General features: G+C 41.6%; 1 protein-coding gene across 1 annotated transcript; it reads left to right on the top strand.

Annotated features, from left to right (window-relative positions):
- Positions 1 to 28,234: 28,234 nt before the first annotated feature.
- Positions 28,235 to 84,034, top strand: KIT (KIT proto-oncogene, receptor tyrosine kinase). Its single transcript, XM_069012167.1, has 21 exons — positions 28,235 to 28,304; positions 46,341 to 46,580; positions 50,155 to 50,433; positions 53,470 to 53,606; positions 56,249 to 56,408; positions 59,229 to 59,418; positions 60,104 to 60,219; positions 65,461 to 65,575; positions 66,745 to 66,938; positions 68,033 to 68,139; positions 68,234 to 68,360; positions 68,619 to 68,723; positions 68,812 to 68,922; positions 70,552 to 70,702; positions 72,470 to 72,558; positions 72,913 to 73,040; positions 75,812 to 75,934; positions 79,564 to 79,675; positions 79,769 to 79,868; positions 80,506 to 80,611; positions 81,723 to 84,034. The coding sequence occupies exons 1-21, from the start codon at positions 28,235 to 28,237 to the stop codon at positions 81,846 to 81,848; spliced, it is 2,886 nt and encodes a 961-aa protein (XP_068868268.1). The 3' UTR covers positions 81,849 to 84,034.
- The last annotated feature ends 60,145 nt before the right edge of the window (positions 84,035 to 144,179 follow it).

The following is a 144,179-nucleotide window of genomic DNA, read 5'->3' as shown; positions in this document are numbered from 1 at the left end:
GAAAGGCAACTCACCACAAGAGAAATCCATACTGAAAAATACTGACTACAGCTGAACAAGGGTCCAAATGGTACATACACAAACACACTTTGGGCACAGGGTGAAGGAATCTACTATACTGTGAATAAACCTAGGAGAAAACAAAATGGTTTTTTTTTCTCCTTTGTTACAGATGCAGCAGGTAATGAAAGATACTTGTCTTTGAGCATGTCATTTCCTTTCCTTCCCTCCTCATTTTCCTTTTCCCCTGGATTTCCACCACGTTTCAGGGTATATTTCTTCAAAACACGGCAATATTGGAGAAGTGCCCCTTGAAACTTTAAGTGTAGAAAGAGAAGTGGGATTTTTTGTACAGGTGGGATGGCACCACCTGAAAGTCAGATCACCAGTTAGAAAAGAGATGCCACCCTTGCAAGAACAAAATTGTGAGGGAGTCTTGGCAAAACTCACTTCAGATGTTAAACGAACAGGTCTCCTATCAGCTGAACACCACTTACTTGTCAGGAATGGACCAGCAGCAGAAGTAGGTGCTTGCAAACACTGAGTATGGTGCCAAATATTACCACAAAAAAAAATAAATTATAAATATCCACATACTGAGAGGAAAACAATTGCTATAAAGAGAAAAGCAAAAGAAGTGCTGTTGAGACGATGCTATCTTTGAGTCCCCAGTGCCAGCAAAGCAGTGACATATTTTTTACCAACACTGTGCTAGGTTACACAGGACAAACATTACCTATTCCCAAGTGCTATGGAGACATGAGGACCAAACTGACTCCAGCAGCCTTAGCCCCAGAAGGAGGGGTGCACTCACATGTCCACAGGCAGGACTGAGGCCCCACCAGGGGTGCTTCTCCAATTGATCCATCAACCCCAGAAGGTGAGAACGGCCTCATTTTCTGTGCTGTTTGTGCTCAGGAATCAACCCCAAAACTGAGGGATTGCAAATAATCAGCTAAAAAATGACAAGCAAGCACTGATCTACCAGGAGCTATAAAATTAGGGCTCCTGTTTGTTATCCTCTTCTATTCTACTCTTTGAGGATTACTGTATATGCACAGCCCATATCTGAGCTTTTATCTACAGCCATTAGGACTGGAACTTTTTTAATGAATGCTGAGATTCTCACATAATGACAAGAGCTGTGGAAAGCATCAAATATCATGAGACACATGAAAAACATCTTAAGTTGGCAGTACTGCACATAAAAAGAAACAGCTCTTGTCTTACAGAGCTACAGTGCAAATATGAGGCAAAAAGCAGTAGAAAGTAGCACTACCACAATTTTACAGATACAGCAAGCTTAAGGAAAAACTTGTCAAAGGGGAAACTGAGGAAAAATCTGGTATGGCTGTTTTTAGAGTGCTAGTTACAGGGATACATTTCTTCTTCAATATACAGCTTTAATTTTCATGGGGAAAATAAAATATTTTGCAAGTTGCCAGAGGATTATGTTTTCCTTCCTAAATCAGGCAAATTAGGCTATTGTTGTGACAAATCATACTAACATATTGCTTCAGCAGGCCATAAGCTTTGCAAATAGAATTTGCTGTGCTATGGCATATTTGTATTTTTCAATGAAATGAATGAAAACAATGTTATGGCACCCAGAGAAAGCAATTTTGAAATATATTCAGTGAGGATTTCTTGGATTATTTGTGCAAGTGTATGTATGTGTGCAAAAGCAAACAAAATCACATCCCCTGCAATTCCTCAAAGCATCAGGAAAATGACAGACTGCGACACTTCTCCTTGCATTGCTCTGCAGAATATTATCACAGCACTGACCACAGAATTTCATATAGTAAACAAATTCTACTCATCAAAGTGACAGCATCAGTTTCACCACAGGGTTAATTTGCTTCTGTTTGACAGATTATTTTAATCAGAAACCTAGCCAGTTCTCAGCTGTAGCTTATTTTGACAGTCAATGCCAACAGAGTGTTCCTTCAAGTTGTGGGCACATTGATTATGGTGGTTGTGAGATGAGCTAAAGCTATATGCACTTGTTCTCTATTATTTAATGAGTCATTGAAATTAATAACTGTCGTCTTCTTATCTTGCATTACAGTTGAGAAACACACTGGTTGTAGCCAACAATAAGTTGAAAAGCTGGTTGTTTTGTTAATGGATCTGCTGCACTTGTGTGCTGTGTAGTTGGCACTCAGTACCCAGAATTTTACCGTCTTTGTGTTCTTTAAAGATTTCCCAGTATCCAGAGGCTACTTCACAAATACTAGATCCTACCTTGTTTCCAGTTAATGGAAGTGTATGCATCTGTGCTAGTATTAACATAATTTAATTAATCATATTTAAATCTCTTTGCTGGTATTTGCATGAAATAATGAATTGATTAACATGGCAGCATATGTCTTTCATAAATTATTGACTTAAAAAATAAAACCAATACTGAAGTGAGACTTTGAAGCTTTAATTCATTAAAAATGTCTTAGCATTTTATTGAACAACGATCTTACAGTAAAACTATTAAATCAAATACAACCTAACACTAATTATACTGTAGCCCTTCATGGCACTTGTCACTCTGGCTTTTGTTGCATTCTGACCCTCTTCCACTTAAGCTTTTATTTTAAATATCAAATGAGGAGTGTGTGAACTAAAACTACATAATAACTACTTTGTGCTGCTTACCTTGTTCATATTGAAAAATTGCCTCTTAAGAGTATGACGTGACTGTGTCAGAGCCTGTGCTGTGGTGTATGAAGTGCAAGGGATCTCCTCTCCACCAGAAGCTTGGTAAGCTTTTATTTTAAATATCAAATGAGGAGTGTGTGAACTAAAACTACATAATAACTACTTCGTGCTGCTTACCTTGTTCACATTGAAAAATTGCCTCTTAGAGTATGAGGTGACTGTGTCAGAGCCTGTGCTGTGGCGTATGAAATACAAGGGATCTCCACTCCACCAGAAGCTTGGCCTGAGTGACACTAAGTCTGCTTTAATGGCTTAATTCAGCGGAATTTGATACTCTGAAACAGTCCATTGACATATCTTTCCTTCATGCAGGACTCGTGGCTCCACTCGTAGAGTCTCAGATAAAAGCATGTAGAGAAAGACTTAAAAATGATGGAGGCACTTTTAAGTCCTTACTGAGGCTGGCTTTGTCTTTCTTCTTACATTTACCAGCTAAGTACTTCTTAAAACTGTCTCTTCAGTTGCCATAGAGAAGTACCATAAAAAAATGCTCCACAGGTAAAGATACGTTCATACCAGGGTTCACCTGCCCTCCCAATTTGTGCAGCTCACAGCTATTCCCTCCTCCCTGTCCCCTGTACACAGAGCAATACTCTGGTCAGCCAGGAAATCTCATTGCTAGGAGTAGGCCAAATAACTCATTTCCCTCAAGATGTCAATCTGATTGATTTTCCTTTCAGTGTCCACTGATTACAAACCTTAGAGAACATTGCTATTGTCATAGTTGCCTCAATAAGTGAAGATGTAAGGGAGCTGTAACAACAGTCTTCAGATATGTGAGAAGTAGGTGGAAAGAGGACAGAGCAAACTCTTCCTCTCCTCCCAGGTGGACAGAGCAAGAGTTTAGGGCTTAAACAGAAACAAGAGTGATTTATATTAGGCAATAGGAAAACTGTTCCCAGTGATGAAGCATTAGAATACACTGCTGAAGGAGGCAAGGGATCCCTAGAAATACACCTGGACAAACTCCACTAGTAAATTGCTTAGGGAAAGCTAAAAGTGTCTCAGCACAGAAGAATGGTGTAAATGACCTTTCAGCTTTTTTCCAAGTCCTGGTGTCCAGCGGGAGACAGACTTCATCCTTAGACTCTCTTGAAGTTCCACTACAAGTTAATGCCAAAATGGACGTGACTCACTTTCATCACCTGCTATCCAATTACTTTTGCTGAGGTGTCACTACTGATGGCTACAGCAAGCAGCAACACTGGTGGCAGTCAGACATTGCCTGTAAGAATTTCTACAGGCCTCCCCAGTTTCTCCGTTGCTGTGGACAACCCGCTCCTTCCACAGCACCTATGCACTCTATGTCCCACCTCCCACACACGCAAGTGCAGGATCATGACCACTGCCCTTGCTCTAGACCTTCAGTGCAGCCACCCTGCTTCCCATTCTGGTGGGCACTCTGGCACTTTGTCACAGACTTCCACAGATACTGGCCAAGGAATCGAGTGGAAGTCATTACCTCTGTGGTCCGACAGAGGTAATGACAGAGAAATGTTGCTTTCTGCACTGGAGCATCCCAGCCCTCTGAGGCAGCATGTATGGCACCAGAACTCTGAATTTTTCACTCCTTTCTACAGCGGGGGAGACCTCAGTACTTCTGTGGCTGATGGCATTGTCACAGCCTCATGGACAATATCAGCTGGCAGCCAGGCGCTCTCTCCTTTCCTGACTGAGCACAGTGCTTTCCCATACCTGCAGCATCTATGCTAACATTTTTCCATGTTAGACTGCAGGTTGGATGCTTTAATCTTCCTTCAAGGTGTCCTGGTTCTGGCAGTGAAAGTAGCATAGACTGGGCTGGTGGAGTGGCTGTTGTCAGATGTCTCAATGCTGTGTGCTGAAATGACATCTCATCATCACATGCAGACAGGAAGCAGCAAGCAGGAAAGAAAGAAAATACAACAAAAAGTATTTCTCTGTCTGCCAAGGGAACATTCCAAGCAAAAAATCATGGCTGATAAAAAGGTAGACAGCAGTGTCAGTAAATGATAGCTTTGGATTTTTAGTGCCATCTTCTTATCTGAATTTTTATTGCATATCTATTAACATGAAGCTGAATGCAAATGTCACGTGAATATTTTCATAGGTTTCCACCAGTTTGTTTTTTCTAAACAGTATAATATTTTTACTTCTATTTATGCATCTAGGTTTTAGTTACTTCTATCACATTGGAAGTACATAATAGCTTTTCTCTGTTTTTCAACAGATATATTTTTTAAAAACTAGGTACATTAAAAATCACTCCTTTTTTACTTTACAAGGGAAATAAAAATTCTCCTCCATTTATATTTCACCCCTGGATCTATATATACACATTCCTCTTTTGCTCTTAAAAAAAAAAATACATAAATTTATTTTGTAGCAGTTGTAGTAAACTGTAGCACTTTAGAGAAGACCTTCTGTGTTTTCTTTTAACACGGATCCTGTTCCCAGTAAGATTTATGCAGAGGCTAAAAAGAAAATCATGCTAGGTTTTTTGGTTAAAATTTCCCTCAGTTTTAAGCACTAAAGTGTTCATAGCCTGGAAACTTCTGAAACATGAAAATCTCGTGAGTTTTAGCCAATTTACAGCCTTCCAAAAAATGTTGGCATTTTTCTGAAGCAGCCACTTTTGAGAAAAAAAAAAATCTATGTAAAACTCCATCTTTCTGATGAAAAAGACTTGGAAGTTATGCTTTCACATGCTTACCCAGCTCCCCAGGCACATTAGAAAATTATTCCCTTTAGAGAGAAACACGGAGGGTTTGGGACAGGAATAAGCAATCCCATTGCAGAACACGCTCAGTGTGCTGAGGCTCAAGACTTTTCTCTGAGGAATGCTTTGTGGTGTTCTGTTGCTGTCTTCTCTCTCTCTACTCTGTATCTTCATCATTGTATTTCAAGATTTATTTGAAGAGGATGTTTTAGTCCCAAATAGATTTTTTTTTTTTATTTTGTAGAGTAGTATGGGCATGCAGCTCTTTCAGTTCCAGCTGGAAGACAGAAAATGCCATTTTGTTTAACACAGAGACATTCAGCCATGATGAACACCCTAAGCTGGTGTTTGGCCAGGGAGTATATCTGCAACAGCAGCCGTGCAGCACAGCAAGAGTGAACTGCAAAGCAAATCAGTCCTGGTGCAGAGGACCTGATGTTTGTGATATACAAGTTTTTGAAGGTTTTACTTCAGACTAGCTGTAGTAGTACCATCTGTACATGGAACAGTGCTCCTGATCTGCAGTGTCTGGTTTAGGTTAGTCCCAGAAGAACCTGGCTTGTGCTTTCCAACAGTGCTTCACAAAGCATGCTAAACTAGGACATGCAGTTGAAAAGCACACTCCCAATCCAAATAGAAACACCAGTGCACATGCATCCTGAGCTGCCCTGGGTTATACCTCAATGCAGAATTACTGGGACCACCAGAGGAGTCTGGTGGCTAGAATAGGTCACTTTTTGCATTTGAGTGATCCTAGTAAAAAGCACTCTCTCTTCCAAATTAAGCTGCGCCTTTATTCCTAGAGCCCATTAATACACATATCCTGGATGTATAGCTCTGTTAGTGGCCACTTTCTTATGATTGTAAGGAAATAGAACAGTGGTTTCTCTCCATCTCCAGTCTCCGGGATATCCATCGGAAGCTGGTATGAGGTAGGTGCCCAAGTACCCTTGTAGATCTCAGACATGCACCCTGTGGCTGGTGTTAGGTGGTGGCAGACAGTGGTTAGAGAACTAGAGATCGAACCACCCTAAACCTGGGCTTTTCAGACCCATGAAAAGTAAAATAAGCTCCATATCTCCCACCTCCATGGTGGCAACTCTCAGTCAAGGAGCAGCGCCTTTTTAGACTGTGATTACTTGATCTTCGTGTCTATTTGACTGTGGTTGTATTTCATGGGGTCATCCACAACAGGAAACAAAGGTACCAGCTAGTGAAAAATCTCAGCTGAGACTGAGGGGTGACTGCTACACCCACCAGTGAACTAAATACAAATGCAGTAAGACCAATCGCATTTCACATGGGAAAGTCTACACAGGATGAACTAGAATTCATTCACTTTTCTCAATTTACAGGTCTGGTGAGTTTGGATCAATGTAAACCCAACATCTCTATGAATGCACACACACAGGCTTTCTCCCATCCTCTTCAGTGAGAGTGTGTTCATACTAATTTCCTCTGCTTCCTCTGGCAGTGGGGAAATGCAGCCATTCTGCCACAAATTAAATGAATCCTTCACAGATAAGACAGTCATTGCAGCTTCCTGCATAGAGCCCAAAATTTTCATCCTGTTTAATAATCAGACACTGTAAAATGGCATTTAAAATGTATTCACAGCTTTCAAACATCTGGTGCATAGTGCTGGTGTGCAGCAGACGACTAACTTGTATTTATTTTGGAGCATAATGCCATGACTATTTAAGAGAGAATATATGAGAAAGAACATCCCAAAGAAAGGCTTATTGGTGAACTTACCTGCCACTTCCCTTTATTCATTTGTTGGAACAGTATCTGTATATTTGCATAACTTGAGCTGCTCAGCAGCAATCAAAGCCATCACTATCCTGCTATCATTAGTTTTTGCATCATTTATGCAAATATCCATTTGCATGGGTGAGCAATATGGGTCTTACCTTTTCCTGTGTTTCAAAATTAATAGCAGAGGAGAGAAGGTTTTGTCAAAAGTGTTTAGTGTTTTTTGGAACCCTTTCTACAGGTTTTGGCTAAGCAATTTGATTATTTCTTTAAATTTTACAGTCTCAATCTAAACATGAAATTTCTGATGATGTAGAGTTTCTGCAAAAGTAGTAGTACCATGTCGTCTCTCTTTATTTTAATAACTTGTCTTCAGCAGTGGTCAGCCTCATCACAAAAAGATATTTTAGTTTGACAAGGTTTGTTTTCCATAAACCAATTTTGATTTGAAACAGCTTTCTTTCTATCCTTAAAATTAAGTCTTAAACTCACAATTCAACATTTTGTTTTGCTTCCAAATAGTTCTGATATGCTTGTAATATCCAGGCTTCCTGCTACAGGTTTTTAAAATACTGACTTGCCATTGGCTTTCTTCCAGTCTTCTGGAAACTGCTGGAAGTTTTCCGGTATGCTGAAAATCACCATTTTTACTCCTTGGTTCTCCTCAGTTAGTCGTCTTAAAAATCACAGGTGCAGGTTATCCAGACCTGCTGATTTTAAATGTTTAATCTTTGTAGCTGCTGTTTAACATCATCTAGATCCATGCTTGGAATGACAGTCCGCAGATGGAGCTGTGATAAAATCAGATTTAAAGTAGCACAAAATTTGCACACACACTGGCCCAAAAAGCTTTACCAGAGGAAGCCTGGTTTCAAGATAAAAGGCTTAGTGGTATTTCTGAGAGCTTAGACTGGGCTGGTACACTGACCTACAGTATACATATACATCTCAAAATCTAGCCGGTCTTTCATTTTTATAAATATGTAAAGCTTTTGCTGTGAGAGCTGAAAAAAATTCTTGTGAACATGAAATGTGCCTGAAGCTAAAGGAAGCCATGGACAACTAGTTGGAGAAGCCAGAGGTGTTTTTCAGTCGTAAAATGTGAACTACGATGGTGAGGGACACTAATCCTTATCTCAGCATGTATAATAAACTTGCTCTGGAAGAGGAAAGCCTACTTGACTTCTGTCAGAGTATTATTAATAACTTTCTTGGCAGGACTTTCCATGAAGATAAGCCATGTAAGAGTTATGTCCCGAAAGTACCTGACGCAAAGGTCTGTCTCCCCTGGCACAGTCTCTAGCTGCCTACCAGCAAAACAGTGACTTTGAGTAGACAGAGCTGAATAATTTCAAATGTCTTGATTTGGAGAGGGTACCTCACTGTCATAAACAATTTTTGATGGTGGTGTGTTTTCACCTTCTCTTCCTGCTTGCCTTGGCAGGTTGTCCTGGTCCTGGTCCTGGCCAGGACAGTGCTTATTTTTGCAGTAGGCAGGAGGGGGCATAGGTAGGATTTGGAGGTTATTCTACACCACCTCATCCATTTTCTGGGGATAGGGAATGGGGTAGCCTGGTGAAAGGAGCAGTCAGTTATTGTTGGGGGTGAGAACTCATGTGTGAATTGTTTGTTTCTTGTACATGCTTTTATAAGTATTGTTGCTGTTACTCTTTGTTTTCTTATCTCATTGCTGTTTCCAGTAAATTTTTCTTATATCAACCCAAGATCTTTACCTTTTGTGCCTCCAATTCCCCTTTTCATCCTGCTGAAGGAGGTGGGGGAAGAGGGAGGGAGTGAGAAGTGCGTGGTTTGGAGTGTGTGAGTGGGAACACTAAACTGGGGAGTGCTGCTCCTAAATCAGGAATGTAAAGCAGGTGTATTTTCCTACAAGAGATGGTAGAACATTGCACATGGCTGTGTTTGCCTCTCCAGGGGCCAGACCTGTATTTGCAACATAACATGGGAGTCAGCACATGTCCAGGACAAGAACCATGTCCAGGTTCCTAGACAGAGATAAACACACTAACAACCCAGCATGTCAACAGCTAACACACCACCTCCACCACACACACAGAGTTTTATTTGGAAGCAAATGCAGAGAGTTTAGTGAGTATATGGGTTTAAACATTGCTCTAGACAGTCAACACTTTGATGACACCACAGTTTATGATAAGGAAAAAAAAAAGCACTGGGTCACAGTTCAGGCAGTCCTGAATCTTATATACTGTTGATGCTTTTCTAGTTTAATGTGGTTATCTCAAATACTTCACACTGGGCATTATGTGTTGTGTACAACCCCCCACCCCGAATGACTTCTTTTAATATTCGAGACAAGACATCTGACTTAGAAATTTCCCAGCATGCAGGTCTTTGACACAGTGTCTGCCTTTGAAGTAAAAGAAAACTGCAGCTGACAGGGAATGCTTTGATGAAACAGTTTCTTGTGAGAAAATGTGGATTCATAAACATGGAAAATTTTCATGGAAACACAGGAGGCAAGAAGATAGCTTAGAGTGAGGATATATTCTGGGGTACAGGTTGACTCCCACAATGGCTGAAGTGTTGGCTGGGATAGAGGGATGAGTGTCTCTCAGGTAGTATCCTTAAGTGTATCTCAGGCAGTAAAATATGCTCAGGCAGAGTCGGTGCAGTCAAGTGCTCATTCAGGGATTGAAAGTGGCAGTTAAAGTACCAGATGGAAACTTGTTCAGCACAGAACTGGCTTTAGGCATTGCTGATCAGCAGCGGGTAAATCTGTGGGTCTCACAGCTGAAGTCTGGTGACAGTATTATTGAGCATTTCCCATGGATGAGTTGTTGTCCCTATGCTGTCTAGGGAAATTTGCCATGTCAAGGAATGTTTGTCACCTGTAACAAAGCAGCAGTGCATTCCTTATCCATGTTTGCAAGTCATTCAACCACACATCGTATCAAAGAGGCTGCATATTATGGAGCTGAAGACCATCAACCAGAAGCAGTGGAGCATGATGGAAGGTGTTCATGGAAAGACCTACAAATTAACACCACCAAAGATGTTGTGGAAAACAAGGTAAGAAGAAATGTCCTTGGATTTTGTCTTTCTCACCAAAACAAACTTCTCCTTCGGCCAGGCTCCTATCATACATGCTGGTTCAGCCCATGAGCTGCTCAGCTGTAGCCATAGAGATGGCTGAGCCCCAGAGGGACAGCCAGAACTGCACCAGACCAAACGAGACCATTTGAAAGTCTAACAGATGGCTGAATTACCTCTGTAGCTGAGTTTGGTTCTGTCCTGCTGGCCCTGGGTGCAGACACAGCTAGTGTGTGACTGCCCTCAATAAGATGGCAAGCCCACAGGCATCTGTGTAATGAAATCCTCCTGATAAATGCTATGTGGATGGAAAAGACCACCTGCAAAGCTCTCCTCCAAGCCTTCTATCAATGATAACCAAAATAGGAAGCACTCAAGGCTGCCCATTTGTGGAATCCAGATTAGAACAAGTTTCAGACTTCATAAAAACAGGCATAAAGCATATTGGTAACTTTTTTCATGGTTGGCTTTTATTCACATGAGATCTCACTGCTGAACAAACTTCAAACAGGGGTACTAATAAATGTCTGTCCACATTTGAAAATCCATTGGTCACAGCAAACTCTCATTTACTGAGACATGTCTATTCCCTGAGATATTCCTGAGCAACATCCCTAATCTAAGCAGCCTGAGTTGGCTCACAGTCAGGTTTCCAGGTGGGCAGACAGCGTGAATGCAGCTTCATGTCCAGTCCCACCAAACTCATCCTGTATCTTAATGATGGGCTCTTGGATAAGCTTAAAAAACAGAGCTGCTTCTGGAGGTCAAAAAGTCAGTCCCCAGACTCAGGAAGAGCTGACCCTTTTGGTCTCTGGGCCTTACAATACAAGAGCAAAAGTATTGTCCTCCTGACAGCTTCCCTTCCTCTCTTTTTTTCTAAGAGGATGCTTGTTTAAGAACACAGTTTGTTTTCTCACCTCCCAAGACAAAGCAGTTAGCCTTCTTGACCAGGTGAAGCCTCTTTAACTGGAAGCAGTTAATGTCAATCATTGTAACGCTGTTAGAAGCCACGTTGCCTTTACCTGGTATTGGGAATGTCTGTCCTGTTACACCCTGTTCTATCACTGCCAGACTGGAGTGCTGACAATCCATATAACCTCTTGCCTTACTTATTTACATTCCAGAAAGGAGTGAATAATTCTCAAAACATTTCAAAGAGGAGGAGTATCTCTTTTATTTGCTTAAGTTGAGACTGCAATGTATCACTGCATTGTGCTGCAATGTATCACTGTTCAAAACAATGTCACCTGAAAATACTTATCTAATTTGATATATGTTCATAATAAAGTGTATTTAACTACAAAGTTATATATGTCTGATGGTATACTTGCTACTGGAAGAACATCTGAGCCTTATTGCCACAGTCTCTGTGCAGAAAAATGCTCAACAGTCCAGTGACATAATATTGATTAATAATACCTCCATTTCTAAAGTACCTTTAACACACTTCAAAAGGGGTTGCTGCAAAGGCTCTTCCTTTGAAAATTAAGGCTCCTCTTCCATCATGCAGACTGGAATAGAGGTGAACAACACTTGGCACCCTGTGCATAAAACATTTATTTATATTAACCATATATAATAGCAAAAATAATTGTATTCAATTAAAACAGGATCAAGTAAAGGAATCGGATGTGGTGGATTTTGAAGCAGCAAGGAAAATGAATGCAAATAAGCTGTGTGTCTGTCAGAGAGGTGAAGACACTCCAAGTAACAGAATCCTGGCAAGCCTAGAGCCCCCAAGGGGTCAGGCAATATTGACCTGGCCGAATTTCATCATATAGGAAACCATACTGTGCTTGAACAGTTACAGAGCCTATAAAATTTTCTAAGAAGACTTGAGGTCTCATGCCTGGACCACAGTTCTATGAACAAAGATTTACTGTGTTTTGGAAAGTTTTTCCCATGGAAGACGAAAGGCTTTTTGGTTGTGAAAACATTATAGATGTCCGGTTTGGTTATGCTTAAGGGTCACATTTTTCAAATTGCATAGCAATTTTTATGGCCAAGCTATTATAAATTAATTTTAAGAGCAAGACTTTGCAAGCCACTGTATCAAATGTTGTTGCTGTTTTTAATTTAAATTACCCCTACCATGTTTTTTTCAGTTGCTAATTTATCAAAAGAATTAAGAGCCAACAAAGAAAAGCTATCAGGTTTCTCAAACAAGATTTGATCTCTATGAGAAAATGCATGCAGAAGTTTCATTCTTATTAAACACTTGTGAGCATCCAAAGATAATAAAAATTAGGCTATGTCTTCCTGATTTCAAATGTGTAACTCAGAGGCGAAAGGCGCTTTGAGGATGTATCACACAGACTAGATCTGTGAGCTTGACATTAATCGTATTTTTCATGTCATGCTTCACGCCTGCTGCATTGCTACATTATTTGCATTACGCAGTAAGCCTCAGTCATAAACAAATATATCTGAAAATCTGTATTGTGAAGGTTCAAGAACTGCTTGAAGACATAGTTCATACTGCAACACTTAGGTACATTGAAAACTGCTGGTAATTGCAGGAAACATTTTGAACTTTTTGGCAATTTAACTTTTCCCCCACCTTTTCCTTGATAATCCCTTCTCTTGACTGAAATTCTTAATATTTTAGAGATGCCTGCAAAAAGCATTCTGCAAAACCATATTATAACCTTTTCCTACAAAACTAGGTTTGCTGGAGAGACACAACATATGCAGAGGGAAAGTCAAATTACAACATATCTGAATCCAAATACAACAGATAGTGCCTGAAAAAGCTGTGAATGCCAGCAGGATCTTCCCCAGCATGTTATGATGCTGGACATGTTTGAATCAGAAGTTTAGTGCCTTTTCCAGACAAATGGAGGAGAAAGGTAGTTTTCAAGTTTCTTTAGGAAAATTTCTGGAGGGATTAGATGCTTTGCAGCATCAATCAAGCTGCCCCAGATGTATGACATCTTAATTGGTGGGAAAATATAGGAATTCAGAAGCTAAGCAAGCTTTTCTCTGGTTTGGAGCTTGCTGCCTTGCTGACAAGACCTAGAGGGCCAGAGGTCAGCCTTGAATGGCATCACATCTATCTACCAGAGCTGAAGCTCCAAGAAGGGCTTTTGGAAAGAGCCTCTCCTCACGTTTTTCTATCTAGGAATTATGAAAAGTCTTTCAAAACATGGCCTTTTTTGGTGCAGGAATTATTAGAAAAATGAGAGAAGACCCTACATGGCTCACATGTAAAAAGTATTGCCACCTTCCCATGTATGCATCTCTATCACTGGCAGCAGCCACTGGCCCATCTTGTTAAAAACCCACTGTAAAATTTAAATCAATTTGAGCAACTGAGATACAAGCAATGTGCCTGCCCACAGGCTCCATTATCACATCTGGGGAAAAAGATGCAATGATTAGCTTCCTTTATTCCAACCTTTCACCAGGGATATCAAAGGCCAGGACAAATGACCAGCAAGCCATGTACAGGACAGCATGGCTTTCCAAGTGAGTGAGCTTGCAGCAGCTCTTTGTAGGGTCACCAAACCTGGCAGAAATTCAGCTGTTTATGCTAATATTTGGGGTTGCAGCAGGATTCCCATGGGGAAGCTCCCTCAACTCTGTCATATGATAGCAGCAATGAAACAAAAGCTGCTGTAGCACACCAGCAAGGATAGCAGCTGCTAGAATAGTGATTTCTATGATTTGACATCAGTTTTAGTAAACTTTGTCTGTCTAGTGTGCCCAGTGGGATTTTACAGAGGTTAAACACTTCTCACACAAAACTGTGGCCTTGGGTTTTGCTTGCAATTTAAAAACATGGGACTAATGTCATATTTTCTAATTAACAGCCTCCTAAACACCTGAGCAGAAATTGTACCAGTTACAGGTCTGTATTAGTATGATCGTAATTTATATAATGTTACTAAATTGGTTTTGGTTATTTTCATCCAATATTTGTGTTACCACTTCAAGATGTGTGTTATTAGTATACAACCTAATCTTTAGCACATTATCCATAAGATTTAAACACAATGCATGCTCTCTTAAGTTTGGTTATATTTTCTGTGACATTTACATTTACTTTCCCTTTTTCCTATGCTGATAAGTTAAAGATGCACTCAAGCATTTTTAGTTTATATCTGTATTTGTTTCCATGGAATTACACATTTCATGTTGCACAGAAATATGCTTATCTGGAGACTTTTTTGCTGGGTTTTTGTTTCTTTTTATCTTGCAGATATCAATAAAATCAAATCTCTCTGTTTCTCTTCTAGGTTTAAAAAAAAAAAAAGTAATTCTCTTCCTGTTAATAACATTATTAGTGATGTTTTCAGTTTCCCAATTTAATAGTCACCTCCTGTGTTGACAACTCTTTCTTTCTTCACAGAACACAGGCACAAAGCATCTCATATAGGGAGAGCCTATGACAGATTGCCCCTTTGCTAATGGGGGCTCCAGATATATGACTGAAACATTTACATCAGAAATGGATTGCCTAGACCTAAATTTCTCCCACTTCAAAGCCTGAGGGTGACCAGATCAATTCACAAATACATCTTTCTTCTTTCATTTCCTTACTGTGTCATCATCATGTGAAACTCTTAAAGGATTAGATCAGAAATAATTAGGAAATTTTTATTTATAATGGAGTATGGAAGCCAAAGGAAAAAAAAAGAAAAGATGAAAGAGACCAAAAGGAAACTGGGGGAAGTCCCAGTAAGTCTGCTTAATAGATAGGAAACAGGTCAAACAAAGAAGGCAATTCATGTATGCCTGCGAGAGACTTCCTAGGGTTAGCAGAGATGCAGACTTCCCAGGCATATCGGAAAAAGTGGGATCTACCTTCTCCTACTTGGATGTTCACAGCTTGGATGGGGAGGAGTATCTCACATTCAGCTCAGTGTAGCATCCCATCCTGAACACCTGCAGACATATTCCTAATTATCAAAAGATGAAATAACTCCTCACCACTTTTAGCTTTCAAAAGTCATTATTGTCAGTGAGGCAGTGTGACAGGAGAAGGGGCCGGAGAGGTGGATGGGAGGCTAGGAATGAGAAAGGATAGGTTGGAAACAAAAAAATCACAATAACATGAGGCAGTGGGTGGAGAAGAGGAATTGATAGGTCCTAGCCGACAGTGACATGAAAGTCTGAGCTCAGGTCATGCCCCATCATGAAGCATGGCTCTCCAAGACAGATGTGCGAAAAGACATCTTCCTGCAGCAGGAGTTGTGGAGACCCAGTGCCATGCAAGAGAGAGCTGAATGACCTTGTGAGTCTCCCCATGAGTCATGGATAGCATTAAAGGTAGAGATCTAAGACTGTAATTTTAGGCTTTGAATATTTGACACTTTCTACAGCTAACCAAGCACACTCATTTGCCTCTCATTTAGCTCAAAGCCAGTCTTTAATCAACACTGACATCAAAGTTCCAGACACTACTGCCTTCCCCTGGGTCACAGGTAGTACTCCAGTTCTTTATTACCATCTGGGAGAGGAATTTTACACTTAGTCTTCTTGGACACTGAGGACTAAGCATCATTCTGAAGACAATACATCTACAGGGGCTGAAATTCTGTCCTGAGCCACGAATGGCTAAGAAATCTGCACAATTTCTTGGGGACTTTAGTTAAATGCAGTTTAACCTTTCTGTGCCAGCTGGGTGTAAAAACTGTAGTGCTAGTTGCAGCAAGACACACTGGTCATACACTATTTCTATGTCTAGAAAATTCAAAAAACAAGTTGCTTTTAAAAACTTCATATTTTGCCATGGGCTTTATTCTCAGAGAACAAAGATATGTTTGAAGAAATGGCAAAGGTATATATAGCATATATATACATATATATATATATATACACACACACATATAGTGCATGTTTCTTTAAAGGCATACTGCAATGGGATTTAGGCCCAGCATGTAGCCGGAACATTGGTCTATTTACAAACGTAATACTCTATAAGGAAAAAATACCTGCTGCATATTTTCTCCATACTATGTCCATGTGTAAAACTGAATGTCACTTCTGTGCTAGTTCTCTTGGTTTATGCTCCTAATCACAGCATTAGCTGGGTCCAAAATTTTTGCTGAAATAATGATGTCAAGGAGGAGTCGATAATACGCAGCTCTCAGAAACACAGTCATGCTTGCAAATGCTGCTGGGACAGCAAAATTGTTTTTGGTATTGCTGCTTCTGTTCAGAAAACTGGAACAAGCTCTAGTGGGAAATCACTTTATTTTGGTGCAAGCAGTGATTCTTCACGAGGGTTTGCCAGGATTTCTTTAGAAATAAAAGCCCTCTTCTAGTGTAGACAAAGACTTTGCAGTTGATTTTTTTTCTTTTTTGGCCGAGATGTCTTACAATTCCACGTTGTATTTGCATGTCTTGACTCTAATGACATTCTAGTTAAAAGTAAAAACATTTCTTGTTGCCTGGTTTGATTTAGCGCAGAAATTAGATACAGTTTGTTTTAAAAAGAACTTTTAATTGTAGCTCAAAATAGAGTGAAATGGCATAAAAACTGATGTCACGGTCCAAAAATACTATTCTATTTTGAGCATCTAAACTATGTCTGGTCTTATAAATGTTCAGATTATCATAAAAGTAAAAGAGAATCAGAAGAATGCTGAAAGTGCTCTTTTATAGATTGGGTGAAATCCATAATTTGCCTAACAAGAAGATGCCCTTTGAAGATATGCTTGCTGTTAAAACTGAGATACTGTTGCATACTTGTCTAAAAAGGAGTTAGCAAACATTTTCCTTTTTATCCAGCTGCAGTCAATCAAATAGTGCAAGAAGGCTATGAATTAATATGAATTAAAGTTGTTTGTGGGAAATGTAACATGTGAGTTGAGCATTTTCAGAAACATTATACCTGAGAATGTACTCAGGTCTACCAGCAATTTGTGCACAAATACTTTGTTCCCATGGTCCTTTCAACATGGGTACACTTCTTCCAACGCTGTTTAATGCAGTGACATCAGTGATGTAACATTTATGTCAAAAAGTGGGGGTATCAGCTTTTTGGTAGTATCCCTTGCAAAGGGGATCATGTGGAAAAGACACAAGTAGCCCTAATCCTCTGCTCCCAGCCAGTGAGCTGATACAGGTGAGAGAGCTTTGGGCATAAGTTGGAGTGTACTCAAGAGCTAGTGCCAGGAGGAAATCCCTTTTTGAAATGTAGTGCAGAGCTTCCTGAGTTCAGACCCTTGCTGTGGCTGCTGGAAAGGTAATCCTGTACTATCTCTGACTGCCTGGGGAGCCATCTACACCCCCTCACCTTCTCCTGCCCCAAAGTGCATACTGCTTGATGATGCTCCACTACTGTGCAGTAGATTCAGTGCAGATGAACTGAGAAGAGCATTCCCTGTGTCTCCTTTAGTTTGTCGGTGAAAAAGGAGATGCAATTTATCTCAAACATCTTCTGTAGGAGGAAATTAAATCTATGTGAAACTACAGCCTAGCTTAAGGGACTGAAAATAGAGGCAATGGCCAGAATTTGCCAGCACTAGAAAACAACTGCTGGGGCTGCAGTGCACAGCGCTCCTCATTGACAGTGGTGTAAATGTAATCAATCCTGTTCTCTACCTCCCTTTGTGTATTACAGTAATACTTCAGCTCAGCTAGTTCCCTGCCTAGATCCACAATGTGGCCCCACAGAGCTCTGCCTAGCACAATGGAGGGGACAGAGCCAAGTAAGTCACAGACAAGGTTGGAGCTTACTGACACCCAGCTACACCCTGTCTCACTGGGTTACAAGCACTCCGAGAGAATTAAGTGTGACAGTGTGCACCAGTGGAGGAATTTACCTACAGATACAGTTGCTAGGCTTGCTGCCTCCACAGGACATTCTCTTCAATCTGCATCACTGTCAATGGAAGGATGACTGTTCAGGCAAGATACTTTGGGAAGTACAGTGGGATGTTTCAGTAGGAAACGGAGTGACAGGGCATCTGCAACCTGCAGTCTTTGTCCTGTGTTGGTTTTAATGCAAAGAAAGCAGAGGAGCTTCAGAGAGGAGTGTGTATCTCTGGAAATGCCATAAGGCACACTGGAAATGAATGTAGCACATGCTGGAGATGCTCACAGACTGTTCTGGAAGGCTAATACCTAGCTATATGTTGCTCTCACTAGCCACAGAACACATAGAAGGTCAGTACACCTTATAGCTGGACACACCATGGCACAGAGAAGCTTCACCGAATTTCTCCAGTGGGGCAGTGCAAGTGGGGTCCAAAATCCCAGCGCCATATGACAGTTGCAGGTTCCTTTTTTTCCCACTGAGCAAGGAGACTTGCAGACAGACCTGTTTAAGACTGTGCCAGTCACAGCTGAAAGCAGCAAAGGGATATGAAATGTAGCCGGTAGGGATAAAGATCTGGACAGGTCTGTGCTTGTAACTGGGTCTCCATGTCCAAATATTTGGTTAGTTTTGCTTTGGATTTATTTAGAGAGAAAACTCATTGATTGTATTTGTCCACCTTATTGTTTTTTAGACATTTTAAGGAAATGCCTGTTAACCTTTGAGACTAAACAGGACATGCAACTTTCACATAATTTCAGCCACCTAAAAGTGAGATATCTGTCTAAACTAGTTGTCTACATTCCCTTTGAGGAGGAGAAAGACTCCTCCAGAGGACAGTTCATCCCACCTGCAACAGGTTGAGTGACTGTCACTCCAGAGGTGCCTACATTTCTGTACTAGATATAGACAGCAACTAGTTGTCTAGCTTAGACACAGGTGAATCTTAGCCTCAGCTGGCTCATTTCAATGGAGATCCTGTCTTCATTAAGTAACTAAGAGAAGCAAAACTCAATGAGATTTCAATCAATAACATTTTATCCACTGTAGCTGACCACACAGCAATATGACATAAATACAAAATGAACGTGATGCCAAATTGATTTTTGCCTTTTTTCTTTTATCTATTTTCTATATTCTTTATACATGTATTTGTAGCTCTGTAGCCTCTCATAGTATTCGTAGCTAGCACTTTACCTACTCTATTAGACAGAAAGACAAATTCGCCTGCAGCTCCAAGCTGGAGGTCCAAGGTTAGATTCTCAGGGAAGTCAAGGTTGAAACTAGCTCTCTGAGACACATTTTCATAAACAAAGATTAGATCCTATCTAAAAGAGAGAGAATTCAAAGAGAGTTGAACCAGGAGAGAATTGTCTCACCACTTAGTCTCTAATTGCGGATTTTTGTCAGATATGCTAATATGCTAAACATATAAAAATTGTATATGCATTATGCTATGGGTGCATCTTCAGCATTTTCCATCTGAATTGTGCACCTAAGGATCCTTATAAAGGTAACCCCTTTCTATCACCTAATTGTGTCTGGCTCATGATTTTAGGACCAGTGAAAAAGCATCAGATGGACAGCTGATTTGCTGATCAAGGACCCTGCTATTGGTTTGAACATAGGCTGCAGTTTTCTCTTGGATCAGTGACTGATAGTATCAGCCAAACTAACCCAAAGGCTGTGATGTGTTGCAAGTTCTGGATACACCCAGTGTTTGTTTGCAGGATTTCTGAAGTGATTGAAAAGGAACTTGACACTTTCATGTTCTTCCAGGCTTGTAAGGGTCAAAATGATATATCCTTGATCATCTGATTATGTTAGAGAAACTGAGAAATGATCTCTGAAAGAAGATGAAAGAAAACTTCTAAATATTGCTTACATTTTGTGTAGGCTTCTGCTTATAAGCTGAATAGTGGCTGTGCAGTGAGAATTACTAACATGGCATCAAAGTTCTACAGATAAAAATGCCCCAAGACTCAACCCCAGGTTGAGACTCTGACTCAGATTCAGCTAACAGCACCTCTTAAATTTGCCTTTGAAAGGAGCTACCCTACCGTGTTATTTTGATTTCTTGTCACTGTCATAAATCCAGTGCATGTTGTCATAGACTACTGAGTGGACATTTGCCACAGCCACATCCTAATTACTATACTAATTTTATCTCCAAAGCCCCAAACCAAATGATCCACTTTGAACACAGGAACTTGAGCAAAATCTGGGAGGGAATTGCTGCCTGCTCTCTGAGGTAAGCAAGCTGTTCCTGGGCTGACATCTGTGTTAACAATGGGCCATATGCAGGCTGTACAGAGAGAGCTGGTAACACACCCGAGATCATGCATTTCACAGACTGTACCTATAACTGACATATTGTATAACACTTAATATAAGGTTAAATAGAGGCAGCAGCCACCTGGACTGGGCACGAAACAATCAGCCAGCTAACCTGAGGCAAGGGAAACAACTCCAAGATAACCAAACTAACCACTCCTAGGAGGAGCTGACTGATGCCTTCCATTGTTTCAACCACCCTGGCTATTTAGGTGTGCACCTACAATGGGGAAATTACCTGTAAGTACCTTCACAACCGGCTTCAGACAGAGGCATCATGGCATTTACTTTGGTATTTTGGCTCCTGTAGAAAAAAAGTGTTTGCTTGCGTGAGATGCTGCCTTTAGCAGCAAGCCAGTGTAATTTCCTTCTCACTGCTTGTTCTCATTGCTTTTCCTCCCTCAGTTTGGCAATAGACCTGTTCACAAAGCTGCACAGTAAACCAGATCACAAACTAGATTAGGGTGAAAAGTAGCCTTTTCTGTGGTTCCTCAAAATATCTGTGACAGCAAAACAAAGAGCTAGCACATTAAAGTGCCTCAAAAGGGGACAGAAATAGGGCAAGAAGGGACAGGAACTTCCTAAGCCTATTTCACGGCCAGTGTCTCACAAACCAATGTTACAAACATAGGCCTGAATGACACTGGAGTAGTTTGGGATGGACACAGACACAGAAGCCATGCTATCAGCTGTGAAAACCCAGTCCCAGTGGATGCACCTCCCCTCAGCAAGAAAGGCTGTATGCCTAGAGGGGTAATAGGCTCATAGGATGCAAAGCTGACATTTACATTTGCATTATTTCCAACAAGGAGCAGATGGCAAAGGGATGCTCTGTAATTTCCATCTGAACCCCAAAGAATCCATAATCTCCATTTTAGTTGGGCGCTTTCTGGCCCTAAATCAGTGCTGTGCGCTGCCGAGTGACAACAGCTCCCTCCTCAAAGGCAGCTGCCTTTCAGCAGGGGATGGCTCTATAGGCAGTCAATTAACAACCCTGACTTTCAGATATAAATGTCTGTAAGGCTCCTAACAGGCAAAAGTGAAATCAGGGCTTTTCCACTGCACGTACAAAAAGCTGGTGAGCTCTGAAAACGCAACTTGGTACAGATGCTGGAAGTTGCCTCCTAATAGGTGAGTGTGGGAACCTGTACACAAATTGGAGCCTGGCATGGAGCCCACAGCTGGGATCAGGGCTTTACCAGCAGTGCTCTCGAATTCAGAAGCAGACACAATACGCAAGAAGGAACCAACTTGACACACCAGGATAAAACCAGATATGGTCTTTAGATTTTTTTTTACACTAATGCAGTTGTTTATACTGCATATCAGGCAGATTTGTAGGGAAAAGTGTTTAGAAGCATCTAGATAAATTCCACACTTAAGTAATCATCATTTTAATATCAACTCCCTAAAAGAACTGAGATAAATTAGGAAAGGGATCACACAAAACATATTCTGAAACTCATTTGTCTGAATTTGAGCATACTGAATTGATATGACCCTAGTAAATATGCTTAAAGTCAGAAGAGGGGGAGAAAAAATTATGAGTAACCATTCTATTTAACAGAATATCCAAATTCACAAACCTTTTACATCTAGATGATTTCATTAGTATCAGCAGGCTTTACAATACCTGTATCACAGGGACAAATATCATTTCTACTGCTGAGCAGCTTCACTAACTGTTTCTTTTCTTTCTGGTTATCCAGGCAAACTGAGTCATCAAAAGGCAAATTTATCAAGGTGCAATCCCTTGGTGTGGGCCTTTCCAGGTGCTGGGCAGTGAGCATTCACTGTGGAGGAAAGCGTCTGCAAAAGCTCACTTATGCTACATAACAGGCTGCTTACTGAAATTTCCATCTCATTGCACCATCCCATTTTGAAAATTCTTATCAAAAAGTCTGAAAAACTTTCTACAGGTGAAAAAAGAGAGGACTGGATGATAAATGTGATGGGCGTGACCTTCTTAATGAGGAGGCGTCTTTGACAACCCTTAACTCTTCCAATGTTGTGTATGTTTACCAACACTGTGGGCCTGGGTATTATAATATATACTGCATTCACAAATTCACAGAGCTGAAAAAAAAAAGATCTCAAAGCCTCTGGCAGCACAAGATAGCTGTAGGAAAATGGAATAAGACTGATAGGAAAATAATCTCTTAGAGACTTTTGGTTACCAAGAACTGTGAAGCCAGATAGTAATGAAAGCCTAAATACATACATACCTGCTGTGTGGCCCCCGAAGACACCGCAGCACTGCCTTGGTAAGGGTCACCTACTCCAGAGAGAGGGGCAACAGCATTTACAGCATTTTAATTTAATAGGGATTACTGAAAAAGGTTGCAGGGGCAGAAGTGAGAGGCAAAGTTACCTCTGTGGATCCTTGATCCATCTGTAGCAAAGTGCAAGGCTAGCTTTCCCAATGATCGGAGTTGATGGAGATGCTAACTAGTAAGTGTCTGGCTCTCTAATTAGTTCAGCTGCCCATGGTCATCCTGGGAATTGAACAAAACTGAGCTGAAACTGAGACAAGCTTTCTGGAGAGGCATCCAAGGAGACCAAGCTTCTGGGTCTTACTATGAAAAATAGTAAATGGATCACATGTGCAGTCTGTTTACTATTCTAAGAACTGTCTTCTCTGAAATAAATAACAGCTGCTTTTAGGGCCAAACACTGATATCCTTGTTCCAGACAAGGTGCTAGGGTTGTGACAAATCCACCTTGCTTTGTACAAGGAGACAGGCAGAGCAGGCACTGCCGATGGGATGAGGAGAGAGCAGGAGGCTCATATGATGCTCTTCTGACAAAGGCTGAAGGCTCCGCAACAGACATGTGAAAGCAGCACTAGCAGGAGGAGTCAAAACAGGCTGCTTGCCCATAAAGTACAACCCAAATTAGTAACAAATTTTAAAGCTGAGTAAGGGGAAACCAACAGATTTCTTCAAACTACACAAAGCTATAAACAAAATGGTACCTAAAGAGCTTTGAAGATACCTTGCTAAGCTAAAAAGCAGCCAAGCAATTTATGATACACCTAAAGAATGCTTAATTAGAATAGGTTAAAGAAAGATACTTTGAGAGGCAAGGTGACAAACAAGTCATGATAAAAAATCCAAGCTTTTTAGTTCATCTACTCAGGGAACACAGGCTAGAGAAACACTCTTCTCCACATCACACTTTTGACGTATATTATCACAATCAAGGCAGCTCCTTTGCTTTTGTTTTAGTTTTCTTCTTATTTGAGCCCCAGATTTATATGCAAAATAGTGCAATTTAGCAAACATGTCAAAGGAGTCAACTGGACCTCATGTGGCTTTAATCACCTCAGAGAAAAATGCCTGACAAGCCCCTGTCTAGCCATTTATTTAGATTTCAGATATGGCAAAGCACTGTAAGAAAACACAGAAGCACTCTTTATAAACTGCAAAGCAAAGTTAGTTCTTGTCACGAGGTTCAGAGCCTGGATATGTTTTCAGCAACCAAGGCTTTAATATCCTGTGGGGAGCAGGCAGAGAGGGCAAGGACAAGGCTCTCTGGATCTGCAGCCTGAAGCTGCTGTGTATGTGAAGGCCAGGGAAGAATGGGTAGGGCAGCAAGCTGGGAAAGAAGAATGAGTTTGAGGAAGCCACATCAGCTATTACTCCACAATTCTTTTGATATGCTCAACTCATTAAAAAAAAAACCCAACAACAACCCAGCAACAAAATTAAGTAAGACAAAACAACCCTTGAAAAGACCTGCTGCAGGGAGTCAATTCTCAACAGTGGCCTGTGCAAATAAAGCTGCAAGCGATAAAGGCAAGAACTACATTTGGCAGTTCATAAAGACAAATCTCTTTTCTTAGTAAGATTGCAGGCTATAAACTAACAAAAATGCTATCAAGAAGATTAGAGCCTTTATTTTCCACTTAAGCTTAGACTGATAAAACAGTTTTTACAATAGCGTGCTATGCATGTGATAATACAAGATGTCTTCAAAAACAGCATATATTTCAAGCTTCAATGACGACTCTATCTAGGCTCTTGACATTCAGTGCTGGAAAAGTCTTTAATTAACTAGGATGGCAATGCCGGTTTAAGATCACAGGCACAATGGGACTTAGTGAGTGTTCTACACAATTGGATTAAAAGGGAATAAGACACACCTCCTGCTTTAGTAATACTGAATGGATTCAGTTTGAAGATTCATATTCCAGGGAGAATGAGATAGAGGTGTCCACTTTATCTGAATTTATTTTAGTGTCACCCCTCTAAAAATAGCAGAAATTTCATCAGTTAAACTGCATGGAAAACCTTATAATCCTGCCATCTACAGATGAAGTCTTAGGACATACGCCGATCAAATGCTACCAGTTTTCTCCAGTTACCCACCCTAACCTGTCAGCAGGAAGAGAAGAAGACTAGAGATCAATAAAAAAAGTGCAATGGGATGTCCCAAAATCTCAAGGTTTCTAGAAAATAGGTCCAGATGGATTATACCTTGCTGTACCAACAGTTTAGACCAGCAGATTTCACATACTTTTTTTTTTTTTTTTTAATTAATAAAACAAGAGGCTGAGAAAATTCACAGCTACAGTTTTGTCGATTAGGATCGAGATACAGCAGAGTGCTATATATTTTTGCACAGTGGTCATATGACATTCCCAACAGCCACTCTTCAGAAATGCTGTTTTAGATGAATGCACAAGGCAGAAATTTAACCACTTTTCACTTTTAAAAAGCTTAACAAACTTTTATGCCCATGATTAGATAGCTTTTACAGCAACATTGGTAAATCAATATATGTTTCTAACTCTCATAATTTCTAAAAGCCTTCAGGAATCACAGAGGAGTTAATTCTGGAGCTGTCTGGCTTGCTGGGGCTGCCAGTTTATATGAAAGAGCCATGCTCCAGCCTAAAGTCTGTCAATCTGCAATTTAGAAAAAGGAAAGTACAACCCTACAGAAAAAGTTGTTATCACAGGGTTATCAGGAAGGATTCTAGCCAGCATTGATTGGCTATATCAGAAGAGTATTTTCCTCTCTTCTCAATAGATACATTTTGTCATAGATAAAACAGATTCTAAGATTATTTATGCTGCAAAAAAGGTTTTCATAGGTCTGACAAATAAATTGTTTGAAACCGTCAAACTAGCTAATTTCTAAATGCATTTCCATTCAGATACAGAAATGACAAGTCCTTCATTAGAGCACCAGTCTTTCAATGACATTAGCTTAATCTTACCAATATTATTGATCTATTCAATGTTTACTTCAGCAAGCAGTCCCATGGATGTGTAAAAGCAATCTTTTGAATTGACTTTTTAAAGGAGCTTATCCACAAATGTTAAGTTACTTTCAGGATTTCAAGCTGAAGTGAAATTTTCAAATATAATTTCACATATTTCTCCAAGCTTATCATTCTTATCTCCAAATCTGTATCATGTCCAAAGTCTGTAGATCTCTCTTGTCTCTGTTTTCATTCCACACTCCCCCAAATGTCAAGCTACTGCAAGTTGTCTCCAGCAGACGATGAGGAGAGATGGCATTACCTGTCCTAACATACTGCCACAGTACCACAGTGACAACCGAAGAGAGGAACATGTGAGGCTGGCTGCAAAGCCAAAGAAGAACCTTTCTGGTTTATGCTTGCATATTTTGGACAAAGGTAGGAAAAAGACCTAAGAGAAACCTCCACTGCTTAAGAAAGTTTCTTTTGCTTCTATAATGAAAAGAGCATATAGACAAGAGAACTTAAGAGCATTCAGTGCAATACATTGGAAAGGGCAACTGCATTTGTCATTACAATTATTAAAAATAAATGAAGGGGCAAGGTTAAAAGCAATTCACCTTTGTTTCCCACTTACTGCTGCTATTTATAGTCAGTCAAAGCACGTGAAGAATACTGTTGCCACTTTGATTTTGAGATCTAACGTTGAGCTAATGCTCGTGAAAATGAGGCATATGATGCAGAGCCACGCGGAGTTTGGCTTCATGTGATCAGGGATGTGCAGGACCTAAAGGCAGGCCACTAACTGAAAGAGCACTAATCAAGGAGAACAGGGAGAAACCTGCCACAATAACAACATCACATGTTCCTTGATAATGCTTTAGTGAAAACCTCTTATAGTATACTGTGTGCTGCCTTTGCCTCCTTAAGAAATTAAACTGTAAATGCATCAAGTATTTATATAAAAAAATTCCAGCTCACTTTTTTTCTCCTACAGAAACAAAATCCAGAGACACCTGGAAAATCGGGGGGACAGTAAAAAACTAAGTATTTCAGTTATTTTTTCCTCCCTAAGATTAATTTGATGAGGCTAGCACCTAGTAAAAATTATGATTTTAAAACGTTATTTGATTTTGAAATTGTTGGTGTGCTAACAAAAAAGTATTCCATTTTGCAGCAGAGGAAGGATTCACCCATCAAAAGAGACTGGCTGTCAGAGATGAAAGAGAGTAAAGAAATGGAGAGAGCCATTTTAAACATATAAGACAAGACTTTCATCTCATGCTGGACCATGTGGGACAGCGCTATTAACCTTGGAAAAAAATCTGACAGGAGTGAAACAGAAAGGAAGATGAAGAAAAAAAAAAAAGGAATATTTTACCTTCAATAATTTTTCTGATCTGTACTGACACATTTCAAGAAGTCTACATCTATACTTTTCCTTGGGTGAAAGTTTTGCCACATGTCCTCTACATCTTTCTGTACATCCAGAAGTGTTGTTACGGGTTTTCTGACAGTCTGTGTGTCCTTCGCCCACCTGCCTGTTCCGGTGCTGCCTATGGATACCTTGGGCAGGGCATGGCTGGTGAATGCATGCACGACTCCTTTGCCTGGGTCACCCGTATACCTTTCTTTCGCCTCAGCAGTGTGTGACACTGCCTGCCAAAGCAGTGTTAAAGGTAGACATCTGTGTAGTTTGTGTTATTTCTGCCTGAAGAGCAGCTCCACTCCAGTTCTGCTGCTACAGAAGCGAGTGCTCCCAGATCCTCGTCAGTCGTCTCATCAGTGCTTAAAAAACTCTCTGTGGGATTCCACAGCCCCTTCTCCGCAATGCATTTGTAGTCTAAATCCTCTTTGCTCTTCGCAAGTGCCTTCCTTACATTTAAGTGACTTCTTTTTTTTTTTTTTTTCTCTGAGAATTAAATGGATTACTTTTTATCTTGCCCTTGAGGGACATGAAAAACAATTGCTCACAATCCTTTTCTTAAGGACCCTTTCCACGTTTAAGCTCCCTGTCAGTTTTCTATTTTCCAGGCACTTCTTTCAAGTCTTCGCTTTGTGTCACAGCATATACTTTTAAGTCTCACTCGAGGTGCTCTGGCCCTTAATAGGTGGTGACCCACAGCGGGCTCTCAGCGGTGCGAGCCACTGCGGAGGCGATCCCCTTGGTGCCTCCATAAACTGCTATGACACCACCTCCAGGAGGGATAAGTGAGGACTTCAAAGCTAGGCAAATGGCTTTGTACCTGCCCTTTAAGGGATGCTCTCTCCGTTTCCAGCTCCCGTACCCAGCCCGGCCGCTCCCCCCCACCTTTCTCCGGTCCACCTTCCACTTGGGCTTACGCAGCCCCACGGCCCCGATCCCTCGGGTGCTCGGCATGGCAGAATGCTGCCCGTGAGGAGAGCAGCTCTCCCCGAAGACAGCACTGCGCACACATTCGCTCACTGGGCTCTGTCCTTCTTTCTTAAATCATTTTTGTTTTAGGGCTTCACGGTGAGCCCAAACGAGGCACCCCGGAGCGCGGCCCTTCCCCGGGGGGCGGGGGAGCTCCTCACCTGCGCCCATCCCCGCGGCGGCGGGGCGGGGGCGCGGCGCGGCGCGGGCGGGGCGGGGCCGGCTCTACTCCGCTCCCTCCCGCGGGGGCTCGGGCATCTCCGCGTCGGGCGCTGCGAGCGGCAGCCGCGGCGGGATGGAGGGCGCGATCCTCGCCCGGGAGCTGGCACGCACCGTGCTGCTGCTGCTGAGCCTCTTCCCCGCAGGTGGGAGCCGCGGGCGCGGGCGGGCGTGGAGCCCCGCGGGGCCGGGATCGGCACGGGCGGCGGCGGGGAAAACTTCGGCGCTGGCGGCCCCTTCCCACGGGGCAGCGCCGCGCCGGGGGTCGGGCTGCAGCCCGCGGTGTGCCCGACGTCGCCCCGCGCTGCCCTTGTGGGACGCCCCGCCGGGGAAAATAAAGTCCTTTGTCTGCCGTGCGCGGGTATCCGGGGCTGGGAGAGGGGCCGGCAGCGAACCCCTCCACCCTCCTCCATCTCCCCGGCCGGGCTGTTTTGACAATAAACTATCTGGGGATCAGTACAAAATGTCCCCGTGCTTAAGTGCTCGTTGAACAATGGGCAGGAACGAGCGGCCGCCGCCAGGTGTCCAGCGTTGTGCAGCGGGGTGCAGCGGGGTGCAGCCTCCCCGGGGGGCCAGGTGGGCTCCGTGCCTTCTGCGCCCGCCGGCGGGCCGGTGCCCCGGGTGCGGGGATCTCCGCGGGACAGGGCATCAGGGCTGGTCTGCTCCGGCACTGATGGTCCTTCGCGGTGAAGAGGAGGGCGATGGGTGCCTTTCAGGCCTTCGGGTGGTCAGCTGGTGCTAAAACTTTGGTGTGTCGTAGGTTCCCTTCCACTCCTTTCTAAAAAGGGCGTCCTACTTGCCTGACCTCACAGCCCTGGAGCACAGGTCTAATGGTTTTAAATACTGTATCTGGTTGCAGCTCTGGGCAATTTGGCACATGGCTTTCAGAGCCGCCGTGCATCTCCTTGCATCGTTTGTAGGCTTAGGAGGCTTTTTGCGGTGTCCAGGGGAAGGTGCTGTAAAGAGGTCGCTGCTAGACCTGGGGAGGAATTTGGCCCTGGACACTGAAGTCTGAAAGGAGATAATGTGAAAGGTTCTTTTGCTCCTTAGCTAGGAACGAGCTGAGTATCCAGGGAAGCGGTGCACAGCGATAGGTGTTAAACGTCTGCTGCCACCACCAGAGAGAAGCCTTGCAGAGCACCCTCTGTGACAGACCGGGAGGGTTCCGCCATCCTCTGCCCATGGGAGCAAATAGCACTAAAACACCAGGAATTAACAGTAGTGACAATTTACACTTCTTCATTGCAGAGCACTTCACTTCAGCATGTCTTAGTGGCTTTGTTTAGGTAACTTTTTGTGCTGCCTTTTGTTTATTGGTAATCTGAGTAAGTGTGGTATCTGGCAATTTGGATTTCTATTTCGAAGTACCCACATAGGGCTGCAAAATGCTGTGGCCACGGGAGTGGGAAAGTCTCCTACCAATAAGTTATTCCGAGAAAGAAATTTTTTTAAATGTTGAAATTATTAATACCTGCCAACTTTCTTTACTTCCTGTATTTCTTGCCTGCACTTTAAGGTTATCCTTCATCGTATAGTTAGACTGTCCTTAAGGAAAGCTTGGGAAACAGGTCACACTGGCAGCATCTCCTGGAAGACAGAGGTGCAGTTTCCAGAGTACTGGAGAAGCAAGGAGGGAACCTTTCTTATGATCCTTCCTCTCGTTCTGGGTTTACACACTTGTGGGAGACTTCAGGGACACATCAGACAAAAACTTGTTGAACAAAAACACACCATGTTGTAAGAAATAACTTGCTGCTGCAAAAGACAGCTTTCCTTGGGTATGTATGTGCATCATCTGTGTATCATGCAGATGTAGGAGTATTCTGGGCTAGTTTTGTGGTGCTGGAGGAGGTATCAGAGTGATGGTTTGTGTCCTGGCAGTGGCATAGGAACATCAGAAGTGACAGGCAGGACAGAGCTGACGTGCTGTTCTGGATTGCTGCAGAGCTACTATGACCCTGTGCTACTTTTGGTTTTGCCTCAGTGTAGACACTTGGCTGGGATGATCTCCCACAGTCCCTGTTGAGACCTATCCTGTTTATCAGTATACAGATTTATAATAAGTATCTTTCTTTGGCTGTTGGTCGAGAGCTACTTCCTTTGGTTGCAAACTGGGAAGGAGGATGTAGAAAACAGCTTAACATAGCTTCTCAAAGGGTAAACCATTCATCTCTTCTGTCCATAGTCCCTTCCTACTTTTTCTTGCATCCTAACATACTTCCACACTTCCTTCCATTTGGGGCTTGCCTAGTCCTCATTTTGATGCAATATTCTGGAAGGAGCTTTTCTCTCTGCTTCCCCTGTCCTCCCTCAAGGCTCACTTTGTTCCCCACCATCCAGTACTCTGCCAGAGTCTCTTGAATTTCCATCTTGGGGTCATGGAAGACTGAACATGGTTCCTTTCAGCATCTATCAGTGCAACTTTTTTTTTTTCCAATCAGCTGCAGAGTAATAGGAGACTCTTCCTGTGCCCAGAGGGAAGAATGTCTGTTTTCATGATGCTCCCCTGCTACCTGTCAGCCTTGAGGGAAGAAGCTTGAAGGAGGAAGATTGAATTTGATGAGGATTCTGATTGCTGTCATTGAGTCACTGCCTTGACCGCCCTCAAGCCGTCTGAGTATCCTTCCCTCCCCACTCCTGTTTCTTTTCTGTTCTCCCCTTCTTTTCCTCCCTCCCCTGTGGCAGTGCAGAGTCTCCTGTGCAGAAATGTGGCCTAAGGCCACTGTCAGGAGCAGAATGGAAATGTCAAAGATTGCTCAATATTCAACTCTTTTTCCTTGCACTACCACTGGGAACCCTCTCCCAGCAAGCGCGTAAGTGATTTTTGTTCGGGCTTTATAATAAAGAATGTGACAAATTTGGCAAGAAGTGAGACTCCCATTTGCATCCTGTTTAAATACCATTCATAGAGACTGAAGGCATTTCCATGTGCTTATTTTGCCAGAGAGAGCCTCTTGTCAACAGATGACTGCAGCTGTAGTACTGTTGGGTTGTACTGGCTCTCTGTGGGTTTTCCATCTTGTGGAAATCACTCTCCCAGTGATTGTCCAAACAGTAACATTTCTTTGCAGGTGCCTGAATTAAGCAAAGGATCCTGAGTCACCTCCAGAAGGGACATGCTGCACCAGGACACAGGTGGAATTGGAAGGGATATGTCTTTAGCACATGTAAACATGAGCTAGGACAGGTCTTGGGAGGAACATCTGAGTCATATTCCAGTCAGTAAGAGGTTCTCCTAGTGAAGCGTGTCCTTTTCGCTCTGGTCTGTTCTGAGAGACTAGTGGTATCCTATAGTCTTTGGATTTCTGTCTGAACTATAATTTGTTGTTACTGCAAGCTATTAGAAAGATTTTTAAGGCATATCTGGAGCTGTCAATCTGAATACCGAATACTAGGCATTTGTAGTTTGAAGGAAAGCTGCTTCCTGGTCTGAACAGTAAACAATCTGATGGAATCTGAAGGTAAGGAACAACAAAATCTGGATGAAACAAGAACCACACAGCATCAAAGAGTTTCAACAACATATATGTTTATCTACAATACACAATGACAGATACAATCTCCTATCAGTCTTGTAGAAGAGAGGCAGTAATTGCTCAAGGTTAAGCCACTTTTCAGCTTTTTTTCTCTGTCCACAAAGATGAATGCCATTGCGGAGATCAAGTGCTACACATTGTCTTGCTCTATGGATGGTGACACATGATTTTACAGATGTTGTTTTCTTTTTCATCTAGTACAAACATCTTCCAGGATTTTGACTCATTTCCTTAAGTCTCTTTCAGCTGTTCAGAGAATGGCTAGAGGAAATGAGGTCTGATATCCTAATGCATTGCATTTACTGTAAGTACCCTCTCACTTTAGGTACAAAGCTTTACCTTTTTTAAATTTCTGAATGTCTTTCTGACTGCTCCTGTGCACAAGAAACAACTTGCAGATGCTTCTGTCCCTTAGAAACTCAGCTCACCTGGTTGAGACTTTTCAGCTGTAACAGAGCTCAAGTGTTCATTGTAACCTTAGGCAGGAGAGAAGAGCTGATGCTAAGGCATCTAATGAAAGCGTGTTACATCTTTTGGTCATTTATTAAAAAAGTCTGAAGAGAATGCACATAGACATTATGAGACCTTGACATAAAAGGAAATTTTAAAATTACTAATATTCTTCTATATTATGGTATTCTGCAGTATTGTGCTTGGCTTTTTCAGTGGCTTTTAGGAAACTAGAAGGTTTTTTCCCAATAGGACCCTGTTTGACAATGAATCCTGCAAACAGTCATAAATGAACGTAATTTTACGCGTGTGAGCAGTCTCCTTGGCTGGCTGCCAAACCTAATGACAACTGAAGTGTATTGTTTGTCCACTGGCCAAGATTGCTGCCGTTAGTGATAAAAGCATAAGGAGAGTGTAAACATCTGTGTTTGAGGGGAGAATATGACTCCTATTTTCTAGGGGATACCAATTAGAAAGCACAGTAAACGTTATTCTCTCAGTGGATTTACTCTTGGGGATTATATTGATTTATTCCGAAAACACAGGTTTTCAGATTTAATGGACTTTAATGATATTTTTCATGTTGCAGAAGATTTTTTAACAGCACATAAGGCTCTTGACTTTTAACAGCAAACAGGCATGTAAATAACAGAAAAATTTCTAATGTTGCTACCACGCTATGCAACTTCTGGGCTGCTCCATAGTGATCATTCCTGGAAATTGAACTAAGATGAAGCCTCACTGGGTAACATTATGAGCTACAGGGTTTTTTTGTTACTGGGGGGGGGGGGGGCAACTGCATTAAATGTGTATAATTTTAAATGTCATCTTGACAGTTGAATCTGTAATCATGTAACACAATCATTAAATATCTGATGTGGCGAAGAATTCTCTGGTCAACTAGGCACTGACAGTTGTAAATCTAAGTGATAAAGAGGATGCATGGGCTGATTTAAGTTAAGAAGAGATGAAAACTGTGGCAGGCAAATGTGAAAATCAGAGAGATGCATTTCTTACAGGTTCTTTGCAAGCATGGCAAATGCCAGGTTAGTCCTACATCTCCTCTCTTTTCCTATCAGTCATGTTAAACTAAGCAGTGCTCCTCTGCTCATGCTGGGTGGCCATGCTCCTCATGAGAGACCAGAGGGCTGGAGCACGTCTCCTGTGAAGACAGGCTGAGAGAGCTGGGGTTGTTCAGCCTGGAGGAGAGAAGGCTGGAGTGGATTTGTTTTACAGAAAGGCATTGTGCAAAAGCCACACAGAAAAAAGAAGTCAAGCTTGTTGGTTATAACTTGTCATTCAGGGCCTGCATGCTTTGAAGGGGTGGAAAATCCCAGTGAGCTGTGTAATAGAAATGTTTGGGGTGTTCGCATACCTAAGCCGTTCAGAACTAACTAGATTCCTGCTGACGGGTATCATGAGATTTAAAACTTGCACTTGGCTCTCTTACTTAATCTGGTTTTTGTTTGGGAGTTAATGTCTGCACTGATGTCACATGTTGAAGGTTTTGCCTGCAGCCCTCAGGACTGGAAACTTCATTCTTGCTGATGAAATCTGAGTTTCTCATGCATTCATTCTTCCTGCAGCTGGTTTTCTAAGAGACACGGCAAGTCTTAGGAAGCTCCCATAGAACTCTATGAGTAAGGCTGGAGGATACCTGCAGAGATCTGGTCTGTCCCCAGCTCTTCCTTGTAGTCAGATGGAGCAAATCTCCCCACACAGACTTTGGTTCTAACCTGCTCTAAGGCAGATTTGTGCTTCAGAGTCTACCACCTGTTTTTTCTTGTAAATAGTTATTAAAGGTTAAAAGCTTCTCCTGATACCTAATCTCCCTTGCTGGTTGCTTAATTCCATCCTTTTATTCTCCTGGTCTTTTAGATATAATTACCTGCTCATCACCATCCTTTCTATAATAATACTGTAGGCATTGACAATATAAACACTTTGGCTTCTCTTTTCTATGATAAACCTTTTCCAACATTTTCTTTTGGAGTATCTTTTGTAACTCCTCCCCCTCCTGCTCTTCTCAGCCCTCTCAGACTTGTTTGCATTTCCTCCAGATATGACGTGTAAAATTGACATCTGACTGCAGATGAGAAATGCAGTGTTTCCAGGTTCAATAGTTACCTCCCCCTGTACTATGTGCTTCAATTTGATTCAAAGCATTGTAAATCTGATTTTAATCATGATTTACATCAGCCAACAGTGAGCCTCATTTTAACTGTTTTGCATTTGTACTTAATCATTTTGCAAAGAAAGGTTTAACCTCCTTTATTACCACTGAGAGTTTTAATTAAATATAGCCTTTGCAGTTAATGTTATACTTACTTTGATTAATCACTGTGCCTGTATTTAAGCAATTATGTAGCTTGTTATATATACACTGGTCTTGATTCTTCATGTGTATGTTTTAGTATGAAAATAGAAAATGCTGACATTTCTTGTATTAGATAATTGATTTTTACTGATGATTTGCATCGATTACAATGAAGAAAACAAGAATTCTGAAATGTTCTTCTGTTAGATAAAGAAATAGCACCACATAGAAGCCAGCCAATTCAGAAGAAAAAACTCATTGAGAAATGTTTTGAAATAAAGAATTAATGCCTGAAAGGCCTATCTGTAGTCAAAACTGGTGGTTTCTAATCACTATGCTACAAAAATTTTGAACTAGTCCACGTCATGTTCTCCTTATTCTTTGAATAGCAATGGAGAAAAACACTAATGTTTTTTTTCAGCTCCAGATCAGTAGCTCCTCTTTGAATCGACTAGTTGCTTAATTGAGTTGTACTGAATGAACTGAAATAAAGAAAATATTTTCTGTGCACATGCTAGGAAACTCCAGATGCCAAAGGCTGGTTTGTTGCTGCAGCACAACCTGCCTAAAGGTGCTCAGGGACTGACTTTGATGAATCCAGTAGTTAAGATTATCTTTAAAATGTTGACAGCAAATGTACAGCTTGAATAAATTTTTGCTTTTATTTTTTTAATAATTAGAGGAGCTGTAAGTTTATGTTGTTGTATTTTCAAAATCACTGTTGAGTATATTTACCTTTTAAAAGGAAAATTTGCATTACAAAAATGCTGTGGTTTTACTTTTCATGTAATATTAAATAATTATGCAGCTTAATAGGGTATTTTTACCTGAAATGGCTGTTTGTACGCCTTGTATACAATTCTGTGCTCGGATCTGATACTGAGGCATTCATTTTCTGCTGCTCAGTGGCTGGCTGATTCTCTTCTTTACTTTTGGTGCTTCTTTGTTTGCTACTGTCTATGTCATGGGAGTGCTTTCTATGCCTGGATGAGCATAACTTTTTAACTTTGAAAAGAAATTTTATTATCTTCCACAAAATAAAAGCTTCCTCCCAGTAGTGTTCATTTTAACACAAGCTGTTAAGGTTTCCTATTCCATAGCATGTCTGACTTCCAGGTATTATACATAAAGCTGCTGACTTTGCAGTAGTATTAATATTATCATACCTAGGTTTTGAGGTATGTACCACAATAAAAGAGGTCAAATGGAAGGAGCAGAATTAAGCCCTGTGGTCTCCTCCTATAAGCTAGATATATTCAGAGGAGATCCTGAAATGGGACTCCCTGTTTAAGCAGGCACTCGGGCTGCACTCACATTAAGTAGTCCTCTGTGTATCTCTCCTGGAGCAGGGAGGAGGACTACTTCTCAGTAAGCAGCTACCTCTGTATATGCAATTTGTGATAAGGCTTATAAGTAAACTAGAAAATAAAGTACAATTTAAAAGCAAAAACTACAAGTTGGACTTCGGCTGATATTAGAGATGATGTTCAACAGCTGAGTTTCTTACCTCGTTGCCAGAAGACTGAGGAAATGAAACTGAATTGTCAGAAATATATCCAAGTCTCTGTATTCAAAGCACTTCTATTTGAGACATTAGTGACAGATGTTGCTGGGTGTTAGTGTGATTGTCTGAGGTGAACTTTTTCACCTGAGGGTGTTCTGAAAAATGTGCCAATGACTCCTCCAGAAGCTGTCCCAGTCATAGCTTGAGAAGGCATATGCAAAGATACTTCTGTAATATGCTGGGTACCTCACTAAAAAACTACTTACTAGATTTGGTGTTGTCTGTAAAACAACCCTTTTACAAGAATTTTTTACCAACATCTTAATAGAAAAGTTTTAAGTGTAATTTAGACAAGGGAAATCTAACTTCTTGCACACTTACCAAAAATCTCTGAATAGATACACGTAATTTATATGGGCATATACGGAAATACCCTAAAACCTGCTTCTTAAAGGGATCATGTGCCATGTGCCTGCATGACATGATGCAGTGACTTTTATTTTGGTAACACAACAGTATAAATACCCTATCTTATTACTAAACCCAGAATTTTTCTCATTAATCTATCAGTTCTTTCAGTGAAGGAAAAGAGAATACAAAGTATTATGTACATAAAAGATAACTGTGTCTTTTCTGCAAAATTTGGTGAACATGTTAATCTGAAGGTCTTGTTTATTGCTGTAATCTTCTAGGAAAACGTACTGAACTAAATATCTAGAGAAAGTAAAAAGCAGTGTTCTTCTTTGTGGTATTTAATGTGGTCCATCATACAAGCAGTGATAACATAATTATGCAATTATTGGTATATTTTCCCCTCTGGAGGCCTTATGTAGATGATTACCAGTGCACCTTTTAATGAAATTGCTACTATTTGATAAAATTACTGCCAAGACTTGAAATAATTAGAATTTGCATTGCCAAAAGTCTTACATCTCCTTCCTCAGTTGAGCCTTTTCCAAATAGGCATTAATTCAGATGACAAAACGATTCACTGTTCTCCATTTTTCTCATTTCTCTTCATTAAAACTACCTTTTTACTGCATTTCAGAAAGCATGCTTTCAAGCCTGTGTTGCTCATTACAAGGAACATTCGTTCAAAATGGAAGTTGAAAGACACTGCACCTTTTAATGTAAATGTCAGCAAAGAGAAGTGAGAAGAAAGAGCCATTAAAGGAATAGAAGGGGTGCATGACAGCTGAATATGAATATGCTATGCATTAGTGTGCTTTTTGGTTCCTTCTAATCATTCTCCACACTTACCTTATAATTTGTTTATTTATGTGTCTAACAGCTGACAAAACTAACTGTGGGAACAGCTGGTTAATAAGTAATTTTGGAAATTAGAGGGAAGAAGGCAATAATTCAGAGTAAGGATCAGTCTAAATGTATAAATCTCAATACTGACAAGTGTTGTGGCATACAGTTGCTTTTTTTTTTTGCAAATCTATTTGTGTGTGTACATATATACATATTTATGTCCTCTGTATTTCTCTTTGAATAAGAATTATCAGGTAGTTGTTGTAAGCACAAACCATTCTAGCTTAAAAAAACCAAACCTGGCAGATCAGTCATGCATGGGGTTTGGTTTTATTCATTGATACATGTAGATTCCTTCGATGGTGGGAAGTTTAGGTATAAGAGACTATAGTGCGTCGGTGTAATATAGTGAAATGGATCAATCACCTAGTGCAGGTTGTCACACATACTGCTTCGAGGTAAGTGACTGGGCTACTGTAGTGCATGTGGTACTCCTTCAAAAAACAAGCCCCAAAACAACAGAAAAAGCCCCAAAGCCGTGACTTCTCAAGGAAAGAGGATTCAGGGAGGTACCATTCTCAGCCTTGGAAAGAAACATGGTGTTTGATCCTGCTGTAGCCATTTAGTATGTGTGCTAAACTAGAATTATATTCAGCTACATGTCTGCCTTTGACAAATGCCTCTATTTGCACAGTGAGGGATGCCTGTCAGAAAGGGCAAGCTGCTCAGCAGGCAGGAACAATAGCCTGTTTGCATGGCTGGATTTTCCTCACCTCCGCAAGGGAAATAAAGCCAGTGGGGAAGAGGAAGTTGTGTCTCTGTCCCTGGAAGGTGCAGTTGCTTTCCCCAGTCCCTTGGCCTTGAGGGAGTGTTGCACTTGCGTGCATAGGGCAGCTCTCACATGGTTTTGGAGGTCATGTAAGGAATCTGCTCTGCTAAGCCTGCTTCTGAAGTACTGAGCTGTTAGCTACATCACTAATTGGTGTGACAAGACCCCCTGCAGGAGGATCTGCTGGCTTCCGCCCACAAGCCAGCGATTGTCCCAGGTGCTCATGCTTATCCTGCCTGAAGAGCCTGTGAATGTCTCTCTTGGAGAGTGGGATGTACAGGGTCTATAGAGCTGGCTGGATTTGTCATCTTGCCACCTGTCTCTGATACTGGCTCTTCCTGATTCATCACATCTTGTTCGGAGGGCTGCATACATAACCTCTGTCCAGGTGTACCTGGGTGTCCCCTCAGTCTCCTGAGCTCTCTTCTCTGCAAGTGGTAAGCACCAAGTGCCTCTTACTTGTTCTGTGAAGTGCCTTGCCAGGGCATGAGGTGTGTCATGAGGCAGGTCCATGTAGGTTCAAACGCAGACTGTGGAGCTGAAAGCTTACTGTGGGGCATCACTGCAAAGGGGGGTGTCTCACAGCCACAGCCTCTGTAGTTCCCCATGCTTTACTGATGATAAAGACAACCTTTGTTCTAACCTCCTGCCACTTCCTCTCTTGGGTTTGCCATGGGTGGGAATCAGCTGGCTGGTTCCACACTTGCTCTTTGTGTGGGAGATCTCCATTTCTCCTTAATGCTGTTTGCAGATGGAGTCAGCTTGGCTGCGCCTTTGAGTGCTGCGCTGGCGAGCTCCCTCCTCCTGCTCTCCACAGTGCCCTTCCTTTGCCCCCTTCCCTTTCAGGGTGAGGGGGCAAGCAGGGCTGGGTGGGAAGACAGGGGTTGCCCTCATGCAGCTGGGTAAAAGTCAAAGCCCTCATTAATCCTCTCCACTGGTTTTCTGCTTAGTAATATATAGCTTGTGAGAACCCAAAACTTCAGAGTGAGCACAAGCTTGTGAGCTCTTAGTGTCTGCTTGGAAAACACGGCATTGAAGAGTCTGTTGGTCAGCAGATAGCACTGACCTTGTGAGATGGGTTAGAAACAAACCGCTTAGTTCTGCAGGGAAGCTTGATCAGCCTAGACTTAAGTATGTGTCCAGTGACAGATAATTTTTCAGTCTCTGAAAAGAAGTTAGGGCAGAGGAGACAGTCAGCAAGGATTTGTGTCATTCAGATATGCTGAGAGTCCGTGACACTTGCAGGGACAGTCATGTCTTGGGTATTTTTTGTTCTATGTCTTTGAGGAAGACACTAGTGTAGGTGTTGGTGTGGATAGTTTCTTTTGCTAGCCACCTTTTCCCCCACAGCCTGGCTGAAATGGGATCTGATGTAGCTTTCAGATCAAGTAATTTAAAACTGACATTTGCCATTGCTAAACTTTTCATTTAGCATAAGGGAGAGTGTCTGTTTAGTGAAGTGGAATAAAACAAGTAAGCATATGATAGCATGTCTCCTTTGAAAAATCTGGGAGATTTATACATCAGAATAAATTTAAGTTGTTTCAGTGTGGTTAACATGCAAGTTTGACACTTTATCTTTTTCCTTGGGGCATGAAATGGCAGGACAAAGAAAATGTAATTGAAAGGATCTACATTCATGTCCATTATAGCATATGTCAACTGTCATAGTGGCTTTAACAAATAGGAGACAGAGTTGGAAGGGTGATACTCTTCAATTAGACCTGTGTGTAAATACTCTAGAGAAGATTGAGTAGGCTTCTGGCTAGGACCTCTGCACTTGTGTAAAAGAGATGGTTTTGCTTCTGCTCTTCTTTCAGACCTGCAGGGGACTTGTGTGTCTGAAAACATGTTCATTTTTTCCAGCAGTGCTGGGTATGCTGAAAGAGGATATTACTTCCCTGCAAGCCATGTCTTGCTGATATCCCTGTACCATTGCATCTACAGCAGTGCCACTACTTTAACTGATAAAGCATATCTCTTGTTTCTGCTCTCTTATGTTGTTGTAGATGAAAAACCACGGTGAGCGAGGTCTGTGTGATAGCCCTTGAAGTGAAGGCAGTGCCCAGAATGCATAGGCACTGAAAAAAATAGTCTCTCCAATTGTATCCAATCCCCACAATCTTAGACCAAAGTTGTGGACATTGTGTCACTTGAAGTTTAGCTCCCCTGTGCATTTATGATAGAAAAGCGTTAACTGCTTTAGAAATCATGGTCATGGTCAGGTCATAGTCAGGTCATTGTTTTCGTTGTGCAGTGTTTGTACAGCTTACATGATGATGACTATGAAAGTTATGGACAACTACGAGGGGAGAAGGCAGAAGCTCAGAAGAGCCTGCCATGCCCTTTCAATGTGCCCCAGCCCTTGAGGAGGCAGGGTGAGGGATTTGCCCTTGCTGAGCAGCAATGAACCTGTTGGCAGGGCGCTGCCAGTCCTGTGGGCTTGGCAGAGAGGCTGGTACTGGATGTGAGCAGTTTGTGACTGCACTGCAAAGCTGCGCTGTGCCTCTGTCCTGGGAGGTGTTTGACACAACTCTGAAGTTGAAGGGCATGGGATAAGGCCCAGGGTTTTTTTGTTTTTATTTTTCTTTGGAAGCAATCTGTTGTGTTACAGAGCTGCCACAAACTTCTTGTTCCTTTTAATGTTTAGATAAGAGTTGAAAGAGGAAGCAGCCACAGAGAGACTAACCTGTTGGGCTAAGGTTGTGCAGGAAATCTGTGGCAGAGCTGGGAATAAAATCCACAGTGCTTGACTCTTCATCTTATTCCATGGCAGTCCCACATCCTTTGTTTGCTTGGCAGCTGGAGATGGTTTCCAGTTGCTTGCAAGCTTGATGTGGACTTGCACCTGATGTGCTTTTCCATGCTACAGCAGTGTTGTGCTGAGGCTGAAAAGCTCCAGCATAAACTGTATTTTTTTTCCCCAGGATGGTTCACTCCTTAGCCAGAGCTTTTGTTGTTTGCACATCCCTTAATTGTTACAGGAACATTCTGCTGTCCTTAATCATATCCCTGCAATTTGACCTGCATTTCCTATCAGTATTATCTAGAGCTGTTTGAATTTCTAATTCCTCCAGCCTGGTTTTCCAGATGTTCCTTCTGCATGCAGAATTCACAACTGCTGTACTCCTCCTCTTTCCTTCCTCTTCCTTCATTTTAATATATTCATATATTCTTTTTTTCAGTTACACAGCCTTGTTTATAAGTGATCCCAGCATTGTAGTTTTTAACTCAAGTTTGTTATATTACAAGCAGAAGTTAGGGTTGTGGAAGCGAAGCTCTTCAGCTGTAGGACTCAAATTTAGTACATCCAAAATGGATCTTTGGCTGTCCAACTCTGAGCTTAGCAGTTTATTTTAGTTTTTCTAAATTGTGACTTATTAAATATTTGCCATTATCGGTGTGTTTTTGTTAGCATATAGTAACTACACATTCTAGTTGCCCTTGAGGACAACTCTGAGGGTCATCCACAATCCCAGTGTGGTACTCTGGCTATGCAGTGTATGGGGAATGTTGAGTGTGTCATGGTGGGATCCACATTCTGTGATCAACAGTGGGATCATCTGCCCCACTTGAGACCACAGGACCCATGTGAGCAGAAGACAGGTTTCCTCTCTTCTCCTTGCCCTGAGTTGTTCCCCTGCTCAGGTGGACCTCACTGAGATGGGGACACTCAGCTGAATATTGAAGTAGTAGTCCACCTCCTTTTCAAAGGTGTAAAGAGGTGGAGAGAGAATGGAGAAATGCCCAGGTGTGGGGCAGATAACAGATTAAGGATGCCTACCCATGCCTGGAAAACTTCAGTGGGAACATAGCAGTGTGTTCCTTCATCTCATTGCTCACTGTAGTCGTGCTAGCGACTGGTAAAGCCATGATCCCACCTGGGCTGAACACAGAGCTCTGGGAGGAGACAGCAAACACTGTATCCCATGGGGTTTGGCACTTGGGAGATCTCTTACTATCTCTGATGTATATACTGCCAACACAATTGATTCCTGAATTAGGAGTCTTGGTGTCATGGCTGTGATTACATGGTTGATGTTACTGGAGTCCCTGAGAGCAACAGGGACCTGGAAAGAGCCCTATCACTTGGGTGCCATACAGATAGAGCAGTCTCAGATGTGAGTCTGGGAAAAGATGATGAGAGAGCAGATGGACACATGCTGTGGGGATTAGTACACCGGATTACAAGTTGTTAGTTAAACTCTCAGATTTCTGTCACTTAATTATTCATCTAAAAAGAAGATAGTCATTCTCATCTTTCTAAACACCATTTTAATTCTCTTTTTAAAGACAGCTGATATTTTGGTGCATAATACGAAGCAAATCTAATAGTCATTGTGTTTACAACTGGTTTTCCTTACACTGTCATAGTTTTCTTGAAGAGACATTATTTTCAGAAGGCAAAAGAAGAAGGCCCTTTACACTCTGGGAATCCTTTGCACAAGGCATTATTCAGTTTGTAAATTGTTTTGCTGAGAATTCATTGACTGCGTAAACGGAACCATAGCAAAATCATCTCAAAATATGAGTGATACTTCACCACAAGTGTGCTTATTTCCTCTTCTTTTTTTTTTTTTTTTCCAGTTCTGGTACATAACATATTTCTTGTGCATCTGGACAGGTCATGCTCTGCTATGTTGTTTACTACCTTCAAAAACTTTTCAGTAACTTACTAGATAGTCCTGATAGTAAGTGTTGCAGAAATTTGAGCTCCTAACTTGAATGGATAGGATGAGAGCTAGGGGAAAGAGTATGTAAGAGTAATAAATATTCAATAAAAAGATGAAATTATGTTTTTCTAATCTTTCTGGCAATTATTTTTTGTGGGATACTTTTTTATATGTTGAGTCATGTGAGTTTATGTAGGGGATTAGTGGAACTCATGGAAAATTTCTGGTGGTGCTGGAAAAACAGGTGCTGGTGGACTCGTCTGTTGGGTTTAGCACTGGTAAATCTTCATCCAAGGGAGATGGGGAGAGGACAAGGGCTTCCTCCTTCCCCCAGACCACAGACAAAGTAATTAATCTCTGCAGGTGGTCTGACCATCCTTTGCTTCCTACTCTGTGGTGGATTTGTCAGGAAGAGGAGCAGTTACCTGACCTGGTCTTAATCCAGTATATAGCTTAAGAATGACTAAAGCCGTGAGATGAGTGAATTAAGTCTGGAGGGTATAACCTCACCCCAACTACTTATCCAGTTGTTTTTCTTGAACGTCTGTTGTTATCTGTGTGGGTAGGGAAATTCAGCCTCTGAATGGAGCTGCAGAGTGTGGTTTTGCATGTAAGTGGTGTTGGGTTTTGAAAAACGTTGCCCCCGGCTCAGGCATGGCCATTACATGTCCAATCCAGCTGTGCAATGCTGTTCCGTGCTGTGCATCAGAGGGACATGGCAGTGAGTATTTGTAGGACTATTGAGCTGGCCTTCATGAGGGGAAGTGTTTGTTACTGCAGAACCTGTCAGAATTTACACACAACGCAGTGATGTGTATGGTTTGACAGATCCATCCTCACGTAGTCGGTCAATTACGACATTAATCTTTACACTGCTACCTCTAACGGGTCTGTTTTCCGCTGCAAACCTGTTGGTTTTGACCTTCAGACCCCTTGTGCCCTAGGGTTGGGTGCCTAGGTGGGTTTGGGAAGAAGGAGAAGCCCGATGTTTGTCTGCAGGACTTTACAGGCCGGTTTTGTCTGGGCAGTTTGGAGCCTACACTTAGGCTGTGTGTCATTATTGGGCTGTATAAATACCCAGGAGGGAAGTGGAGGGAGCAGTTCAGCAAGCCAGGCTGGCTTGGCATTTCCTCAGAGGCAAGTAAATGAGTTTGTTCTCCGTGTAGCCCTGGACACTTGGAATGAAGCCACCTCTTGCTGCAGCTGAGGCTGCTGCCGAAGGAGGGGGAGCACGGCTCGGGCCAGCGGGCCTGGTGTGCTCATCCCTGCTGCCTGCATCGTGCCAGGGCTTGGGAGCTGAGGCCAGGCCATAGCAGCACGTCCCCTCGTGCTGGTGAAGGAGAGCTGCCCTGTGGCATGATGAGGGCATATGCTGGTATTTGCTCCATGTCAGGGGCTGTGTGAGCTGCTCAGGACCGTGCTCCTTGAGACAGTGGGCAGTGGGGGCCATCCCAGTCCAGCTCCATGTGCACCTCCCTGGCGGAGCCCGGGCTGAGACCTTGCTAGCTGCAGGCATGGAGTGATTCCAGTGAAGGTTGTCCACATCTTTTGCTTTCTCAATCTTCCCTGACTCATCTTTGAAGCTAGTGCCAGAATAGCTATACCACACCACACTTCTGTTTTGTGCAGGTCATGTAATTTGCCACTTGAAGTGCCCTGTGGTCTGTGGGAAGCAGCAGAGAAGTCTTCCAAAGACAACCCCATGAAGGACTTGCATGGTCTTTCAGGAGCCCTTCTCAGAGATCTTTGTCTTCTGTCTTCTCACATGCCAAAAGTTCCTGGCTCTGATCTGAGGGGTTTGAAAATCAGAGGTTTTTTGCCTCAGCCCTGCAGTCAGGCGCGTCTTTGCCCAGGGCGAAGGATTTTTCCAGCGTTCCTGTCTACTGTGCCATTGCTGACTTGGGACTTGTGCTTCTGCAACCTTGGACTTTCACTCTTCTTGTTTGAGCTACTGTACCACATCTCAGACACACACCTGCAACTTTGAGGTAGCAGATTTGAAATTTATAGGGGTTTTTTTTCTTCATTTTTCTGGTGATTTTTATTTCTAGGGTGGTTGTTTGTGCATTCAGTCATGGAAGCATATATGCAGGATTAGTGGACCTCATGTGGAAAATTACTTGGTAACACTGGAAGAATGAGTGCCAGTTGAGTTTAACACTGATAAATTTTAATTCCAAGGAGGGCTCCTTCCAGACTACAGACAAAGTAATTAGTGTCTGCAGGTGGTCTGACCATCCTTTGCTTCCTACTCTGTGGTGGATTTGTCAGGAAGAGGAGCAGTTACCTGACCTGGTCTTAATCCAATATATAGTTTAAGAATGAGTAAAGCTGTGAGATGGATGAATTAAGTCTGGAGGGTATAACCTCACCCCAACTACTTATCCAGTTGTTTTTCTTGAACGTCTGTTGTTATCTGTGTGGGTAGGGAAATTCAGCCTCTGAATGGAGCTGCAGAGTGTGTTTTTGCATGCAAGCAGTATTTTCACTGGCATGACTCTGCTACTCCGCATGGATGTTGTGCAGTCTTGTACAACTCTGTGACGTGAGCTAACAGCACAGTCATTGTAAGTTACTCGTAGGACTGAAGAGCTACTCTGAAAGGGGAAGGGTTTGTTACTGCAAGATCACCTCAATATTTGCGTATGTTCTTCTGATGTGTAGGTCCATAACAGTGAGAATTTCTCTGGATTTTTGACTGTGAACTTCATTTTTGTAGGCTCACTAAGACTTTCAAACCATGGGTATGCTAACTCAGCAACCCCCTGATTGCCTTACCCTAACAGTAGAGCCAGAAAAGCCTGAATGCGCTCCTTTCTCTGTGTAGACAGTTGGGAAGTAGTTGGGAACTGTGAACTGGAGCTGCTGATTCTACAGAGCTTTATTTTGTAAGAACTTTTAAAACATTGTGTTATGGCGTGTTCAGTGAAAAAGAAGCTAAATGGTCAATTAGAACAGCTTTGGTGACTGGGAGATTGGTGCCTCAGTGAAACTAATTTGGTAGTGTTGGGATGAAAACTTGAAGAATATTTTGGATAATTTTTTTTTTTTAATATGAGAAATGTTGAATTGGCACTTCAGGTGAAGAAATAAGCAAGTGTGGAAAGCATGTACTGATGCCTTCATTAAACTGGACACTTCTAATTCACGAGTATGAGTGGAGCATCTGAATACATGAGAGCAGTTATAAAAAGATAACTCTTGAACAAGGAAAACTTTAGTTCTTGGCAACATACTGAGTAAATGACAAAGAATGATTAAAAGTGCTGCCATGTAGGATCAGACTCATATGTTCTTGAATTTAATTTTTAAATAGCTTGGGTCTGTTCCCATTCAAAAGCCAAAACATTGCAGAGAGTGGTGCATCTGAAACTTTAATTTCAAAAGGTTTTTTAGAGGCCAGTTTCCACCTGCACAGGTTATTTTCTCTGTGTGCCAATGGTCTCACAAGCCAAAAGGTGTCTGTAGAATAACACAGTGCCATTGCAGCTTAGTATTTTTAAGAAATAATTCCCAAAATATTAGTTGCATGTATACAGCTATAAATAAAATTTTGTTGCAGAAGAAAAGAGAGTGTTGTATTGACAGACATTCTGTTCTGTGCTTTTTTTTCCAGGTGGTTCGCTGTCCCATGTAGAGTCTTTACGGGTTGTGAATAAAGGGGAGGAATTAAGGCTGACGTGTAACGAGGAGGGACCTGTGACATGGAATTTCCAGAACTCGGACCCATCGGCAAAAGCAAGGAGTTCCAATGAGAAAGAGTGGTACACCAAAAATGCAACAGTCAGAGACATAGGCAGATACACATGCAGAAGCAAAGGGAGTATTGTCTCCTCTTACTATGTTTTTGTTAAAGGTAAATATCAATGAAGGCATTATTTTTGCTTCCCTTCCTCACCCCCCCATCTTCACTCCCAAAATAAGAGGACAGTAAATGTTGGAGGAGGGAATGAGTTTGAAGTACAGAGGCAGAACAGAGTCGGGTAGAAGAAATCTCCTTCCCTGTCCAGTAGGAAGAAACCTTGCTCTCTGCTTGCAATGGCCTTTGTCAGCAGCACAAAGTTCTGGATAAATTCTTCTTTACATCCCCATTAATTTTGTGGTCAAGCTTGTCTGAGCTCCCTTTCTAGACGCTACCTAAGTGACCTGAGTCTGTTGTGTGAGTCAGTTATACTGTGAAGAAGTAAGAAATAAGTAGAAATGTCTTTTTAATTCTGTGCCATCCATCAGTATGGAGTCATGTAAGGTTTAGTCCCAAGCTTTTAATTTACTGAGGCAGTTAGCCTAAAGGATTTGGTCTTTTGAGACTGTCCTCCGAGGCTTAAGCCAGCAAACAGTGATGATTCCTCTGCCTCCTGCTTCTGATCTACCTTGTGACTGATCAGAAATGTTTCAGACAGGAAAAAAGTGCTTCTGCTCTGACACATTTCTCAATCCTTTATAGCTCTTCTTTGTTTTCTTCAGATTTCTTCTCTTCTGATTTATGTCTGCATCAGCTGCCCCCAAGCTCACAGTTTACCATGCCTGGCACTCCATTTACTTTCCAAGGAAAATAGTTATTTTGCTTCCCCTTCCCATAAATCTGGTGGTCTCCTAAACTGTTAATAGAAAAAAGGTCCTACGGTATCCACTTTCTTGAAGACAGCATTACTTGACCAACAGGGGTTGTCTCAAAAGAGCCTCCTCTGAACCCCGCTAGTCCTTTGAGAATTACTGCAAGGTTGTTCTCTGAGACAGGGAGATACCAGCATAGCAAAGCACAGCACAGCGAAGGTTATTTTCTCCAGGGAAGATATCTGGTATAGTGGCCACACAATTTAAAGAGTGCTTCTTTAACTGCTCTGGGTTCTCCAAATAGCCATGCAGCTACCATGGATAAGTTTTGTTGACTTTCTGTTTTTCTCTGAGACTACGACTAAAGGAAATCTGACGTGTATTTTACCTATATGTGGTAAACAGTGTTGACTTTACCCACATGATTTTTTTCCCGAAGGTCATGGTAATTATCCCAGATAGCTATGATCATAGAGATGTTTTTGTTTTCCATTACATGAGTGACTCCTTCACCTTAGGATAGCAGGCAGCTCTCCTGAGCATGCTTACTACACATCAGGGAAGTTGTGTGGCCCTCATACAACACGTTGCTATTTTTTTTTGTCTCAGTTGTGTGAAAAACGTGCCACCTTCACTTTGACAAGTTCCTGGCAGTGAAATAAGTATGTTTGTGAGGTTGACCATCATTTTGCAATAGGCGTGGTTTAATGACATCTTACACCACCTGTAAGATGCTGCCGTATGCTCTGCTGCTTGTGGGGTTGCCACAAGTACCCCTTATACTTTTCTGCCTGTGAAACTGTGAGTGAAGAGAGAGTAGGACCAAGGACCTTGATCCTGCATAGTGACACATAAAATGGTGGCATCTGTTGATATCTTACGTTCTTCTGAACCTACAAAATCCAAATTTCTTCTTTTTCTGTGACCAGGAGTGACACAGTGTTGACAGACTGTGGATGTGTACCTGTTTCACCTTTCTGTTACGGCAGAAAGCACCTGTGTTGTATCTATAAAAGCAGCTTTTTTCCTGATCCAAGCAAGCCTAGTTCAGACTCCTGCGTAAGACAGAAAAATGTCTTGATTTTGATCTCAAGTCTTTTCAGATGGAAGCAATGATAAGCACCACTATATCTTGTGTTGGAAACCTGCAGTATGCCCAGAAGGCAAGTGCAACCCAAGATGTCCCTGGGGTAGAAGGCTATGAAAGGAAGAACATGAGCATGAACAGCCTTGTTTGTGTCTGGATTCCCCATAGGAAGTCTTTTCATGTCTTCTGACTGTGCTATTCCCTTCGAGAGGGGAATTGAAGATGCAAGGGGAGCACCTCAATGATGTTACTTTCTCCAGTCAAGACCTTCCCTGCAGTTTCAGCTGTTAGTGAAACAGGTCTTTGTTCCTTCTATTTTCAAAAATGTCTCTTTTTTTTTGGAGTTGTGGGGAGCCGTACTGTCTGCATAATGAAGATATCTTGGTTCTGTCTGTATTGGAGAAAAGGGGACTGAGTAGAAAGCAATCAGTTATCTCTGTTAGCAGGGACATTTAGATGAGCACTTTTAATCCATCCTCTTCCTGCTCAGCAGTGACAGCTAGTCATAGCATTTCTTTTAAGGTCTCTATGTGCAAAATGTCACATTTTGATTCTGTTCAGAAATGCTTTACTTTTTTTTCATTTCTTAGTAGTCTCCATCCTCTAATTCTAGACTGATGCTTCAAAACCTGTAGTTTGTGGGGGCTTCTTGGGTGGTAGTATCAAATTCAGCCAAAGCTACACCCTCACTCTAAGCTAGAAACCAGCCAGTAACTTCTCTATTCAGTGATGAGGAACCCCTTGATATAGTGAATTGCTTACATAAACATCCCAGGCTTCATTTTCAGCCTGGTACTTCTTGTCTTAAACCAAATGCACATTGTCCATTATCTTAACCAAATTCTCTCAGTCTTCCTTGTTAAGCCATGGTTTGTTGATCTGTAATCATTCAGGTTGTAAGCATGTTTGTAAAAAAGAAAGAAAACTTTCCTCTCTGTTTTTGTTTTTTTAATTCATTCTCCTCTGTAGAGAGGGCAGATGGAATCTGAAATAAACTTTTACAGAGTGTTTGTCATCACACATTCCTTTATTTATGTGTTTGCCAGCTTCTTAGCATTTCAAGGTCATGACATATCATGGGCTTCAACTTTGGTTGTAAAAGTGTTTGAAGTACTATATGTTTGTGTGCTGTGGTTGGCTGAGATGAAATGCTATAGGAAAGTTACCTTGTGAAAGATGTGATGATGATTTTTCAATCAGATATGCTGTTTGTATGCCCACGTTTTCTTCTAAGGAGGCTAAAAATAATCTCTGCTTTCAGGGAGCTGAGAGAGAGAGAAGTTGTTTGCTGCTTCCTCTGGTAACAATGTGTGTTCATTTAGATTATGTATTTTACAGAAGTGAAAAACCATAATTTAGGTGCTTTTCAACTTCCATTTGCTCATAAATTTCTTCCAAATCCTCCCGTGGGCATGAAACTTTACAGCCCTGCCACTAGCTAAAAGCAAATTACTTTTAGTGGTCTGTGAAAATCTGTTTACTGTTGTGGGGATATTTTGGACCTAAACAAGGCAAAAAACTCCCTCCATCTCCAAATAAAAAAAAGCAGTAAGATTATTTTTAGTGCGAATGATTCTTTAGTGTACCTGGTATTGAATGCTACTGCACGTCTCCTGTCATGCTGCTCTTTTACGACAAAATTTAATGTCTCTTGGTAAACATGAATTAGGCAATACTCAGTTTTACTGGCTGAAAAGAAACTCTCTTTGACAAGTGCCCAGTTGTAGAGTTAGGGTCGTCAGAAGTTCCCATGCCAGCTTCTCTGACAGATCTTTGTGTTTCTTTGTAGATCCAAATGTGCTCTTCCTTGTTGATTCTCTGATCTACGGAAAGGAAGACAGTGACATCCTGCTAGTGTGCCCACTAACAGATCCAAATGTTGCGAATTTCACACTGAAAAAATGTGATGGCAAACGTCTCCCCAGAAATATGATGTTCATTCCCAATCCCCAGAAGGGCATTGTTATAAAGAACGTACAGAGGTCATTCAAGGGCTGCTACCAGTGCTTGGCCAAGCACAATGGAGTTGAGAAGATATCAGAGAAGATTTTCCTGAATGTGAGACCAGGTAACACAGGATTTTTGCCTTCTTGTAGAGAGCCTGATTTTACTCCTCACCTCCCAGGAGATGTAGAGAAGGGCTGTGTGTGAAACCTCACTGCTGTCCAAAGGAAAGTGGTGAGCTTAGAAAGCTTGTTTTGGGCCAGTTGTGTCAGGGCACAGATTGATCTCGTGACACTTAACTTGTGGCTGTGCTCAGAAGGTTTGGCTATGATGAGTTTTGTTTTCTGTTCCTGGTGATTTCCAGGCTTTTTTTTCATCATTATAAGAAATGTGGGTTATGCTGTTAAATTCTGAGGGCAAACCAGCACCCTGAGGTTTGGACAGGTTTGAGCAGGCAAAATTATTTTGGTGCCTGACTCCTGTGTATGTTGCCCACAAGTGACAGTAGAAGGAGCTGACTGATGGCATTAAAGAAAAGGGATTTGGTGGAGAAGCAGAGCTTGTGGAAGGAGAAGGTCTTTGTCTTCTTATTATTGGGTGAAGATGATCACAACAGCTGTGTGCACAGATCATGATGGGGACTGCGTTGTGGCTGAGCTGCTGCATGCAGCACTACACTTGGCAAACCTGTTGGTGATACCCTGCACTTGACCTTCAGACCCCCTTGTGCCCTAGGGTTGGGTGCCTAGGTGGGTTTGGGAAGAAGGAGAAGCCCGATGTTTGTCTGCAGGACTTTACAGGACGGTTTTGTCTGGGCAGTTTGGAGCCTACACTTAGGCTGTGTGTCATTATTGGGCTGTATAAATACCCAGGAGGGAAGTGGAGGGAGCAGTTCAGCAAGCCAGGCTGGCTTGGCATTTCCTCAGGGGCAAGTAAATGAGTTTGTTCTCCGTGTAGCCCTGGACACTTGGAATGAAGCCACCTCTTGCTGCAGCTGAGGCTGCTGCCGAAGGAGGGGGAGCACGGCTCGGGCCAGCGGGCCTGGTGTGCTCATCCCTGCTGCCTGCATCGTGCCAGGGCTTGGGAGCTGAGGCCAGGCCATAGCAGCACGTCCCCTCGTGCTGGTGAAGGAGAGCTGCCCTGTGGCATGATGAGGGCATATGCTGGTATTTGCTCCATGTGTGACCTGCCCATTCTCCTTGGTGGTGGGGCAAGAGGTTGAGCAGTGGGGACCATCTCAAGTGCGGAGTCTGCTGTGGCAAGTTTAAATCTTCTTTTCCTGATGATTTGGAAATTCTCATACAATGAACTTTAATAACTACTAAATGTCAATTAATGAGAACAAAAGTTTAATCAGTACAGGCAGCTCTGGCATTCTTCTTTGACAAACAAAAATCAAATCCATTCTTGCTGTGTGTCTTGTTTGTTCTGTAACAAGTGGGGTTTTTTTCAACTGTTTCTTCAGTGATGGCCAAAGAAAGAAACCAGCTGGTTGATATAACTGATTTTTCTCTGACATAGGAAGATGGAGGCTGTAGTATTGGACTTTTTTACAGGATAAAAATCTCTACTGGTGTGATTCAGTGGTGACTTCAGATGGAAGGGTGCTGACCCGGTACCATTGCCAGCAAACCACTGATGGTGGGCAGCCATAGGTGGCTGAGGGCACCTTGTCATTTTGCCCACCTTCTCCATTAGGGAGGAAGCATGCAATAAGTAGAAGCATCTGCTGAAATCCATCAGCAGCATTGTCACTCAGTATTGTAATTGCTGTGCTATAGTGTTCAGTCCTTATTGAGTTCACCAGGTAAAACTCCCACTTTCTCCTTGGCTCAACATTTAAACATGTTGGAGATGCTTTGGTGGGTAATATTTTTGTAGTTATAACCATGCCACTCAGACCCTCAGGTGTGAGCTTCTGGTGCAGAAAGACTGAAGAGGCATCCATGAAACAGGGAGCTGTGCAGGAATACTCAGACACACATCAGCTATGACAGCACAGGGAGTGTTTATGTACAGCCCTTCTCAAAACAATGAGGAGCTTTATGGACTTCGGGCTTTTTTTTGGATGTCCAGAAATGTTTCTGGCAGATGAGAACACAGTATGCCTTCTGCACTGGCATCCTCCTGTCTCTTGGGTATGCTGAATGCTGAGGGGGATTTTTGTGTGAGCCTTTATATCTGAAGAGAGCAAACATGTTTCTTTGTTCTCTTCTGTAGCTTCTTACAGCAACATGAGGAAAACATTATTGTTAAAGTACGAATGCCTGACAAGCATGGTGTTTTCCTAAGTTTTGTACAATTTACCTAAGACAACTAGAAAAGTTGTGTCAGAGGTAGAAAGAGAGTCTGAAGACCTTTTCTGATATATGGTGCATTTACAGTTTGTCTTCCTGTGTAAAAGCTCTAGTGGGAAATTAACTGGAGTATAATAAAATGGGAAAAATTGAAGAAAGGATGAAGAAAATGGAAAAACAAGCCATGAACAGAACAGAGGGAGAGCTAAAGAGCTTTGCAGAGGCAGGAGACACATAGTCCTCAGATACACCTGACTGTTGATGAAAGACATCCTGAAGCAGAACAGGGTACAGCTACCCCAAGTCTGCATGTCACCACCTGATTCTTAGGTGGCAAATTGTGAGCCATCACTGTGAGCAGAGGTTGAGGTGCTTCAGGCACAGGTGTGCAGAAGTCCTTGAACTGTATCTGTCCTTCCTAGGCTGTCCATCAGGAGCTTTTCAGGGACTTGTCACACAGTACTTTCTCTTGGCTGTAACGTTTTGTAATTAAAATTTGCGGTTAGTGCTGGGCTGCTGCTCTTCAGTGACTGATACTTACCATGTTTTCAGTTCCAGAGTGCTGCTTTTTAATCACTGTCATGAAACGAATTGTCTCATTGATGGTTCAGCATCATTCAAGTTTGTTCATACAAGTTGCTATGCTCTAACAAGTATTATCTAATTCTTAAGTGTAATTTGATGCGAGGTTGAGGCAGAAATGTGCTTATTGTAAAGGAACAACTGTGTAATACATTTAAAAAAATTTAATACATATCAGAATCTTGATTTTATTGGAAACTTAATTAATGACTGTTGATTTTTATCCCCCTCGGAAGAGCTGAGACTAATGAAAAGTAATAAACTTCTAAATTGTTTTCCAGTTCACAAAACTCTTCCTGTCATCACCTTATCAAAAAGCTATGAGCTTCTCAAAGAAGGGGAAGAATTTGAAGTTACATGCATAATCACAGATGTGGATAGTAGTGTACAAGCTAGTTGGATTTCTCACAAAAGTGGGGTAAGTTCCTTTAATTGTATCATGTGTGCCTCAGCACAGTACACAGACTCTCTGTAGACATTCACATGCTTGTCTTGGGTACCTGATGCTGTGTTGATTTTGATTTGTTGCATTTACAAAGATTCAGTATCCCACAGACTGGTGAGAAGGCAACAACTGTCCTATGCCCATGAGGATGGCTGGGAGGAAAAGCATCTGCATGGGCTTCTCTTCTCAAAAAGAAATTAAAGTTAGGCTCTTCAATGTGAAGTTTAGGTGACCTCTGTTGGGTTTCCTAAATACGGAAGCGTGGAGTGCCTACACATCACATTGCAATCAATGGGAGCTGCAAATATCAACACATGGACTGCAAATTACATATTCTAGTTGTTATCATTAACAGTAAATACCTGCTAATTAGCATGGGGTTGTGTGTGACAGGAATAGTAGTAAGCATTCGCAGGAATGATTAATTCATTTAAATTACATGGTGTGCCTCACTAACTGGAAAAGCTCTTAAAAATGAACCAGTGAACTGGCTTCTGTCTGCCAGTGATAGATGAAGTTATTGACTGCATCACCAGATTAAATTATTGAGAGGCTCAGTGCTCCAGGAGAGTTTGATACTGCAACTATTCTGCAGAAGAGGGGCAGAAAGATTCCCTTTCCTGGTAAGCCTGTGTGCTGCCAGCTCTGTCTTTGAAATGAGCAATAGACATTGGGTTGTTTTTGAGAATGCTTCTTGATCTTCTGGGTATACCCTGAAATTTAAATTAATTAAAAGCCCTTGTGAAGACCTTTTAGTAACTCCTACAATATACACTCCCATGCTAATTGACTGATCTTTTACTGCTAATGATAGTGACCAGAATATGTAATTCTCAGCCCATGTATATGGAAGAAAAGCTTCCTGTGATATTTGGATAAATTACATCTCCTTGGGCACATAACGAACAGGAGTCTTTTCCCTGGGGCTGGGCATGCCATGCTTAGCTAATCCACCAGCTCTGGTAAAGCTGTTCTTGCTAAGTGCTCACTGCTCCAGAAATCCCACCCTGCAGCTCTGAATGTTGAGAAGGTCTAAGTGACACAAAGGTGGCTTGGGACATGCAGATCTGCTTTTGTTCCTGTGCCAGGACCTTTATCTGAGAATTTAATTTCTTCTCTCATTCCCCTCCCTTTCCTGTGTAACAGATTGATGAAATTCCCTTCATTTTTTGTGCTTTATAATTTTTTATTTAATTTGTAAAAGCCACAAGGAAAGTATCTTCCCAATAAGTTTGACTTTTCTGTCCTTTCTAGAAAATAGTAGGAGTTGCTGTCTTTGAAATACTATCAAATTGAATTTTGTGTTGAAGGAGAATACATAAATTTCATATTTAAGTAGATTTGGAATTACATTTTGTCCTGAATAGATGAGAGGAAAAAAACTGAAATGTTTTTTCCATGTATGACTGAAGTTACCACCGCTTTGGAAAATTAGGAGACTGGCTACTAACAAGCACATCCATACTAAATACACTTCTCTTGTGATTATTATAACTCAGGAGAAATCAAAATTGGCGTTGAGAAGCTTTAATTTATCTAGAAGCTCTTGGAACACCCAAGAATTGCAGTAATTCGATTAGAAAATCATAACAAGTCCAGGTCTGGATTAATCAGTGTAAATTTTATCAGTCTTCCCAACCATACCGAACATTCTCACAGAGAATAAAGTCAATATCTCAAAGCATTTATTTTTTCTACGCATATGTATAGAATCATGACATATTTAAGAGAATGAAATTTCCAGTTGCTTTTAAGATTAATAAATTTAGAGTTCTATGGACCAAGAATCAGAGTGGGTACCAGAGGAAGGATGCTGTGTATAGTCTGCTGCCGGTAGGGCTCTGTGCAGCATGCCTGCAATCAGGAGATGCTGTGGCCTTGGGACATAGAGCAACACAGTGAAAATGAAGCCCCAGGACCTTAAATTGTCTCTTGTCATTCTCTGAGAAGCATTGCAACCATTAGAGAGTCTGCTGAACTTCAGGCACCGCTTGAGTGGTGAACCACACTTCTGAGTTGCAATGACTTCATACAAGGGCTACAGCTTCTGAGCATTAGGAAAGTCAGGACCCAGTGGTCATTTTGCATCAAGCCCTACAGTTAGAAGTGCTGTTTGTGCAAATAAAAGCTTCAGTTGGTTTTTCACCTTCTCAGTATTGGAAATGTAGGCAGAATGAGCTGGGTCTGACCTTGGGTGCAACAGACTTGTCATCAGGTAATGGGAACATGTGAAGAAGCTACAGCTCTAGTTCTTTGGCTTGGGCTGGTCTCCTCCATTTGGAACTCTTGGGGCAGGTGAGCACAGCCCCAAATTCACCCCAGCCTCACCCCATGTCCCCCCACATTTTGCCTTAGAAGGGAGCTTGTGGGGAAAAAAAAAAAAAGAAGGGGAGGGGATAAGACTTAGGAGAGGACATTATCTCCCAAAGGCAGCTGATCACACACTTGTTTTGTATGGAGAGATTCTAGTGACAGGTTTGTCATGCTGGCTTATTATTCCGGTTTAAAGTTATGAATATTAATATAGCAAAGTTATAATTACTCCTATTTTTAATTTATCTAGGAAAGATGATGCATACACAGTGTTTTAGATGTTAATTGTTTTTTACCGACAGATTGTTACAAGCAAAAGCAGAAATTTGGGTGATTATGGATATGAAAGGAAATTAACATTGAACATCCGTTCAGTGGGAGTTAATGATTCTGGAGAATTCACATGCCAAGCAGAAAACCCTTTCGGAAAAACCAATGCCACAGTAACCTTGAAAGCTCTAGGTAAATGCTTCTTGTGGAAATCTTAACATTTCTAAGAGCAGGAGATGAAAAGTGAGAACACTGGGGAGTCTTCTCTTTGTTCTCTCTCTTTTTCCTCAAACCTCAGTGAGTAAAGTTGCTTTTCTGTAAAGGTTATTGCTGACTGGTACCATATGGGATGGTTCAGGAAGTTATGGTGCGTATGGCTGCCTTAATTTCTATAACCCTTTGCTCGTTATTGGAAAGTGATACTAGAACAACCACCCAACAGTGTTTCTGTCCCTCTGGTGTCGATCATCCTTCCTAATTCAATCTAAAATTTAAACCGGTTTTAACAAAGCAGCTAATTTACCTTTGCCTGGTCCTGTCCCTATGCTTAATTAATTTGGCAGCACAAGCGCAAAGCACATCTTCAGTACCTGCCTTCCAAGCATGGGGAATTTCACTGACAGCGTGTCAATGTTTTTTACATAGAAGCTATATTTATACCTCTATTTAAAATAATGCTGTGAGCAACGTCATGGTGCACATAGACAGCATGAAATTGTTCCGGAGGTCACCCCCTTGTTAAACGCACTATCCATCACTTCTACATGTTTTGGATCATGTCCCTAAACAGTGAGCAAACTCCCTTCCTCCTCTTGTTTAATAACAGATGTGTTTAGAGTCTGCTATATATTAACTTGGATGACACACAGTGCCTTTTGAATTTTAAAGCTGCTGAAACCTGATCATTTGATAAATTGAGTACAATTAAGAACATGTTGGTATAGTTAATAAGATCATTCTGGTCTGTGTAGTTGCTACAACTGTTCCAGTACCATACCATTCAAGGGTTTAGTAACTGAGGGAAGTGTAGCCTTGGCTTCTTTTTTTGCTTTTCTAATCTGTTTTTCTGCTGCACAGACGCACTCCGGCAACGCTGCTTGTTTTGCTCTCCCTGGTAGCGTAAAGAAAACAGAAGTGTCTGACCTGTGTGGGTCAGATCTTCAGCAAACAGGCAGAGGTTTGACTGCCCTTAACCTTGCTGTGCTGGTCGAGTGGGTAGGGTTCACAATGACAGGGATATTTTCCTCATTTTTTTTACAGGAGAGACTACATTCATATGTAAAAGAGTGAAACAGTGTGAAGTATGAAAGAAAATCTTCTCCCCAAGGGGATCAGTGTGAAAGCTTTTATTATAAGAGGAGGGAAGTTCTTAACTACAGAAATTCTTAGTACTACTACATATGCAAATGTAGCTTTAAAAAGGATTGACTTTGGAAAGTCTGGGGTTTAAAATAAAGCATGGCACTATAAAAAGTAGGAAATAAAATTTTTATTTAGTAAAATGCAAGGTTTGTGTTTAATAAAAAATGCCAGAGAAAAAGTGGAATCTTTCCTTTCTGAGATAGTTTTCTCTCTCTACCCTCTCAAGGCTGACTTAAAATAAGCTCCAACTTTTGGATACCTTTCACCATTTATTGTCAAACTGACTATCTTCACCTGAAGTGTGCCAGCTCCCAGGGTCCTGGGAAGTGTTGTATGTTGTGTGCATAGAGGGAGATCTGGAATTGCATCAGATACTACATCACTATGGCTTTAACATTAGCCAAAGGTTTTACAAGAAATAATGTGTATTTTTTGTAAATTCCTGGTTACATTTTCTAGCAGTTAATTTATCTAATTGTAGAAGGTACTAGAACTGCATTACAGGGACCGATAGCATCATAATAAAATTTTATTTGAAGGCTGTTGGGTCTGATTTTGAATATAGCTTGCATAGGGAATCCTGTGTTTATACAGACAACTGAAAAAAGCACTACAAACCTTCCGTTTTCAGATTTGAAATATTTTTCTCTTTTCTGATGATGGAGACCATTTCAGAGCGTACCTGCCTGCTGTGAATTTACTTCATCCTTTCTTCTTCAAAGCATCTGTCAAGTGCTCTGGCAGATCCATATGCTTTCACCAAGCCCCACTGGCTCTGGTTTTCCCAAGCTCGGGTGCCCAGCTGGCCACGGCAGTTTGATTACTAGAAAGTGGGAAAAAGCAGGGATCTGAGATTGACTTCAGATCTAAATTCAAGCTCTCAGTAAATGTGTTTCCTAGTAATTGCAATCTGCCTGTCAAACTGATAATTCCCTTATGAATTTCTGTAATAGGACTGAAAAAAATTGTCTTTTTAAAGTGAATCCTCAATCTGATGGGTTTATTAATGAAATTAAAACCACTACAGCAAAGATGTTGTTAGACATGATATTTTGGAATGGAACTGTGCAGTGATAAATAGTATCTGCCAAATGAAAGATTAAGACCCAGCAGCAGATGTACAGAAATGCCTTAGTTTAAGATGATTGGTATCTAGGCCTGTGGACATTTTTTTCTAATTACAGCTTTTAATAGCTTCATTTGTAATGTTGTTCTTAATTACACTTGACAAAGAAACCTTTAATACTCTAGTATACTGTAATAAATGATTTTAGCTTGCTTTTTTCGTAATGTTTTTTTCATACCAGACAGTTAGCAAGTCAAATTTTTGGAAAAATAGAAATACTTGAGTAGAATCAAATACATGCTTGCATTTTTCTAAAAGTATATAGAGAGTATTTGTCACCACAAGGTGGAATTATTTATGGTAAGGCACTCAAGGCTGCTTTAAGTCCTGTGCCTCATGATATATGTAGCTAGTAGCCTTGGTTTTGGCAGGTGAGGGTCTGAGTTCTGCTTTGCAGATAAGATTTCCTGTTTCACAGTTGTATGTTTGATCACTGATCTTGAAGTCGTCTAAGTGTGGTTAGAGTACTCACAATTTTCTAGATGGCCCTGAAATTGTTTTTCTTCTCCTCATATGACCATCAGCTAAAGGATTTGTCCGTTTGTTTGCAACAATGAATACCACAATAGATATAAATGCAGGACAAAATGGAAACTTAACAGTTGAATATGAGGCATATCCAAAACCGAAGGAAGAAGTCTGGATGTACATGAACGAAACATTACAGAATTCTTCAGACCATGATGTCAAGTTCAAGACTGTGGGCAATAACAGGTAATATGCATGGCTGTAAATATCGATTTCACTTTGGAACAGCAGACTAGGGTCTGCTCTGGAAAGAGGAAAGTGGGGATGGTGAGAAAATTGTGACTATAAAAGATGTAGAATGTGTGGCTTGCCACAGTAACTGGTGTAAAGTCTGCCAACCTAGATTTGGAATAGCGTCACGCTAACCACACCATCTGAGGACCAGCATGCTGTATACTCAGGACTCACCTACATTGCTGTCCAAGAGCAAAAATTAGAATTAAGGTCGTTTGTGTGCAGAAACTCCCTCCACTGCCACAGCAGACCCCAAGTGCTCTGGATAAAAGCTTATGCTTTTATTTCTGCTGGGCACTGTTCTCTCCTAATCCCTTGTCTTCCCAAAATCCAGTGAAGCACCTAGAACATGTGGCCTAGGTTGTGAATCTGGGTCCCCTCCTCAGTGAGAAGCGGGGCAGGTGGTGATGCATGCATGCAGTTTGAGCCTGATGCTGAGCTGCTACCCAGACACACATCTGGGTGTTAGAAGTGGCAAAACTGCTGGATGTTGGAATTGCAGTCGCAGCCATAATGTAAGATAAGAGTGTTTGCATGGACGATGTGTGCAGAAAATGCCCTTCTTATTTTCCGTGCAGCAATTGCCTGTTCAGAGCAAGTTGTGTGTCTTAGTAATGCTTAAATTTTTCCTTTACAGTTACACAAGTGAACTTCACCTTACACGATTAAAAGGAACAGAAGGAGGCATTTACACATTTTTTGTGTCCAACTCTGATGCCAGCTCCTCTGTAACATTTAATGTCTATGTGAAAAGTAAGTAAAGTGAACAGTCTGAAATATTTCATTATCACAGTCATTGTATTTTATACAACATAATGTATGCACAAGATGTCACAGTGTGGTTCAGCATATGAGAGGCTCTCTGAAGTGAAGCACATGCTGGAAAACTAAATGTCAAGATATAAAAGTGCAGAGTACTCACACAAATCCACCTACTATCCAGCATGACCTTACATTCTAGCAAATGTATTCCAGAGATTACCAGAGAGCAGCTAGGTTGTTTGTACAGAAAAAAAACCTGTAGCACGTGGAAACATGATCTCAAAAATAAGTATGTATCATAAACTTTTTATAATTCCAGGTGGAGCAGGATACACAGGGTTTATAATTTGCATTTTTGGCAACTAAGTTAAGCTTTTGTCCTTAATTTGTTTGAGTTGGATGCAGAGTTTGAAAGCTTGTCAGGAGAATTATTCACATTTAGATGCCTTTTGGCATCTAAATACTTCTGTATAATAATATAAATCACCATTGTTTTAGAGAAATCTGCATAGCTTTACAAATGTGTGTGTTGTCATCTTTGGGACACGCTTGTTACGGAAGAGCATTGGCTTCAGTTCCAAATAGCATTCCTCAAGAAAAAAGCCAAACTTCAAAATTAATTCAATGAAACCTTCCGAAAACCCTGTCCTTAGTGGAGCTGTCCTCTTAGAGCATTTCATGCTCTCAGCAGACAAATATTGGCTGCTGCTAAAGGCCAAGCTTAAGGAAAATTAAACCAAGAGGGGACTTTGAGCCCAGCAGGAGGAACTGTATTGAAAGTAAGTGAATGCACTGCAAATGTGGTTTTGTGTTGCTGCTATGCTTTAGCAGTGTCCTTCTTCAGGCACAGTTTTGTGTGAAGGACTGTCAAGATTTCCACAAATGCATCAAGTCCTAGTTATTAATTTCTGAATTCTTCACATTTATCATTGAAGATCAACATTTGCAGCATCTCTATTAGCAATGACATAGTTTGGATCTAGAAATGTCACTTGGGTTCCTTTCAGAACATGGTATTTCTTCCTTCATCCATGAATGTTGACATTTGTATTGTGCCTTCTATGTTTCCTAGCTCTGATTTCTGAGATAAGGGCACTAGTGATCTTAGAAGTCCTTTGTCTCAGTGAATGAATGTGGGTCACAGTCATGAGGGATAATTCTAGTATTTAAAAGATTAGTGGAGCAAACTGTTGAGCCGGAAATGTAATTTCTCTGAAGGAATGGGAGAAATTGCAGGTTGCCTATAGTCTGTGCACAAGAACTAAAAAAATACTGTCTCACAGTTTTGGCATCATCAGGTGGTAGTTCTCAATGCAGATTGCCATGTTGCTGCTTCTGAGGCATGCGCTGCTTAATAAAAGCTGAAAATCCCTGTGGATTGTGGTTAGGAAACCAGACCAGGAAGACAATAGAGAAGCAGAATGGGCAAGGCAAGAGGGAGCATAGACACTTTTGTTCTTCTGAATGGCTTGTCCCTACAACCAGCAGCATTCAAGTCTGTTTCCTTCTTTCTTCAACTACTGACTGGTCTTGTGAGTAGCAAGATCAATCTTGGGATGCTGTGAGGACACTTCAACAGTCTCATGGAGCCCATGTTGTCATGCACTGTGGCCCTGGGTGGATTGCAGCCATTGCTGAAGCAGTTGGATTTGAGGCACTTGACTCAGAAAGTTTCTTTTGGCATTTTGACTAAGCTCCTGCAAACATTTTTTCATTTTGAAAAAAAGAAACTAATAGATTGGCCTTTCTAGGGGTTGTTTTAGACAAAAATAACCTGTTTTCACTGGCTTGCAAAATGCTCATTATTTAGCTATGAAACACAAACTGCATGACAACATACCATATTATTTGACATAGCAGAGTGACTGCCAAAGGTGAGTCGTGTGGGTGGGTCAGATCCTGATTTAATGGTGCATCCTGACCTGACATTGTTGTCAGGGATTTTGCATAAATTGCTTAGATGTAGCTTGTGATGTTTACATGTCTGGCTTGGGCATGTAATCAGCAGAAAGTAACCAAACAGGTAAAACAGGATTCATAATCAGGAGAATGTCTTCACATAAACAAATACGACGCTGAAGCATTTGCTGAAAGACATGAAAAACCCAGTGTAGAAATACTTGCCTTGGATTTGAACATATTTAGCAATTGCATATGCTAATCTGAAACAATACTGTATTGCTTTTAAAATAGTGTAGTAATTCATAATAAATGTATGGAGAGAAGGAGCACTAAAATTAGGAGCCAAAAAGAAAATTACAGCTTGACAAGCAGCGTACTGTACTCAGTTACAATTAAGAAACTGTAGAAATCTCCAGAGTGGCAAGGTATGGTGTATGTAGCAATTAGCAGAGGAATCTTCCAACTACTACCTGAATTTAGTGCAAAATAATATCTCAGCTTAATTTCAGTCAACAAAATATTATCTATGTGGTTGGGGCTCCTGCTGCAAAGAGAAAACTAGTCATGGTATTATAGATCACATGAAGCCAAGCTCAGCTGTTTTCCTGTCATTGGACTATGCAGTGAACAATAAGGAGTCACCACGATATTGTAAAAAGATTTGTTCCAATCCAGAAAATGTAGCTTCAGCGGGAAAAAAACTCTCTCTTTTTCTGGGATGACTGACAATACCTATTAAGTGTTACTTTTTACACATTTACTTCGTTAACAATGAAGAAAGGGAAACTGCAATAGAAAGCAATTAAACTCAGAATTTCATTATACAGAACATTGAATTAAAGTAGGAGTGACCTCTTACAAGTCATCTTTGGTACACCCAGAATTGACATAAATAAAAGCTGAAAAGCAATTAATAAACTTAGTGAAATTAGAAGTTTAAGACATTTAATGCCTGATTACAGAAGGCAGAATGTATATATGCTGAACAATGTAATGAAATGTTTAATATTTAGGGGATTAAAGTCAGAACAGTAAGCAGCGTCTGGTCATTAGGAGTCTGCCTGATAGCCGGAGGGGTAATTAGGCAGCAAAAGTCATAAAATCTAGCACAGTAAAATCCCTTTTAAAAAGAAGATGCGCGAGACAGCTCGGCACCTGTTTGTGAAAGGCAGTTCATCTTCACTCCAGCATCCCCTGGAGCACCTGCACTGGTGGTTGAGGAAGGTGCTCTGGCTGCCAGAAAGGGGTGCAGGTGCTGAGACGCGTGCATGCCTGAGCTGCCAAAGGAGCAGCCAGTGGGAATGGCAGGAGCAGCCATCTCAGTCCCCTTGGGTACTGACACGGGGGCCTTCTTTGCTGCCTCAAGTGAAATGCGTCCCTTAATATCTCTGAGCCAGGGAGGCTTGGCAGCCCTCCGTGCTGGTGGGGAGATTCTGGTCACTCTAGTTGCTACATCAAAGTGTTTCACCAGGCACATGACAGGTAGAGCTGCTCTTAGGTCAGCACTTCTCAGAGGCTGCTACTGCTCAGCTTCCCTTGGCACCAAGGCTGGACCACACTTCCTGGGCTGGACAGCCTGTCATCTCCTTCCACCATCGCAGGATGAGTCCATGTGGGCTCGTGGCCATGCAGACAGGCTTTTATTGCACTAGGTTTTTACACTGGAAAGAGCGTGACTAATTGTGGACATTTTCATTTCCCTCACTCAGCTTCAGACGTTACATGCAGACCAACTCTGGCACAGTATTTTTTCCAGGGCTTAATGTGCATATGCCTCCTATATTTGACTTCTCAGTTCTCTCATTTCTTGACTTACATTGTACTGTAATGTTGCCTAAAACGTAGCATAAACCTAAACAAATAGCACATGGGTTGTAGTTTAGCTAATTATAATTTCACAATCCAGCCATTTTGATTGGAATTTCAGAAATGCGAATTACATGTATTCTGTGAGCATTGAGGCTGGGTTGAGATGCTGTGTGCTCTCAGAGAGTTCCTCACCGAATGAGTAATGCTGAAAATCAGTCTCAACATTTTGCAACAATGTTTGGTTCTTGGTATTTTGCATAAAACACAACATGCGGATTTAGAAATGAAAGAACATTCAGTTCCTGTAACGTGAGTCACGAGGAGGTGGTATGTGATTGAGAATATATGTCTGCTTTATTGCCTCTAATTTAATCAGTGAGTAGAATACTCTATTCATTAAAAACTAACACTGTGCAGTCTTTGTACATGGGTTTTATCTGAAATAAATCTATGTTTTCCCGCTGCAGTCTATACAGCTTCACCACTTTCTAGAATTAGAAGTTCATCTTACATTTCTGTAAAGCTGTATTAACTGATAATGGGCTCTTCACTTGTATCTGTCGGGTGAGCAGCATCATTGCAATGTAGTCTTTTATAGTTCCTTTCACTAACTTCTGTTTAGGTGATCTTGCAAGGAAGCTAAGGTTGTTAAGGGAAGGAAGGAAGGTCACTAATTCCAATTTCACCAGGAAAAACCCCTTGCTGTGTTAGTGGTGCTCTTGGCTGAAGCTTCTGGCATTGGACTCACAACTCTGAAGTCCACCTGACTGCACTGGTTTCCTGCCATACTTGAAACAGGGGCTCCTAAACCAACTGCAGGACTAACTCCTGTTCAGGATGTGGCAAAAGGCATTGGCTGGATGAATTGCTTTCTAAACTACCAGAGCAATCACAAATTCTCATTTGGAAAGCTAATACGTTTAGCCAAGTATTGGCTTCTTGTACGTGCGGTGTTTCAGAGAATCAGGCAGTTGGGCATTTCAGTAGCGGTATCTTAGAGGGATGTATCCTATGTGCGGAGGTCTGCACTGGTTGCCTTGCAGCATAGTTCCTTTCCTGGCTGCAGTGGTAATATTGAATACACAGGGCAGATGTAAGAAGGATGTGGTTTGACAGATTTAGTACACTTCTAACTGTGAAGAAACTGTCCTTTTTACAGGTGGGTAAAGTCATGCTGTGCAGGAATGGGAATTTTCTTGTTCCAAGCACAGGCTTCTTTGGGTTGTTCAAGGTCTTAGCTTTGCTGGTTTAGGATCTTTCATCAAATCAAATACTCAGGGGGAGATAAGGTATTCTTCTGGCATTCAGCCCAAGTATTCAATGTAAGAACTAATATTTTCACAGATGCTCAATTTTTGCAGGACACCAGTTCAGACACAAACATCCTTGAGCATAAAAAGGTTTTGCTCACCCGAGTGATTCCATGCATGATAAGGCACACAGGTTGTTCGTGTGAAGAGCAAATGGCAATGCAAATCCTGTGTTCCCCTAATAGATGACTGTTGCTTTTCTTTATTGCAGCAAAACCTGAGATTCTCACTCTGGATATACTTAGCAATGGTATTCTCCAGTGTGTAGCAGCTGGATTCCCAGCCCCTACCATATACTGGTATTTTTGCCCAGGAACTGAGCAGAGGTGAGTTAAGTAAACAAGAGTCTCCAAAGGTTATTTATGTGCGACGCACCCAATTGCTAATTAAAAATAAGAACATGAAATGACTTGATAATATTTATATTCAAATGTTGCACCGTGTCTTTCATTCTTTTTGGCATTGCCTTATTTGCAGTAGTTTGTGAGAAGGCAGGGATATGTTTCGTTATTCTCCTTTGCATTCTGTCCTTGAAAGGGGAATAACTAACACTTTCTGCTGCGTAAAAGTAAAAGCCAAACTTTCTGCTGCAAGCTAACTATGGTTTGTATCAGCTTGGCCCCAAATGACACATGTTCTATATGCAATTTCACAGAATGGCAATCACAGAATCACTTGTGAATATGGCTGTTATGATTTGTTTTATTGTGTAATGAAGTAATTTTTCCAGACATAATGTAATTAGATTTCTGTTCACATGAAACATATGACAAGTAAACAAGTCCAGAGTTGTTACAAATAAAGCTGGATGTTTTTAAAAGCAGGCATTTTAAAGAAGATTGTAGTTTCACTGTGAAGTGGAGCATTTGTGAAGCAAGTTTCAAGGTTTTTCTTGACTTCCCCTCGTACTAGCAAGTCATGGGTCTCCTTCCCACCAGTGTAATTTGTTTCATGTCTAAATAATTGTTATTTTCTTAATGGTTTCAAATAGTACCTTTTTTAAAATCTTAGATGTGTGCTTATGCAGAAAATATGTGACATATGAAGGAGAAGCAACATCTTGAGAGAAAAGAACTGGCTGTTTTCTGACTGCATATAAGCTGGATGGTGCTTTATGTACATCATGGACTTTTTTAGTGCAGTAATAAGAGGATGCTTGGGGAACATTTACAGAAGTGGGTAATAGACCACAACTGCTTGACACTGAAGTTGAAAATGAATGTTGAATGGTATAAAACCCACAGAGAAGTTACAGACCTGTAGGTATGTTTAATCAAAAACAAATGCAGACATCATGGTCTCTAGTGGGGCCAGGGTATGTGTATGTATCCATTTCTCCCACTACATACAAGACCGTGAGACCCCATGAGTCGGCTGTTTCAAGGTTAAGATCTTCAGCCAAATCCCTTTGTAGACCAGTGTAGTTCTATTCTCTGTTGGTCTGGCACTTCAGGTAGCAGTCCATTGCAGGTAACTGTCGGTATTGTTTCTCCAGGTGTTTTGATTCACCAACAATATCCCCCGTGGATGTCAAAATTGGTTACACAAATTCATCAGCACCGTCATTTGAGCGAATCCTGGTTGAAAGCACCATTAATGCCAGCATGTTCAGGAGCACCGGCACCGTGTGCTGTGAGGCCTCCAGCAATGGGGACAGGAGCTCTGCTTTCTTCAACTTCGCTATTAAAGGTAACGTCCAGGCTGAACGAGACCACAAAACATGGATGTGTTTAGCTCTTCCTGTAAAAGGATTTTAAGTGTTTTTGCCATAAGAAAGCTTACAGTACTGTGGCAGAGCACGTGATAACGTACTACGTTGCATGTTCTGCCTGTCAAAGTATTGCTTTAATTTTTCAGTGACTATTGTGGTACTGTCTTTTTAAGGCACCTGTTCTGCAGTGCAGTAGGTATGTGGGTTTCTTCTGTCTGTGCAGCACAGAGGAAAACCACCTACAGCATTACCCTGGCTTTCCCTCTCTCTCTCCCTTTTGTTTTCCTGTCATTGTCTGTTTTGAGTATTTAGGCCATCACTTCTTTTTTTAAAAGAATGATTGCATTTTATTTTAGGTTTTTACAATGTCTCAGGAAAAATGCTGTCCCCAGCTTGCCTGGAGCTTAAGTGTCCTGCTGCTATAAGAGAAGTAACAGCAACAACATGCTGCAAAAGGGCTTATGAGTTTTGTAGTGGTATTTGTAGGTTTGTGGGGGAGAAAAAACCACTAGAACATAGATGATTTGAAATGTGTTTGTAAAGCTGTGCTCTTCTTTGCAAAACCAAATGTTCTGCTTATTTTTTTTTCCGTTACATCCAGATAGAACATACAAACAAATACGCCAGATTTGGGGCAGATGGGTTGTAGTGGAATGGTATTTCTTCACTACTCGACACAACCTCTCCTTGTGAAGACTGTGCTGTAGGGATCATACTTGGGTGGGGGGCAAAGGGGAAGAGAAAAAATTGGGACTTCAGATAAAAGCTTCTTTCTTTAACCTAACTTGTCTGAGATCATGCAAACCCCTTGCATTACCTGATCTTAGTGCCAAACCTCCTGAATTAAGGAAGCTGAGACTCCGAAGGCATGAACTGGGTGGTTTCTGTGCCAGCTCCATCTCCCACAGCTCTTTCAGGAAAGACATTCTGATACACCTGGAGCACATCTGGGAAAGTCAAAACTCCAAACTGTATTTTACAAAGAAGAACCAAGGAAAGGTTCTCACCTGCATCTTTTAAATTTAGTTTTTCTTGTTCAGTATTTTAAGGAGAATTTTCTGTTTCTTTCCAGAGCAAATCCGTACCCATACCCTTTTCACCCCTCTACTAACTGCATTTGGAGTTGCTGCAGGACTGATGTGCATCATAGTCATGATTCTGGTATACATATATTTGCAGGTAAAATCAGAAGCCCCTTTGCCCAAGTTAAAAAAGCGTGTGTGAGCTGCTTGCAGAGTCCTCAGTAGTCACAGCTGGTCTCTTTATTTTCCAGAAACCCAAGTACGAAGTTCAGTGGAAAGTTGTTGAAGAAATAAATGGAAACAACTATGTTTACATAGATCCAACGCAACTTCCTTATGATCACAAATGGGAATTTCCTAGAAACCGTTTGAGTTTTGGTTAGTTTAGATTTATTTAACTTCATCTGCAAGGTGAAACCTTCAGGTCTCATATGAGACTTTGGTCAAACACAGCAGGGTTTTGTCACAAAGATGTTGTGCAATAATGCAGATAATGATAATTGCTCATTCTTGCCTTGGGACAAAAGGCAAGCAGGCGTGTCTGCAATAGCTTCCTTGATATCATATAATAAGATGTTGAGCCCTACAGGAGGAAGTACTCAGAGTTGTTACAGAGTATTTTGTTTGCTTTATTAGGTAAAACCCTTGGCGCTGGAGCTTTTGGAAAAGTTGTTGAAGCCACTGCTTATGGTTTATTTAAGTCTGATGCTGCTATGACAGTAGCAGTAAAGATGTTGAAAAGTAAGTTGCTGTGGTACACTATACCATTTTTTTTCTCTTCTCTCTTGGTTGGTGTGTTACATACTGAACATTGTGCTTTGCCTTGCAGCAAGTGCCCATTTAACAGAAAGGGAAGCCTTGATGTCAGAGCTTAAAGTGCTGAGCTACCTTGGAAACCACATCAACATCGTGAATCTGCTTGGAGCTTGCACTATTGGAGGTGGGGCTGTCTACAGATTATTGGTTGTTTCTGTTCTTTTTTATTGCCAGGAGGATGAACTTTGTGAAGAAGAATCCGAGGTGCAGCTCTAAGTGTAGAAATCTTAAATACGTTTCATGCTTAGACATGTTGCAGATCATCATGATTATCATCTGTGATTTACTGAATCTAGATTTTAGGCTCATTTTAAAAACAGTAGTAAGACTACTGTAGCTTCAGCTGAACAAGAAGGTTGCTTTTATTCTCTTTCATGTGAACCATTGTGTGCTTTCTTCTTGAGAGATGACAAAATGTACAGTATAAACTTTTTCCTCCATCACATTGTTTCTCATTAATGAGAACTGGTTCCTTGTTGGTATCCTAGGTGAAGTCAACAGGCTTGTCTTCCGTAGCCTTCCAGCCTGCTGTTTAAATGTATCTGCTGCAAATGTATCTGCTAAGGCACCACTAAAGGTACAAATTCTAAGCAGCAGAAAGTTGAGAAAAGTAGTTTTTGAAATAAAGAATTGCAAAACCCTAATGTTTCACATTTAGTATAAACTTCATAAGTTTGTTTTCATACATAATAAAAGCTACAAAACCCCTGAAGTGTCAATAGAGAGTGATAGAAACTTGTATTTTTAATTTATACTCATTTTAATATGAAAGATGATACTGCTTCTTACACATTTTTCAAAGAAAAGGGGCTTGTAAAAATTCATAGTTTTAGACAAAGGCAAAATATTTCTCACAATTAATGATTTAAAAATAGGATGAAACTATTTTGTTCAGGCAGCCAGCTAAGTAGACTCACTGGCCTGAGTGCATGTTTCTCTCAGTGGAAAAAAATGTGGTGTCTGTAAGAAAATCACACCACAAACACTTGTTTTGCTTTGTGAAAGCTGTAATTTTTAACTGCGGAGAAATGGAAATAAACCAGTGAGGTTAGGCAACAATGATACAGAGTAAACTTAGAGATGAAATAACATGCAGTGTAATTACATATTCGAGCTCTGTAGCTGGAGTCATTCACTCAAAAGACATATATTTGATCTATAAACATCCTTGCTGAAGATGACTTGATTCCCTTTTCTGATTTCATTTTAATATTCTAAGACCTTGTGCAGTGTAGTTTTCTGTTGCAGCAGGCTGTTCTGTTTGAATGATTTTTCCTATTATACTGCGGAATATAACACTCTACATCATTTCCAAAACATTACTGAAGTAGTGTGAAGCTCTACTGTAAACAGAAGTGAATCAAAAGGATTAATGTTTGAAGCTTGAATTACTCTTAATGTTTGGAACAAATAACTTCCTTCAGGAAGTGAGCAAAATCAAACAGATGTGTCTGGCCAGAACCATTATCGCATGAAGAAAAAGACTTATTTGTTTAATTTTTGTACAATCCAATGCTGTTGAGGGGCAGAACATTAATTGGGACACAGCTTTAGCTGGACCACAGTTGTTCATCTGTGAAAGGGAAGATGCTTGGTTACTTTTCTATAACTTTTCAAGTCTAGACAGTGCTAGGCAGTGTGATTTTTTTTTAATAGTCCAGCCTGTGTGCTTCACTGAGTGCTAGCTTTATGTAGGGTTTTCTGCTTTAAAAACAATACTCACCAGCTTTCTAAACCTTACATGCATCTACAGGTCCCACTCTAGTCATTACAGAATATTGCTGTTACGGTGATCTTTTAAATTTTCTGAGACGGAAACGAGATTCATTTATTTGTCCAAAACATGAAGAACATGCAGATGCAGCTGTTTATGAGAACCTTTTGCATCAGTCAGAGCCTGCAGCGTAAGTATGACCTGCTGAAATGTACTTGTGTTTTTAGAAGATTGGGAAGGAGGAGATATCAAAGTTTATTAGAGATAAGAGGTGTGGAGAAACATTTAATGCAGCAGGCTTTGAAGATTCTTGGCTGCACAAGAAAACAATTTAATTAATAGGCTATTTGTTCAGGGGGTGGTTTATTCCAACAGAGTGTCATTATATACAGAGTGGATTGTATGCGCTCTGTTTTACTTCTTTATCAAATTTCTGCAGTTATTTCATGCACTTCCTTGGCTCCAATCTTTGTACATATTTGTGTTTATTGTTATTGTTAAACTTCAGTAGTGCTTATTTAGCAGCTTGAATGACAGCTTCCCCAGTGTTGGGCTGTTAGTACCCTGAGTTCTCCCAAGTTCATGCCTTCAGAAATCACTTTTTACAAAATCAAACCACTGTCTTACAATGTCAGCGGCAGGCTGCCACTGACAGCTCACTACATTTTGTGGTGAAACAACCTGTGTCATGACTCTGAGATTGCTCTTGTACTTAATTCATCTGTATATTTTTAACTGCTGTGTTTTATATACCATCCCAGAGTTCTTTCCAAGGGCGTTTCCAAGCAGATTTCCTTCCGTTTGCAAAGTGAGAGAGACAGCTTACCAAAACCTAGAGGCTATTACAATACCTGCCCATTCTAAATTTTAGTCTGTTTATTGCCCCAGTGGGCCCATTACTTTGTGTTGGCAGTCACAAAAGAAGTAGGCAGACCCAAGGAGTTGGAAAAGTTCTCTATCCCAGCAAGGCGTAGCACTGGTGAAACTGTTTGTGCTGTGGCAATAAATGGATAGCTGGTGATGCCCCAGAGAGGTTGGGACCACTGTGGAGATGAACATAAGGCTGTGATTTGCCATTGGAGGTTGTGCCCTCTGTTCAGTGAAGGGATCTTGCTGTTTAAGCACAGTTCATAGATTGAGTTATTAACAGCAGAGTATTTACAAAATTCTCGTGGTAGTGTTTACTGCTGCTGAATGTGTCAGATGTGTTTCTGATGGTAACTAAAGCTATTGGTGATCTCATTGCTCCTTCCCATGTTAGCTCTATGGCTGCATTTATTGTTCTTAAACTAAGCAGATGTTTCAGGCTAAGGAAGTATATGAATTCCAATGGCAATGAAGTGAAAAATGCCAAAGTACGTCCATCATTTCTAAAGGTGCCTAACTGTATATTTATAAACCATATAGTATGAAAATCTGTACATGTGAATTATATATAGAAATAAGAAAATTTAAACTTAAAAGAATGTAGCAGATGGCTGTCCCAAGCCTCGGCTGATTTTTTGAAATACATATGAATCCCCTATGGAACTTGGGAATTTCTGAATTTAACATTTTTTACCATTTGTCTTCTGCATTTCAATTGCCAATTGAGCTGCTGAAATATTCTGGTAGAAGTTGGCCTAAGCAGAAAAAGGAAGCACTAGCAGATCCTGTGAAACATCTGGATGTTAATTTATAGAGAGTGAGGTCTGTATAAACAGTATTCATGTGAAAGGTTTTGCTTGCTCACCTGAGCCAAACTCAAACTTTGAGGTGTATCATTAACTGTACCAACAAACCTCTCTTTCTGTACAGGCATGTCCTCATTTTTTTCACACACCCATGAATTTCCAATCAATTGATCATTTGTAAAGCAATTACTCAGAAGGTTGGCCTGATGTTGGCTTTTTTCTTGGATGGCTTTTGGGACCTTTTTCACTAAATTATGTTTCTTTTGTTCTGCTGCCTCTTACAGTGATGTTGCCAATGAGTACATGGACATGAAACCAGGAGTGTCATATGCAGTCCCACCAAAGGCTGACAAAAAACGACCTGTGAAGTCTGGTGAGTTCAGTGACAAGGAATTCTGTTTGCTGGTGGGAGTGCAGGAAGAGGGGTTTCATGGATTTGTTCAGTTTTAGCATATTTGTCTTTTGTGAATGGGGATGCTTAAAACTCAGTAATAGGTGTGAGAAGGCTTGAAAAAGAACAGTATGCTCAATTACAGTGTCTTGTATTTCTTCACACTTAAATGGAGTATCAGGATTATTTTTTAGTTTTTGGTGATGGGCTATTTATGTGATTCTAGACTGGTACTTACTCCAATCACTGTTTTGTTTAATGTCAAAACAACTCTACATGATTTCTACATGATTACACTTGCTTAACTCAAAAGCTGTTGTTGTTTATATTGTGTAGGATCCTACACTGATCAGGATGTTACCCTTGCTATGCCGGAAGATGACGAACTTGCTTTAGATGTAGAAGATCTGCTGAGCTTTTCTTACCAGGTGGCAAAGGGCATGAGCTTCCTTGCCTCCAAAAACGTAAGTTAAGAATTTTTCAGAGGTGGACAGAAGCAGTAGATTTGTAATTTATTTTATCATCAGTTTCAGTGTTTTAATGTGATCCACGTGTTTAAATGCTGAATATTTCTGTGTTCTTTTCAACAAGCACTTCTCATACCTGAAGCTTTACCTAGAGTTGGAGTTGTATACTGTGCTTATTGGCCAAAAGTGATGTTTTATATGCCATGAAACAGAAATCAGTGTGAAGCAGTGCTGTTGTGTATCTGCTGTTCAGGCTAGTAGAATCAGAGCAAAGGTATCTATTTGCGTGAATTTTAAGCAATGCTGCACTTGCTACTTCTCTCATGTAGAAAATACTGCCTTAAATAGGGGAGACACCATGTTGTGTGCTTTTTTTTGTAAGCAGGGCTTAATTCACAGGAAATGTCTTGATTTTTAGTTTTCTGGAAAGATAAAATCAGCTGAGAGACCCACAAAGAATCTTCATTGGTTACACTGAGCATAATAGACATTCCTCTGCGTTTTGTAGGAGAGGTGTTGCATAACAGAAGGGGATTTATAAAGAAGTCTTAAGCACAGCATAATTAGTATCTTCCTATGGTTATTCTTACATTTTATTTCAAAAATGCCATTTAACATATAAACATTATGACTAATGTAGCTACTACAAGTGTACCTTATTTAATAAAGTGCAAAAGCAAACTTAGGCAATTTAAGGAAAGGAAAGGAAGGCAGGCCTGGACTCCTGTGTTACTATTGGGAAATATGTCTTGAACTCTGCTGTGAGGAAAGTGCACATTAAAACTTGCTTTTGCACTATTTTTTTTCTCCCACTGTTCTTTCTTCCAAACCAAACCATAAACTTCCCTTTTGTTTATTTTTCATCTATCAACACATTCAAAACAGGCCTGATATGCAAACATATCATATTACAGATGATGCACAGATTCACCATGCTCCTGCATCCTTCGCTGTTGAGGACATCCAGTGCTTAGCACACATATTCTGTATTTCTTCTGTTTTCCTAAAGAGTAGCCCACAGATCCACTATGTATTATTCCTGGTGACTTTTTCTTTATAGTCTTTCCATTTTTGCAGACACCGTGGCACTGAATAGCAAAGGCAGTAAAGGTTATAACATCACCTCACCCTGAGGATGGGAAGTAATGCGCAGTATTGCTTTGGCAGTGCCGAGTTAACATCTGCATCACAGAATTAAATTGCAGTGCACTAATATGTTACTGGTCCTCTTTAGTTGTTGTATACTTACATTCTTTGAGCTCCAGCATGTAAATTAGTTAATGCAGAGTGGGCTGATGCATAAGATGCCTCAGATTGCCTCACGTCTTTGAGGCAGGAGGGTCCGTGAAGACCAGCACGCAGAGTGCCCAGCTGCTCTTCTGCAGCTTGCTTGTATGTCAAGGCTGCGCAGGAGTCGGGTCAGGAGCTTGTTCTGGGAGGGTAACTGCCTTAAGCACACGGTGCCTTAATCACAAGACAGAGCTTCATCCCTTGGACAAAGTCTCTATTCATTGCAAACTGCACTGGTTCTGGAGGGACAAGGCAGAGTCATACTGACTCTTGGCCATCGCTTTGCCTTACTGCTTCAGTGCTGTATGACAGCTTTACATATGCAAAGTGCAGTATGCATTGTATAAGGAGGTGAATGAGAGTCCACCAAAACAGTGGAACTATTAAAAATAGTTCCTTGTGTAAGCATGCTGAAGGGACAGAGATTAAGTTACTTGTGCAATTTGCAGTTACTTTCTGACCTTGATTTTTGTAACTCATGATATTTTGATATTTTTTGGTTAGAAATGCCAAAAGTTTTGTATTTCAAGGAAAAAAGAAAAATTGAGCTATCTTCAGTTATTTTTTAGACAGCTGTGGCCTGCATGCTAAATACTGTCAGTAAAGCTGAAGCTTAATACTCTCCTTTCCAGATGAAAAAAGAAGTCACTTTGTTAGAGAATCACTTCCATTCTCTAACAAACCACACATGGGCTCCACAGTTTTATACAAAGAAACACAGCTGCTGTGGAGCTCAGGCACCCTTCTGGAACTGCAGTTCCCAATACATGCTGACTTCTCAAGTAAAAACTGGAATATAAAGTGGCTAGGTCACTGAATGCATGACTGTCCTTTGAAAGATACTGGCATGTGGGAATTTCCAGTATTTTAAAATACTTAAGTCTGCTTAAGTTCTCCTAGGTACTTAATAATTCAGCTTTTCCAGAGGAGTATTTCTGTAATGGGATTCAGTTTCTGTGTTTGTGTGCTTTCAAGTTGTTTCAATAATTTCCCCTATTTTCAGATTTTCCGCACTTTTCTAGCAACAACAATCGTTATTTAATAGAATATTGGGATTATTTTGGAAACAAACCACCTCTATTTGTCCTGTATTAGGAAACAAGCCAGTGAGGATTTTGATAAAAAAGATCAGAAAAAAGTGCATTAAATTTTAGCTGAAAAGTGAAACACTGCAAAATTCAATGACTGCAATTGGTCTTTTCTAAAATAAATGCATAGACAACCTTCATAATGTGGATGGATGTAATTATTGTGAAGATACTATGTCAGAATGTTTAATCATCTGAGTAAGCTTATTAGCACATGGCTTAATTGTGATTTACAGCTTGCCTTAAAATGCATAATACAGCAAGTTACATAGCTAAATAAACATGTAACCAAGCAATAGTTATCAATTATCAGTTAGTTATGTTTATCATAATAGTTTTGTTTATCAATTAGTTTTATCAATTAGTTTTGTTTGTTTGTCTATTATTTAGTGCATTCACAGGGATCTGGCTGCAAGAAATATTCTTCTAACTCATGGTCGAATTACAAAAATCTGTGACTTTGGCCTGGCAAGAGATATAAGGAATGACTCAAATTACGTGGTCAAAGGAAATGTAAGTATGCATGATACTTTTTATATTTGTTTTCAGTTAAGGGAGTTCCTGTTGTCTTGACGTGCAAAGAAAAGTTTTTCTTCGTTAGATGGAAATCTGGATTTTCCATTTCTGGTATATATCCGTGTTGGCTAGGAGGGGAGACTTCTGACACAGATATGTGTGCTGACAAAATCCTTGGTATATGTTTGTTACACTGGAAAATACGTGCTCATAGTTGAATGTATGGTAGTGGAAGAGGTGCTTTTTGCTTCACCAATATAATGTCCAGTCTTCTTATTATACCTGAATGTACTCAAAGTTACTACTCTGTAAGTAATTGCTAGTTTTGTCATGGAAATGCTTCGGTATCCTGGTCCTAAATTTTGGAATTATTTGGGAACTTTTTCCCTGGGCATTGCACTATTTGTCCATCATTGAAATAGTTTATCCTAAAAATACCTAAATAATCAGGGGTTTGCAGCTTATCCTTTTCTGTAAGGGATCACTCCAGACAATGAAAACTGAGTTCCAAAGTGTGAATTTACTGATTAGAGCATCAATGGGAGGCAAAACCACCTTGGTTTTTTCTGATTCCATGTAGAAATCGTAACCTCGTATGTGTAACAAACACAGCTTTAGCTTGCAGCTATAGTTCAAACCCTGTAACAGGGTTGGAACAAGACAATATATTTTGATGAGAAAAGTTAAAACCTCCCATGAAGAAGAGCACAAATCTCATGAGTACCTATTAAACCTCTGGAGGGGTACAGAGGTGCTTTGAAGTGATGCAGATAACCTTGGCAGCATTTGCAGTCCCCTTTGAAGTGCCAGTGCGGTAAAAAGAGCCCTCCTACAAAATAAAATCGAGCTTGTCTGTGGTTAAGCTGGAGAAGTGTGTATGAAGTATAGGTTTTTTGCATCTCAAACTGATTTTATGCTGCCTGGCTTAGTGTTTTAAGCCTGTGTCAGATAGGTGCAGCCAGTTGGCTGCCTTCAGAGTACATATGCTTTCACTTGCACTGTTTTTCAAAGGAGAAGATCAATGTTCAGCAAGGCAGCCCTCATCCCCAGTTCAGCTGAGGGCTCCATGATCTTAATGATCAGGGCCTGGTCATCACTTAGGGACTTGACAACACATGAACTAAAGCTTACCTGTCCTGGCTTTGGCAAGCCGATAAAGAGAGAAAATCCCACACCTGAGCATTTGTCACCAGAGGGGTTTGCCACTCAGTTAACTTCAGTCAATCCATAGTACCTCAGGTATCTCACATATCTCTACTGCTGTGCTGTCACCCAGCAGGCCTTGATGTCTCAGCTACCTACAACATCCTTATTTTAGGCTGTGGGACTGACAGGTTTATTGGTTTTCTTCCAAACAATGTCACTACCAGCCACTGATTGCTTAGAAGTTGAGGTTAGAGAGCAATAGGAGCTGAAATAATTAATGAATGGCTGCTGTGGCAGAGTACTGAGTAGCATTTAGTGTAACCAAGCTACTTTCAGGCACAGGGGCAGGTCAAGCGCTGCTTGATCATAAAGGCTCCTGGGAGTAGGAAGTTCAGACCTGCAGCTTAGGAGGGAAATGTGCAGTTGAGTTTTGTCTAGGCTGTCCTTTAAGTTTCCTGAGTTCATAGAATCACAGAATCATAGAATGGTTTGGGTGGGAAGGGACCTTCTAATATCATCTAGTCCAACCCCTCTGCCATGGACAAGGACATCTTTCACTAGATCAGGGTGCTTAGAGCGCCATCCAGCCTGACCTTGAACGTTTCCAGTGTTGGAAATGTTGCCCAGATGAAGTATCCACCACCTCTCTGGGCTACCTGTTACAGTGTCTCACCATCCTCATCATAATTTTTTTTCCTTATTTTTAATTTTAATCCATGCCCTTTCTGTTTAAAACCACTGCTCCTTGTTCATTCATCACAGGCCCCAGTAAAAGGTCTCTTTCCATCTTTCTTATAAGTCCTCTTTACATATTGAAAGGCCACAATGAGGTCTCCCTGGAACCTTCTCTTCTCCTGACTGAACAACCCCACCTCTCTCAAACTTTTTTCATATGAGATGTGTTCAAGCCCTCTGATCACTGAAAGAAAGAGGTCTGGTTTCTTCCAAAGCAGGACAGATGTTTAGGACAGAGGCCTGACCTGCTACTACAGTCAGACAAGGAAAGGGCAAACCAGGGAGAGGAAGGTGGAAACAAATGCAAAGGCTTTCTGTGTCCTTTCTTCTGCTCCAGTTAGCATTCACGAGGGATGTGTCTATTCCCATACAAATTTATGAAAAATCACAGAATGATCGAATTGTTTAGGTGGTAAAAGACATTTGAGATCATTCCCTCCAGTTGCTAACCCAGCACTACCAAGTCCACTAAACCATGTCTCTAAGCCCCACATCTCCATGTCTTTTAAATATGTCCAGGGATGGTGATGCCATCGCTTCCCCAGGCAGCCTGTTCCAATGCTTGACAACCCTTTTGGTGAAGAATTTTTCCTAATATCCAGTCCAAACCTCCCCTGGCACAATTCAAGGCCATTTTCTGTGGTCCTGTCACATGGGAGAAGAGACAGATCCCCACCTTGCTACAGCCTCCTTTTGGGTGGTTGCTGAGAGCACTGAGGTCCCCCCCAGCCTCCTTTTCTTCAGGATAGACAACCCCAGCTCCTTCAGCTGCTTCCTGTTGGGCTTTATGTTCCAGACTCTTCATTACCTTCATTGCCCTTCTCTGGAAACACTCCAGCACCTCAATGTCAGTGTTGTACTGAGAGGCCCAGAGCTGGACACAGGATCTGAGGTGCAGCCTCACCAGTGCCAAGCACAGGGGGACAATCACTGCTCTGGTCCTGCTGGCCACACTATTGCTCATGCAGGCCAGGATGTCTTTGGCCTTCTTGGCCACGTGGGCACAGCTGGCTCACGTTCAGCCGCTGTCACCAACATTCCCAGGTCCTTTTCTGCTGGAGAGTTTTCTAGCCACTCTTCCTCCTGCCTGTTGCACTCTAGGGGGTTGATGTGACCCCTGTGCAGGATCCACCACTTGGTCTTGTTGAACCTCATACAACTGGCTTGGCTCATCAGTCCAGTTTGTCCAGATACCTCTGCAGAGCTTTCCTGCCCTCCAGCAGATCAACCCTTCTGCCCAATATATATATATATATATATAAAAATAGTTATTATTTTTATTTGAATTTAAATTTTTCTGCTGATAGACTGAGGAGCTAATGCAGATGTATTGACTGTAGATTAAAGCCTTGAAGCATCTTGACTTTGTGAATCTCATTTGTGTGCCTGTGCCAGCCAGTCCACCAAAGCAGACTTGCTTACTTGCTTAAGGAACCATGCTGTGGTCACTTACATTATTTTCTTCTGACATCCTGATATCCTTTATTAACTAGACAGAAAGAATCAAACAGCATCCAGAAAATCAGAGTGCAAGGAACTGTATTAGCTTGGTAGACCCACAGAAAGATGGATCACTAGTGATGCAGCACTTGGAGAGTCTAAAATGCTGAAAGTTTTCATTTTTGGTTGGATACTTCTACTTCTTGATTTTAAAAGTATTTAATGCACATCAAAACCAGAAAAAATATTTTAGCTTGTCAATTCTTATGTCCATTGTCTTAATTTTTTCCCTCTTCCCTGGAAAGGCTCGTCTTCCTGTGAAGTGGATGGCACCTGAAAGTATTTTCAATTGCGTCTACACCTTTGAGAGTGATGTTTGGTCTTACGGGATATTGCTTTGGGAGCTCTTTTCCTTAGGTAAGCTCCTTCAAGATCTCTTCTTCATATCTGTTTCATATTGGGGTTTACTGTAGATGCAGAAATCATGTTGCTCACCTGCTCTCTCAACAGGAAGCAGCCCCTATCCAGGGATACCTGTGGACTCCAAGTTCTATAAAATGATCAAAGAGGGATACAGGATGTTCAGCCCTGAGTGTGCACCACCTGAAATGTAAGTGAGCAACCAGCACCTCTAATCATCCAAACATCAGTAAAGACGTGAAGGAAGGGAAGCTTCTATTCTTGTACCAAGGCTCATTGCACTGCCCTGTTGTCATTTTTTAAAGTTCTTGTCATGTTTTAAATAATTCATGTACTCTAACTAGCAGAATACACGCCTGTGTTGTTACAAGCAATGAAATACGCTCATGCCTTGTGCCATCTGATCACTCTGTCATGGCACCTGCTCTCTGTCAATAAATTATTGACAGATCACAGAACATAATTAAACATTTTTACTTCAGATAAAGAAGTCAGTGAGATGTGTCACCAGACTGTACAGCATTTGCATTTGTGCTGTACTTCCTGACAGCAAGAGGACTGGCTACTGATCTTCTTTATGAGACATTCCTAACTCACTATTTTGTAAATGGATTGGCATTTAACAAGCTGTCAAAGAAAACGGTGTCCAAAGCCTCCCACTAGTATTGAATTCTCTGTTGTCACAAACAGAGGTGTTAGCAACATCATTCCTGTTCTTCTAGTCATTTAAAGAAGATGGGACACTTTTGTTTTAAATAATAATGCAGGAGAGGTAAGAGCTCTAAGGATTTCTTCACGAGCAGTACTTAGTTTTGGTATCTTTACAGGTATGACATAATGAAGAGTTGCTGGGATGCTGATCCTTTACAGAGACCCACATTTAAACAAATTGTACAGATGATAGAGCAGCAGCTTTCAGATAATGCTCCCCGGGTAAGTTATGGATTAAGCAGTTTCAAGCAAGAGGTTATACTGGAGCTGTGAGAAGCAAAGAGCCCAGGCACTTCATTTCTAGTATTATTTATGTAGCTTTGCAGCATCAGTCTAGATAGTAGGAATGAAGTTTGGGCTATTCCATTAGACAGTAGCTATCTAAGCCCATACCCAAAATTCACTAGCTGGAGAAGATTCTTTGCATTATTGATGTTTCTCACTCACAATAGACCTGTCACAACAATTTTGATGTTACCAAGTGCAATGGTACTGCATATATTAATCTTACCCTAAACTATGAAAACTTCTGCTAATCTTGGAAACATCTCAGAAATATAGTTACTTTTTATTAGGAAGCTCTTGGATGAAGGAGTGGAGCCTTTAGTGCTCTTCTGTATCTTCTCACTTGCTTCCTCTAATACCATTTAAATAACCTTGGAGGTATGTTGTGACAAATTGTATTTGCTGCTCTTTCAGTCACTCCGTGGTGAAAGCTTATTCTGAGCAGGCAACTGGACAAAACAGTCCAAAAAAAAAAAACTGGAGGCACATCCTAAACTTGGATTTTCTCTCTCCACAACTTTGTGTGTTACTAGGGTTTACAAAAGTACGTTTAAAACCTGGTTTAAAAATAAAGCTTCCTTTTACCTTCTGGATGCCTTGGGCAGAGAGTACATGGCTTCCTGACAATTTGGAAAAAGAGGAAACTGAAAGCTGCTGGTGTTCGATTGCATCCTGTAGCATATTTTTGGCAGGTGCAGGCATTCCTAAAACAAAAGCAAGAATCTTAAGGAAGAAGTATTAGTGAGGTTTCTGGGGAGCTTTGTAATAACCTAAACTATTTTATTTTTTGAGCTCAGCTGAAATTTGGCATGCAGTTGGAAGTTACAATGTTTTTAGTAATTGAGATTGAGTTTCTTGATTCTTTAAAATAGCAGTTCAGCCCAAGACCTTTTGAAACTGTTTTGATTTGCAAAGAAGCTCCTGAGCTGGAACCCTTCCACAGTAGTGTGTAGTACACAGTGGGAAAAAGCTAAGAAAGGAATGCTCTCCAAGAATGTGTGAAGGGAGCAGTCTGCAGAGTATTGACACCAGTCTTTGGCTTCTGCAGGTTTATGCCAACTTCTCAACCCCACCTTCCAGTCAAGGAAATGCTCCAGATCACTCAGTGAGGATTAACTCGGTGGGCAGCAGTGCTTCATCTACTCAGCCTCTCCTGGTACGCGAAGATATTTGAGTGGCATGTGAAGGAAGAAGAGATCAGATGTGTTAGCTGTTTGTATTGTGCAGGGGCTGAGAGAGGGACAACTTCAATAATTTCTCTTTCTTTTACTCACTACTACCACTGTGTAGCTGAAATGTTGTTGTAATACTGTCCTTTACCATGCACTGTTACACATAAACCTAATCTGCTGAGCACGGTTACAGGCCTCATTGCAGTGTTAATTGAAGCTGTATATATTTCGCTATATTGTGTGTATTTGCAGTAGAGAGCCAGATGTGAAGGAAAAAAATCAACCAACAAAAGAAATCCTAAGCCAGGGTGTGGAATTAGATGACTATAGATCAAACCAAATCTGCAGTGATTCTTCTCTGGATCTGTGCCTGGAATGCATACAGTCATTTTCTAGTTAATCTTGTTTTTCTGAATTTAAGAAATAAACAAATATTAAGTTAATGGTTTTGTAAACCCTTTCCACATCCAGCCAAGCTTGAGAAGCTTTCCCAGGCAGGTATCATAGGTTGGAGGCCAGTGAGGGTGGTGTATATACCTGGGAAAAAGAGGTGAAGGAACCAAGACCCTTCCAAAGTTGTTCTGCACAGCTGGAAATCCTCCTGGGAGCTCTGGGGTTTAAACCAGAAGAGAAGGGAGGAAGAGCATGAATTTTAATTTTTATTTCCCACCTGGGCTGTCACTCTTGCTGACCAGTTGCACAGTTTCTATGGATATATGCACTGCTTCCCACCGGTGCATTCCCTGCCAGGATGAAGCTGCCCATTGCTGGGTCTCACTCCACCATGGAGCCTGAACTGCTCCTGTGCCCCCCTGCCTTGGGTGCCCAAAGACTTTGACATTTGTTTTGCTAATAGCTACATCTAAAGGTGTTCACCAAAGATAGGTGGGCCCAGTCAAAGTGGTCAAAAAAGAGGAGGAAGGCTGCTTCCAGTAAACTGTGTGTCTGGAGAAGAGGCCGTTTAACGAGTCATCTTATCTAAGTGAGAGCAGAGGCAAGGAGTGCTCTCCTGGGGGCCCTTTGTTTATCTCGTCCTACCCAGGTGAATCTTTCCCACAGGCAGTCTTGGATAGTGCTAACTGGAAAGGGCTATTTTCCTCCACCCCACGTTGTTTCTGTGATAGTCCAGAGATGATAATGAAGAAGAGTCCAACTGGGAAGTGCCAAATTTATAAATGGCATAAAAGAAAGAATCCTTTCAGTCTTCTTTGACAGACATGAAGCTTTAGGGTCAGCATCTTTTGAGCCCAGGGCTGTGCTTAAAAGTGTTTTCTAACCCCATTTCTTCTTACCAGGAACACTGCTGGTTCTTTTCTTCCTTTGTTTCTGATCCCTAGAAATAAGTAAAGGCATTGAGAGAAGCATTTCTCAGAGGCAGAGTACTAGTTGAGTACCTATTTATTTACAATGCACTTAAGCACTCTGTAACTTTTACTTTACCAGGATTTTGGTTGAGTTTACATTCAGATGTGTAACTAACTGCCCAAATACAAGGTAATTGTAAATATACACACTGGTAGTATATTTTGGGTTACATTGAATACTGCGCTCTTTCTATGACTGTGCATTTGGTTTATTGTTACAGGAGTATGTCTTTCAGAGTTAAATAAAAAATTAGCCATTTGCACTGAACTTACTTAGGCTGTTGCACCTTTCCAAAGCTAGCCATTTGTTTGGATGCACTCTTATGCCTACTAGTTGTTGAGCATTTTCAGTTTAATGCTATAAAAGCTCTTTTGTAACGTGTTGGCTTTCGGAGCAACTGTAGACAAACTAGTTGTTATAGATGTCTCGGTACTTTACAGACACTTAGCTGAAAGAGGTTTGGGTTTTTTCGTTCTTGAAATTTATATTTTTATAATTTGGGGGGGTTTGAAACTTATTTTGCAATGGCTTGGTGTTTTGAATGGGTTTATGCATTGTTTTTGTAAATATGGAAATGTAGCAATAATGTCCTTTTGACTATTCTCAGTCCTTGAGTCTCAAAAATATTTTTATATATATATATATGCAAAAACTATATGTATAAATATGTAAGTGTTTGAAAGTTTATGAAACACTTACAGATATGTTGCTCAGTTGTAGAATTGCAGTTAGGAAAAGTTCAAATAAATCTGTAAATATGTATTCAAATGCTACCAATGTGTATTTTGTAAAGACAGAATTTTTTCACATAAGTGTTAATAAATTCTTGGGCTGAAGCAAAATCTCAGTGTCTGGCCACACACAGGTCAAGTTTGGCATTCTGAAACACTTTTGCAAATACGTGCCAAAATTTTTTACTCTTTATTTGCTATGGAAGTTCTTTACCTGTGAATTTGTGGGACAAATACTTGAAAATTTTGACGCAGCTTTGTTGTGGAAGAAAATTGCAGTTAGAATATTGATTTTGTAGACTGTTGGTGCAGTCTACATGTCATGAATAGTATTTAAAACAAAGATATCTCGGTGTTGCTTAGGGTATGGCTGTAGAGGCACTTGGAGCCCCTTAAAGGCTGCAGCAATGCTGAATATTCCCGCTTCCTTAAACAAGGGTACATGCTCTTGTCCCCTCTTGCAGGCTGGCACGAGAGCTCGTGCTGGGCTGGCCGAGTGCAGCACTGCCAGGAGGCAGCAGGAGACACCTGGGGCTGCTACGGTGGGAGGGGGGTCATGAAGGGAAAGCTTCCCTTGCTGAGCAGATACTCTGTGTCTTGGTGGGAGACCCTCTGATTTAGTTACTCCAGGTTTGACATCCGTGGCTCCCCTGCTCACACTTGTTCCTGTGCTGCATAAGAGTTTGCCTGGTTGGTATGTGGTTTAATAGTAGGTATAGAGCCTATAAGCATAAGTCTCTAGAATAACCCTACTAAAATCCCTACTAACTGACATGAGAGACAGACCTCAATTGTTTTGATCCTTAAACATTTCTGTCCTTTCAGCAGACTGCCTTGAAAAGCTCCCCTCCTTCAGCTGCCTTTGTAAAACAGCTTCCTTTTTTTTCTTTTTTTTTCTTCCACATAGGTCTTCACTCTGCTTGTTAAAACTAATTAAGGAAATTATAACCTAGTTTGTCAGGAGGCATGAGGTACAAGCTTTGTTACAATTGGCATTGTCATTGTTTTTAATAATGCTTCAGAAGATACCAAGATGGTATCTTATTTGGAACCATTTTTTTTTCCTGTCTTGTTCACCCCCACATTCAATCAGAGTAGAGTTCATACTGAGGGATTCCTGGAGCTGAATTGTACAAATAATTTCTAAATTCTCATTTAGCATAGCCAAAGGAGCTATTTTATCTATTTATTTGGTTAGCACATCATTAATTTTATTTTCCTGAAATGTTTCCTGTTCTGAAACATCCTAGGATATTGCATCTCTGCTTTCTGAAAAAAATCTCTTTCCTATTTTCTTATTACAAGGCTCGCAGTGATTACCACCTCCATTCTTGCTCATGGTCAAACAGCCCATTTCCCTCTGAATTATTTTATTTTGCCAGTTCTAAGCAATAGCTTACATGGAAAAGCACATATTGGCATTAATATGTGTTTTATCTGCCCTTCAAAGCATTATTGTACCCAGATATAAAGAGCAACCAGCACCATGTTACCAGCATGGACCATTGGGACCATGGACCCTCATGGACCAAGTGTCTGAAGGCAGGGTGCAGAAGAGGGGTTCAGGATCTTTACAGTGGTGCCCAGTGACAGGACCAGAGGCACTGGGCACAAATGGCAATGTATGAGTTTCCCTCAACATCAGGAAACACCTTTTTTTACTGTAAGGGTGACTAAGCACTGGCACAGATTGTCCCAGAGGTTATGGGGGTCTCTGTACTTGGAGATAATCAAAACCCATGTGGACATGGTCCTGGGCAATAGGCTTTAGGGGTCCCTCCTTAAGCAGGGGAATTGGGCCAGATGACCTGCCTTCCAACTTCAACCCTTCTGTGATTTTGCGATCAGCCAAGGGCACTTTAGAGAATCTCAGCTGTAAAATGCACTTGGACAGAAGTAGAGAAGAAACACCTCGCCCACCCCCCCACCCCCATTATGCTGAACATTAGAGAGTGACGTTTACTAACTAAAAAGAAAATACTTGCAGGCTCTGGGAGAGAAGAGGAAAGATTGTGGAAATGCTATGGTATACATGGAGTTAGTAGTGATCAGTATCGTGCATCAGCAGCACCAGATTTTTTGTTTCTGTTTCTTCTTCACATCTCTACATGGGTTTTTGGGAAGGCAGATGGAGATACAATGTTCCTGGGACAAGTCACCAGGAAATGACCATTCATACCCTGGACCAAACTGTTCATAGTGATCACTGGAGAAGTTGGACAACAGCATCCTTAATTCTAGTGTGCTGTAGGCTGAAACCAAAAGAGTAAAATATTTCCCTCTTCCTGTACATGGATTAGGAAACTTCCTTCTTGTCCTGTAGGGAGGTCTGAGTCTCTGTAAGAGGAGAAGGAACAGTTGCATAGACTTTTTAGCTTCTCGTTTAGAACTTAAGTTGTAACAAAAATGTGATAATCTACTCTGCAGTTCAGTTGTGGTTCCCAGAAACTTCTTAAACTGTGAGTAATAGTTAAAGATGACCTCCAATTTGCCATGTTTCCTGTGCACTAATTTCTTAGAAGATTATGCTGTAACTAGTAATTTTCTGTCCAGAAATTGCTCTGAAGCTCTTTTTCCTGACAGATCGTCCATATTTCTTAAATTGATTATCATTCACTCTTCTTGGTGTATCTGTTGGTTGCCAGACAGGCAGCAGAGCTTATTTGCTAGCAGCAGTCGCTCCAGTCACTTGATTTTTCTGTCTGTGCCCTAGAAATCATTTTAGCTAGGTTGTGACAGGCAGCAGAAACCAGTATACCCCAAAGGGCCCGCTGGACTTGGCGTGTGCACTCCCCACTAAGTGCTGTCAGCAACATCAGATAAGGGCTTTGCGTGGCACATGCAGCGTTATCCGACCATCCAGTCCCCGCACGGACAGGCGCAGCATGCAGCTGCCCTTACAGACCAGCAAACAGGTTACCTCCAGGACTTTCTCCAGCTGCACAAAGGGCAAAATTTGTATGTTTTGAGATGTAGGAGTACCAGTGACTGTCTGCACTTCTGTGAATTATACCCATGTATTTTTGACTGGTTCAAGTAGCATTACTGGGCAGGGGGCCCTGCTCTTATGTGTGGTTGTGCATGGAGCTGGTGTGGCCATCAGAACACTTCTCTATGGCCTAAAGGGTGGCCACTTGGAGAGAGAGCTCCTCTCCCCGCCTCGAGGGGGTTTACCCAGCAACAGAGCCTTTCTGTGCATGTGCTGCATGTGCTGTTACTGCCAAGGCATGTGTCCTTCTGGTGCTTTTCCATTTGATATCAAATACCAGACTTACAACCCACAGTTCAAGAAATAAAACTAAACAATGTTGAAGTATTAATATTTTAAAATCAAATCAGTTCCTCACAGCAGTACATTAAAAAAGGGCAATTGCAACCTCACAGATGCTGGTTTTGGCATTTTATCTTTTGAGTTAAAATAGCAAAGCTGATTAAAACTTATTTATGAGATGAAAGCATATTTGTATTTTCCCCTTCAGCCATTTTTCATTCAAAAGCTGTTTGCATTTTTCTTCTTTTGCTGGGACTAAACATTAGCTAGTTACTTCCAGAAATCAGCATTATTTGAAATTTCCCATGTTCTTGTGTAATGTATTTTGGGTTTTTAGTCATTCTGGTCGATAGGATGTCTCTGAACCAAAGGACGCAGGGAAGGACTTGGACTAGAAACAACAGCTCAAAAGTGGCAAATGCTGCACCAAAAGCAGTAAGTAGCTGCACAGCCCCTGCTGTCTGAGGACAGCCTGGAGTTGTTGGATTGCTAAGAGCACCAGAAGCCCAACAAGACTCTTGGGCTGGATACCAGCACATGGGCAAGCCTGGCTGCAGCAGAAGAAGAAATATTGTCTTTATCCCTTCATAAGTCAGGCCTGTAAAGGTTTCCTCTCTAATCCCGGTGTTTGCAAAGGTTCTCTCTTGAGGGAAGAGGGTGAAATTACTGGCGTAATACATTTTAGCTGTTCAGTCTGAGAAAACTGACACTAAAAAACGGTAGTGGTGGGGAATTAAGTGTATTTTACAATACCTTTTCTTTTAATAATGAAAAGAAATGTTTGTAGAGGATGTTTGTCAGCATCCTTTCAACTATATTGATGAAATAAATTATGTAGGATAAAATCAAATAGCTTCACTAAAAGTAGTTATCTAAATTTTGAAGTTTTATTTTTTCTTTTTAAAGCTTCTAGCATTTGGGGGCATGGAGAAATAATAAAAGTATGAGCAGTACTGGCAACCGCTTCCTCCCCAGGAAATTAACAGAACACAAGGACTACAATTACTTTTCAGAAATTCATTGTTAAGCTGCTGGAGACTTCAGAGGCCTGGGGCATTACCAGGGAATACCTGAGCCTGGTAGCAGGGAGTCACCATTCAGAAGTAGAGTCCCGGGTTACAGGGAGGTAGCTCCAGCAGGAGCCAGAGGACATGGCTGACCAGTGCCTTGCTGCATGCTGCCCAGTCATCGACTGTCAGCTCCTGAGAGATTTCCTAGCATTTCTCAGACCGCTTTTGAATGGCAGCAGTTGTTTTGAGTTTCACATGTAAGGTTGCAGGAAAAAGAACCAAGCTGATTTTGGTCACTTGAGTGGAAGAAAAAAGCAAAACAATCTTTTTTTATCAAAGAAACATTCTTTCAAGATTCCTCCATTGACTGCAAGTAGTGTTGCACTGCGTGCACTCTGCTGTGTGGTTCCTTGTGGGAGGCACCAGCAGGACCACGGCAGCAAGAGCAGTGTGATTCCACCACAGGGATGAGCATCCCCATCAGCACTCACCAGCCAGCTTCTCTGTGGAGCCACATGTGGCACTTCTAGAGTCAAGGAGAATATCTACACTGTATTTCATTGGCCCCTTGCAAAGCAGCCACCAGCACTTGACAGGGGACAGGAATTTCTCTAGCACTGAGAGGAGTTAACCTAGAGGATTTGCTTCCCAGGTAGCCTCTGTTACTCTGTCATTTAATCCCAGCAGGAAACATATTACCTGCTGCTTTACAGCCTCTGCCCCGAAGAGCTGGAATGAAAAAAATATATTTTAGGATCTTTCATCCTTCTTTGCTTTTTTTTTTTTTAATTTCCCCTTTATAAAGTTTCCTTGCCACCCTCAGCTCTTGCTGGGTTCAGTATTTTTGATTTTTCTGTGAAAGAGTACAATACTGGAGAAGATCCTGGTTTTAGGCAAGCTGCTCAAGACCTCTCTCTAGCAGGAGGAGGCTCAGCTCCCTCTTTGGGATGTGTGTGTTGGTGTAGGGCTGTAGCTGTAGCAAGCACTGTCCCACAGGCAAATGCACCGCCAGGGCAGACAGCACTGTTTGACCCAAGCCCCTCTGGCCCCTTCTTTAAACAGATTTAGGAACAAATCCCCTTTTAATCATCTTTGTAAGCTGTTGTTGCAATTACGTAGGATCTTGAGGCCTTGTGATGGTCATGAGTGCTGATCATCACCCTGGCACTTTTCCAATCACAAGTAATAGATAGATCTACCTCCTTGGGTAGTGGTGCTGTCAGCTCTGCCCTGAGCAATGCCTTTGTGAATGACCATGTGACAGTGGTTTGGACCTGCTCTTGTCATTTGTTCAAAGCAAAGAGCATTTCTCCTTCCCCCTGAGTGGAAAGAAGGGAGAGAAGGGAAGGGAGGGCTGAAGAAGAACCATATTTTGTCATGTTTTTCATGGCAGTAAAATAATTCAGACTGAAAATATACCTGCTTCATTACACTTTGCCCTTAGTTCAGAGCTAGAGAGAGAAAAATTAGGGTCTTGGTAGAAGGTCAAACTATTTGCATCATGCATTGCAGATCATTAGTAATGTAGTTACAAACGATGAAGAAAGTATCTGTTAACCGGTTGGAAAGTAAGAATTTTGATGCTTCATTTACCATCTAGTAACTGGACAGTCCAAGGAACCACTTATATGACAAGAGAAATATTTTCAGAAATAAAATCACCCAGGATGTTTTCCTCGGTTGTTTGTTGATGCCCTCAAGTCTTGTAGAGCAACAACACATGTGGCTGGGTGTCGCCAGCTCAGAGAGCGTGTGCAGATTCATCATCTTTTCAAGATTTTTTTCTTCTGATATCAAAAGCCTCTCTGAAGCAGAGCCTGACTCATGCCCAAGCCCATGGATATGCACAAATTAGAAATGTGGACAAGTATTTGCACACCTTGCCTGCCTATCCAAGCCTCCTCCTTCCAGTGCAAGAACAGATAGGAAAAAATTGTAGTTTTATACTTGTGTGCAGCCAGTTCTAGAGCAAAGATGGCACAGAGAACCATGGACCCCACTTGTGCTGTGCTATGAGATCGTTACAGTCATATGATGAGCTATCTAGATTGTTTGGCACCCAAATTGTAATCTGTGGTTACATGCAAGCCTAACCACAGCAATACCTGCAAATATGGTTAAAGCTGATCTACAGCATATCAGCTGGAGAAGGAAATGTATCTGCTCCTTTGCACAAGGAACTTGAACAAAAACTGTTTTGTTTCCCCTCCATGACAAAAAAACAGACTCTGGGGCTCAGTAGAAGTTTTAGAAAACAGGCTAAAACCAGCTTTCCTACAGTGAAGCGTTGTTATCCTCTGGGATGTCTCTTCCTCCAGTAAAAACTAAGGAGCTCAACCATCAAGTAAATGGTTACTTTAAATTAAAAAGAGTAATTCTTCTGATGTCAGATTAAATATGAATTGTACACTGGCACACATTTTTCTAGGTTCAAATTCATATCAAACTATGGAATTGGTCAGTACCTCCAGAAGTGGGAAGGAGAGGAGGCAGGAAAGCCAAGCTTTGTGATGTCAGAGCTGACTGGTTGGGCTGGGCTGAGCCTCTCAGGGGATGGTTGTACCTGCCGTGAAATCCAGTGTAGCTCAGGTCATTCCTTCAGTGGGGACGCCAGGACAGACTTTTTACAAACTCACATGAAAGGGGAAGGCAACACAGCAGCAGTTTGCAGGACTGAGGGAGCCCTGCAATAAGGCTGAGTTGTAAGAGCCATACTGAGAACGTGGTGTCAGACACCCGACAAAAACCCCAGACATGGGGAGATGCAGCCAGCCTCAAAGCCGATCATCTATAGGGACTTCAGCTGCTTCCCTGGAAAATCATTTCTAGTATTTAGCGTTGCAGTCTTGGACAACAGTCCCATCAGGGGACTGTTTCAGGGGAGGTTGGAAACAAGCAGCCCATCACCTGCCCCTCAGGAATAGCTGCCTCCTTGTGGGGATGTATCTTCTTAACCCAAAGCAGTGACTGATACTTGGTACCCTGCACCATAAGGCTGGATATTTCTTCTAATTTTCCCTCCTGCCCAGTGTCATGGTGAATATTTGTGATCAATCTCTTCCACTAAATTTCTTTTTATGAGCCTGAAAGTAAGAAAAGCCTTCTTCAAGAGAAAATGAGTCAAATATTTTCCTACTTTCCTGAGCAGTTTTGTGCAGACTTGATGCAGTTGGTAATGAGGTTCCAGGTCATTTCTTATTTTGGGTACCATCTGCTGCAATGGGAAATAACAACCAAGTGTATTTTGTAAACACCATATGAATACGGTTCATTTTCTCTAATAATGTCCAAAACCTCTCTCCTAAGTGTATGCTGAACTTGAAAAGACCATTCCTGAACATCTGTACAGCTTCAGAAAGTCTATCACTTCTAAGCAGACAGACTCAATATAATTCTTCCGAAATAGATGCTAGCATTTTACCCCAAGTGTAGAAAGTGGGCTGTACAGGGCTGCTATGACAGCCAGCTCTACGTCTATGCATTATGACTTATGCATATTATGCATATTATGACATGAGTATGCATGACAGACTAACCATGGAGACTTTACAAGAAGAAGAAATACTTTAGAATTTGCATTATTCTATCACATATCCTTTGTGCAGCATTTTTAGTCTTGCTGTCAAGAGGCCTTTTGTCATGAAAAAAGATCTGATTATTTTTGAGAAGTCTGTCAAGAGAGCTATTTTACCAAGTGCCTGCAGATGCAGCTTGCTAAACTAACTGTTTGCTTCTGCAGATACTCACTGTTACTAGGATAGCTCCTGCCAAAGCATCTTCTTCATTACGTCCTTACCAGTGCCTTCCAGCGCCCACCTGTAGTCCTTGCGCAGCTGCTCTTCTCCTCAGTGCCTACCACAGAAGTATGTGGGAAGAAGTGTATAGAAAAGATAAAAGTAGATAGGCTAAATGTGTGGAAGGCATGGATTCTGTGCTATTTTGTCCGCGCAATCTGAACAAGCTCCTGAGACAGTCTGGCACAGGCACCACCATCAGACATACAGCTCCCTTGGGAGGCACTCCACGGGGTTGATGGCACCCAACTTTACTGCCTGGAGGAGTTGCTCCCAGGACAGGGAGCTAGAGCAATTTGGGGTAATTGCACAGCTAATTTTGGCTAGAAGGAAAAAATTTTCCTGCCAGAGAAATAGTTTAACTACTGGCAGCAACATAGTACGTACCTTCCAGTTTTATTTGTTCTTCAGCTGTAATTAATTTACTCCTTTGTAAAATTCTACATCATGAATAATGAAATATATTAAATAAGCCCAGGTCTAATACTGATGCTTGTGCCATTCCATTAAGGGCCTTATTGAAATAGAGGTAGTTCCCACTGTGTTTTGTTTAAAGAAGGTTTCAGTTCATGCTTAGGCACCACACAAATCAGCATCTGGTGCTTGAGCAGGTAGGATTTTGTGCTGCATGGTATGAAAAACAAGCCAAAATGAAGAAGCGTCATAGCTCTTGCCTCCTGGTTTTCTCCCTCATCAGCATTTGCCTGTTCAGGGAACAGCAACCTGTGGCTGTGGCTGGAGGCAGATCATTCAAGGAATATTTTTTAACCATATTAGTTGTATTCTAAGATCCAAAATCAGATAGATAATGACTGCAAAATTACCCCTTAAATGAGGTGGTTAATGACCACGTAGATTGCCTCGACTTTTTCTTTTATTTAAGCTTATCTCCCAGTATTTAGCATTTTTATTGAAATCTTTTCCATGTCCTCAGTGGACTGGGCAGAGGCAGCACAAGGAGGAGACAATGCCACCAGGCTGGGACAGATCCCCACAGGAGCAGGGGTGAGACTTCTCCTTGTTGCCTCCCATACGAAATGTACAGAGTCATTTCTGAGCACTGACCTCTTCCACCTGCCGAGCACAGATTGTCTTTTTGATGCTCTTATCTTTAGTCTGCATGCCATGACCAGCCATACCTTATGGGATGTTTTCTTCTCTTTTTCCAGCCTAAGTTCTTGTTTAGAAGCAGATCTTAAGCAGTCCATCACTAACCAGATTGGCCACTTCTTTCTTCTATTTTCCTCTTCAGTGTGACATTGCCTTGCATTCATTTCAATGTCTTATTTACAAAACCAACCCTAGAAAAGATCATTCTCCCTGTTTTAGTCCCAGACATTACTTCATCTAATTGCAGCACCCTAAATGAGGATCTGATATGTGGGACTGAGTAGCAGGGAGCCCATTTACACTGCTGGCTACATCTGGTCACAGCTCTCTTCCCAAGCACTAAATTGCCTCCTACTTCAGGCCTGGACATAGTGAAAATGTACTTGAACAAGGGAGAAGACAGCTAGAAAACAATTTGCCCACATCTATGCGGAAAATAAAGTACTTTATTGTTTAATAAAAAGTAGATGACAAAACCAAGAGCAGGAGTTTTCGGAATTCGATCAAAAAATCAACAGTCCATGGTGAGATCTGATTTCCAAACAGCTTCCTCCTTGGGGCAGCAATGCCTGCAGTGGGAGGCTCAGCTTCACCAGGTGACACACTAGCCATGTTATTCCTCGGCATGAGAGTGGGTGCCCTCTCTGTTTGGGCTTTGCCCACCTGCAGCATGGTCTTCTTGATGCTCTTGCTGCATGGCACCACACCAGAGGTGGGAAAGCTCCTTCTGCAGAGAGTTTTGCTCTTGAATTTGAATAGCAAAAGGATACCTATATACTTAGTAAGAAAGCTGGTCTGCACAGACCTGTGAACTGGGACCTTCACAAAGCCTTAGTAATATTGGTACTGACAAAGGGCAACAATTAAGATGGAAAACCCAACAGGCTGAGACAAAGGCTTAGTGATCACTTACTAATTACCATCATGGGCAAAGAAGACTTGATGTGGCACTTAGAGACATGGTTTAGTGGTGATCTTGGCAGTGCTGGCTTAATGGGTGGGCTAGATGTCTTGAAGGTCTTTTTCAACCTAAATGACTCCATGAGTCTATGAAGTTGGTGGAAACAATCAGTTCAAAGTTTCATTTTCTTCATAAGTTTTGCTCTTTTAGTATTTTTTTTACTACTTTTTTATCCCTAAATGTATGTTTGGATTTGTTCCGTTTTGGAGGCCAGGTTTTGCATAGTCTGTTACTTTCCAAAGCATTACCCACCCAAACAGGTTTTCAAACGCATTTGAGCCTAGCCAAGATCACAACTTTTATTTATTACCGTTTATTTATTTATTTACTTATATGTATTTATTTTCCTTTATGTATCTGTTTATTTATTTATCTTTATTTAATGAAATAGGCACATACTTTAAAAAACTTACATAAAATATTGTTACATTGGGGCATAGAAGCAGAATCAACATTTAAAAACCAGGTTTGAAAGACAGCACATGTTTTTGCATGTGTGTGTGTGTGAATGGGTGCTCTCTGCGTATTTAGTCTGGTTTGGAAGGGTGTGATGCTAATTGCAGAGTTCTGAGTTCTTTGAACATGGGCTTTGTGTGTGGATTTCCCCCTCCAGAGTATAAAACTATTTAGGCTGCATGTATTTTTAAAGTAAAATTAGATATCTGTGGAAGGTTTACAGTAATTCACTTTCAATTTAGGGCTGTTTTTTGAACAGAACAAATAGCTGAGCATCTGTTACCCTGAAAATGTTACAAAATGCAGTCACCAGGCAAAAATCAAGCATCTCTGAAAATGATTATTTTGGCTACATAATCAAGAAAGCAATTACTGCATTATCTACAAAGTATGATCATACATTATTAATACATTTTCAGAGAAAAAGGTTTCAGTAAATGCAGTTTTTCTGGCTTTTATGATACTCAAGACCCAGACGTAATTCTAGCTGATTGAAAATAGTTCATGGCTTGTCATTTCCCAGTTTAAGGTGCAGTTTGGCTGGACATGAGAGGCAGTAAGGAGGGAGCAGGAAGAACAGAAGGATGTGGACATTTGTGTAAGTGATTACAGACATCCTTCCTATGTGTCATGCCTATCCAAAGCCAGAGAGCCAATTTTCCAGTGGAAAAGGATTTAACGAATGCAAACAGTATAGTGTGCTGTGCTATATACACGACATCGTATTTACACGTTCAGATATATAACCAGGCAGGCATTTTTCACCAGAGTTTCACCAGAGTTTCACGTGATACAGAGAGAACATTTTCAGAGCTGGGAGAAGAGCCCAAGAGAGGTCCTCACTGACCTTTGATGTTCTAGGCTGCCATGACTTTACAAACTAATTCCCACCTTCAAAAGCATCTCAAAGTGGGATTAATTTCAGTTAATTTTGGCTGTCTGAATGTTAGGCATCCTAGCCAAGCTCCCATCTGAGTTTATTTCTGCAGCCAACAGAGAGACTGTTTCACCTGTTTTGGATGCTTACCCTGTGACAGGATGAATCACTCAAGCTTACAAAGATGGCATTTATACTGCTGAAGCTGTGGGAGGTTAATCCATTAAGCATTAACAGTTTCAGTCAGTTTGTAAATGACTTTTGGGAATGGAAATTAGTTTTCCAATTGACTTGGGGAAGCGAGTGTTACCTCAGCCCTGACATGACTGAGCAGTACATTCTTCTTATTGAGCTGCACGCCATAACCTAATGTCACCAGCTAGAACAGAAAGGTTCACAACCTGGTATTGGGCAGGTTCTGTCTGGATCCTGCTCTAATTCCATTTCTTAAAGATGGCTGAAAGTGTATCCTAAAATGTCACCAGGAAATACTTGTGCCTTATGGACAAATAGCCCAGACTCCTTGGGGACTCATCAGTCAAGACTGCTTTAAAGATAAAGAAAACATGAGTGAGACCTAGCTCTGGGAAAGATCTGCTCAGAACTTGTGCTAATGCCAAAAGGTCCTCTAGAAGGAAGTTGGTAGAGAGAGAGAGAGAGAGAGAGAGAGAGAGAGAGAGAGAGTGTGTGTATGTGTGTGTGAAAACATTGGCAGGCAGACATCAAAATAATTAGTTATACAAATTACCACTAATGGGTGGCAGCACTGAACGCCATGGGATAAATTCATCCTTGGCACAAAGAGGAGTAATGAGTCCTAAATGTACCCTTGTGATATAGGTAAGTATTATTATTACCCCCGTTTGACAGACACAGAGAGGTGACGTTTTGCCCTTGGCAATTCAGCTTTCCAGAAGACTGACTCACATAATTTATGGTGGAGGATTACGCTATTGCTCTTTAGATGACATTTCTTGTAACATTGCAACACTATCCCATAAAGAGATGCACGGGGTAGTCAGATTTTGGAAAGCTGATTTACAGCTAGAAAATTCAGCAAGCAGATTCATGTTGAGGTGATCTGGAAAACCTCTAAATACACAACACGGCAGTGTTTATGCTGGCACACATGCATCAGTAAGGAAAACTTGCTTTTCAGCAATGGAAACTTTCTGAGTGTCTTTTTTCCTTTGAAAATTCACACTTTCGGTACGTAAACAACAGCTCTGCTCAGCTTTTGAGGTTTTCTATAAAACGGTCCCTGATTGGGCTATGGGCTTTTCCCTGCAGCATGTAAATCATCCTAATGCAGTGCTTGAGCCTGTTTCCCTCCCCAGTTTATTTGCTGGTAAAGACTAGATGACCATCAGCTCAAAGAGTTCTGCTGCACATTGGTAGGTCTCACAAGCAAAGGAACATTTTAAAGTCATGCCTTCAAAGATGTGCTATCCATAGCATGAGGAGACTTAAACAGAATACCATATGTTTAGCATATAAAGGTTTCAACACATAGCAAGTTACAGCTGGACAGACAGATTGTATGTTGAATTTCCTCCATACTGATCTGTAAAGCCCACAAGCTATTTGCATTTCCTATGTGTTTTCATTCAGTGCAAATAATTTTGATAATAAAATTCAAAATCTACTAGGACACAGAAATCTAGCTTTCTTGACTGACAAAGAAGCTTTGGAACGAACAACAGCAAGCAATCTAGATTGGCTGGAATTTAGGCAATACTTTTGGTATATGTTTCTAATGCTAGGATGTTGGGGAAAAGAATAGTATCTTATTACAACACAAAAGCAAAATCAGGCTGCACAATGTTTACTTCATTACTGTGCTGGTTTTGACATTACACGGGAAAAAAATTAAAAACATCTATATTTTGTATACCTAGTTCAGCTTTTAATGGTTCTGAGTCAATGAGTTTATCCCTTAAATTTTGCAGCTCCTTAAACTTTAAAAATAAATGAAATGTTGAAAATACAAATTTCTGGTTTCTTTTCTCTGAACTGTTGCTTGGGACCATTCTGAAACTCTCAGAGGCAAATAGTCTTTGAATACTTTCTTAATTTTGAAACTCCAGGTACAGGACACCAGTTTTTTGAACTAATGTGCATTAGTAGAAAATGTCTTACCGAAAATTATTTAAAGGACACCCCAAGAGACAGCTCATCATAACATTCTCACGAGTACATTCCCTTCTGTGAAGTCTATGATCACCTTCATGTACAATGCAAAAAAATTTTAATTTAGTCTTTGGGGAACTCTTAGGAGCTGTAAGCATTTAGGTAAGTATTAAAATATATTAAAATAAAATGCCCTTTTAAACATGTAGGTATCCTAACAACATAAACCCTGGAATTATACATTTGGACAAATGCCCATGTCTAAAAGCATCCCCCAGCCTGCTAGGCTCTCCTGTCTCCTGTGAAGGGCAGGGGGCTGAGAAGAACAAATTCAGGCTGGGGCAGATTAGCGTGATGAGCAAGTGCCAGGGACTATTGAAGATGCTGCCTGCTGGCCCCCGTGAAACATGTGGTTCCCAGCAGGACTGCCTGGGCTGGCCACAGTCTTCTGTGAGGAGCAAGGCAGATGCTGGTACCCAGAGACCAAATTGGGCTTCACAGATAGAGCTACCTCTCAAATTTCTCCTTAAATACACTGCAAACTAGGCTTTATGTGCCAGGAATGAGCACCTGACAGAAAGCAGTCAGGCTTTTCCCATCTCCAACTGGGGTGTTACTGCCAGCTGCTTTCCAGGGCAAGGTAAAAGAGCCCTGTGCTGAGAGCCTGAGCAGCAAAGGTAACCTAGCTTCAGCTTCTGTGATCCCTTCTGTGTGCTCCCTTAAATCACAGGGAATGGAGCCACTAGAGTGCCATTTCTGTCCCTTTCTGCGTCTGTGTGGTCCATATGTGGGACATTTTGCAGCCTGCAATATCAAAGACTCCAAAAATGTTGGCTTTTCATCCATGCTCAGAAAAAGCCAGGATGCAAATCACTCAAATGTCTTCAGAAGCCCTTGGGATCAAAATAATGTAGAGGTATTGCGTCTCTCATGGAGGCATTGGTTGCCACTCTGATTAAAGCTGTGTTGTGCAGTGAGGAAAGAATAAAGGTCTAAAATGCCTGGCAAAGAGAATTACAAAATGTTTCAAATTGAGAAAAATAGTGTAGAAATTGGAGTGTCTCTTCTCAAAATTATATCCCACCACTGAGAGACCCACCGCTACACTGCACTCTTTCGAGTGTATTTGTGTGCATACACACATGTGTACACAAGAAGAGATGAAGAAGAGAAACCCCCTGAACCAGGCAGTTTCAGTTTAGCCCCATTGCAAAATGAAGGTGGTTTGTTGTATTTTTGTCTGGGTGGAAAGGAAGCAAACGGCCCTTACTGGGAAAGTGGTGGGGCCTGCCTGTCCCGTGAGCCGCAGATGCTCAGGAAGCCGAAGCGCTGGTGCAGCTTCTGCATAGGAAGCGCTGCCCTCCCTGAGCCCCCTGAGCCCGACCCAGCGCCCCTGCCCACCGGGGCCTGCTGCTGCTGCCCGCCAACCCCCGCCGCTTATCTAAGGTACGGCGGCTTCCTCACACCCCGCCGGCTGTGTGGCAACCTGCTGCTGTTTATTGCATAACAAAGCGGTTGCATAAGAGGATCTTAAGAAAGGATCAAATAATTAACAGTGAATAACTGCCACTATGTGTTTTGACTATCTGAACCCAGGCAATACTTAGGGGGAAAATAAAGCACCAGGACAGAATCTGTTTCCTGAAACGGTGCACAGCTGATTCAAACCCAATGTCACTTTTTCCATCTAAAGACTCAGCTTTAATTAGTCCAGACCAAACCAGCTGGGGCTTAATCATTAGCCAATTTTTCTAATGTTGGTTATCTTTCACAAGCCCAAGGAAAAAACACAGATCCTTGCTCTTGTGACCTCTTGCACATCTTCTGGGTTCTGGCCCAGCACAGCCTGATGTGCCCCCGTGCCGTCCCTCACCACAGGACCAAAGTGATGCTTAGTTAGTCCACTGTGAATTATTGCACTAAAGGTACCCAACCATGACTTGGTCAAGTACAACTTTCTACCAAGAAAGAGATACAGAAACTTGCCCAGAGATGGGATAAATGGCATCAGGAAGGTCTTCTCCTGCTGAGGTAGCTGCAGATAAGAGCTCCCCTGTATCTGCTAAGAGCATGTATGAACACAGGGGACATTTTGCAGAAAAACTGACTTTGGAGGTAAAGTACCATGGGGGGATGAGCAAGCAAAGATTCTCTGGGCGTCCCCACCCAGATGACATAACAGGAGACAATTTGATTTCTTTTTGTTCACTGTTGTATCACCATTTCCTAACTTCTGTAAGAGAGAGAATAATATCCCCAAACTTGGTGAAATTAGGCAGGTGAGTTTGCAGGCAGTCACAGAGCAGTTAGAAACCCTGGAACAGACAACAAGTTGGAAATAAGATACTTCATAAATGGGCATTTGTAAAGACTTGTCCACTACCACATTACAGCAACTTTTATTTCCAAAGTAAAAAAAGAATTCTCATTGAAGAAAGTGGTCTAACTCCTTGGACAAGGAACTTTAGATCACAGTTCTTGATAATCACAGCCAAGTTACAGCCCAAAAGAGAAAAGCTCTTTTCTGCAGCTGAATTTCAAGTCTTTGGTTGAGATGGTCAGTGAGGTCTATTGCTAGGAACCCGAAATGGCACTGCCTGGCAACTCATGTATCAGTCAAGATCCTCCTGACCTTGTAATTGCGTCACCCATAACATTTAGCACCTGAAGCTCTGGCAGAGGATAGGCACAGATTTGGGAGTCTTCTTCAGCCTTTTGGCAAGGGTAGGGAGAACTCCATCAAAAACTAATGCAGGATACTGCCTTTGCCTCAGTGCAAGGTGCTGGGCAGGATAAGTATTCCTTCCTTGGTATCCTAAGGCACTGCTCAGGCATATAAAGAAAATTACCTGTTATTATTCATCATTTGTAATAAAATGATATTAAGTCAGTATCTGCTATTAACTCTTTAGTGGCTGGACTTACATTCTTCCAGCATGAGTTACACACTAATGCAAAATGCATTATGCTTTTATGGTAAAATCCCACTAACTGCACCAAGAGGTTAATTAAACTGTAGAGAAGAAAATAAAGAGGCTTTTAGAATGAATTATTCAGAAGGTCATTAAGAATCAGGCACACATGAGAAGCATGATACTTAGAAATCCTAAATGTAAACACACATTCCTGGATTAATGTGAGATTAAGAAGATAAAGAGAAGTTATCTATGTGTTGCTACTAACTATTGTTAAACAGCAGAGTTAGCCTGCATGCCTTTAAGAACCACTTAATTGAGAGCATTTCTGGTGCAGAGGACTAAGAAGTGTGAGATGGGTGCTCTAAGGGGAGCGATATCAGACCCCAGAAGGCTCCCTCATTCTGTGCTGGCCACTTGGGTCTCCTTTCATCATGGACCTCCTCGTCCCTGCTTCAGGTAGCACAGGTTGGGTACAGTGGCTGCAAATACATCTTAACTCTACTGACGCCAAATCACCCAGTGCCATGATCCCTGGGCACCACCTGTTGTGGAGTGTAAGCAGTCACCGCCTGCCTTTGCCTACCACTGAACCCCTGGATGTGCAGACTCAGATGTTCATGCAGCCCAAGGGCAATGATTGCTCCTCAGTGGAGGAAATCAAAACAAATGAATCCCAGGTTATCTTGAGGGAGGCAAAAAAAGTGTCAGTAGCTTTCCTGCTGCCTTGGCCCCAGCATGGGCGTGACTATAACAATGGGGCCATTCTTCTTTCTTCCCACTCTTGTCTCTCCTCTTAGAGCTGATTTTGACCAAAGCTGGCCAGCTTAACTCTACACCAGCCCCCCATCCCGCAGTGTGTGAATGACCTCCTGAGCTGTCAGATGTATGAGAAGTCTCAATCACAGATGCTTCTTCTCTGAGAAGACTTTGCTTGACAGATGCTGTGGTGATCAGCAGATTCACCAAGACAGACCCTTGAGGTGTTTTCTGAACACTGAATGCTTTATTTATCTCCCATTATGAAGCTACAGTGCAGCCACTGGTATTTTCAGCTATACAACAGCCATTTTACACTTTGAAGAAACAACAAATGCACAAATTAATGTGAGCTTTCTAGGCCTGAGTCTCATAGTTAGCAAGTCTCCACTGGGGCAATGAAAAGTGAGGTTATAGTATGTATAAATTATACTTACACTGCATTTGTGGTCCCTTTATACAGTCAGAAAGATATCAAAAGGTTGATGAACATTAGGCCCCCAGTCTAGATTACATCTATTTAAGTCAAGGGGACCAAAGGGGTTTGCAGCGATAAAACATGGTGCTTATCTCTGGCTCTGTGAGATCCTTTGTCTTAAGCTGTCTTGAGGTGCAGTCTGCAGATCATTTTAAGAGCTGTAATAGAGGGGGAATAGGAATAATGCTATATCACCATCCCAGCCTGGAGCTGTGCTCTGTTACTTTTCCCTCTCTGTGCTTTAATAGAAGGATTTGATAATGCAAAGTCTTGAATGTAATTTCTTTTCATTATTAACCAGCTGAAAACAGTTTATTCTTTTACCTTAAAAGTAACTCCCTTCTATTTCCATTGAGAAATGGCTAGTGTGGAGATGAAAAGATCCTGCTTTTCCCAAGCCAGCTCAAACATTTGAAAATAAATACTGCAAAACATTCACTTGAATTCTTCTGAACAGACTGATTTAAGGTTGAAGAGCAAATAAAGAACAAGGCTTGGGGATGCCATGTCCCAGTGCAGTCGTTCAAAATGACAGATGTTTTGCAAGTTCAAGGATCTATGTCAAGTCTCTGCCACAGTGAAGGGGCATTTTTGTAAGGTCAGCTGCTGTCATGAGATGTTTGCTGTGATCCTCCCTCTCTAAATGGATTGACATGGGCACTCCATCAGCCTGGATTTGGCCTGAATAAAGAGCCAGAGGGATAAATTTCTAGGGGAAGCTTGAACCCAGTGTTTCATGATGTTTCACAAAATTTAAACTCCACAGAAGAATAATTTCCTACCACTAGAGAAACACCCACTTCTCCATCAAGACATGACCTTTACGTTTTGAGGAGCCTTTCTTTCAGATCACCTTTCTGGTTTCATCTGTAACTTGTAAGATGAACATTGTGTTTGAAGCTAGCTAATTCACAGTCCCTGATACAATAACCAACATTGTCACCTGAGAGGCAAACCACTAAGTGCCAAATAACCTCCTTGAAAAACAGGCTCTTTGCTCCTGAATTCAGTCTGCTTTGCTAATGGTGGCATTTGCAGCTGCTGCTGTGGAGCTGACAGGCTCCAGTGACTGAGCATCCTGCACAGGGTCCAGCCACCACAGAAGCCAGCTGGGCAGGTTGAGCTGCACTGGGGGGTGTGCATGGGCACGCAGGGTGATAGGGAGGGTTTATGGAAGGCTGCTGACTCGGCTTCTCCCAGATGAGCTGGAGGAGGGGCAACAGGGCACTGCCAAGCACTTTCCAGATTTGCAAGAGGAAGTGGTGTATGAGGCAAAAGGGGACTGAAGTCTGGGGAACTCCCCTAAAGCTAAAACCCTCTCCATAGCCCTCACTGTGCATGGAAAAAGTGGTTGCTTTGCCCCACCAAGACCTGCACCTCAGAGTTATTTCTGAAAAGGAGCCTGTCTCCTCTGCCAACTTCCCTGTGTGCTGCCCAACCACTCCTCCATCAGCTCTTGCTGCCTCCCACCTCACCCCACAGATCTCCAAATGCATCCCACTTTTACACAGTTCCCTCCTCAAATTCTCTGTCAGGGAGAACTGCTGTTTCACACACACCACCCTGGTCCTCAAAAGCATTTCCTCCATGCCATGAACAGCCAGGAAATTCACATAGGCAATTTTAGAAGCATTATTAAATCTTTGACATCTCAGGTTCCACTAGGTTTTATTCATCTTAATTTAATTCATCTTTGACTAGTGTGGTGGATACCTTCAGTCTGTTCAATGCTTCTGCCTTAATCCTTGTGACTGTAGTCTTAAGACTCCATGGTCTAGCAAGGGCAGAGCACAAAGCACTCCATGAAAATATGCCCCAGGATTTATTTTTTGAAGGGCAGAGTCATCTACATGCCCTGCTATTGTGGCTTTAAGTGCAGATGTCTCACAAATGTGCAGAATTTTTTCACTCTTCCTCCAAAAGGAAAAAAGCAAGTGACACGACATGTGCTGTGTGCCAGGGTTTGTTTTACAGGAGAGGATAGGATATGTGCCAGGACAAGGTGTCACCATTTAACTTACTTTGCTGAATATTCAGATGAAGCTGGTGGCACATCAGCTCCCTGCTTGCTCTTGGCATCGAGCTGTCCTGCTCAGTAGCTCCCCATCTTCTGCTCGTTGGCTGCCGAGTTGTCTAAGCTCATTTGTGCCCTCAAGACGGTGTGAGCCACACTCTCACTGCTTTTTCTGTTGAGATGTGAAATCTTAAAATGAGATCTTAATAGAGTTAAAAAATCTGTTAGCTATTCTTTTTCACTTGTGTCTACTGCTAGCACGGCACAGTAGTTAAACTAAGGCTTTTATGCCTCTTTACACTACCAGCTATCTCAGTAGTTGTGGGGTTGATGGAGTGTGATGGAAGAAGGGTTGAAATTCAGTTCCTGAAAGAGAGTTTTGGTTGTTCTTATGGGAAGACAGTCCAGTTTGCAGGCAAAGTGAGATGGACTTACCGCACTCTTCCGAAGTGTCTTTCCAGTGATGATGCAGTCATGTCATGCAAAGCAGTGGGTGCCGAATGCACTTGAACACAATAGAGCGCCATGTAATTGTCTCAAAACTGTTTGGGTGCACCACATAACAGCCACCATTGCACAGGTGATGAAGCAGAAAGTCAGTCAGGGAGAGGTGGAAGTGTTGGGTGGGAGCATTGATCTGCTGGAGGGCAGGAATGATTTGCAGAGGGATCTGGGCCAGCTGGATGAACTGAGGCCAGTGGTATGAGGTTCAACAAGACCAAGTGTTGGATCAGTCTGGGGGCAGAGTAGCTGGAAAGCTGCCTGTCAGAAAAGCACCTGTGGGTGCTGGTTCACAGTGGTTGAACACGAGCCAGCCTTGCCCAGGTGGCCAAGAAGGCTCTTCTAGCCTCATGTAGGATCTGCAATTCCTAATATGTTTCTGGGAGATATTTACCAACCTGTCCTTAAAGTGCTCCAGGATGGCATTTCCACAGCCTCCCACATTAATACTACAGTACTTCGCTGCATGGGTAGAAAGTGAGGAAAAAAGTTTCCTATGCTACTGTTTCTTGTTCTAATCACAAAGCATCTGGAAAGTAGTAGGTTTTTGGTACCTTTTGCAACGATCCTTTATTTGGCTTTTGTTTGTCATCTAACTAAGCTCAGCAAAAAGTCCTCTGTGAAGGAGTACAGTTAAAACCAGCATGCACATGCAGCTGTGCAATCCTCACAATCTGGAGGCAGGGGGCTTGCTGCTTTTCAAAATCTGAGCTCTGGCTCTGAGTGAAGTTCCTGCCATTCCTGCATTAACTTTTCTGCTTTGGGTTTGCTATTCAGACTGGTGATCAGTCTGAGACTGGTTTTGGAGAAAAAACAGGCATGTGACCACTGAACCCCTCCTGTGCAGCGGCAATTCTTGCTCAGCTGACAGGTTGGTGATATGTTGGGAGTGCAGAGGAAGGGGGACAATATCTGGCCACTGATTGCAGTGCCTTCTCCTTGTCTAAAGAAGACAACTCTGGAGAGCACATGGGCCAAAGGGCCTCTGAAGCTGTAGAAATGCCTTGAAGGAGCCTGTAGCCAAGGCTGGCTTCTCCCCAAGCTATCACCAATGTGAATCTAGAATAACTTTGAAAGAAATTTTACTTACCTTGCTATAATCCAGCTCTTATAATACTGAATGTCCTTATTGGTGTTAAATAGACATCTGTGATTTCACAATAAATGGAGACACATGAAGGTCTAGTACTACTTGATATTCAAAAGAAGAATGAAAAGGGATGTCCAGTGCATTGCAGAAAAAAAGATAGAAGCTTCTCTTCCTCTATTCCAGTGTTTATCGCTAAATCAGATGTATTGGAGTCATGTGAAAGCAGCTTGCTGGGCAAGATGTAGCATCTACAGAGAAATAGCACATGATCCTCCTATACATAGGGTCAACATCATAACACACAAAGAACACGCCCCAGAATATATGTTGATATAATTCTGGTATTTCTGACCTTTCACGTGGATGGCATGAGGCATGAGTTTGTCATCTTTATAATGCCATTTAAACACGGCAGGCTTATGTGTGTGAAAGTAAGCCATCGTTTCAAAGCATGAAGGCAATACGTTTTATTGAAGGACATCATCTTTTTGCAATGAGGAAAGCAAACACTTCCTCTCTTCCTCCAGACTGTTCAGGGAAAGTGACTCCCACACTGGAAAGTAGCATTCCCAAACTAATTGAAATTCAACAGTCTTTAAAGCTACTGAAAACAGATATTAAAAATACAGTTTTTGAATAGCCCCAGTAAAAGGTTATGCTATGGGCTAGAATGAATTTAGAGAATAAAATCAAGACTTCAAATTTTGGAAGAGTGGAAAAAAAATCATCTGGAAACATAAGTATAATGTTAATTGGTAATTATGGCATGTAGTCAATGCACATGGAACTGGAAACCCTAAAAATGCACTAGTAAGTGAATTCACTAATAAAGTCTGTGAAAACATAAAAATGGTTTCAAAGAAGGAAACTAAGAATACAACATCTGTGTCCTTTTTTAACAGTCCAGAAATGTTTTAATGCTTTCACAATGTATTTTCAAATCTTCCTTTTTTCCAGGAGCTACAACTCCAAGAAAAAAAAAAGTAATCCATGTACTAGGAGATTCACAATAAAGTTGGGGGTTTTTTTATATTACTTATGATGGTGGATATCTGCACTTTAGATTCCACTACACACAGGAGTAAAATGATTTTTAATAACCAGCTCCTGTTTACACCCCCTGCCTTATATACCCATGTGACAGGAGCATTAAAACAGCAATATCTTGTAATATTCCAACCTCACACTCTACTGAAGCAGAGCTTGCAGTTGTAGCTGTTTGGGAAGTGCTGCACAAAATTAAGCCCCTGGGCTGTTTGTTGTACACAAGCCTCCCAAAGCTGATATGATAGTTCCAAGCCAGCTTGAGAGAAGGAGCCAAGAGGGATGTTCAGTATCTTAATAAATATTTCAGTTCATGTTTACATAGTACACAACTTTGCAAATAACACATAAAACATTTTTGAAAAATCTTTGAAATAGAAACCTTCAGGTAGTATGCATTGATGTTTTCTTCACGACAACTTCCTCCTTCTCCTCTGCTCTGCTGAGATCACAGATGTCAAATACAAGAACTTAATACACTATTTACATTCCTGTTCTTTAGCACAGAGACACAGGCTTTTCCAGGCACTGAGCTTCTTAGCTTCCTGAGTCTCAGACAATATCCAAGGATCCTGTTCATGTACCTTCCCAGAGGACATTCTTCTTACCAGGGGTTGCAGGGCAGGATCTTCCAGGGGAGGTATTGCTGGAGACCTGAGACTGTTGAATGAGCCATCAAGCACGATGCCTGCAGTGGGATTTTGCTAGGACAACTTAACTCCTTTGGGTCTTTCTGAATTCCTGAAAAGAGGAATGAAAGTGAAGAGTTTCTGTCTTGGCCCATCATCTGAAGAACCACATTCAGGTTCACGTATGCCACAAGACTGGGTGAACATCTATTAATGACAGCATGAGGCAGAAACACAGAAAAATCTGCTCTCAGCCCTTCTGATCATGAGTAAGAAATCTGAATCAGAGCCACACAGAAGTGCTAATCCCTGTCCTGCTTATTTCTACAGATTTTTTTTTTATATGCTGATGCTATTAGTGAAAAGAGGAGAAGGCACATTAATAGGAGTTAGAAAGGCTCTGCTCTGCTTGGGTCTGGGCCTGTAGCAGGGATGGTGAATAAGCTGTGTACTGCAGGAAGGCTACTGAGCATTTTTGATTCCTGCTTTTCCTCTTCAAAACATGCCATATATTTGGCTATTTTTATGAAACCCTGTTTTAAAAATAGCTGGTTTCCTTCCTGACCAGGATGCATCAATGACATTTATTGGCAATCCTGTGTGCTTTACATTTTGTTTCTCTAGTCACATTTTCATCAAGTTGATGTGTATGTGTAGGGTGGCAGGGCAGTACCTTCCAGAGAGAGCATGCTTGTGCTTCTGAGAGCCCTTTTGTTCGGGTGTCAATACATTCACTTGTCTGGTAACAATACCTACTCATAAATAAAAGACTGTTCACAAATATCTATACAAACAATTGTATTAAGGCAGATGAAAAGAATGTAAGCATGGTAGATTGAATTGTGAATCTCTAGGAAAATAATTTTCCATCAATCACCCAATTCTATCCACTCAATACTTTGAGAAGTGTGTATCAATGGGCATGGTAGTGCTACATGACTTGCCCTCCTGTCACATGCTCCAGTATCAGCACCCTCTGACCACAATTCTCCAGCCTGATTTAGCAGTATCCGTGCAGCAGGCTATGAGCAAGCTCCGGTAGAATCCTACACCAGGTGTTGGCACCGTCTTCTGTCCAGGACCATCCAGGTTTGGTCGTTTCATGGTCATGGGAGGGTGCTCTCACTATGCCTGTTACGGTGTGGTCCTCAGCTTTACAGGGCTGGTTTGAAATAGGGGCTGCTCTCTGGTATGCCAGACACCCTGTGGTACAGCTCCATTAAGTTGCTCAGGGTCACCAAAGTGTTCAAGGTTTGGTGCCTCTGTGCAGAACTGGAGTCGTCCATCGAGCATGGTCCCAGCATCACCACCTGTGGGCCCAATGGGAGCTCCTACAGGAAGGTGTTGACTGTCCTGTTAGGAAGCTCTATGTTTTCTTTAGACTGGAAGACTTGTTCAGTCTGAGCACATATAAACCCCATTATTTTAATTTCCATACACTGGTCTCAGTCAGAAGTGATTATTAAAACCACTCATCTTGATTCTTCATCATTGTGGTTACTTTGTGCTTTTTGACCCTCAAAGTGTGCACAGCATGCTTGTGTTCATACCCAGCTGTTAGTTGTTGTATTACATCTGGGATGGTAAGATAGTTGAGAAGGAGGATGAGCTGCACGATAGCATCAAGGTCAGTAGTGAGATGTCACTTTGGTTTTGATTAACTTGCAGAGTGACACAAGCTTGGTGCCCTGACCCAGAGAGCTTGTACCCAATTCAAGTTCAGCCCAGGCACAAACTGCCTGGAATTTGAGAGAAGGGGAAAAAGGCTTAGCTGTTCTTTAAGCTTGTGTATGTACCTTTGACAATTTCTAAAGTAAAATTACTGTCGCAGAATACACTCTCTATAACTTAAGATCTGTGAAAGGGCAGCATCTACCCTTGGCAGAGCAGTGCAGATTTGCACCATTCCAACATCAGATTTCTCATTAAGAATCTGACACATACCAAGAAATTTAAGCACCCACAGTGGATATTGTTTACTTGTTTATAGCATTTTAGGAGCAACAGGGAATTGTGATGGATTCAGTGGAATTTGAATTAAAAAGCTAGCTAGAAGCTTCACAGGCCTTTCAGACTGATAGCTAATCCCTGTGAAAAGGGCTATGAAATGAAATGATAGTTTCAGGGCTAGTTCCATTTGCTTACTTAACCCAAAAACCTTGTTAATGCCTATTAAAATGAAATCCAGTGAACAACAGCCTCTCATGTTTATGGGCTGTCAAGTTAATTTCCATAGAGCTGCACTGTCTTTGCTGTCATTGTTGACCAAGGGTTAATTCACTGCAGGAAAAAGTGCGACAAAATACATCACTTTAATCCCTTTCTTCTGCAAAGATGAAGCAGTAGGAAAGGAAAAGTAACAACTGGGAAAATGTTAAGATCCGGAATTTTTTATATAAACTTGTCAGCCATTCCTGACGTCTTCTGTAATAAACACTCGACAATAAACAGTGAGGACTTTTCTTAAATCTCCATAACATAACAACTTTCAGAGGAAAAAAAGCCCTGTTCAAAGACTTTTTCTGAATGCATTTGCATTTCTAGGCTTTGTTGTGTTATCTACGCAAAATGAAGCAGTGGCTCTTTCACCATTAACCCTCTAGAGAGTACTCCTCAGCACCAGAGTCCTGTGCTGAGCATGTCAGAATTTGGAAATTGGGGCATGTAGACTAGTAAAATCCTGGCTTTTTGGAAGCTCTGTGCCACAATTGTCCCAAACTTTGTGAGTCTGCATTTCATTTATTTCTTTCACCCCTGCAGTCCTTTTTGCCATCATTCCTGTACTTTTTACTGAATTGAGGCTCTCCATAAACCAGTATTTCCAAAACTCCTGGCATTCCTTATTCATTCCATAGTCCTAGCATTACACACCCAGCCATCCTCCCCCATACCAAATCTCATCATACACCGTATAGTCTCAGCCACTGAGCAGTTTCTGTTTTCCAAGTTAGTTTCCTACCAAATAAAAGGCAAAGGACCCCTACACCAACATTTGTTTTTTCTATTATTATCCAAGACAGGCTGCAAATGCTAGCACAGCTTTTACACCAAATAAACCAAATGAATGAATGAAACATTCAGAGGCACAGATGTTTTCAGAATAAGATGGGGTACTTGGTTCACACAATTGTTCTGCCTTTTTTTTTTGTTTTCCTGCATGGTTCTTTCCTGTGGAGTGTAGGATATATTAACTTGCAGCCGCAGAGTACTTGAAACGCATCTACTGGATCAGCCTAGTGCATCAGTGAAAGATGGCTAACAGTCTTCCTTTTCCTGTGCAGCTGTTGTTTGCAGAAAGGGATAATTTTTAAGTTGATTTATTTACCTTAGACTTTTTTCCCCCCTTCTTTTCTTAATCAGCGATCATCAGCACGCTAATTGTTACTAGTAGCTTCGAAACAATGAGTAAACCTCATTGATACAATTAGGAATTTAACAGAAAAACATCCTTGACATGCAGGTGGAAAGCTAAGGACTTTGTCTTCAGAAATGTTGATATCACAGAGTTCCCAGTAAAAAACCAAACCAAAACAAAACAAAAAAACCCCAAACAACAAAAAGAAGCAAAGGTCCACATATTCAGTTAGAAAAAAAACCATAAAGTCCTCAACTTGGTCTTTTAATATAATAGACAAAATTTACATATGGTTTTTATGGTTTTAGTAAATCCCTATTTGCTGTAAATTATTCCTGCTCTGATTTGACAGTCCACTGTGCTAGAACAGAGTGGTCTCCACCAGCAAGGTCCCTTGGTTGCAGAAGGTGAGCTCAGGAATCCCCCAAGCCATTAAGAGAGGGCACAGAAACCATCAGGATAGGTATCACTGCTGCCCCGGTCCTGAGAACCAGCAGCTGCAAAGACAACGCTGTCATTTCACACCAGATAAAACTTTTTGCCTTCACAGATCAGGAACACTTAACCTTGTTACTGTATGTAAAACACCTCGCTCAAGTGCTGTCTCCACCCGCAGTACAAGGCGCAAGGGTGCCTCGGGAGGTCAGGCACAGCCCCACATTCCGCCCATACGGTCCCTATTTTCCATTTACTGACGCTTCCTGCAAAGCTTCTCTTCCCCATTCGCTATTCTGCTTGTTAGGGTTTTTCTCTTTCTGTCTTACTGGTGGAGGCTGCCTCTCTGTGGCAAGAGCTTGCATGGAAGGTGGTTCTGCAAAATCCCCCTGCCTGTAGCTTGTGAAACGTGCAGGGGCGTCAGTGCACTCCTGGGACAGTTCTCATGAGCTCCCAGCGAAACACTGGAAAGCAGCTAGGAAACTCCTCATTGTGTTTTGAGCAGCTGAGGGCTTGCCCGTTTCCTGGATATTAACTGGACTGCCCAGAAGTGTCATAGAAATCACAGAAATCAGAGAAATCAGAGAAAGTATTGGCTTGGAAGGGACCTTAAAGATCACCTAGTCCCAACCCCCGTGCCATGGGTGATATAAAACTGGTAAAAAGGTTTTTTTGGCAGCCTGAGATCACAAAAAAACCCCATTTGTGCTCTGGGGAAGGATGGGACCTCGTTTCTTCACCCACAGCAGCTCATTTCACTAGCAGAAAATTTCAGAAGAATCAGACGGTCAAAGGGTGAACATTTTGTTACTGCAATAGAAACCCTCTCCTCCAACCAAAGCATTTTTCTCTTTTAACACACATCTGCCTTACAGGGCTGAATTTGGCTGTAAACAGATATGAATCAACTTTCCACTGAAGTGTCTTGCATGGGAAAGTGCCCAGACATCAAGATGAAAGGGCTTCTGAGGAAAGGCACGTGTTCTGACATCTTACTCTGTCAGCACCACACCACTTCTTGACCACTGGCCTCCAGGACTTCTGGGGAGATCAGGGTACCATGACCCACAGCTCCTGGCCAGGCCATGCACTCTGTCTCTAGAACACTAATTATCAAACTGCAAACACTGACAACTATTGGAGGCAAGGGGGGGGGAGGGTGAGAGACAAGGCTCAGACAAGCAAATTGTATTCCTGTTGCTGCTTTTTAATGCTGCTGGTTGACCATATTAGGCAGGATACAGCAACCCAAACTGTTAGCTTCTCCCACAAGCCTGTTTTTATGATTTCAAAAGGAAAAAATAAATCGGAAAATAAGTTGATTCTCTTCTAATAATGAATGGTCACTGCTCTGTGGCCCATAAAAGGCAGGGCTATCTGCAGCACAGCAGGCACAAGGACTTGGCAGGAGCCGCCAGGGCCCTTTATCTGTTTTCCCCTTTCAGAAGGAAAGCTGCTGTTTTTCCCTTTCCTGTTTCTTTGCTTGGGGAAATCTGTTACTTCCCTGACCTATGTAAATCTTTGAACTGCTCTTTTTAGCATTTCCGTTGGGGAGGCTCCTCACTGAGAAACAAGGCTTCAGGAGCACGGGATAGCATTATTTATACATCTGACATTAGTAACTTATGAGGCCGTATTCATCAAAGAATTGCTTAGGTTTGTACATGCTACAGTCACGCAGTGTAGCTCACAATAGGGGGTGATTTTCCTTAATTAAATCTCTTGCTACTGTTTAGAACAACAGCCTTAATGTGCTAAAGTTGTCTGTCTAATTCCACTGGTGTTTTAAAATAGGATTCACCCAGAACTGAATATTTATTTAGGTATACTTCTAATTGTATGATTTTTTTGTATGTTGGTAGTTTGTTTGTTTGTTTTAAAGCAGGGCACAAATTCCCTATATCTGAGAAAAAAAATGCAAAAAAGGAAGCTTTGTTATTAGCCTGTGACCATGGAGTATCTCTACTTCAGATCTTGTACAGATCCTGCAATCAGCAGCAGAAAGAAAAAGAAGGGGACTCTTGAGAAAGCGCAGCAAGGGTTCCTGCTTACATCTGAAAGCCCTGCGAAAGGAAAGTGCAAGGAAGGGCGAGCTTCAATTAGTAAGCGACTAAGAAAAGTACAACGCTACGAAGAGAAAAACCTAATTGCTCTTTACTATTGTTGGGTGTTCTGCACGTCAGTACAGCTACTCCTCGAGCCATACCCTTGTTTTGGGAAGCACCTTACACTGGGCAACCTCTCTGGGCTTTGGTGTGGTCAGTGGCCAGCTTCTTCTTCACCACCCCGGAACCTATGACCCTGTGCCAAGGTCACAGGTGCTGCTGCCCAAGTGCCATCTGCTTCCCCCTTCCCTCTCCTGCTCCTGGTTGCCTCCTCCTGCAGTAACAGACCAGCAGAAGCCCAGAGTGATGGTGAATATGGCCCCAGACCAACACAAGCCTCGTCAGGGTGGCAGTGCAATTCAGAGTGGGCTTTGCTTTAGGGAGATGACAATAAGTTGTCAATCACCCTGCACTAGCTCTGAACTGAAGGCATGCCAAAAGTGCTGTTGGAGAAACATGTTTTCCCAGTGGGCTATAAATAATTGAATTTTGATGTTCATGCAAGTCCTTTAGTTTCCTCTCTTTAAACCCCCTGGGAATTTTGTTTTTTTCTCAGGCTCTCTGATTCCTAATCCTGCCACTAAGCAATGGAGAAATAATCTTTCTGAAAATCTTTTGCTTTGGCACTTTTTTGGTTATTTCTAACAGCATCTTCTTAACTATTCTTGTAACAGCTGTACCTGGTCATCTTGAGGAGGCATTAGATAGCTGGACCCCATACATCTTGCCCAACATTAGCCATCGACCACAGCAGTAGCTGCCTGCAACTGAACTTACTGTCAAGGTGCCTGTCCTGCCAGAGATTTTGTCAGCTGAGACGTCATAATTGGGCGAAACTAGTCAACTACTTTAGGCAAGAGTAATTGCTTTCTGCATTTCATTAACTCTGATGACTCTAAAGGGTGCTTAGCTGCCAAGCTGGAATGTAAATGTGCCTCAGAGGCACCTAAAGTCAGGTTAAGAGTCATTTCTCTCTTATTACTCTGTTATATACAGCAACCACCTGATTGCTGACCCAATCATTTTAATAGCTGTGTCTCTAGTCGGCTGCATTTTCTGAAGTTCATTTAAACGTTTGAAGATTGTTTGTTTGCTTAAAAAATGCTGAAGGGCAGTACAAAAATCACCAAACCGCTCAAGCTTGCAATGTAGGAGAGGCAGCGGTGTGAGGAGCGGAGGCAGAGTGCCTCACTCAACAGTTCTATTTTAGATCTACAAAATATGCTACGGCATGGAGGAAGGTTGTGAGAGTCTCCTAGGGCTCGTGTTTATCACCTTGCTGCAGAGTGGCAGCTGAAAAGCTCCAGAAGAATGGCAGCAAAACACACTTCCAATAATTCTTTATTAGTTCAGAGAGACTCAGGGCTCTGGTTACCTGTGCTTATTCAGAAACAATCACTTCAGTGTCTTGGTAGAAGGTAACTCCCACTGCATGGGGCTGCAGTATTGATGTTGACATTGTTTGAAAGACAAAAGATGGTGTTTCCAATGTGCTGGGCTTTTTACTAAAAATCAGCAATGATCTGCCACCACGTCCTCTCTCTTGCTATCAACCCCAAACCCCACCGAGAACAAGGGAAAAAGACTATAGTCCAGTCATTGTGTCCTTTCCATGGGAAACTGGACTTTTCCACCAGCCAAACAGCATTCGAACATCTCACATGACCTAATCAGACTTCCTTGTATCATGTGGCTGTGACCCAACCTTCAGCTGCACAGAAAAGAGAGCAATCCCTACCTCGGGGACACATCCAGTGGAGCAAATTGCCATCCTGGTTACACCGGCTCAGGTCTCATTGTAGAGATGAATGACACTGTAGACACTGAATGACACTGAAGATGTGCCTCAGAGAGAAGAGAGGAAGAGAGGTGACTCACTGCCACTGGTGGTTCTGTAAGGACATCAACTGGACCAAACAGTTTTTGCTTGCAAACCAAATGTGATTCCTGGGAAATTCTGGCACCCACCATGGTGAGACCAGGCTCTTAGTGCCTGGTAGTAACAGCAGACAGATCAAACACAGCCTGACATTTTGCAGAGGTAAGAACTTGGCCACAGGAAGTGTGAATGGTGGTTATACTACCACTATAATCTCAGTGTCTTCTTCCAGATACTGCTTATGTTTTGACAGGTATCTTCACTATTAATTCCTGAATAAATTTCATTCATCTCTTCATCTAACCACTGTTGCTGAAAATAAAAATGTTTACACATGCCTCTTTGCTGCACATGAATTGATGCGTTAGTCCAGCCAGCAATGGCAGTAAGACTCCTTCGTGCTACCTGCCTCTATTTTACAGACAAATCCTGTCCTCATGTCAGGCTATGATACTGGTGTAGACTTTTTGTGATGAATTAGTTCCTGTTTGTGACCAAAGGTGGTAGTAATTACTGAGGAATATCCCAGATCAAAACCCCTATTGTTTACAAGAGGGCTGATGGTTGGTACTGGCCTGATCTGAGTACAGGTGTTTTGCCCTCCTAAGAGCTGCCATTTGCTAGGAGGAAGCTGTAATTCAAGGCATGAAGGTAAGCTACAAACAGGGAAAGGGTAGTGTAGGTTCATTGAAAAGCAGATAGTGCTAATCCAATGTCTTCCTTGGACAAGACAGATGATTTTCCCAGCAGATTTGCTCTGTTACGGTTTCAATAAATCATCTACCATGGTGCCATACAAGAAGCATCAGTTAAGAGAGGAGCTATATCAGAACTGTGACCTGCCAAAGCTAAAGGGGAATGAAACACAGGCTACTGACGGCAGGGAAGCACAAGACCACAGGGCAGTCACTAGAAAGTCTCATCAAGGATTGGTCTTTAAATAGTGGTCACACATTCCAGCAGTGTGGGACAGCCACTGCCAGTGCCATCAAGAACTCCAGACTGAGCTTTGTTAAGATGGAAGGTAGACAAGGATTTGGAACTGACCAACAATATGTCCAAAAAGGCATCTGCTGTGCCACCAGTTCTTGCACCACCCATGCTGGGCAGAGCATTCAGTGAACACAACCCACACTGTCAGACCACTGGAGACATCTTGTGTGTTGATGAAAATACCTTTTCCACTTTGGATACCAGAAAAAGCTTCCCGTTTCATCAGCATGGAAGGATACCAGTGAGCCAAGAGCTGACATTGCTGCTGGCTGCAGAGGTCTCCCAGCCCCAGCCCCTATTGCCCAATAGATGTGTCTTGGAAGATGGAGAAGGACCTACTGTCATCTTCTTTGAAAGTTGGGAATGCTCAGGTAGTCACAGATGGCATTACATGGTCACATTATAAATACAGAGAACCAACGAAGGCCCAAGGGGTTTACATGTGTGTATGCTATGTACAATGTGCAGAAACTGAGATTTTACACTGATAAATTGCATTTCCTCTCATGTATGCCACAGCACTAAGGATAGGAACGAGTAAGAAGAAAAAAACCACATCAGTTTTGCTTATATTCTTGTAATAACCCATACATTTGTCCAGGAATTGCAAGCAGCTCTTCATTAGGGTTTTACAGATGGGCGTGGGATTCTTTACAGATGGGGTTCATTAGGGTTTACAGGTCTGTGGTTTAACCTTGTTTTCTGATCCTAAACTTTGCTTTCTGATTTTCTTCAGCAACAGGTTAAGCTTAGGTGAAGGAGAAAGCATGGGAGTTTATAGGAATAACTTCTCTACATCACTTTAGCCAGAAAGGTCAGGGATCCCCCCAGAAAAGCAGTCAGTAATTTCTTATATCCCAATAACCCAGTGAAAACGCAGCCTCTGAAGAAAGCCTGGAGTAAATTGATACTTTATTGTATTGGTGGATATTGTCAGGCAGTTACTGGCACAACCTTATGTTACCAAGCTCATTGGCACCTCCTTTCTCCTGAAGAGCAGCTTCTCTCTCCTGGTGCAGCTGGAGAACCTGTGTCCCATGGATCACCAAGGGAAGAAGGCAGGCAGAGAGGCCTGTGGAGGACAGATGTGCAGAACACCACCTTATTTCTCTAATTTTCCAGTTCTGCTAAAGTATTTCATCTACACGGCAGCTGTCTGTCTGAAAGCACATCCATTCCCATGGTAACAAAATGTCCTAAAAGCTATTGTGAGATAAAGGTTTTTACAAACACCTTTTATATTAAGGTGAGGTAAATGAGTGGGTTTTTGTTTTTAAAGTAATCTCCAGCTAATAAAATAGTTGATTGCTGGATAGCTAATACAAACAAAAGCTAGACAAATGTTTTATTTAAACAAATTATGTCTTTTTGTAGAAGAGCAGAGAAAGAAACAGATATTTTATATGCTGTGGAGGGTCTCTTCCACTCTCCAGCAATAATAACTGTAGCTCATACTCTTTGAGTAAGAGCTTCCCCTTTCCAGTGTCACCATCTGTTTCATATTTCTGCTTTTCTCCTGGGACACCCAGTTTTGTCCTGTCAGCTGGACACAATAGAGCTCCAAAAGGCAGCAGGCAGCAGGCAGTGCTCTGCTGTGCCTGGGTCTGCAGCGTATGTGCATGTATTTATTTACAGTCTGCTCAGTATCTACTGACTGGTAGACCAAACTGTACCAAAAACTTGTCTCTCTACAGAGATACTCTTTGGGGTCTCTTTCCTCCTCCCAGTGACTGATTTTCATGGAACATACAGGAATTTCATATCCTTGAGACTGCTAATCTTCCATCCAACCTGCCTAGCAGGTTCAGAAGTTATTAGTGGGAGACAAAGAGTGTGATCATACACACTATCTTTCTTAGCAAACCAGCCTAAAAATAAACCATCTCAATGGAAATCCAAGGTTACCCACCTTCTGTTAGAGTACTTTTGAAATTTTGTTGGGCTTCTTATTTTCAGATCCTAAACAGAAGCATGAGTGGTAAGTGCCTCTCTTTATCTAACATGGATATTCATATGTTTAGGTAGCAATATCCCTCCTATATCAGTCCTTTTCAGGTCATCATTTACATTTGCCTCTGTTCTTGGGTAGCAGCTTGTCTGTCATTTATTTCCTCATCACTTCCAAAGCAGATCCCTGAAATCTGCTCTGGCATCTCTTTGAGGTCCTGTCTTGTGTGGGATAGAGCAGCCTATCTTTTGCAGGTCATATTGGATAACATATACCACCAAGTACAAATGAAACACAATCAGCTGCCAAATCCTATATGGTCAAATCTAGTTTTGAAATAAGGAAACTTTCTGGCCCCAAAGTTTTGTTTCTTTTTAAATTGTTGATTAATGGACCCAGAACAGACATCTACATAAACACTTTCTGTTGACTTAGAGAAGTATTTCAGTCACAAAATAAAATTGCACCTATATTTAGCTAAGTTGTTCTCCAGCTAACCTGGCAAATTACACAGTTTTATTCCACCTCTAAAATAGTTATTATCTTGCATCCAGTGACCTGAAACATTCAGTAGGAAACATGCATGTTTATGCACAATTTACATATACTACTCCTCCTGACCCAGAGGGCCACCAGTGTTCATAAGCCAGCTGGAACTGAAGATAATGTTTCCAATAGACCCTGTAATCCTCTCTCTCAGCAACCTGCACTCAGACTTTCCTTTGCTTGCTGTATTCTGGGTTGTCTGCAGCCCTTCAGACTGTCTCTCCCCTACCTGAGGTGGTCACCCAAGCTCAGCACCAGGTTTATCATTTGTAAGGCACAGGCATCCCTTGTGCCGCCCTAATGCTGCACTAACAAAGCCTTGGCTGAAGCAGTATCCAACACTGCCACATCTCTGGGAGTAAGAGACAAGACATGGAGACAGGTCAGGAGAGAGAAGAGAGTGTAGCAGAGAGGTCCCAAAAACACCCCCAGGAACGAAAATCTGTGAGAAAGACACTTGCTTTGCACAGAGAAAAAGTAGAAGAGGAAGTACATCCACCAACAGGCAAAAGATACAAGAAAGACAGCACTGGTCAAGTGCCTCTTTTTTTTCCAACAAAGGACAAAAAGAAGCCACCTAAATCTGCAAGAAGCAGACTGAACCTAGACTTGAGAGCAAACTTCCCTAGTGAAAATGAGCAACCACAGGGGAAAGGCTGGCCAGATAGAATTTGAAATTCCTACCTTTGGATTAGGGATGTTCCAGATGTTTTTAGGGATGCGACAGATGAACATCTGTGAGGTCTAACCGAGATATAATTGACCCTTAGGTACTGCAGAGGATTTAATAAAAAAATCTTTGCTGAGATCCATCCCCATATGCCCTTGGTTTGTGTTCCTTCAGCTTTTCTATCCTAAGGAAGAAACAAACACAGAAACTTGGATGTGCCATAATTTGTGTACAGGTATAGGGTAGTCCTATCATGTCAAATTTCTAAAGACTGAAAATAAAAGGAAAAGAAAATAAGATAATGCAGCGAACCGAAAGGAACCTGAGAAACAGTGATAAAATCGTTAAGATACGGAATGACAACACATTTAAGGAATTAAGAGTAAATTGAAAGCAATTATGTATGTGAGAACCTTGTCTTTCCGACACTAGATGGCTCTGCAACCCCGAGGAAAGCTTGCCTTGCTGGGTATCCTTTTGCTTCGGAAAATAAAAGCAGCAAAGGGAAGCAGTGGTGGTGAGAATGCTTCCAGTCTGTCTTTAATAAAGAAGAGCAACATGGCAACTGCAGAGCCTCTCTTCTAGATTAAGGAGCTCAATTATGCCAATGTATTTTGATTGTATATGCTTTGTGCTTCCAAATACTTTAAAATACTTTAAAATACTTTAAAATACTTTATTTAAGGTTATTGGACATAGTGTGTAAAAGTATACATTGCATTGCTACATAAGCAGTATGAACTTGGATTACTTAAAATACGTGAGAAAATAAGGTTTAACTACTTGGTAGACTACCATGGGATAAAGCCCTGGAGGGAAGAGAGGCCCAAGAAATCTGGAGGATATTCAAGGACCACCTCCTCCAAGCTCAGGAGTGATGCATCACAACAAAGTGGAAGTCAGGCAAAAAAGCCAAGGGGCCTGAATGGACAAACAAACAAAATGAATGGACAAACTCAAACAAAAAAAGAAAACCTACAGAGGGTGGCAGCAAGGGCAGGTATCCTGGGATGAATGCAGAGACTTTGTCCAAGCAGCCAGGTACCAGGTTAAAAGAGCTAAAGCAGTGGCAGAATTAAATCTGTGCAGAAGTGTCCAGGGTGACAAGAAAAGATTCTATAAATATGTGGGCAATAAAAGGAAGACTAGAGAGAACATGGGCTCACTCCAGAAGGAAATTGAAGACTTGGTTACCCAATGACTTTTTGCCTCTGTCATCACCAGCAAATGCCCCAGCCACATCACCAAAGTTGCAGAAGATGAAAGTAGGGGTTGGGAGAATGTAGAATTGCCTGCTATAGGAGATCAGGTTCAAGGCCATCTAAGGAATCTGAAGGTGCAGAAGTCCATGGGACCTAATGACATACATCCTTAGGTCCTAAAAAGGCAGATGAAGTTGCTATGCCATTATCCATCATATTTCAGAAGTCATGGCAGTTGGGTGAAGTTCTCAGTGACTGGAAAGGAGGAACTATAATCCTCATTCTTAAGAAATGAAAGAAGGAAGACCTGGGGAACTACAGCAAGTTCATGGAGGAAATCCTGCTGGAACCTACGCTGAGGCACATGGAAAATAATTGGATGATTGGTGACAGCTAACATGACTTTACTAAGGACAAATTGGGCCTGACAAATTTGATGGCCTTCTCTGATGGTGTTCCAGGAGTGATGAATAAGGGAACAGAGACTGACACCATCTACATGGACTTGTACAAAGCATGTGACACTGTTCTGCATGACATCCTTGTCACTAAACTGGAGAGACGTGGATTTGATGGACAAACAAAGCACTTGGTGGATAAGGAATTGGCTGGTTGGTTGCACTTAGATTTGTGGTCAATGGATCAGTGTTGAAGTGGAGACCAGTGACAAGTGGTATTCCTCAGAGTCAGCATTGGGACTGGTGCTATTTAACACCTTTGTCAGCAACATGGACAGTGGGACCATGCACTTTCAGCAAGTTCATTGGTCACACCAAACTGGGCAGTGTAGTCAATGTGCCGGAGGGAAAGGATGCCATCCATAGGGACCTGGACAGGCTTGAGAAGTGGCCTGTGTGAACCTCTTGAGGTTCAACAAGGCCAAGTGCAAGGTTCTGCACAAGGATCAGGGCAATCCCAGGCACAAACACAGGCTGGGCAAAGAAAGGACTGAGAGAAGCCCCAAGGAAGAAGACTTGGGAGGTGCTGGTGGATGAGAGGTGGGACAGGACCCAGCCATGTGTGCTTGCAGCCCAGAAAGCCAGTTGTATCCTGGGCTGCATCCAAAGCAGCGTGGTCAGCAGGGCCCTCTACTTGGCTCTGGTGAGACCCCACCTGGAGTGCTGCATCCAGCTCTGGGGCCACCAACATAAGGATATGGACCTGTTGGAGCATTCCCAGAGGAGGCCACAAAGGACTGGAGCGCGTCTCTATGAAGGCAGGCTGAGAGAGTTGGAGTTATTCATCCTGGACAGAAGAAGACTCCAAAAAGACCCTGTAGAAGCCTTTCAGTACTTAAAAGGAGCCTACAAGAAAACTGGAGAGGGACATTTGACAAGAACATGTACGAATAAAACAAGGGGTAATGGCTTCAAATAGAACGAGGGTGATCTTAGATTAGATATTAGAAAGAAATTCACTGTGAGGGTGGTGATTCACCGGCACAGGTTTCCCAGAGAAGCTGTGGATGCCCCACCCCTGGAAGAGTTCTAGGGCAGGGCAGCCTGATCTAGTGGAAAACATCCCTGCTCATGGCAAGGGGGTTGGAAACAGATGATTTTTAAAGTGCCTTCTAATACAAACCATTCTGTGATTCTATGATTTTATGACCATGTGGATCTTTTATCATGGTTCATTATAATACTGGCACATTGGAACATTTTAGTAAGAATCGGTAATTTAATATCAGGTATGGTCAATTTTACAGGACAGTGAGCAAGCAGTGAATAGTACAAGAACACAAGGAGATCTGAAAGCAGTTTGGGTTTAGGGAATTTTAATAACCTGTCTTTGATACAAAATTTTTAAACAACAAACAATGCAACCCCATAAATAAACACGTTAATTGCAAAAAATTTATATGCTTTTTCTTATTATGCTTTTTACTTATATCAGAATGGTAGAAGAAGATCCACTGAAGTCAGAGTTTTCTCTATTATGTTATAAAACATCAGTACTCAGAAAAAACATTATCAGGAAGGTAATTTAGTTTATAAGGATTTGGTTTCCCTTGGCACAGAGCCTGTCCTTCTTATTTTAGCATGCTGTATTAAGCTACTAAAAACTTCCTTAGATTTTTGTCACTTTGCACTTATCTTTCTGTATTTTTGTTGGTCTCCTGGTAGTGAACTCTGCCTGTATCAATCCATCCAAACCACTGTTGCTAGGGAAGATCACCTTCCTTTTCTTTTATTCTTCCTTTGTCACTTCACTCTGAAAGCTGTCAATTGGTGCACCATATCAATTCTTCATTTTCTCGTATTTAGGGGCTTACCTACTGTTTTCTCTATGCATCCAAGTTACAAAGAGCAATTACACAACCTTGCATTAATGGCTTATTTCTTAGAAGCTTATTAGAGCTCATAATGCAAATATTTGCTAATAACATGAATTACATGTATGAGTGGCACCTGAATTTGTTTTTTTACATTGTGATTTACAAATCAAAGTTGTTTCATTGCACTCCTTAGACATCTGGTTGAGAGAGAAACATTTCTTCAGCCTGTGAGTTTTAAAGTCTCTATGATAACCTTACCCAGGTGGAGTTTATCTTAGTTTTATTCCTATTATCTGTTGCATTCTGCAATATCTATTAGTGAATGACTTAATTAAAAATGACTTTTGATGCTGTGTATCAGAGTGAAGAAATATGAAATAAAAGTCAAGGAGAAACCTCTGTGAAGAAGGTGTTTCTGAGAGGGCAGAAGGCACTGGAGTCGAGGCAGGAGATAAGTGTTTGGGATGGTATGAGACTGTTATGACTTCTCCAGAGTCTCCTTCATGCATCTGAATATGTACATTTGAGTATACAGACTCAAAGATCAAAGCCAGTGCCTTTTTTTCCATGTGCTGAACATAATCTAACAAACAAGATGAAGGAAGGGCCCTGCTTGACTGCCTTGAGCTCAGATGGTCCCGTATCCTGGAATACCATAGTAATTATTGTGCATGAAAAATAATCCTGATCTGTAGCAAACTCAGGGGTTTAGTGTGACGTCTGAAGACATATGCAAGGGACAAGCAGTAGAGACCATTTTTTCCTGTGTAAGGAAGAGGTAAGGGTAATGTACAGGTCTGTGTTCACATTTTATGACAGACATTGCAGTTCATGAGAAAAGTGCAGAAGAGGGAAGCAGTAAAAGAGGAAGAATAGAAAAATGAAAGGTGGTTTGATTACACTGAATTTACGTTCACAAGTTAAAAATTAAAGGTCCAGAGACAGAGCAAGAGCTGGCAGCTGGAAGCTGAAGCCAAAGCCATACATGTCTGATCACACTGTTTGATCAAGGGCAATTCTCAGGTGAATTCTCTACCTCTTGTTGAATTCATATGAGTGCTGGACCTCTTCCAGAAACTGCTGAGGCAGGAGCACTCTTGGGAGGAGAAATGGTCATGCAGAAAGAATGGAGGTGAATATGCTTCATGACAGATCTTTGTTTGTCTGGGCTGTGCCAAGGGATGCTGTGGGTGAGAGGGAGAACCCCAGCAGCCACCAGAGGCAGATGTCATGTCCTATCCCACCTGCATGGGTGTATCAGTCCTCACACTGATCATCCCCTGACTCCATTCAAACACCAATCAGTGAAACCTGATGTTCTCATATATGTATCAAGTCATTATAGTGAAATAATGACCCTCTCTGGCTAAGTAGTAAAGCCAGGCTGTTTACAAAAGAGTTGTGGAAGGTCCTTGAAGAATCATAGCCATCACCACCCACACAGCAGGCAGGAGAGCCAGCTGGATAGAGGTTACATGTCTGCCCAAGAACCTGAGCTGGTGTGTGTGATGGTGGGTTGGCCATCTCTGTGCTGCTGGCACAGTGCACAGCGCGTCTCGCTCCGTGTGGTGAAGGAGTCTGCAGCCTAATGGAAAAGGGAGCCTCTATAGTCTGGACTAGCTAGTTTAGGTTTTTCTTCTGAGTATGTAGCAGCTGTTACTTACTGGGGTTTTTTTCCCCTTGGGCTTTTTTTGAATAAAAACTCTCCAGCAACTCTGCATTTGAGAGCTGAGCCAGCTGCAGGTCCAGCTGAAGGCCAAACGGCTGGGACAAACCTCATTCTGTGCTGAAAGTTGAGGGAAAAGAAACGCAGCAGGTTTGTTCCGACTTAGGCTGTTCAAATAAAGCTGCATGAACTTTCACACTTTATACTATTTGTTATGATGTTTTTCAAAATGAACCACAGATGTTCTACTTTGTTGAGATTTTTTAACCCTGGTTGAGTCACCTATTATCCAGGCCACATCTGGGCAGCTCAAACAGGAGTCTCAATGAAGAAGTCTCAGAAAGAAAGTCAATATTTAATTTGAGTTTTAGATAATCCTCTGCACATACCTAAACCCATAATGAAATAAATGTAATTTCTACTAATGACATGGTGTAAAATGTTGGGAAGCAATGGATCCTATTCAAACTGCTGGTGTTTCCCATCACTGAAATTGAATCAATGAGGATGAGCTAGGATTAAATTTTGTCTACAGTTTGCAGCTTTTCTTTAAATATTCTGCTCTGAGTAGAGGAGATAGAAAAGTTTCCGAGAAACTTTTGATCTTAAATATATATCTTTTAGCTCTCTTGAGCAAATGGGATACAATCAAGCAAATCAAACTGGAACTATTACGTAAAATGTCAATATGTTGGCAAATGGCCAAAGACATGTTCTGAAAAATGCCAAATGTCACAGCAGGGCGTGGAAATAGTCCTTACTTCTCCTTTAAAAAAAAAAAAAATAGTCACAAATTCTCTGACAAAATATGTCAACATGTTATGGCAATATCCTTTGGGGTTGATACCGATGTGCAGGAAAAAAGACAAATTCTCTGGCAAGAATAAATGTAACTCACTCTGTAGTCTGCTGAGTCCTTCTTAGAAAGAAGAGCAGAGATCTGGCTGCAGACAGCAGATTGAGAGTAGTAGATGTCAGCCCAGTTGAAACAAATGTTCCCATCCAAACACATCCCTGGGCTTTTTTACTGAGTGCTTCATTTGGTTTTTTGTTTTTGAAGAGTTGCGTAATAATACATTCATATCCTCAGAATATATGTTATAGTTTTAAGAGAACATTGTCCTTGGAAAGTTTTCAAAGTGGTTCTGTATATTTGCACTATCTGTAGTTAGCACACTCAAAGTCAGTGATTCATTTCCTGCCCAGTGGCCACTTGTCGTTTCATGCTTCATTTTTTTTTTTTTTAATTGGCTGTACCTTTACAAATATAATAGAAAAATCACTACTTGCAGGTAATGAAAGTGAAGGAATTAAAAATTAAGAGACATAACAGAAAATGTCAGCCACGGAAACTCATTTGCAAATGCCAGTGCAGACCAGTACTTTGTATTAAATAGCTGTGGTAAGTGCCTACATGTTTGCAGTTAGAGAGTCAGTAGTTTGAAATTCGCTAGAGCCTTGGGTTACTTCTACAGTGTAAGTTCCTGAGTGGTGAAAAGAAAAAAAGGTCAATTTTATTGCTTAATAATTGACATTTCAGTGTATTCTTGTTTGGAGTGAATCTGTTAATCATGACCCTGAGAGTAGCTCAGTTGGTCAGAGCATGGTGCTTATAACACCAAGGTCATAGGTTTGGTCGCTGCACAGGCTCATTCCCTTAGGAGCTGGACTCGATGATCCAGATGCAGGTCCCTTCCAACTCAGAATATTCTGTGATTCTGTGACTAATGCTTTGTATATCTAGTCATCAGTAATTTTTCTTTGAAGGTGCAGTCTCTCTAGAGACTGTCAGGTATTATACATGTAGGTGAGGTCTGAGAAATAGAGTTTTACTTGTGACATTTGGGTCTTAGCAATTCCAGAGTCTGCCAAAACCAGGTCCATGCTAATGAAGTAAACCTTATTATATGTTGGATTACCTCCCTAAATTTGGTCTATTTTTACTAAATAAAACTTAAAGAAGCCATTGGACTCCCCTAGTCAGTCAGGTCAGAGCAAAACAGGAGTCCACAGGAGGCTTTAACCAAAGCATTCATGTATTTCTATGGCTCACATCCTATGTTTGTCCTAGGAAGTGACCTAGCAATGCCAAGGGCCATTGGGAGAAAAGGAGCAGCAGAAAGGCAAGAGGTACTAATTAATACTAAAGATACACTAGCAGTAGACAGTGAAGTGTCCTGTCACTGCTCTCAGAAGGAGTTAATTTGACTGGAGTCATATACTTGAGGAAGGACTTTTGGTTACAAAATCTGATATCTTTTCTATTTGAATTGAGGAAAATCCAGGAAAAAGAGGCAATGCACCTCTGAGAAAATCCAAGATTATATATGATCCCTGATTCTATCCTCTGATTTCATCTTCCTGGGAAGATCTGATCTTCAAATAGCATGAGCTAGTGTCAAGAACTGTGACTGGTTTAATGTAGAAAGAGAACTTTGTGGCTCTGCATTTTGGAGGATATTGTAGAAGTCATCCACAACAATAAAGGGTTAGATCAGTTTTTTTTAATTATTATGACTGGTTTTTAATCTGTTTCTGACCATGGAAAGGGGAGAGACTGAATCATCCATATTCAGATACTGCAAAGATCAAAGAATCACGGGATGGGCAAGGCTGGCAGGAACCTCTGGAGATCACCCAGTCTAACTCTTCTGCTCTGGCTATTTTGTTCACAGCCATGCCCTGTCAGGTTTTGAATATCTCCAAAGATGGAGAGCCCACAGCTTCTTTGGGCAAGTGCGCAGTCACCTCACAATAAAAAAATGTTTCCTGTGTTTCAGTTTGTGTTCTCTCCCCATAGAGTACTGCTGAGAAAAGCCTGACTCCCTCTCCTTCCCCTCCAGTATGTACACACATAGATAAAATCCCCCCGAGACTTCCTTTCTCCAGGCTGAATGAAGAGTCTCATCTCTCTCAGCCTTTCCTCATTTGAGAGATGCTCCAGTTCCTTAATTGTCTTTGTAGCCCTTTTCCAGACTCACCCCGGTATGTTCACGTGCTTTTTGAACTGGTGAGCCCAGAACTGGACCTAGCACTCCTAGCACACCAATGATGAGTAGAGGGGTAAGATTCCCTCTTTAATCTGCTGGAGACAGTCCAGGTACAGCCCAGTTCCTAGTGCAGTCCAAGAGATTGTTGAACTTCTAGACTGCAAGAGCACATGCCTATCTGATGTTCAACCTGGTGTCCACCAGGACCCTCAAGGCCATGTCTGCCTGATTTCCAGACCTTCAGTCCCCAGCCTGTACTGGTGTCTGGGGTTACTCTTCACAAAATGAAGGACTCTGCATTCCCCTTGTTGAAGTTCATGAAGATCCTGCCAGTCCATTCTTCTGGCCTGTCCAGGTCCCTCTGCATGGCAGGACAATGCTCTGGTGTATCAACCACTCCTCCTGATTAGTACTTAAAACTTGCTGAGTGTGTGCTCTGTCCCATCATGTAGGTCATTCCCGAAGTTGTTAAACCTGTTATTCTCTATTCATTGTTGTCTTTGGGAGATTAACAGAAGCAGGAGTGCCTGTCAATGCCCTTGCATGGATGGGGCTTCTCTCATGGTGTCACAGAACTGTCTAAGCCACCTGGCTTGTGGACAGACCATCAGTGAGTGGCTTGGAGACAGGCAGCAGTATGAGCAGCCCAGGGAAACAGCTGAGAGTGAAGACAAAGGCATGGGGGGTTCGGGCTGGGAGAGAAATGGATGGCTCTACCTGAGCTGCTGGAGAACCACCAAAGTCAGGTATTCAAAGAGGATAAGAAAGCTACCAAGGATTTCCAGGATAAACTGGCAATGAACCAACTTCCAGATCTCTCAGCTGGTCTTCAGTTTGTGGATCAAGGTCAGTGGATGGATGCCAGATGACTGTGAATGGCCCTGGAATTTGCCATATTACTTACATTTTTTCTTGTAGTAGTGCAACAGAAAAGGAAGCAGGTGCTAGCAAGGAAGATGGCTGCAGATCATTAATGAGCCTAATGACTCCAGCTCTGTGTCTTGTTGAAAGTCAGCCATTCTGGTGTGACTCATGACAAAGTGTGAAGGACCAGAAAATAACTCAGTTTGCAATGGAAACAATTCTGTTTCAAAACAAATGAAATGGTCAGACAGAAGAGGATGGAGCATCACAAATACAGATGACTCTCTGAAGTGGACACTGAGGAAGCATCTGAGTGTATGAAAATCAGTTTTATGGTTAAGTCTGGGTGCATAAAAAGCAATTGTAGGCTTTTTAATATTGAGTACACATTGCATAAGATTAGCAAATAGTGTAGTCACAAGACAAAACTTCAACGATTTTCTGGAGACTGAGGGATTCTGACTGGAGCTGAAAACCAGACATCTCATTCTTCAGTGAAGAGGTAAACTCAAACATCCATTTGGAGGACATTACAGCTTCTGAATTTGCAGTAAAGAACAGGAGTAGTACAATACACAACAAATCCAAGCATGATTATTTTTTTAAGTGGTTTGGGCAATGTTTGGACATTTGTCAGCAAAAGCAGTTTACAGCTTTCAGGAACAGTTATAGGGTCTTCTCACTGAGAAAAGGACCTTGCAAAATAAAATCAGGGTACTATCAAGCTGCATCCTGACACCAGCATCATGACTGACTTTACTGACTGAAGTTCTTGTCAAATTAAAACAAGAAGTGTTATTTTTTCATAGATATTCACTATCCAGCAAAGGCAATCAGCTCCATCACTGGATTTTACTTCTAATTTGCAGGACTCCACGTTGACTGACCATCTACATGAGTACCTGCTGAACATGCAGCTATGCATATACATACTTCTCTTTGCTCTTCTGGCATCTCCAGACTGTGCTGCAGGTGCCACAGAGATTGTGTAAAGCCTGGAGAAGTCTCTCTAACACATCTTATTCTCTCCTGTTGCAGCATTCTGGGCAAGAATTTGAAAAGGATGTTCTTGCTGTATTACAAGCTTCACCACCAGAGCAAACCTGGGCTGTGTTTACTCTCCTTTTTACTGTGTGAAAAAAACATTGTTTATCACTGATCTCAGTTGGAGCCATTTGATGGTTTCTTTTTCAGCTCACTTTGCTTCCAATTCAGTAAGAACTAAAAATAATAACATAGATAATCTAATTGCAGATCAGTAGATATCCTGGCTGCTCTCAGTCTCAGAACATGTAGCCCACGTACACTGGATGCACACACACTGCATGAGCTTTCTAGCAGCAGTAGCTTTTCACCTAGGACAAGGGTGACATTTGTGAACTGTAAAGCCTATCAATGTTACCCTGCCCAGCTGATATAATGCAGAGGCTTTCTTAAAATAAATAACAAATGTTGATCTCTTTCTGTGATTGCATACCATGGACAAGGGGAAAAAAATGTTTAAACCTTTGAATTTCATACGCTCTGAAGAAATCTCTGCTAGAAGAAAACAGGAAAGCATTTGTAATATTAAAAATAGATTGCTTCCTGGAAGTAACAACCATGATGTTCTTGTTAACTTTTTTTCCATGTTAAATGCCATATACAGAAGCAGAGCCATTCAGCTCCTACTTTTATTTTAAATCTGCCTGAAATACAAAATTTATATTGTAAATTTTAAACTTTGTTTTGATTCTTTTGCATTTATTTTTATGCAATAATTTTCTATTTAAAATATGTTATAGGTTGCGATAGGAAAGACTGACTTTAGAGAAGCATCTCAACCTTAAATGGCCTAAGTAAGCAGGGTAAATATTCTGGACTGTTACCTCAGCTTTTACTGGTTGTTGTGGCAGGTAAAAACTAAGTATCAGAGACGAAAGATTATTACAAAAATAAATATTCTGAATAGCATTACAAATTCTGCTAAAACCCTTGTCATAGGCATTCTGAGTTTCAGTGGCAGCTTGAAGCACATTGTACCTTGCTGCCCTGTTGATGCCTGAAATACAGACTAATTCCCCATGAAATTAACTGTTTATACACACTTGAGTTGTGTCCCCATGTTTTGCCTTGGATAAACAATGGCCAAAGTGGTTTATATGCTATGGTTGTTTTCCTTCTGAAAGGTGATTCCTTAAACAACTTCAATCAAAAGATGTGCGAAGATGAACGATGATTTTCTTCTTCCAAGGCTCTTTCAACCCTTGTTTAAGGTGCCTTTCTACAGTTAGGCTCAATTTTTCTATAAACGAATCACTGCTTTCTTGCCATTAATTGCAATCTTTTATTAGTCAACGATCCTTATTTTTACAGTGTAAATATTACACTTTAAGATTGGGTCATTGCCAGTCATCTTGTTAACCAGATAAACACAATGTCTTATTTCAAAAGCATGCAGCTTAATTCCAGGACAGACAAGTGTTGATGACATCCAAATGTTGATAGTAAAATTAGTTTATCCACATGCAACCCTTATCCTGTAAGTGTTTGGGCATGGCTCAGTATTAAAACCTTGTCCCTCCAAGCACATCTCATTTGACCTCCGTTGGCCCCTGGGGCTTGTCCCTGCTGGTTGTGATGTAAAGCCCTGACCAGCCAGAGCAAGCTCCATCCTGGTCTTGCTTCTCAGGTAATTTGCTACAAGTTCTGTGTGGAAATAGATAATAAAAACAAAAGAAATAGAGGCTTCCAACTACCTAACCTGGAGGACAGAGAGTGAGAAGACAGTCTCTTACACTTTATCTTTTCCCAAGCCTGATCTCTTCCCAAGATCTGACTAAAACATGCAGCTTGGCCAACGCAACAAGTCATCCTTCACACCACTTATTTTTTGATCTGTTTTACTGCACTCCTCCGGTGTCTCTGGGTAGCAGGGCCAGTTGGGCAGAAGCTTATCTGCTACCCTGCCCAGTCATCTTTACCTGTTCTCACTTCATTCAGGAGGTGAAGGGAATAATTTTCCCAGGCCGGTTGTCTTCATCCCTGAGCTCACAGTTGATGACTTCTCACCTTACTCACCAGGGACAGAAAAGGGAATGTTCAAGCATGAATTCAAACTCCATTATCTCCCTACAAATTTGAGTTGGGTTATTGCAAAACCTCTCTCCTCCTTTGCTCCCTTGTAAAATCTTGAAACCTAAATCAAAATAAATCAAAATTACCACTAAGAGTAAAAGCACCACATGAACGTGACTTAGAAAAATGGAAACAAAACCAGATGATCAGATAAATGCAAGCTAATAGGAGCAGAAGGAAAAGAAATTGTGGTTTACCTAGTGAGGAATGCAGTGTTGGGAAATACTCTAAACTGCTTACAAAGCACATCATTCCCTTTAAGGATCGATTCATGGAACAGCAACAGCTGATGAAAAAAGAAGATCCTGTTTCTTTGGAGAAACTCACCAAATGCTTTGGAAAGAGGATGTAGCACACCTTCTAAATCATGAAGCAGAAAAAGATACAGACACCTCGTTTCTTTGTAGGTCTTTGTTGAAGGTTCCTGTTAGTCCGTACTAGCTCTTTCCTCCACCATCTCAGGATCTGGCTTGAGATGGCCTGGAATGGTATGACCTTCCCCAGAGCTTCTGTCCAACATATCCCTCTATTATACGTCAAAGTCCCTGTGACACAACCACATCTGAATGTACTTGTGAATTATGTGCCCTGTGATTATTTCCAGGCATCCAGAAACTAGGGTGTCTTCCCAAAGTCAAAACAGAGAAAAGTGTTTATCAGTAGACCAGAAGCCACGATTATTCAAGGTGATGGTGCTGACAGGTTCTCCCCTCTCTCTTATTCCTTTTTGAAATGGTAAGTTTTAAGTTTTAGGACTGATTTAAGTGCATAATCCTAACTTTTTCCTTTTTGTCTTTTTTTTTTTTTTTTTTTTTTGTTTTAAAGAAGGGGAATGCTATAATATGTCTTTCAGCACAATTAGGTTGATATGATGCTGGTGAAATGACAACGCTTCCATTAATTTCAAGGAGCAGAAGCTGACTTTCTTATTATCCCTCATTTGCTACTCATTATGATGGGAAGAAACCTGCTTAACTGATATACTACCTGATGGATGAGCAGGTTATAGAAAAGTAAGCAGTAAGAATAATGGTTGTAATGGTAGCAATCAGAAGCCAATAAAACACATCTGATGCTGACCTCAATTAACACCAACATGCTCTCTCATTTTAGCAGTAATATCAAGTGACTGCTACAACACAGTTAAAACCCAGAGCTCTGTTTTCAAGCGATGCTCGTGACAGTTCTGTTTTCAAAACAAACAATTAGAGGCCACAAATCAGGATACCAAGTTGAAATGTGGTCTCCTGAGGATCTCATGATCCTGAGCTTGAGCTGTCAGATAAACACAGTACTGCTACAGAGCGAGTCACATTGCTTTTCTCATTCCAGATGATAAACAGGTGTAACCTGCAATTTTAAAATCCTGCCAGGAGTGGAGCAAACATCTACAGCTGGGATGACACAGGCATTCTTCCAGTTTATAAAGGCAGATAATATGAGATACTCACTGAGCAGCAGGCTTAACCTTTGAGGTTAGAAAGTTCAAACCAATTTGTTGAGAAAAGCTGAAGGCTTATATTAACAAGTCGTAGGAAAGGACTGGACAAGGAGAGGGACCTGCACTAACAGTGATATGGAAACTCCTACAGTCAAGACCAGTATTCAGGGGTGGGTAACTCAGGCTGTACTGACCTTAGCAATTTTGTTCCTTTTTGAAGGAACATTTTGGAAGCAAATCTTCCACTCCTCCTCATGGCTGAATTCTTTGCTCACATTACAGCTTGTGTAAACCAGGATCCCTTCAGACAATGCCAGACAAAAGGGTGAGCTCTAGAAACACAACTGACATGCCCCAGCCACTGAAGGGCATTCGGGCTCCTAGTCAGATTAAAAACAGTTCCAAGCAACCTCCCCTCCCCACATACAGCGTGGTCACTGAGTCCTTGGCACCAGCTCATGAATCATGCTACAGAGTTGCACTGATGCTAATGTAGACACAGCCTTATAGACAATTCCTCTTGCTCAACAAATCCAAGAGTACTTACTCACAAGAAATTACTCAGGTACAATGGCAAAAAACCAAATGAGATTCTCCAGGATGACAAAAGGCTTACTCACCTTCCAGTAGAAGTAATTTGAGCCTGCACCTTTTTTTATGCCTCACCAGCATTTGCAAGGGAGGGAATTCCCCACCCAGCAGAATTTTGCCTGTCCTTCCCAGGATAATATCTCACATGACTGGAAAAAGGCTCTCAGAAAAATCTTGAGCCAAACAAAACCAGGCATGTCTTTCTATGGATCACAACTGCATGTGGAAGCCCTAGCACTTGTGAGGATCCAGGCACTTGTTCTGAGCTTTCCAAGGAGCTACATATGAAATTACATGTACTGGTGTCCTCATAGTACTTGAAAGGCAATAGTGTCTCTATAATGGTATAATGCATGTAAAGATGTAACTGTGGCTCTGGCTTGGCTGGCTGCTGCTTTCTACATTGACTGCAGCAGAAAGCCCACAAAGGTCAGTGCAGAGTCCAAACATTCCAGGCAGACAATCCAAGAATGAACCATCATTGGTACAAGTGAGTGATGAACAATCCAGCATTAATTGCTAAAATGCTACAGTTGTCTATGGATGGAAAGAGCAGTTTACCCTCAGGCACATGATGTGACTCTTTGGGATAGTCCATGGCCAGAATTTGGATCTCGATGATCCTTGTGGGTCCCTTTCAACTCAGAATATTCTGATTCTGTGATAAAGATATTTTTCTCTTGGGTCATAAATGGCTATACACCTCTTTCATTAGGACAGCCCACTTATCCCAGTTATTCCTGCTGTAGATATTTAAGCATATGTAAGCATACCTCCTGTTGTGTGGATTGAGGCATCAGCTCTTTTTTAAGTTTAAGTATTGAATTCTCTCTAAATGAAAGGATTGTCTCCTTTGAGTCAACATATCACCTGGACAGGAGCAACAGAAACTTAAGAGTCAGGTGTCATCTATAGTTTGATCCTTTAAGCTTGCTGGTTGACATCCCTTAATCATCACAGAGCCTTTATTTCTCATCTAGTATCATATAGACATATTGAATAGAAAATGCAAGAGATTAGACCCCTGTGGTAGCCCCCAGAAGAGCTCACAAGGCTGAGGGCCAACTACCTCAAAATATTTTCTTGGCTTTCTGGGGTTAACTGAAGGACTGAAGTGACTCTGGACCCTCCAAAAGTTGTAGCTACAGTCCAATGAGATGCAAGGTCCCTCTGTATGGTCTTTGGAAAGTCAGTGAAACTGGGAGAGGGCTCTCTCTAATGAATGGAGAAAAACAAATGCTACACACACATGGTCAAAAAAGATCAAAAAGGACAACCCCGAGCACTGCAGACAGTCAGCTTCACTTTGATCCCCGGGAAAATTTTGAAACAAGTACTCTTGGAAGATATTTTTTGGCGTATAAGGAAATGAAGGTGATTGGTATCACTTAGCATGGACTTAAGAGTGGTAAGTCATGCCTGATCAACCCGATTGTCTCCTGTGATAAAGTAACTGGCTTTGCAGGTGACAGAGAGCAGTGCATGTTGTTTACCTACAGCCTTTAGTGAGGCGTTAGAGGTTGCTGCTCACAATGATCTTGAACCCCATGTTGGAGCTCTACACTCTGGATGGGTGGATAACTAGAGGGCTGAAAAATTGGTTGAATAATCAGGGTTTGAGGGTTAATGGGTCATCCTCCACCTAGAAGCTGGTAACAAGTGGGGTACCACAGGTGTCCATCTTGTAAACTCTTGTGTTTAATATCTTTATCAATGTCTCAAAGGGGGCGGTGAAATGCACTTTCATCTAACCTCAGAGCTGGCCATGCTTCAGCAGGAGCCTGAAGTAGAGACCTTTTGTAGTCCCTTCCAAACTCAGTTATCTCTAGGACCTGTGAGAAGACATTAAATGCACTCCATGCACTTCTTTCAGAGAATATTAACATTTGATATGTAGCATGCATTAGCATTCTTTGCACTTCATCACAATGCCTGCTGCAGGCAATTTCCCTTTCTGTTTTTTGCCTAGTGGGTATGTTCTTCACAGGAGACTGAGATGGGTCAAAAGACTTTGTTGCTTACAGTTCACATGCTGAAGCTGTGGTTTGGTTTTCTCTCTGTTTTCATTTATGCAGTGAATTTCAGCTCTCAGCTCTCACTTCATACATTTGAGCTGTCACTATGGTTTCAAATCAGTCCAAGGTTTCCCACTTAAGGAGTTAAAAAGAGGTGCAATATTCCAGCACAAATGAGTCAAATACTATAGCTGAAAAAGGGCTGTGTGTCCTGAAATAGATTGGAGAGGATCAGTGCTGTAACCAAGTTTCCGTGTGAACCTCTGACTTTTATAAATACCAGAGACTCTTTCCTTTAGGATCCCAGGTTTGCCTTCCTCATCTGGCTTGTTGCTTCCTTTAGCTGCATTGGGAGGGGACTGCTGTTTTGTAGGGAGAAGCCTGGGTTATTGTTGTCTAACTGGACTTGTTATTTTTTTCCACAGATAATGTCCCATGGGCTTCAGAAACTGTGAGGCCAGTGAAAGGTGATTTTTCTATGCACGGTTCTTGCAGAGACAGCAAAACTTAAAATATTGGCTGGGTTAAAATCCAGGGTGAAACACTCTTTGGTTTCAATGAGAACAAAGTTTCACACAGTTCTTTCTGCAGGATGATGTTCCTCACAGGGAGGAGGTTTATAAGAGGGAAAAAATCCTGCTAACTTCAGAGAAAACTGGTTCCCTAGACTGTCCAAAAAAATGTATTTGTTCATTGTGGTATAATATGTATGGCATTTAAGTTTTTGCATAACATCACTCTGATGGTTCTTGCAGACCCTGGGCAGGAAATCACTCTAATATGATCACACTGTCTGCCTGTTCTCCCTTCCTGACCCCTGCAGTAACTTTTTAGTCAATTAACCATTTGAATCTAGTATTTTCCATTTTATTATTTTATATATAGTCCAGTGCTGGCAAAAGACTTCAGATGGGGTTTGTGACTTATTAGGCACTAAGAAATCTGACTGCGAGAGCAAGAGCCACAGCTAGTTCAGCTTCTAGGCTTAGAGGGCAGACCTGTCTGCTTCCCCCTTTTATTTGTCTCAGGTAATATTAGCATATTCTTCCTCTAATGAGCTTTATTTTAACATGACCTTGCCTGCAGAGAGCTGAGTTGAGAGAAAACCAGATGTAACTTGAGTTTTCCCTACTGCTTTCCTAGCAGAACAGCAAACATTTGTTCCCATGGGCTGATTAGTTACTGCTTTGACAATGCCAATCACAGCCTTGCTTGCATCTCCATCTATTCCCAGCAATGACTAAGGAAAGCTATACCAGAGCCTTTCTAGAGTCTTGCTCTAAAGATACCGGGGAAAGTGACTGAAATGTTAAGGTGTCAGAGTGTATGTGAAACCAGGGAATAAGGAAGAAACAACCTATTTAAATAGTTAACACCTAGGGTCTAAACTTAAAATTTTAAGGTAGAGTATTTTTAAGGGAGAGTAAAGTAAGTTGTGTCTTAAATTTCCTGTGGCCCCACACCAGATTTACAGAGATATTTGCAGAATAAACTTGTTTACAAGCTTACATTATACTTCTCACATGGGAGAACACTTAAAGTGAGCCAGTGACTTGCTGGAAAAGGACACAGATAGTAGTGAGGTGTCAGCTGAAACAGGGAGCTGGGTTTTCCAGAGGGCAGCTTTACCAGACTCTTTGTTCTGTTTCTTCAGCCTTATGGGAAAGGCTTGGAAGAAGTCAGACAGGTGAACTGCTGTGTTACAGTCTTGTGAAGGCCTCTAACCTGTATGGCATCACACATGGTTTGTACAACCCCTGGATCCAGATCTCTCACATACCTGCTGTGCATGGCCTGACAGAGCTGCAGCAGCACTGCCAGATATTTGGTGCTTGTCTGCACCAAATACCAAGCTTTAAACCTGACAGGGTGTTTCTGCTCAGGCTCATATTCAGGGCAGTTTTTCATTTGTCTGCAGAGAGACTGTGGATGCACAAGTCCCACCAGCTGCAGGACTGAGCTCAGTGTATCCAGCTATGTTTTGTCACTGGGGATTTTACTGAGGCCAGAATATTGACCTTAATGGTTGATGCCACAGCTTTCAGCAGTTGTTTAGAATTTCCATGCTTTAGGCTCGAGGAAATTTTTCCTTGTAAAATTACTAACTACACAGGCATCCCAATGGTGTCAATGAGCTTTCCCTCTCTGTGCATTGCTGAGCACGGTCTCATGTTGTGTTCAGTGAACTTTGAGCTAGAAGCATGGAGTGATAAGAAAAATGTGATTTAGTTTTTCCTTTATGAATTACCAATTTACATTCACCTTTTGGTTTTTTCCATCTTAAAAAAAATGGTAAACAGGTTGACTTCTTCACCGAGACTATGTGGAAGTACAGGATATATATATTTAGCACCAGTCAATCTGCTGAGAATGAGTAGGAAACTCATCAGTTCCTGAGGCTGTAATAGGTTTCCTCTGCACAACATGTTAGCAGCCTGATGGAGCTGAGGATATTCTGCCTATGTACTTGAAATGTCAGGAATGCAGTGTTTATTTGCAGCAAAAAGGCTGAAAATCAAGGCCCAAAATCTCTCACCCAGAAGGTACATGACTCTTCAACAAGCTGCTAGAGAGGTACAAGCTGTGCAGCTGGTACTTGGTGATGATGAAGCATCACTGAAATCAAACTGCAGGCTGCAGCCACGCATGTGAGGTACAGTGTCTGGCCCACTGTCCTTCACCCTCTCCTTGGAGATGCAGTCATTTTTCAAGGGCTTGGAACCACTTAGAGAAATTTTAGCAGGATTTGTTTTACCAATGTATATGGTGCTCATTGCAGAGCACTTTAAGAGTGTGTTGGAAAACCCACATTTATCATCTTTTACATGCAGCCCAAAAACTGCAACACTTGCAGAGAATTAGTGTCAAGACAATGTTTTTGTTAACAATAAGAGCTTACAAGTTCACTTATAAAAGCTTCAGGGGATCATTTCGCAGTACACCAAAGCACCCTTCTAGGAGCTTTAGCAGTCAACAGTGGAAGCCAGAGGAACAGTAAATCAGCAGGATAAGCACAGAGAGAACTTCTCCCAAACACTCTGTCTCAGTTTCCCATGATTTGCAGCTCAGAGATTACCTGAACTTGTGATGGTGTTTTATGTATTTAGTACCTCTGAATGCTTTCTTCTGCCATTAATTTGCTCAACAGTTTGCTCAACTGATGTAAATTTTTACAGCCCGTGGAAAATAATTTCACAAGTTTACTCAGCACAGATGAAAACTGCATTAATGTGTTTGCAGCTGGTGGTCACTAGTTCTTATGCTGGAAGAGACAGAAAACAGGTTTTCCCTTCAACTCTACTTTTGTAAAACAAAACCTATGTGAGGAGCGACCAAAGTACTATCTATTCTCTGTATTATCTTATTCTCTGTGACACAAATAAAAGGAATGCAGAGAACTCTTTTGATGAAGACTTTTACACATCTGAAGGAATATCTCCAAGTTTACTTGAAGTTCCTTCAGCTAGTGAAGAAAAAACAAGTACATAGTGGATAGGGGAAAATGTCTTTCTTACCATTTCAGAAAATGCCCCAGATGGGAACAGTAGGTGACTCTCCCCCATTTGCAGCTCACAGACACATAGACACACTGTGCTACATCCAAAAAAGGTTGCAGTGGTTTTAGTTTCACAAGCAGTGTTAGCTGGAGGAAGGACTGAAGCTGTGCCTCTCCACTACTGCCAGCACCCACAGCTTTCTCTCCTGCAGCTGCCATGTCCCTTTTTATAGCTGTGATGCTCAGCAAACTATGTCCCCGGAGTTGAGTTCAAAATAACCAATCAAGCAACCAAATAACCCCACCCCAATTTGTTTTCAGTCATCTCTGTCCTTAGCTGGCACAAAAAGCCCCACACAACACAGGGTAAGGGTTAAGCCCGAGACGCCTAAGGCAAATTTAGGGAGTTTCTTCTGGTGAAGAAACTGCCCAACTCTGACACAATGTCAGAGTGTCAGAGAAATGCTGGGCTGAGCTATACTGAAAATATATATAGTGCAAGTACAGCTCGTGAAATGAGATGTATCTTAACTTTTTTGCCATGATATATAAGCTCTGATGAACTTTAATCTGCCCAAACCTATGGATATGCTATTAAAAAAGAAAAAGCATCATATAATGAAAAATAAAAAGCATTTCATCAATTCAGATGAGAAATCTGTCACAGACACTTCTGTGGCAAAGAGTTCTTCACCTTAGGCTAGTGAATTTTTGGAGTAATTGACAAACCAGTTTATGACATGGTGATTTGAATATGCATATTTATGTGAATATATTGATTTGCTTGAAAGCTATATAGTGGTCAGAAATTTTAATGATGTTTAGGAGTCAGAAGAGGGGAAAAAATTTTAAACCTACAGCAATGATTTTTTACAGTCTACTTGTAAAACTGTTAATTGAATACAAAGATTTAAGACTGAGGACAGATTTTGAAGCCTTTTCTTCAATGTCTAAGACATCTATCTCATAAAGCAAAGCCCAGTTTCAGCAGAATTATAAAGATTCCTACTTATTTGATTTCAAAGCTGGCCCCATAACAGACTCAATGAAATACATCTATTAAGGGACTCTACATGATACAATATTGATTTCTGTAATAGCTATATAATTATACTGAGAAGCAAATTGCTCATAAAACTTAATAATCCTCCTGAAAAATTAGCAACATTAGCCTGCGAGCAGGCTTGAAATGACTAAAGCCATTGTTCTGATGGCATTACCAAACATATATTAATAGTTGTATTGCATTAGCTGCACACTCCCTGCTGTTTTAGTACTTAACTAAACTGAAATGCTAAATAGTTGTTGCCAATTTAAGAAGTTTATCAGACAATATAAAGATGCCTTTGTGACTGTAATACAAAACTACACATAAGTGCACCAAAAAAGTTCTGCTGGTGAAGTTATCTCCTAAGAGCTCTGTTTATGGGTATTACCCAAAGTTTAAAGAGAGCTTTTATGCCCCTGAGTCTAACTGAGTAAGTAACTGATAAGATAGGCCTGGCTTTCCCTCTGTTTTGCTGGTTCATGGTGGTAAATGGTGCTCCTGTTTGTGCTGCATTTCAGTCACCCAGCCCCTGCCTTCTGCCCCTTATCCCTCCCTGCAGCCAGCCAGGAGCCAGCACAAACAGCCTGGGAACGGGGCGACGCTGCACACAGGAGACAAGTCCAGCCCAACCCCTGGAAACCTTTCACCAGCCAAAAATAGCAGCGCTGAGAAGATGCTGGCAAAGTCGGGTCTTGACATTGACTGATGTTTGCCGATGCTGCGGTACATCTGTCACGCGAGTCAGTTGACAAAACACGGTCCTCTGCTGACTGTCCCACAGCCTCCTTCCTCCCGACGGAAAACGGGTATCTTCTGGAGACCTGCTTTGGAATCATGCCAGACAGATGTCACCTTCTCACCAAGGGGCCCTATTTACAGGTTTGGGGAGATGCAAACAGATTTTACAGGAATACTCTGATTCGAAAGGGAAAGACTGGGAGATAGCTGTCCATAAAATCCTAAATAACATGAAGAAAGTGGGTAGGGAAAACTTGATCAATGTACTGGAAAATAGCTTTGGCCATCAAGTGAAAATCTGCATGCAAACAGCTCTTGCTGCAGGATGTTGCAGATGTTGAGGGTTACACACGAGTCCAAAAAGTGGAAAATCCATCAAAGGATGTTAAACATAAGGGTCCATTGCTGGTTCAGATGCCTTGCCCAACTAATCAGCTCTTAAACCATAGCCTGAACATGGTGAACAGAGAAATATATGGAGCAAATGTACAAGTGAACCCTAGAAAACGTCAGGAACTGTCCTTCCTAGGAATAAAGGGGCCCTACTTCTGCATGAAACATGCACTGTAAAGCAGCCTCTACGTAACTAGCAGCAAGCAGTGCTGGTCTTCCAATTTGACAGTGTAACCTGAAGGTCTCTAACAAGCAAAACCCCTTTGTTCTTCCTTGGTTCCTGGTGCTAAAGCACAACTCTCCAGTATAAGGACCTATACATAATTGAAAAGGATATACATGATTATTAAAACTTTCTTTCAGTCTTTGGCTCCTCTCCCCTGCTCCGTGCAATGCAGCACTACCAAGTCTAGGCAGTGTCAGTCCCAAAACCAAGGCCACCTCTGCCTGCTGACCTCCACCAGCTGCAGAGTTAACCAGAGTCTACAGATCCAGGGTCTGGTACACTGGGAATAAGTGGTGGAAAACAACCTGCCATCTTCAGCCTCAAATGATTCAAACAGACTTTGCTGTGTGCCCCACTATCACGGGGCCATCACTACAATGGGCGATGCTGGGCCAAGCAGAAGTCTAGGCTGCTGAACCCTCACTGGTACTGCTGCTTAGCTAGGCAGGATGAAAACTACCTTATGTCTCTCTACAATGAGTGGCAATCATGCTTCTGATTGTAGTGTGAAAACAGACTGAGAGAAATAAAACTAAATGCTCTTTGCGAAACCATTGCTAATCACATCACTTAGCATGACTATACTGAAAGAGAGAGCAGCATGGAGCTCAGGGAAACAGCTTGGTAGGATGGTGAACAGATTCAGCTCTCCTTGGAAAAGATAACTGAACTTCATATATTCCAACTTATAAGGAAGTCTTTATTTGACCAGGACTCAGGAAACCACACGGCACTTCCATTTTACCTGGCACCAGAGGCTGTGTCTGACATTACAGCCGGGTCTGGAAATTTAATTCATTTCCCCCCTGCTCCGCCCCAAAACTTACAGAGCAGTCATCATTCACCATAACATGTCATCCTAACAAGCTGCAAGGCAGAGATACTTCACATTTGAACCAACCGGTGGCAGCCAGTGAACAATGCCTAGGTAACCAGAACACCCTTCATCATGAATCTGATATGTTTAACAGCTAATTAAACCTGTGTAGGGATTAGGCTTTACATTGTACAGTTTTATGGCAACAAAACCTGAGCTTCCTAAGATTACATTGACCAGCTCCTTATCTCTGATGCTGAGATGTTTATCAGCACCATATGTTACAAGCTCCTGCTATGTTTCCCAATGACCTTCGGGGACTTAATCAGCCTGAATGTCAGGGGTTGAGGAGCTGAAGACATATATCACAACACAGAATGCAACACTCAGCCAGGCAGAATAAAAATACAGGGCTGAAGTCCAAAGAAAAGGTCTTTGTCGGTTAACTTCTGTCCCTAATAAATTTGTCAATTAGAAAGAACAAACGTTAACTTTGTTTTCCTTGCCCTTGCTGTTGCTTTGTGAGGTCCCATACTGCGAGGTAACACAGGGTGTGTACTCAAGCATCAGTGATGAGGGGAAACCTCAGATGATTCATGGTTTGGGAATGTTTCGTATAAAAATAGAAGATTCCAGCTTTATATCTGGAGGCTATCCATGCTACCCAGTTATGTTTCGCAGCCTTGGAACCATAAAAAGAGACGCCATTAAAAGGAAATTTTTGTCCCCAATGTCAGCAGCTCTGTGATTGTAGTGGTTTTAGTAACATACTGCTTTTATAATTAATAAGCACTCTGTCCCAAAAGTCTCCAGGCATGGTCTTTCGGGATGCCCGCATTAGAAGACATGGAGTATTATCCTAACACTTTTATTCTCATGTGAAATGCACTTGTTTGCAATTGGAGATGCATTAATAAGAAAAGCTTAGGCTGGATTTGCCAAGACATTTCCATGCAAAGGATGAGATACATTTTACAGTGTCTTTTGCAGGGAGAAGGATCTACCTACCATGCTTGAACACCCCTGCATTCTTCAGGTGGGCTGTGTTTACATTGATAAGAGCTGACATGAGCCATCTCCAAGCCGTGAAACTGCCTATTTCTGGTATGGCTGTGCCTGATTCCCCACATCCTAGCCCACCAGCCATTACAGTTCATTCTGGCAGTTCCTCTGAACAAGACAAGTCAATCCCATCACTGCTTCTCCTCACTCCAACCCAGCTGCTCACAGTGATATGTTTGGATACATAATCTTGTAAGTGTCCCTTCTATCTGTAGCTCACTGGGCTCAGATCCAGGCTGAATTTCATGGATAAGGATGCTGATCCAAATGTTGACGCTTTGCTGCATGGCTGCAGGGTAGAGATAAAGCTGGGACTGGTTTGCAAGGCATTTGCAAATCTGTGCATTATATGTCTGTTGTTTCATTGAAAATATCCTTTTTGGAATTTAAAGCATCTCAAAGACAGATGTGGCATGACTAGGGTTCCGCTGAATGTGCTGTATTCAGAATACAACAAAAAGTCCAGGTGTTTTAAAGGATGTAATGGCCATGGTTTAAGAAAAGAATTGTGTAACTGGATGCTAAATATATGAACACATTTATAGAACCTTTGCTTGTTTCTGACAGTGAATATATGGTTTGGGTTGATTTTTTTTTTAGAAACTAATTTCCTTTCCTAAAGCAGGTGTGTGCTAGTTGCCACATTTTCCAGGCATATTTAAAACTATTTGGACGCAGAAGAGAGCTTAATTGGCTGATTAGGATTGTAAGTGTGAACTTATTAACTGACATGGCTATGTCTTGAAACTTCATCAATCTGCATCGTGGTGGGTGGCTCTTTTAGAGGTACCATGAACACCCAGGGAAGCCTCTGACTGCGTTTATGTGGCACATATTGTGCGTTACACCAAGCTGGAGAGGAAAAAAGCTACAAAATGAGATGTCTAAACTGAACATCCCAAACTTTGGGTAGTGCGGGTCTAGGGCAGATGGGTATCAATGACACATCTCCATCTCCACCTCACTGTTAGGACTCTCCAACATGTGCCCCATCAATGTTCTCTCAGTGTCAGTACTTTATGTCCCTTGTGTACTAATACATAGAAGAGCATTTTCATTAAAGATATTGAAAAATATTGCAGAGGGGGGATGTTAAATGATGTAGCATTGTCTGTTGAGCATACTCTGATTGCTAGACTGTTGCCTGGGAAGCAAGACAAATGTCCAATATATACATGAAAATACAAGTCCTTCATAGAACCCCTTGCACAAAATTTAGGAAGTCTCTCCCTTTTTTTTTTCTATCTGACCTCCCTGCTCCTGATTTCCTGGCTGTAAAATGCTTTAGATTTAGGGGGAGCAATGGAGAAACATTTACAGCTTGAT

Source organism: Aphelocoma coerulescens, chromosome 4 (genome assembly GCF_041296385.1).
Source record: "Aphelocoma coerulescens isolate FSJ_1873_10779 chromosome 4, UR_Acoe_1.0, whole genome shotgun sequence".
Taxonomy (NCBI): Eukaryota; Metazoa; Chordata; class Aves; order Passeriformes; family Corvidae; genus Aphelocoma; species Aphelocoma coerulescens.
The sequence above is the reverse complement of the archived record's forward strand: the minus strand, read 5'-3'. Positions and strand labels throughout refer to the sequence as shown.

Bases quoted from the DNA above. Each gene is read 5' to 3' on its own strand.
- KIT (XM_069012167.1), top strand. From the start codon at position 28,235: ATGGAGGGCGCGATCCTCGCCCGGGAGCTGGCACGCACCGTGCTGCTG. The intron at 60,220-65,460 runs GTAAGTAAAGTG...TCTTTATTGCAG, and splicing joins ATTTAATGTCTATGTGAAAA to CAAAACCTGAGATTCTCACT. The intron at 70,703-72,469 runs GTAAGTATGACC...TGCCTCTTACAG, and splicing joins CATCAGTCAGAGCCTGCAGC to TGATGTTGCCAATGAGTACA.